Source organism: Rattus norvegicus, chromosome 8 (assembly GCF_036323735.1).
Source record: "Rattus norvegicus strain BN/NHsdMcwi chromosome 8, GRCr8, whole genome shotgun sequence".
Taxonomy (NCBI): Eukaryota; Metazoa; Chordata; class Mammalia; order Rodentia; family Muridae; genus Rattus; species Rattus norvegicus.
The window spans coordinates 112,645,137-112,766,508 of record NC_086026.1 but is presented as its reverse complement, the minus strand read 5'-3'; the positions used below and the strand labels follow the sequence as shown (position 1 = coordinate 112,766,508).

The 121,372-nt window shown below is 45.8% G+C and overlaps 3 protein-coding genes and 3 long non-coding RNA genes across 10 annotated transcripts; 4 read left to right on the top strand and 2 right to left on the bottom strand.

The window, feature by feature from the left end:
• Nucleotides 1–12,558: 12,558 nt before the first annotated feature.
• Inhca (inhibitor of carbonic anhydrase) lies at nt 12,559–50,776 on the top strand. 4 transcript variants are annotated; one of them, XM_039081555.2, is made up of 18 exons: nt 12,597–12,754; nt 14,990–15,034; nt 17,719–17,891; nt 20,826–20,934; nt 22,531–22,692; nt 24,463–24,610; nt 25,910–25,965; nt 29,656–29,834; nt 32,286–32,457; nt 33,277–33,419; nt 35,265–35,355; nt 36,068–36,124; nt 39,345–39,500; nt 43,059–43,200; nt 45,861–45,925; nt 47,511–47,695; nt 49,254–49,440; nt 50,556–50,726. In XM_039081555.2, exons 1-18 carry the CDS (start codon nt 12,712–12,714, stop codon nt 50,588–50,590), a joined length of 2,148 nt encoding a protein of 715 aa, XP_038937483.1. In that variant the 5' UTR covers nt 12,597–12,711; the 3' UTR covers nt 50,591–50,726. The 4 variants fall into 4 exon arrangements, with proteins under 4 accessions (XP_063121675.1, XP_038937483.1, NP_001041356.2 ...); XM_039081556.2 differs by having other exon boundaries at nt 12,646–12,754; nt 17,719–17,849; XM_063265605.1 differs by lacking the exon at nt 14,990–15,034 and having other exon boundaries at nt 12,559–12,754; nt 17,719–17,849.
• Nucleotides 50,777–59,138: 8,362 nt separating this feature from the next.
• LOC120094247 (uncharacterized) lies at nt 59,139–61,426 on the bottom strand. 2 transcript variants are annotated; one of them, XR_010054469.1, is made up of 2 exons: nt 60,600–61,426; nt 59,139–60,040 (listed from the first exon to the last, which is right to left on the bottom strand). It is a non-coding gene; the product is annotated as an uncharacterized LOC120094247 (long non-coding RNA). The 2 variants fall into 2 exon arrangements; XR_010054470.1 differs by having other exon boundaries at nt 59,139–60,002.
• LOC134480224 (uncharacterized) lies at nt 60,353–68,899 on the top strand. The gene is made up of 2 exons (XR_010054471.1): nt 60,353–60,961; nt 68,669–68,899. It is a non-coding gene; the product is annotated as an uncharacterized LOC134480224 (long non-coding RNA).
• A 2,233-nt stretch (nt 68,900–71,132) lies between these two features.
• Nucleotides 71,133–97,842, top strand: Tf (transferrin). Its single transcript, NM_001013110.1, has 17 exons — nt 71,133–71,206; nt 73,274–73,446; nt 76,437–76,545; nt 77,214–77,390; nt 78,010–78,142; nt 79,341–79,396; nt 79,866–80,044; nt 80,805–80,982; nt 82,868–83,019; nt 84,375–84,465; nt 85,010–85,039; nt 86,736–86,906; nt 88,301–88,430; nt 91,235–91,299; nt 94,071–94,255; nt 96,092–96,281; nt 97,644–97,842. The coding sequence occupies exons 1-17, from the start codon at nt 71,164–71,166 to the stop codon at nt 97,676–97,678; spliced, it is 2,097 nt and encodes a 698-aa protein (NP_001013128.1). The 5' UTR covers nt 71,133–71,163; the 3' UTR covers nt 97,679–97,842.
• On the bottom strand, nt 89,706–94,071 carry LOC134480223 (uncharacterized). The gene is made up of 2 exons (XR_010054468.1): nt 91,196–94,071; nt 89,706–90,201 (listed from the first exon to the last, which is right to left on the bottom strand). It is a non-coding gene; the product is annotated as an uncharacterized LOC134480223 (long non-coding RNA).
• Nucleotides 97,843–104,984: 7,142 nt separating the features above from the next.
• On the top strand, nt 104,985–118,932 carry Srprb (SRP receptor subunit beta). Its single transcript, NM_001013252.1, has 7 exons — nt 104,985–105,154; nt 105,691–105,785; nt 107,753–107,830; nt 111,545–111,627; nt 116,342–116,478; nt 117,660–117,714; nt 118,654–118,932. The coding sequence occupies exons 1-7, from the start codon at nt 105,007–105,009 to the stop codon at nt 118,865–118,867; spliced, it is 810 nt and encodes a 269-aa protein (NP_001013270.1). The 5' UTR covers nt 104,985–105,006; the 3' UTR covers nt 118,868–118,932.
• Nucleotides 118,933–121,372: the final 2,440 nt, after the last annotated feature.

The following is a 121,372-nucleotide window of genomic DNA, read 5'->3' as shown; positions in this document are numbered from 1 at the left end:
GGCGAACTCTCCCCACTGTGCGGGGCAGTGCACGAGAAAATACTCCAAGAAGCTAATAGCGGCTTGTATATGGAAGAATGATAAGGTTAAGTCATGGTCTTTCGGATTCTCCTGAGTGGGTGAACAATCACTCCTTACCAAGGCCAAAAACAGTAACGGGAAGAAGACAGAGAGATGAATGGCACGCTAATTTATTAATTGGGTTGTTTTCACGTTCAGACTTTTAAAATATGTATTTCTAGATAGCCTCTATCAGGTGTATAGATTTTCTCAAATGCTTCATTTGATTAACTTTTCTTTGCTGTGCACAGCCTTTTAACTTCACGTGGTCCCATTTCATTTGTCGATTGTTGGTATTAAATCCTGAGCAACTAGGGCCCTATTCGGTGTAAGATTCAAACTTTAATGACAATGGCTGCCTTAGGGAAACACCAAGTGGCTGGGACTTTAGCACCCTGTTCCAGGAAATGAGCTAACCATGAAGGAGGGAAGAAGGACCCTTGCAGTCCCCCATCTGCATGAATGAGCATAAATGAGCTAACCGCGAAAAGGGACGGGCCCTTAGCAGTTCCCCATCCGCATGCCAAAGATACCTCCCCTTAAGGAGCTTAAAGGTCATTGTGCTTCATCAAGGACCAACTCATGCTGTTGCCAAAGGCTGTCCTCCACAAGAGTATAAAAATATGTACTTTTGTTACTGAGGGTCGCCTCTGTCCAGATTACAGGGCCACCCCAGTGCATTGAACCATTAAACCTCTTGCTTGATTGCATCACTCTCGGTCTACGTTTTCGTGAGTGGGACCTCCCGGACGTACAGCTGATCGGGTCCTACACAGAAAGTCCTTGCCTATCTTGATTTCAGGATTTCAGGTGTGATGTTAAATTCCTTAATTCATTTGGAGTTGATTTTTATGCAAGGCGAGAGAGATTGGGATCTAGTTTCATTCTTCTACATATGGCTATACGTTTATTTAAAAAGTGCGTTTTTTTCCCCTGATGTGTATTTTCGGCATCTTGTGACCAAGAATTTTTACAGCCAAACTGTAGTCTGAATACTGGTGGTTCTCCTGGACATACCTGCATAGTCCCTTGTAAAATCCAGTTATATCCTTCCACCTTTGATAGCTCATGTCCTTCCTCTCTTCACCAGGTGATAGCTGACATTCTCAGAGGCCTGTCTACAGTAAGAACACTCTTAGGTTCTAACAAATCCCCTTCTTATGTTACCTCTTAAAAGTTGCTAAGGATAAATTACTGATAAAATGCTGGATTACTAGACACTTCCAGCTCTACTTTTTTTTTTTGAGACAGGGTCTCTACAGAGCCCACGTGTCCTGGAACTCACTATGTAGACCAGGTTGGCCTTGAATCTAGCCTCTGCCTCCCGGAGTGCTGGGATGTAAGGCATGCCACCATACCCAACCCAAACTCTACTCTTTTAAGTACAATATATTGAGGGTTGCTGGTCACTGTACCAATTATAATGGTCCTGCTTTAAAGGTATCAACTTTTTTCATTAGCGAGGAAGAATAGCAATAACACAGGCTCAGAGGTAAATGCCCTTAGGGAGAAGAAGGAAAACACTTAGTATTGGAGGCGAGGAGCTGAGGATATAGCTCAGTTGTTAGAGTGCATGCCTAGCATACAGGAATCCCTAAGTTTCATCTCCAGCATCATATAACACTGGCTGTGTCCTAGCCAAGCAGGAGATATCCTGAGATACATGAGACCCTGCGGTACCTTGAAGAGATTATTTGAGCTGAGAAAAAGAAGCCACAGTTCATGTCTAAAACGCACTTCTCTCCTGAAGCTGTCGTATCTGTTGGACACTTGATAGGACACAAAGGGCTGAGAAGAGTCAGGACAGGAATTGAAGCAGAGCCCAAGGACAACCAGGCTCACCCCCATGGCTTGCTCAGCCTGCTCTCTTAGACCTCTTAGGAACACCAACCCTGAGGTGGTACCACCCACATGGGCTGGGCCCTCCCACGTCAATCACTAATCAAAAAAAAAAAAAAAAAAAAAAAAAGCCCTTCTGAGCAGTCTACAGGCAATCTGATGAATGACCGTGGTCTGTGTTTATGCATTTAGCACAGTATATTTTTACTTTAATTAAACACACGCACGCGCATGCATGCACACGAATGTAGTATTCATAGAAGCCTGGAAGGGTTTGGATCTTCAGAGCTGGAGTTACAGGCAGTTGGGAGCCGCCTAACACGGGTACTAGAAACAAAACTTAGGTCTTCTGGAAGGGTAGCAAATGCTAAGATCTAGCCTCCGAGACACCTTTGCAGCCTCGCCACACCATACTTTTTCATTGGGATGTGTGTTATGTATGTTTGTCCTCATGTGTGCAGGGACACATGTGTGCTTAGGCATATGAAAGCCAGGTGCCAGCCCCAACTGTTGTTCCTCGGACCCCACCCACCTTGACCTTTTTTCTTTTTTAGTTGAAAAGGGTTTGTTTGTTTTACTTACAGGGTTTTAATGTTTAAATTCCCAGCATTAAATGAAAACGAATAAACACAAGTGAGCTTAGCAGATAGCCTCTCTTGCTACAGAACTAACTTTAGGTGGCCTAGCAGCCGTTTAACCGGATAGCTTCAGCTAGCTGGAACGCAGAGCACAACCTGCCTATGGTGTGGGCGCCAAAGAGGAAGGCTCTCAAGTAGAACGCCAGCACCACATGTGGATTGCTCCTGGCTGTGTCTAAGTAGGTCGTGTAAGGAGACACACTCAGAAAAGGACGGCTTCTTTGCAATAAAGGGGAATTTCAAAAGCCAAAAATATAGGGTGTTACATTGTTAGAAAAGCCGATTGGATCTAGGTCCTAAAGAGAAGAGAAACCTAAGGGGTTTTTGAATCAAGGCCGTGACAGCCTACATTTGTAGGAAAGGGATGATGGAAGAGTATAGGAGTCTTCTGGGCTGAGTAGACCCATCAAGTGAGGTCTATCCCCAACCCAGAAACAATGGCTTCAACGTCTGTTGTTTCTGGATTCTAGCAGAGACCATGGAGAAGACCCTTAACGTTCTACCTTTATCCTTACACCACCATCATCAACATCATCATGCTCCCCTCCCCTTTCTAACTTTGTTTTTTTGTGATACAGTTTCACTCTATAGCCAGGTAGGGGTTGGAACTCATTATGGAGCCCAGGCTGGCCTTGAGCCCAGGCTGTTCCTCCTATCTCAGCCTAGCAAATGCTTGGATTACAGTAATGAGCCATCATGACTGATCCATACTTCCCCCCATGTATTACTTTCCTGTTACCTGAAGGCAACTTACAATGGTTCCAAAGGGTCAGAGTCCATAATGGTAGGGGCAGTATGGCAGCTGGCAGCTACCTCAGCTCTTGAACTACAAACACAAGACTAAGCACACGGCAGGTAGGCAAGTCATTTTCTTCTTAAACTCCAACCCCGTGATATACTTTGTCCAAGCATGACAGCACTGACTTGGACCGGAAAGTCAGTCTTCAGTGACATGGACCTATGTGGGAGATGGCCATTAGATGAGAAGGTAGAAAATCTGGAGTCAGGAGGTCTCATGCAAGCTATGTCTTAGGACAAGCAAGTTCAGCATCTCATATACTATTTCCAGGGAAGAAATGGGACTAAGTCAGCAGACACTGTTCTAGGAAGGGGTGAAGTCAGCAGGAAGGTAATCAAACAGTGTTGCACAAGGGGAACACAGGGCATCTCAAGAACATTACCAAGTACACAATGTCCTTGGGCTGATAGTCATAGCCTCATGGTGGGAAGAGCTGAGTTCTCAGGGACTGAAGCTACAGATCCCCACCTAAAAGCCCTGGCTCCGGGTCATTACTGAGTCTGCCAAGCATGTTCATTCTCCGTACATCAGAGCCTCAGGAAAAGACTCCGATGGTCTGACCATCAACGGCACATCACTTAAACCTCCACCAACAGCACCAATGTTTCAGGATTTCTATTTTTGTGGTAAACACCATGATCAAAGGCATCTTGAAGAAGAAAAGTTTATTTAATACTACAGCTTGTAACCCATCATTCATGGAAGTCAGGGCATGAATTCAAGGCAGGAACCTGAAGGCAGGAATTGATGCAGAAGCCATGGAGAGGTGCCGATTGCTGCTTTGCTCCTTATGGTTTGCTCAGCCTGTTTTCTGGTAGTACCAAGGACCACCATCCCAAGGGACCCTCCATGGAACTGGGCCCTCCCACATCAATCATCAATCAAGAGCATGGACCACAGGCGAATCTGGTGAAGGTGTTTTCTCAGTTGAAGTTATTTTGTCCCAAATAACTCTGGTTTATCTCCACTTGATCTAAAGCTAAACGGCACCTGCACGACCATCAACTGAGGGAGGGGGCTGTTCAAACGCCCAAGACTATCGGAGGTATTCCTCATTCAAACCACCACATTCCTCTTACACACCTTGGAACATTTTTGCCAACCGGCAAGTGTTTCTTTGCATGCAGGTATTTTCTGGGCACGAGGAGTCTGCTGTGCGTCTACATAACAAAGCAGGTGTCTAGAGGATATTTGATCCACAAAAAGTAACTGACAGGAAGGTCTCTAAAGCCTTTATTTGTGTGCCCCTTGGATAGGATTACTTATTCTGGTTCCCAGAATTTCCCCAGTGGAATTAAGCCTCAGTCTTGATAATTGACTGACTTGTTATCACACTGCTTAGGTGCCTTTCCTCTTCCTGTCTCATTTCCCTTATGTGTGGAGGCTGGGGATATAAACCAATCGGAAGGGTGCTTGCCTAGCAGACACAAAACCCAGATTCAATCCAAAGCACCACATAAACCCGTGAGGTAATGCAATCCCAGCACTTAGAGGCAGAAGGAGGAGGAGGAGCAGAAATCCAGTGTCATCCTGACCTACGCAGTGAGTTTGAAGGCAGGCTGAGCTTATATGAGACCATGTCTTTAAAAATAAAAAAGTTTGAATTTTTGGGGGACGGGGGAAGCTGAACTAAAACAAAGATTCAAGCATATGCTTCATTTATGTGACTTTCTGGAGGAATGTGAAAAAGAAAAAAGAACAAAAACCCCCAACTCTATTCAACCTACCAAAGTAATTAGTGTACCCAAGTTAGTTTGCAGGCAGTTACAAGGAGCCTCTTCGCCTCCAGCGATTGCTGACTGCTTATATTGTCCTCTGGAGGGGCCTTGTGAATCTTGGGCATTTTCTGAGCCTTCTCAGTTTCATGAACATCCTGCATCTTACAAACGGAATGTTTCGATGCGGAGGAAGTAACCATACAGCTGCTTCCATTTCATGACATTGCACTGAACTGGAAAGAGGTTGCCAGCCAGGGATTCCAGTTCTAAAGAGAGCACATGTGGTTAGAAAAAGGTACTGAAAGAGAAAGGAAGTCTCTTCCCAGCAGGGACTCTGGATGGTAAGAAGAAATATATTCATAGTTCCCCTTTACATCTAAGTCAATGGTTCTCAACTTTTCTGATGGCCCAACCCCTTAATACAGCTCTTAATACCCCAACCACAAAATTATTTCACTGCTACTTCATAACTGTGATCTCACTACCATTATGAATTGTAATGTAAATATCTGATATGGAGGATATTTGACATGTGACTCCTGTGAAAGAGTTGTTTGACTCCCAAACGGGTCAGGACCCACAGGTTAAGAACCATTGACCTAAGTGAAGGTCATATTTTTGAGTTAAAGCCAATAGGATACATATAAGAATCATGTTTGTCGTTTCTAACTCCATAAGAAGCTCTTGCACCATCTCCCACAGTTTCCTTACTCTGGATATCCATTTAGATGCCAGCACACTGATGGTTCTTAGAAACCACACATCAAAAATAGGACTACAAGGAATGACAAAGGGACTAGAGAGACAGCTCAATAGGTAAGGACACTTGTTGCCAAGCCTAACCCTAGACCTGTATATTGGAAGGAGAGAACCAACCCTCACAAGTGGTTGGTACACACACACACACACACACACACACACACACACACACACACACACACGCACTGCTATGGCTGCCAGCTGAGCTATCTATATACAGGAGTAAGAAATCAAATGTTCCATTAAACACCCAGGCTTTGGCAGATCTTAAGGCAACTGCTGACAACGTGACCTTTTCTGAATTGGTTGCTACCAGGTCTCAGGGAGCGCATGTGGTCAGAAATGACAATCTTAGTTTAATTCAAGCTGGACAATAGAAGGATTTCTGGTGAAAACCTAGATAAAAACCAGTATTCCTCAGGAATGTGAAGCAGGTTGTTCCCTTTAGGGTTAGGGTTAAAGTAGGGTTAGGGTTAGTGTGTATTGTTCCTGGGACAAATGCCCAAGACCACAAGAACATGTGCAAAAAACATGAACTGTGAGAGCAGGTGCTCACTTTGACATACTCATTGGACCTTGGACACATTACTTCACTTCTCTGATTCCCTTCCTCCCTGAGTGCTAAAACATAAGCTTAGCATAAATCAATGTTAGGAAAACACTTAGCATAATGTCTAGTACAGAGTATCAGCATACACCCAAATCTGCAGTTTTCCAAAAATCACTCTTGGCACAAAGTCCTGAAAACTGCTGCTTCTTTTAACCTTCTGAAATTTGGTTTGGTTTAATTTGGTGTTTTTGTTTCTTTGTTGTTTGTTTGTTTGAGTCTCATGTAACCCAGGCTGGCCTCAAAGTTACTATGTAGCCAAGGATGCCTTCCGAACACCTGATTCTCTTGTCTTCCAAGTGCTGCAATTTGCAGACATGATCCACTATATCCAGTTTTTCTAACCTTCCATCTGGTGTCTGACAGCCTGAGCCCACGAGATGACTCTCGCCCTTTGGATGTCCTTTCTTTGCTATAGGAATTTGTCCCTGGACATGAGACATTTTCCGAGTATGTTCCACTCAGGTCAGCAGGTACTTTGGCCCTTATGGATTTAGAATGTGTTAGTTTTAGGTGGATCATTAACTCTAGGAGAAACGGTCACCCCTGAGCCCTGTGGTCCTGCTTACAGGCCTGCAGAAGAGACTGCTCTGCATACTTTTGGTGCAACGATGTGCACTTAGTCACTTGTTTGATAAATGTTTGAGAACTATAGCGGGCATCATGATCAGACCCTATGATCCAATGCAGGATTAGAATATTGAATATTTCTTCTTCATGGCAGCCAAATTAGGCACACAGGAAGTTCCAGGTGAGGCTGGGTGCATAGCAAAGACCCTGTCTCAAAAAACCAAAAACCAAACAAACAAAAAAAAACAAACAAACAAAAAAAAAAACAAAAACAGCTAGAGAAAGGATGAAACCCAAGATAGTTAAGAAAGCAGAAAACAATGGCATAAAATGGGTGTACAATACAGAAACATCAACAAAGCCAAAAGTTCGTATGTAGAAGATGTTTTGTTTTTTTTTTTTTTTCTTTTCTTTTTTTCGGAGCTGGGGACCAAACCCAGGGCCTTGTGCTTGCTAGGCAAGTGCTCTACCACTGAGCTAAATCCCCAACCCCAGAAGATGTTGTTTTAAAGATTTGCTTTATTCTTATTTACATGTATGTGTGTGACTGTTAGAGTTTATGTACGCTATCCAAGTGCTGGTAAATGCCTGTGGAGCCCAGAAGAGAGCATTGGATCTCCTAGAGTTACAGGAACTGGAGTTACAGGCAGTGTGAGCCGTTTCTTATGAGTGCTGGGAACCAGACCTGGGTCCTCTGCAGCTATCTCTCCAACCCATGTGTATGTTTTCTTAAATTAATAAAATAGCTAAAACCTTGGGAACAGTAATCAAAGAGAAGGAGCAAACATAAGTTACCAGTGTTGACAGCAGGAGAAGGTGTTATAGTAAGGACCGTCACACACTCAAAATGTCATCTACAAGATCTTGTGGCACAAACCCGTGAGTGCAAGCCCTCAGGGGCCTGAGGCAGGAGGGTTGTAAGTTCTAGGCCAGCCTGAGAAATTTAGTGAGACCCTATGTTAGAATAAAAAGTGATTTCTCGGGGTTGGGGATTTAGCTCAGTGGTAGAGCGCTTGCTAGGCCCTGGGTTCGGTCCCCAGCTCTGAAAAAAAGAAAAGAGAAAAAAAAAAAGTGATTTCTTTTTTTTTTTCCTTTTAAAGGGAGGAGGGACTAAAGACATAGCTCAGTGACAGATCTGGTGCCTAGAAAGTACAAGGCCCTGGATCCAATCCCCAGCACAGAACGCCAAATAACAGTTACAAGATGATGTAATGAGTGACTTTGCTTCAGTAACTTTGAAACATAGATGATTTTTTCTGTGTGTATGTGTGGTTTATATATGCGTGAGCATGTGCACATAATATAAATGAGATGCATGTATTCACAGAGGACAGAGATCAATGCTGGCTCTCTTTCTCAGAAACTTTCCACCCAATTTTTTTTGAGGCAGTGTCTCTCACTGAACCAGAGATTCACTGATTCTGCTTGGCAGGGATCTCTGCCTCCCCAGCTCTGGATTCACAATCTCCATTACGCCTGGGTTTGTTTGTTTTGTTGTGGTTTTGTTTTTCAAGTCAGTGTTTCTCTATGTAGCTCTGGCTGTCTTGGAACTCTGAAGACCAGGCTGTCTTTGAACTCTGAGACAAATGCTGGGATTAAAGGTGCGTGCCACCATACCCAGCTAAAGAGAATTTTGTGTTTTCAAATCTCCATTTCCAACTTCCACGAGGTTGCTGGGAATCAAACTTCAGTCCTCTTGAAGAGCAGCCAGCGTTCTCTACCTCCGAGCCACCTTTCCAGTCCCACGCCTGAGTTTTTAGGTAGCATGTCAGGAGTCTGAACTCAGGTTTTTCTCATGCTTGCACAAGAAGCAGTTGACTGAGCCATCTCCTCAGCCTCTAGATAAGTTTCTTAGAAGACATACTTTGGCTGAAGTTGTGATTTAGAAGTTGAGAACACCAGTGCTCTTCCAGAAGACTCAGGTTTGATTCCTAACATCCACAAAGTGGCTAGCAACCATTATGAGCTCCCATTCCAGGGGCAATGGCTTCCACAGGCACACATGTCATAGACATGCAGCAGCCAAAACATTCATACATGTACAAATAAGTAAAAGACAACATTCACCTATATTCTGGTACGAAATATTAGAAAATATGGATATTTCTAAATATATATAAATGTTGGGGTTGGGGATTTGGCTCAGTGGTAGAGCGCTTGCCTAGCAAGCGCAAAGCCCTGGGTTCGGTCCCCAGCTCCGAAAAAAAGAAAAGAAAAAAATGTTTTTTATAAAACAAGGTTTCTCTGTGTAGCCCTGGCTATCCAGGCACTTGCTTTGTAGACCAGGCTGGCCTTGAACTCACAGAGATCTGCCTGCCTCTGCATGTGCCATCACTGCCTGGCAATACGGAAAAAAAAAATCTAACTCTCCTGGTTGTGCACATCGCTAAGCTTAGTTACTGAGAAGGAAGCAGGAGGATTATGAATTAAGGCCAGCTTGGGCTTCATAGTGAGATCAGGTCTCAAAATAAAAGCAAAGGGCTGAATGATTACTCTTTGGTGCAGCTCTTTCCCAGGATGTATGAAGTCTTGTATTTAATCCCTAGTACTAGAGAGAGGAGGGAGGAGACAAAGGTTAGTGTGTTGTTGTAAACCTTCCCACAAGGGAAGCTCTAAACTCAGGGGATGTCATTGCTGATTTCTTATGCACATTTATGGAAAAGGGAATGTTCTTCTTACATAACCTTTTCCCGAAAATAAGAGATGACATTTCTCAGTTCAAAAGTCATTGTAATGCTAAAGCAAAAGATATAAGGAAATTAGAATAAAAAAAACCCACAAGATTGTTCCTCTCTCTTTTCAAATTTTCTTTATTTTTCTCTCTTTTAAAAGGATGTATTTTATTTTTGATTATGTATGCATAAATATCCGTGTGTGTGTGTGTGTGTGTGTGTGTGTGTGTGTGTGTGTGTGTGTGTGTGTGTGTGTCTACAGTGGCAAGAAGAGGGTATCAGATCTCCCTGGAGCTGGCAGTTGTAAGCTATCTCATATGGCTTCTGGGAATCAAACTCTGGTTCTCTGGAAGGTGCTGATACATCTCTCCAGCCCCTAGATTTACTTTTTCTCAAGAGAACAGATATAGAAAGAAACACTAAAGAAAATATTACCAGTATATGGGTAATCTTACATATGGGGTTTATTGCAGAAATCTAACAGTGTCAGTTAGCAGGGAGCTGCCGAGACCACTTGTTGCTTTTGCAGAGGGCCAGAGTTCTGTCCTTAGTACCCGTATGGTGACTCACAACCAGTTGTAACTCCATTTGCAGGGGATCCGACACCCTGCTCTCACTTTCACAGGTAGAAGGCACTTATAATGCATAAAGTGAAGTACATCTCACATTCAATTAGCAGGCTAGAGATGTAGGTCAGTGGTGGAATGCTTACCTAGCAAATATGAGGCCCTGGGTTCGGGCTCCATTACAAAGGAAACACACGAAACCAAACAGAAGTCGATGTGGTTATACACCCCTATATTTCCAGCCCTCTGGAGGCTGAGGCAGGAGGATCACAGATTCAAGGCCAGCCTAGTTTATAGCAAGACCCTGTCTGTCTCAAAAAACAACAAAACAAACAACAACAGAAAAGAACAAAACTAATGTTCTGCATTAACATTAACGGAAAATCATATTATTCTGGTAAATAAAAAAAAAGCCAATTCCAGTCATGGTTTTAAGCATGGAAGCAATTCGTGAAGGGAGAGAGATCTTTACTATTGCTGGTAACTTCTAAAGACGGAAGGGCAATACACGTTTTTTCCTGTAATAACCCTCTTTTGGAGCTTACTGACAGGGTCCTAACAGTTTCTAGGATCTGTGAAATTGGGCCTCCACTTCCTTCTGGACCAAACAGTTGTTCTCCTGGCAAAGTCTACTACAGAAATACCTGTCTATTTTCACTAAAAGGCATGTACTAGACTATTCCAAAACTACTGATTGTAGTAAGTCAAGTCTGGGGTGAGGAGGGGGAATGCTAAAAATTAGAAAGAAAAAAACCAAAACCTGGCATTATTCAACAAAAGATGTAAGAACGCAAACAGACCACAACAACATAACCCAAGAAAGACATGGAGTTCGAACTCCATGTGCAAAAAATGTGGGGTTTTCACATTATGTCTTTTATTTCTTTTCTTTTTTTCTTTCTCTTTCTTTTTTTTGGAGCTGGGGACCGAACCCAGGGCCTTGCGCTTGCTAGGCAAGCGCTCTACCACTGAGCTAAATCCCCAACCCCTTTTATTTCTTTTCTTTAAGGTTTATTTTATTTTTAATTATTTGTATATGCACATGAGCGTGGGCCCCCGACAGAAGCCAGATGCCCTGTACTGGAGTCCAGAGGTGTCCAATCCCCCTGTCTCTGGAGTTACAGGCAGTCGTCAGCCACCCGAGTGCCGGGATTGAACTCTGATCTGGTAGAGCAGCTCCTGCTCTTAACCACTGAGCTATCTCTCCAACCCTGTGTGCTTGGTTTTCCAGACAAGGTCTCTAGCCTAGGCCAGTCTCCAGTAAGGCATGGAGTTGAAACCTTGAATTTCTTTCTTTTTTTTTTTTTTTTTTTTTTGGTTCTTTTTTTTCGGAGCTGGGGACCGAACCCAGGGCCTTGCGCTTCCTAGGTAAGCGCTCTACCACTGAGCTAAATCCCCAGCCCCTGAAACCTTGAATTTCTAATCCCACTCTCTCCACTTCGCAAATGCTGGAGTTACAGGCATACACTTCCAGCCTAGGCTCTGCTTTTTGGGTTGTTGTCAAATCCTAGCAACGGATATAAAACGAAATGAAAATTTATGCGTCTAGCGGCACTGTCTGTAAGAACAGAAATGATACCCCGATCCTCAGGGTCGGAGATGAAGTGTTCTCCGCTCACACGATGGGAAACAATATCCCACACCGAGAACTGGTGGGCAATCACCTCTGTCTAAGCGAATCGCACCAGTTTAATCTTGAATGACAGAAGTCAGGCTCTGCGCCGTTTGACCTCATCTCTGTGGAGTTCTGAAGTGAGCAGACCCGGTCTCTGATAGAAGTCCTGGTAGGGGCCGCCTATGTGGGAGTAGCTCTGCAGGGGTTCGGCCTCCTGAATGGGGCTAGCTCTGTGGTAGTCTTCTTGGTGATAACTAATTATTACACTGTGCTAGCAGGATTTGTTGTACACCTACTATATTTTAATTCAAAGTTCTTAAAGTTTTATTTAAAAATTGTTTTCCTAGGCAGAGGTCACACAGCCTTGTGGACCGGGCTGCAGCTGGGAGAACAAGAAATTCTGCATCTGTGCCAGAGCTGTGCCTGAGCCAGGCCTCACGCAGTTGGGACAGCACTACTGCTGTATGTGGTGTGGGGTGTGGAGGGACGGGGAACTAGGGGTTGTGTCACAGAAGGGACAGCTCCACTGGGGTGGCAGGACAGCGGGAGGACCTCAACTTGGTCAATTTAGAATCCTTAGCGAGAAGTGAGAATTCCTGAAAATTGTGTTAAGGTCTCACGTATGTGCATGCCGGCTTTCCCTGAGAAACACTGTCTCCACCCAGGGACCAGGGACAGAGGATAGTATCCCTAGCAGTCTGGGTGTCTGCTTGGCCAGATAAGGAAGGCATGGAGGGTGTGGCAGTGGCGATCAGCCCGGACCTGCGCTGAAGAGCAGATTCATCAGACAACCGCTCTGCCTTCTGGGTAAAGTGCCCTAGGCTAGGGGAGTATAACTTGCACGCAGTTAGTTATTTCACAGTTGAAAATGAGGCTGTTCGTCTGTGTCCTGCTATGCGTGGGGACCCTAGGTGAGTGTACTGAGAGCCAGGCAAGGGGCTGGCCCTCCTGATTCTCTGGGGAGGGGACCAGGTGTCTTTTGCTGGCCAGCCACTTCAGGGGCCGAATGCTGTGTTTGGATAGACTGTGAACCCAGGGAACAGCAATCACTCTGGATTGGCGTCCACCTCCCAGACACTGCAGTCCCCTGATTGTCCTTTGCCCTCCCTCACTATGAAGGTTTCATCATGAATTGTTCTGACTTTTACCTGCTTTTGGGACCCTTTCACCTGCCACTTGGTTTACCTCATCCTGCCTTAATACCAGGGAAGTGCTTAGTGTTTTTGCAATTTGTACGCCATGTTTGGTTGATATCCCTGGGAGGCCTGCCCTTTTCTGAAGGGAAATGGAGAAGTAGATGGGGGGAGAGGGCGCTAATGCTGTGATTGACAACATATGCTCTCCAGGACCCTTAGGGTAGGAGGGAATCCACTCCTGAAAGCAGTCCTCTGATCTCACATGTGGCATCCACACAATATTAACATTTTTTTTTTGGTTCTTTTTTTTTTTCGGAGCTGGGGACCGAACCCAGGGCCTTGCCCTTCCTAGGTAAGCGCTCTACCACTGAGCTAAATCCCCAGCCCCAATATTAACATTTTTTAAAGTTATGTTTACCCAGGAAACACACAGTTGCTGGGAAAATGAGCCAATGTGGCTAGAAGCAGGCAGAGTTCTAGGCACATGAATGCAGGCGGCCCTTTCTTGGGTTGGGAGAATGGGCTCTTCTTCCAGGGAAGGACTCCTGCCCTGTGAGGAGCTCTTCCTGGCTCAACCACGGTTGGCTCTTCCTCCCTTTGGCTTTGTCTGGTCTGAGACTGTGGTAAACAATATCTAGGGTGGGCATCTTACTTGGGCAGGTGGGCAGAGTAGCCTGAGCCAGGCAGAGACCAGCGACAGTGTGCGATGTGTGCCTGCTTCCTCTGAGTGCAGCCGCCCCATCTCTTTCTAAAAAATTCCCCTGAACTGAGCCAGTGTTCTTCCTGGGTTTTTTTTTGCCTCATCTCTGGCAATGTCAGACACAAACCAAAAGTTCACTTTCCCAACAGGCTTTGTGTTTACATATCAGAGGCTAGAGGCCCCTCTGGGGTTCATTTCTTCATGACCTTTCTCGGGGCTACCAGACCAGGCTAGACTCTGGCACCTGCTTCCTCAAAACTCAGTGTTCTAGTCCAACAAGCACACTTGTGGTGTCAAATGACAAAAAAACTAACCAACCAACCAACCAAACAAACAAACAAACAAACACCCCAAACCACCATCACCAACAAAAAACCCCAGGCAAAGTAGCCTCAATAGGAAACACATAACAGAAGGAACACATATCCTAAGAACTTGCCAAAGTCAAGAGCCAAGCCAAGGGTTTCTTCTGGGGTCCAAGAGCTTTCTCCGTTCAGTGAGTGAATGGGAGGCCAGCAGCAGTCTTTCTCTTCACTCTGAAATAGTCCCAGCTCAGACTGGTTCTTCTTGGATCTGTCAGAAGGCCAGTGGTGGGACGCTATTTAGGACCTCGTCAATGTTATCAGACTCCACCCACCCTTAGCTTATTAGTACACATCCTCTCTTTTAAAAATATTTCTATTTGTCAAGCCAGGGCAATGCTGATGGGCCAGCGATGTGCAGGCAGTGAATAAATTCACCGAGGACAGAAAGAAGCAGAGCTGGGGCATCAGCTACACCGTGTCAGAGCCAGCAGGCAGTAGGAACAGTTTAAACAGAAGCTTTCTAAGAAGCTGCATTGGGGTGGGGGGAGGCATGCGTGCCTGCTTGTGTGAGTGTATATTTGTGTGTGTGTTCCTGTGTAGGTAGTCAGCCAGCAATAGTGGCAGTTGAGGCTTATGGTTAGCAACAAGGTGGCCTCGAGGTTATGATGATCTTGCTGTGACTCTGAAATGGCTCAGCACAACCCACCAGTCCTAAGGTGACATCTATCCTTTTTAGCTAGGCGTGTCCTGATGAAGTCTGTCATGCCACAGTAGCCCTGTGCAAGGCAGTTGTGGCTTGCCCTGAAGCCAGCCTGCTTTGAAGCCAAAGCAGCTTTGTTCTGAGATTTTAAGTGGCTCCGCAATGTTCCCCACACTATCGACACATCGCTTACCTTCGACAAACTAGGATATATATACCTTTATCCTATGGTGAATGTGACCACCACCATAATCAAGATAAAGAACTTCGCTAACTTTTTCAAATCACTTCTCATCCTTTCTCAGCCCCTGTAAACACCGTGTCTCTTCCAGGCTCACACATACGCAATCGTAAGCAAACATCCCTGTGGGTCTGGCTTTTCCGCTTTTTCCATTTGTTTCTCTATTGTGTGCATGTCTCTCTGTGTGTGTATGTGCCCCACAGGAGATGGCTTTGGAGCTGGTTTTCTCCTTACACCATATGGGTTCTGGAGTCAAAGTCGGGTCATCAGGTTTGGCAGCAAGCACCCTTACCCACTGCCATCCTACTGATTTCTCCAAGCCTGGACTACTGATTCCTCCTCCTCCTCTTCCTCTTCCTCCTCCTCCCCTCCTTCTCCCCCTCCTCCTCTTCCTCCTCCTTTTCCTCTTCCTCCCTCCCCCTCCTCCTCTTCCTCCTCCTCTTCCTCCTTCTCCTCTCCTTCTCCCCCTCCTTCTCTTCCTCTTCCTCTTCCTCCTCCTCTTCCTCCTCCTCTTCCTCTCACTCCTTTCTCTTCCTCCTCCTCTTCCTCCTCCTCCTCTTCCTCCTCCTCCTCCTCTCCCTTCTCCTCTCCCTCCTCCTCTCCCTCCTCCTCTTCCTCCTCCTCATCTTCCTTTCTCTCCTCCTCCTTCCACCCCTCCCCCACCTCAGTAGATTTGAGTCATTAAGTGAGGAGTGGAATTAAGTAAGTAATAATTTGGATGCAAGTGTGCAATACTCGAGCCAAAGTGAACCTGGAATTTCTGGGAAAAACTTCAGTCGGTAACACAAGTAGCTACTCCCTCCTTGCCACCACCAACAGCACAGAGGCCTGCTGGAGGAAAGAATTGGGCTTTGGTGGGGGGACAGGGCTGTTGGTTACTCTTGGGTTTGAGAATGATTTCTGTGGCTCTCAGAATCAAGCCTCCATAGTGGGTACAGGTAAAGATCACAACCGTGAAGTCTTGAGCAGGATCCCAGTAGATCTATGTGTGTGCTACCACCTGAGGATTCTGGCTCTGGCCCCAGGGGAAGCAGGGGAGATCATCGGTAAGGGCAATTCCTATATACAGACAATAAACGGGTGTCACTGGGTTCTTACAGATATTTGAATGACCCATTCCTTGAAACCTTCTCAATTGCTGTAGACTGTGGGGACAAAGCCCTCTTTTTCCCTTCCTCCCTTCCTCCCTCTCTCCATCCCTCCCTCCTTCTCTCCATCCCTCCCTCTCTCCCTCCCTACTGCCCTCCCTGCCTTGGTGTGTGCTGCGTTCATGCATGCCTATTAGTCAAACACACGTGGGTGTCCGCATGTGCACATGCACTGTTCTTGTGTGAGTTTGTGTGAAGATGGGGACTTGGCATTGGGCCCTTACTCTATTTGTCTCCATTTTAGCTACTGAAACAGAGTCTCTCATTGAGCCAGGAGCTCATCAATTCTGCTAGTCTAGCTAAACAGCTTTTCCCGGTGTCTGGGTCTCTGCCTCCTGGGTACGGGCCGTCCTTTAGCTACTGAGCCACCTCCACAGTCCCACCCACTTCCGTCACCTGGCGTAATTGTTTGGAGGTTTATCCATGTGGGATATACTACAGTCATTGGCCAAATCTTTGTGTGGCTTTACCACCCTTTGTTTCCCTAGCCACTTGCTGACTTGTGCAGGTGTCTCTAGTGTGAGGCTTTTATAGGTAAGGCTGTCATGCACAGTTGGGCCCATTTCTGAGAGGATATGCGTTTTCATTTCTTTTGTATAAACATCTAAAGTTATTGGGTCCTATTAGTAACTATATGTTGAGGTGGTTTGTTTCCTTCACCTGCTGTTTTTGAGGTTCATTCAGGACTTAAAACATGACCATACCTAGCCACTCTCCCTTTAGTGAACACATGAATTTTTTTAAATATTTATTTATTTATAATGTGTATAAATGATCTGTCTTCAGACACACCAGAAGAGGGCATCAGATCACAAACAGATGGTTGTGAGCCACGATGTGGTTGCTGGGAATTGAACTCAGGACCTCTGGAAGAACAGCTACCACTTTTAACCTCTGAGCCATCTCTCCAGCCCCGAATGCTTTTCTTTTAGTTATTAAAAAAAAAAAAAGTGTTGCTGTGAATATCTGTGTGTGTTTGTTTCAGTTCCTGTTAACAATTTTTTTTCTTTTTTTTCGGAGCTGGGGACCGAACCCAGGGCCTTGCGCTTGCTAGGCAAGTGCTCTACCACTGAGCTAAATCCCCAACCCCCTGTTGACAATTTTTAAATATATATTTAGGAGTGGAATTGCTGTGTCATAATGCTAATTCTGTGGTTATCTTTTGGGGATTTTAATTATGTATATGTATACGTATACGTATATGTATAGTGTATGTATATGTATATGTGTATTGTATATATTGAGAGGGTCAGAAAAAAAGGGCCCTGAGAATTCCCCCAAGGAATGCAGCTAATTCAGTTTGTGAACAACACACAGTTGGTTCTCTTTTTTAGTATTAAGATATTTTTAATTGCATACACATCGAGGAGGGGTGTGCGTGTAATTGGGTATCCACAACAGAGGCCAAAGGATGATGCCCGATCTCCCAGGGCCGAAGTTACAGGAGATTGTAAGCTGTGTGACTCGGGTGCTGGGAACTGAACTCTGGTTCTCTGGGAGAGTTAGATGCAAACTTAACCATTACACCATCTCTCTGAGCCATCAGTCCAGGCCACTTAGCTCCTTGTCCTGTGTTTGATCCCTTCTGCCAGCAGAGGAAGGTAAATGTCATGGGACCCTGACACCTCTTGTGTCTCTCCCCCAGGGCTATGCCTGGCCGTTCCTGAGAAGACCATACGATGGTGTATTGTGTCAGATCATGAGGCCACTAAGTGTTCCAGTTTCCGAGACAACATGAAGAAAGTCCTTCCTGCAGGTGGCCCAGCTGTTGCCTGTGTGAGGAAAACCTCTCACCTTGAATGCATCCGGGATATCTCAGTAAGCTACTGCTGTCTGAAAGAGAGCTGAAGAAAGGTTGTCATTTCCCTGTACCTTACAGAGCAGGGGAGAATACGACTGACTGTTCAGCGCTCATCTGTAGCAAAAGTCACAATCTTATTGAACAATTAATACAGGGTTCAAACTTAGCAATGTATCCATGACACAGCAAAACCTAAAACTGCATCAAGAGAATCTATAAAGACTCAAAAAGGGGTTGGGGATTTAGCTCAGTGGTAGAGCACTTGCCTAGCAAGTGCAAGGCCCTGGGTTCAGTCCCCAGCTCTGAAAAAAAAAAAGACTCAAAAATACTGGGCTGGAGAGATGGCTTAGCAGTTAAGAGCGCTGGCTATTCCAGAGGACTAGGGGTCAATTCCCAGCTCCCATAAGGCAGCTCAAAACTATCTGTAACTCCAGTTCCAGAGGATCTGTCACCCTCATATAGGCAAAATACCAATGCATATGAAATAATTTTTTAATTAAAAAAAAATAACTCAGCACCCGAGTCACACAGCTTACAACCTCCTGTAACTTCAGTCCTGGGAGATCGGGCATCATCCTTTGGCCTCTGTTGTGGATACCCAATTACATGCACACCCCCCCCCCGATGTGTATGCAATTAAAAATATCTTAATACTAAAAAATAGAACCAATGTGTGTTGTTCACAAACTGAATTAGCTGCATTCCTTGAGGGAATTCTCAGGGCCCTTTTTTTTTCCTGACTCTCTCAATATATACAATACAACAAACAAGAAACTTTCTCTATGTAGAGCAGGCTTGCCCAGAGCTCAAAGCATTCCTGTTCCTCTCTCCTGGGTACTGGGACTCAAGGTGTAGCCCAGCATACCTGGTGGAGTTTAGCAATTAAGTACAAAAGGCTGGGGTGCTGTTGTTGAACTAGGTTAGTTCACAAAGGCGTCTTCCTTTGCTTCCGAAACGCAGGGATTAAAGGCAAGGACCACCGCTGCTCAGCTAAAGTTGTTTGTTTCTCTTTAAACATGAAATTTGCCTCTGTGTATGTGCATACGTGTGTGTGTGTGTGTGTGTGTGTGTGTGAAAGAGAGAGAGAGAGAGAGAGAGAGAGAGAGAGAGAGAGATGGATTTGTTATAGCCATTTGTCCTTATGCAATTGCAGAGCAGCTTAAACTATTCTTTTTAAACTTGTCTTTTATGTCTGACGATGAAACCTGGAGGGGAAGGACTCAGGAAGGGAGGATGTGCGAAGCGGAGAAAAGCCATCATGAGCTGGAGGCCTCAGGGGTGGCTGGAGCTCTGAATCTTCTTCTGTCCTTCCGTCTTGCCTTTTTATATTTATTTCTTTTTATTTTATAAGGTTTTTCCTGGGCGCGTGGTGTATGTCTGCATGCCACGTGTGTGCCCAGTACCCACAAAGGTCAGAAGGGGTCACTGGATACCCTGGAACTGGAGCTAGGGGTAGTTGTGGACCACCCAAGGGATGCTGAGAACCAAGGTCCTCTGCATCAGCAGCAAGTAGCCTTAACCATTAGGATATCCCTGCAACCCCTCCCCCCAACCCTGATGTCGACGGTGTTGACTGGTTCACAGGCTTGGCGACCATGTTCTTGTACCTTACATATTAGTTACGCCCTTTTCCAGGTTAGTTTGAGTTGTTTCTGATACATGATTGAGTCATGACCTGTTATACACACGAATATGCATATAATACATACTACCCCATATGAATACATATTATAAAGTAATTATGGAATTTGTGAAGTCAAACAACTACGGATCAAAAACTATTTTTTAAAAATTACGTCTGTATTGAACATGTGAAGACTCTTTTTATTTTCGTTCTTTGAACAGCACAGTGTGACAATTGTTCGTATAGCTTCTAGCTTGGGTTACCTTTATATGCAGTCTGGAGACGGTCTGGGGTGCACGAGCGCACCTGCATAGGTTGTGGGCATTGCCACTGCATGTCCTATTAGGGACTCAAGCCTTTGTTGACCTTGCTCTTTCGGAGTGTCACTTCTCCCTCAGACGCGAGGGATGACTGTACTAAATACATTCACAGATCACTTTCAAAGTCTATCTCTAATCTGAGTCTGGTGGCACAGGCCTACAATGTCGTAACTTGGGAGACTGAGATAGGAAGGCTTACAAGTCCAAGGATTGCTCGGGCTAGAGAGAGAGAGTTCAAGTCGAATGTACACCCATCTCAGGAATTTAAAAAGTAAAAGAGGAAGCGCAAGGCCCTGGGTTTGGTCCCCAGCTCCGAAAAAAAGAACCAAAAAAAAAAAAAAAAAAGTAAAAGAGGGCTGAAAATCTTACCCAGTGATACAGCAGTTGCCTAGATGTGCAAGATCCTAAGTTGATTCCCCAGTGCTGAAAACAAAGGAGGTCAATTAATGAGGAATACGAAGAATGAGTTGCATTGTGGGTAGGAAATGACCTAACTTCATCTTAGAGGGGCCTAAGACGTTGCTGCTTCCCGCAAGGAGGAAAGAACCCCTGGCTAACAGATCCCTGAACCCCAGATGTGGGAGACGCAGCACGATATCTCATGTGTGGTGATGTTCTGCAGGTCATGTACATGCTCAGCAAACACACGTGGAGACCTACCTATGCTAGGTCTCACGTGTGTGTGTGTGTGTGTGTGTGTGTGTGCTGAGATTACCAAGGTAACAAAAGATACAGGTGTCCCCATCTTCATGCATCTTGCATTTCAAGGACATGGTTAGTGAACCAAGCGTCAGTTGGCTAAGGTCTGGGAAGGAAAACAAACCAGCATGCATACTGCAGTAGCTTTTTGCTATTGGGCCCTTACAACCTCATGGAGCAGACAGGAATGAGAGGAAGGAGGTCTGAGCTATAGAAGAGTCTATGCCACCAGAGTCTTGGGCAGGACATTAGTAGAGTCTTCGTCAGGGGTAATGAGTCTCATTCGTGTCTGGTCCCTTGTCTTTCAGGCCAATAAAATCGATGCTGTGACTGTTGATGGAGCTTTGGTGGCTGAGGCTGACCTGCCCCACCACAGCCTGAAACCTATCATGGCAGAATACTATGGATCCAAAGATGGTGTGTTCTCCCTGGGGCCCAGTATCGCTGGTGCGGTGTGATGGGGATGCCGTGGCTTTGCCAAGTGTGCCAGTTACTTTTCTTGTTGCTGTGACAAATTGCCTGACAAAATAAACTTATCAGGAAGGGAAGGTTTGTCTTGGCTCACAGTTTGAAAGGATACAGTCCACCACCGTGGGTAGGGCACTGCAGAAGGAGCATGAGGCAGCTGGTTACATTGTATCTGTTGTAGCCAGGAAGCAAAGAGAAAAGAGAGCAAGGGGGACCTATGCTCCGCCCACTTTTCATTCCTATTCATCCCAGAAATGGTGCTACCCACATTCGAGGGGTGACTCTTCCCTTCTCAGTTAAGCCTCTCTGGAAACCCTTAAAGACACTCGGTGGTGTGTCTCATAGGTGATTGTGAAAGGCGACAGTGAAAATGAAGCATCACGCTAACGTTACAAGGACCCAAGTCTCTGGAGCTCTTTAGATTGACAGTGTTGGTCACTAACCCACAGGGTTTGGGACATTTCTCCACAGGAAGCTGTAGCATTTATGAATCCTGATAGTCATACCCTTGGTTCTATAGTCTGTGGGATAGTTAACATCCTCAGAGAAGCATTATTCAAAATCTATTACCCACCACTAGGGTTGCACCAGTGAGAGACCATTTCTGAGGCTCCACAAGGCTCTTCCTCATCCTGTTTCCTGCAGGTCTTATACAGCACAGGTCTGTGTCTGGTATGAAAAGAAGCTCTGGGGGACTGAATGAGTGGAGATTTACCTCTTGTCCAATCTCGTCCATTATTTCTATCAATGTGTGAGCGCAGAGCCTAGCTCAGTCTGGCCCTAGCTTGCAGGCTTCTGCCCATATTCCTCAGACACTCCCTCTCTTTTCTCTCACACCTTCACTTTGTGACTGAACTGTAAGCGGGAAAACCATAGAAGGAAGAGAAGGCCACACAGAGGCAGCATAGTGCCATGACTGCCACTGAAGCCTGGGGGTCTCTGGAATGGAGTCCTGTAATGGAGTGTTCAAGACTCTATCTCTGCAGGTTTAGAGTGACTGCAGGCTTAGAGAAACAAAACAAAACACACAGAGAGGATCCCAGAGGTATCCAACCCACAGTGGACCTGTGCCCTGATAAACCCATTATCAACTAAAAATATTATAAGCCCAGATGCTCTCAATATAGCTGGTCTGGCTAACAGCCCACCCAGCAACACAGTGCTTCTGATGAGTGTTTGTCCATGTCGCGATCCCATGGCTTACCGTCTCTGCCCAGCTTTGGAAGAGGGGAGCAGCATGCACTTGAAAGATCAAATTGAAAATTCAGAGGATACTACTGGCTTTTGCACCTACCATAAAGTAAAAGCCTCACAAGTCTAGCTTGTAAATCAGGGAGCATCTGCAATATTAATTTATTACCTTGAAAGGGTCAGTTCTCTCTTTCTGCCAGATAAAGGCATTTTTTTAAAACTCTTTTCCTGCCATTCTTGCTAGGGGATGGTGCTGGGCCCAGGACCCTCTGATGGTCTACATTGCGAATGCTCTGGAAGGTTAGTTGTAATGACATTTCATTTTGCCTTCTCTTTCTCTCTGCTCCACTACAGATCCTCAAACCCATTATTATGTCGTGGCCGTGGTGAAGAAGGGAACAGGCTTCCAGCTAAACCAGCTCCAGGGCAAGAAGTCCTGCCATGCCAGCCTGGGCTGGTCTGCTGGGTGGTACGTCCCCCTCAGCGTCCTGCTTCCTTCTGGCTCTCGGGAAACAGGTGAGACACCTGGGGCTGGGTGCCCTCAAGTGGGGCTCCTGCACTGGATGGTCTAAATGGACTGCGTTGGGGGTTATCCAACATGTCAGTCATTTGTCTTGCTGCTGTGAAAAGTACCCAACAAAAGCAACTTCAGGAGGGAAGGGCTTATTGGGACTTGAAGGCTGAGAGAACAGTCCATCTTGGTGGGGAACTCAGGGCAGCCAGGGCTTGAGGCATGGCTGGTGCTCAGCTTGCTTTCTCCCCGCCCCACCCCCACCCCCGCCTCTTTATTTAACCCAGGACCCCATCTCATCAGTGGTGACACACCCATGTTCAGGGAAGCTCTTCCCTCATTAGTTAAACTTTTCTGGAAACATCCTCATAGACACACACACACACACACACACACACACACACACACACACACACACACCGGATGTATGTTTCCATGATAATTCCAAATCCAGTTGATAATGCGTGTTAACCGTCTCTCAGTCTCTGACGAACATGTCATCGTTTATGCTCTCCAAGATGGGGTAAGAGCATGCACCGGCATCATACTGCTGGCAGTCTTCTCTCTGCAGAAGGGCTTCTCTTTTGCTGAGCCGTCAGGCTCTTCTTCCCGGGAATCACAGCAGTTTGTCTTGGCAAGGGTAGCCTTGAAAGCTCCCCAAGGAAGGTCACCTCCCTGCAAGCCTCCCAGGAAGAGTCTCTGGGCTTAAGGCATGGGTAAGGACGGCGTGACTGGTTGGACATCCCTGGATACCCCAGGCTTCTTGAGCATTTAGGATGAGCCACAGTGAACCCAGACTTGTTCAGCCCTTGAGGATGACCACACCAGATCCTACACTCTGCAAAAGTGGTACCCTTTCTGAGCTGTCAACCTCTGCAGTATTCATGGTTTTTTTTGTTGTTGTTGTTTTAAAGATTTATATATTTTTATGAGTACTGTATCTGCATGTACATGTGCATGCCAGAAGAGGGCATCAGATTCCCATTATAGATCGTTGTGAGGCACCATGTGGTTGCTGGGATTTGAACTCAGGACCTCTGGAAGAGCAGACTGTGCCCTTAATCACTGGACCACCTCTCCAGCCCCAGTACTCATAATGGAGAGGGACAGGCTACTATGTGGGTCTGATGGAGTCTGGTGAAGTGGAACAGCCTTGCCTCTGCTCTCGCCAGCCTTTGACCTTTCTATGGATGTTCACTCGCCTTGGTGACAGAGACCACTGGATATCTCCCTGGGCAGCTGGGCAGGGGCTGCTGGCTTGCTCCTTGTCTGACTTGTCAGCAGAATCTAACAAATCCCCCTGTCTCCCATGGAAGGGATACCATGAGGCATCACAGCCTCTGTGCCCAGATGGGTTGAAGTGGGGTGAGCTCACGCAATGAGAAAAGGCTACTGGGTGGTAACTGGTCTGCACAGGGTCTTCAGTGTTCTGACTGACCCTGTAAGGTGTTGGTGAATTAACAGGGTGCAGGGCACTGGTCACGTCTACTCTGCAGCAGACAAGCCAACAAGCATTTTCATCAGTTTGAGCCCTGGGCCCACCTGACTGTGATTCTCAGACACACAGGGCTCTGGGCCATGCATCCATTCATTCTGGCCCGGGCACTGTCTGCTATCTGTGGCAGGCTCCCTGCACATCCGTTCCCTTCTTAGAAGCAGGCCTGGGAGATGTCCGCAGACTCCGGCTCTCCCGTAGGGCTCTCCCCCACAAACATGCATACTCTGAAGGCTTCAGCCAGCTCACACCCTGTGGCCCCCGTCTCTGTGTTGAGCAGCGGCAGCCACGTTCTTCTCCAGCAGCTGTGTGCCCTGTGCGGATGGAAAGATGTTCCCCAGGCTGTGCCAGCTGTGTTCGGGGAAGGGGACAGACAAGTGCTCCTGCTCCTCCGGGGAACCATACTTTGGCTACTGGGGAGCCTTAAAGTAAGTGAAACCTTTGCTCTGGAACAAGGGGGTCTATTAGCTACTTTTCTCTTAAAAAAGTATTTATTAAATTATTTTAATTTATTATCAAATTATTAATTTAATAAATATTTAATAAAAACCAATACATCATTAAAATGATTTATATTTTATAAGTTATATAAATACTTTACGCAAATAATCAACCTATGTGTATTTGTGGTTTGTCTGCAAGTATGTCTGTGGGAGGGTGTTGAATCCGAATAACCCCTTCCCTTTATCTTCAGAGAAGGGGAAGGAAAGCCTCAGCCCCACCCTGGGGTACCAACCTGAGATATCTAGTCTCAGCAGGACGAAGCACATCCTCTCCCACTGGGGCCCAACTAGGCAGTCCAGGTAGGGGAAGGAAACCCAATGGCAGGCAACAGAGTCAGAGACAGCCTCTGCTCCATTTGTTAGGGGACTCACATGAAGACCCAGCTGCACATCTACAAATGTGTGGGTGTCCTAGGTCCAGCCCCTGTATACTCTTTGGTTGGTGGTTCAGTCTCTGTGAGCCTCCCTGGGCCCTGGTTTGTTGACTCCGTAGGTATTCTTGTGGTGTCTTTAAGCACTCTGTCTCACTTAATTCTATATTCCAGTCTTCCACAAGACTCCCCAAACTCCATCTGCTGTTTGGCTGTGGGTCTGACCATCTGCCTCTATCCACCGCTGGATGAAGCCTTTCAGAGGACAGTTATGTTAGGCTCCTGTCTGCAAGCATAGCAGAGTATCATTAACAGTGTCAGAGGTTGGCTCTCTTGCATAGTATAGGTCTCAGGTTGGACCATTCCCTCTGTCTCTGCCCCATCTTTATCTTTGCATATCCTGTCAGCAGGACAAATTTTGGGCTGAAGGTTTTGTGTGGAGATTGATGTTGCTGGTCGTGGCAGCTCATACTAATAGGGTTTGCTGAAGGGAGTGGAGGCAGGAGGATTATGAGTTCAAGGCCAGCCTAGGCTACATGTCTGATGACTCGTAAATAGCCCAAACCAAACTAGTTGCTTTGAGCTGCTCCTCAGGAGGAATGCAAGGGTCCTGTCTGCTCCACCACCCCTCTCTGGAACTGTCTGCCATGCTGATTTCCAGGCTTCCTGCCTGCTTCAGGTCTCAGCATGGCTCTGAGGTTCAAAGGCCTCAGATAAGGCCATTGCCTCTCTGAAGACAGATGGATGCCCCCGTTTCCACCAAAGCCTCCCTAGATTGAAAGGGACATTGCACAAGAGCCTGGTGAAGTGTGTTCCCAGGCAGAGGGCCTGACCTTGGCTATTCTGTTTGCAGATGTCTACAGGATGGCACAGGGGATGTGAGCTTCGTGAGGCACCTGACAGTGTTTGGTAAGTGCTGGACAAAGAGTAAAGTGGGCCCCAGCCTGGCCAAAGCCTCTTGCTCTTGTTTCCAAAAGCTTTTATTTTTTGTTTGTTTGTTTGTTTGTTTTTTATAACTTCTAGAGATGATTGGTATTGAGATGCTAATGCCATTGAAGAGATTTTTTTTCTTTTTTTTTCTTTTTCTTTTTTCTTTTTTTCGGAGCTGGGGACCGAACCCAGGGCCTTGCGCTTGCTAGGCAAGCGCTCTACCACTGAGCTAAATCCCCAACCCCCATTGAAGAGATTTTATGAAAGCATTTCCACCCTTTCTACATTGTTCAGGGCCCCACTCACTCTTCTGAACACACATCTGTCTCCAACTGACCACCCCCATGTCAGGGACCCGCACCTGTCCCTCCCCTGCATCCTCAGTCAACCTGCCGATGCCTCTATAAATCTAGTGAACATGGCTTTTGGACTGTTATTTGCAACTTCCCAACTAATGGAAGATGTTGCTTCTGCATTGACCCACATTAAACCTAGAGCCTTGTACATACTAAATAAAGGCTTTACCCCAATCAACCCCTCCCTTATTTTAAAAATTAAAATAAAAATAGCATGACAAACTGCTGCGCCAGCTCCAGTGGAGCCTGTCTGACATGAAACAACCGTGGTCAGTAGGCCAGAGATACATGTTCCTCGAAACGTGGTCTCCTGGAGACACTTGGCCACTTCCTCCTCCACTTTCTGCCTAGTTGATTCGAATAGGTACGATCGGGAGCTACACACTGGCTCTTTTGTTTCTTTCTCTACTCACAGGAGCACTAAGACCCGATTTGTCTTTTTGGACCATGCCTCTTTTGAAAGCACTAGCAAAAATTAAGGAGAATCAGAATGAAACTCTAAGAGATGTGATCAATAACTTATAATAGGAAAAATTAATTGTGGAAAATCCAGACCTCCTAGATAGTGAAAGAATTAAGGCGCTCGCTATTAGAGGAGAAAGTCCCATCAATTATAAAAAAAAAAGCCATACATTTAGGAATTCCTATCAAGTAGTTACGTGGAAGAAAACATTATTTAATTAGAGGAAGGTGGTGGGCCGTTCCTTTAGGTAAAAACAGCCTGAGTGGTTACAGGACCATTGCAGAGCCATTGCCCTACACAGGGACATATGATGAAGAAGGTGACAAATGGGTTAATACTGATAGAAATAGAGTATTATATTATTCTTTAAATTTTATAGAACACTTGGCCAGATCACGTCCCCGTGCTTGCCTATTATCAAAAGGAATTATCCTATATTTAAAAAGACGATTACACAAATTTTGGCTAAGAGAGAGTAAAAGACTAAAGATTCCTTACAGCTGGCTGTCCTGTTGTTATCCGAAAGATGATATTTAGAGATTGAGGAAAATGAGATTTATGACCACCGTCTGGCACAGTCTGATTCTCAGGAAAATTTATTTCCTTCCTTGCTTTCTGTTCTGAACTTCATGTAAACTTTTAAAAACTTTTTCTTGGTTATTTTTTGAGTGTACCCTGGCAAGGGGCCAAAAAATTAGCTCCTGTTCAAGCATTGTATATAGCCCCAAAGCAGATTTCAGTAAAATCGCAGCAGACTCAAACCACTCTGAGTGAGTTGTGTCTGTCTGTCATTGCACCCGTGCCTTCCTGAGTACCAGAGCCCTGCTTCTCCCACAGTGTCCTCAGTCTGAGTGGTCTGTGGCAACAAACCTTTCTACCATTTTGGACAATTTAGCTCAAACAAGCAAAGCAACATTTTTAGACAAGTTAAGATGACATATTCTGGGATTGTGGTGTGTGTGTGTGTGTGTGTGTGTGTGTGTGTGTGTGTGTGTGTGTGTTGTATATGTATATGTAACTGTGTCTGTGTGTTCGTTTGTATATGTGTCTTTCTGTCTGTGTGTGTCTGCATTTGTATGTGTCTCTCTGTGTGTGAGTGTATGTGTATGTATGGGTGAATGTGTGCAAGCCCATGTGTTTATAAGCCTATGTGTTTGTGTGTGTTTGTGTGTGTTTGTGTATATGTTGTGTGTGTGTTTGTGTATATGTTGTGTGTGTTTGTGTGTATGTTGTGTATGTTGTCTGTGTGTGTGTGTGTGTGTGTGTGTGTGTGTGTGTGTAAGTTCTGTGCACTGACCCCAGAACTTCATCCATAGCAGGCAAACACTCTGACTTGACACAGCGTTGCATTCCTAAATCTTATTTTGCTTTTCATTTATTAGTGTTGGCCATTTGAGACAAGAGCTCATTAAGTTTCCTGGCTGATCTTCAACTCGTTCTGTAACCCAGACAGGTCTCAAATCTCCTATCTTCCTGCTTCAGCCCCCAAAGTAGCTGGGGTTACAGGAAAAGGCCCCTGGGCCAGGCCAGATTCTTAGTATAGCCAATTGAAGATCAGATAGGAATACACCGAGCCACTCAAATGTTCAAAGCTTAAACATGTACCCATGTTGTAAGCTCAGCTTTCTAATAAGTGTTTCCAAAAGTTTCCAGGTACTTTTCTCTTTTTTTTTTCTTTTTTTCGGAGCTGGGGACCAAACCCAGGGCTTTACGCTCGCTAGGCAAGCGCTCTACCACTGAGCTAAATTCCCAACCCCCCCTTTTTTTTTCTTTTTTTTTTTCTGTACTTCTCTTTCAATGAGACTTTTATTAATCTCAAAGTCCGCCTGTGTTCATTTTCCAGGCCTGCCAATACAAAGTGCCACGTGCAACAGAAACTCACCATCTCCCCCTCCTGAAGGCTGCAGTTTTAGGATCAGGGTTGCCAACAGTGTTTGCTCCTTCTGAGGATGTGAGGAAAAATCTCCTCACATTCCTTAGCCCGTACATAGATATTGTCACTGTCTGATGTCAGGCTGACATCAGGCTGATGTCATTATGACATCACTCTGCTGACACACTTACACGGCAGTCTCCCTGTGTGCACATCTCTGCCCTGGTTTCCTGTTTCACGAGAACACCGGCTGTACTGGATTAGGAGCCCACTGTGTTCAACCATGTCTTATCTTAAGGGCATACATTTATTTGTAAGGACTACTTCAAAGTAAGGTCCCCACACCTGGGGACGCTGTGGATCATGACTTCAACCGATGATGGACTGGGTCCCTAACACCCGAATCAACACAGTGGCAGCCAAGGAACCTGTGCTTCACACTTGCAGAGTTCCCTGACTGGGACCCCAGGACCCCTTCTCATCCTTGGCTCTCTCAGCACTTTCCCCAAGCAGGCTCTGTCTCTGGGAGAACTTGGCTTCGTTCATGAATTGCCCCAGCATGGCCATATCCCTAACTCTGAATCCGTTTCTTCATGTCTATAATGGCATCAGTCCCTGTCTGGCCTCCTTTAGCTTGAGGGCTTGAGTGTAAAGAGGCCTGGATGGCAGTGAGCCTTGCGTACAATCTTGTGGGTTATCACTGCTAAACATGTTTGCTTCCACCTTGTGTTTTCAGATCCACAGGGACATGGGCAGCTGGAGGTGCCTGGGCCAGGCATGGTACCCAACCCTGTGTGAGCCACAGTGGGATTGAAAGCCTTTTGTTTCCCTGACGAGCCCTCTGCTCCGTCATCCGTGTGAAATGTGTTTGGAAAGGATTCTCCCTCAGTCCCTTTCAGGCCACTCACTCTGTGGTGGTGGGGAGAGGTCAGCCCAGCTCCCTGCTCAGCCTGCTCACCTGAACTTTCCTTCCGCAGAGGTCATGCCAAGAAAGGCTGACAGGGACCAGTATGAGCTGCTCTGCCCAGACAACACCCGCAGGCCAGTGGATGAGTATGAACAGTGCTACCTGGCCCGGGTCCCTTCTCATGTTGTGGTGGCTCGCAGTGTGGATGGCAAGGAGGACTCGATCCAAGAGCTTCTCAGAGTGGCCCAGGTACCCCCTTATGTTATCCTTTCCTGAGCCTGCAGCTCCCTGCTTCAGTGTGTGTGGGTTTCCTCCATCTGACCTCACTACCACTAGACATCTATGTGCATTCAGGGTTCGATGGGTAATGCCTTCACCAACAATCTACCTGCTGTGTGTTTATTACACAGTATCACCCACCCTTGCCAAAGCTTCTCAGAAGCACTTCCTGCCTCATTTTCCATTCTCTTTTCCACTCTAAGGAGCCCCACCTTCTTCAACGAAACGCTTCCCTTGTGATCCCTACCCTGGCCTGTGAATCCCCTGACAGAAGAACACAAACACGATCTCTGTGTGGGTGGAGATCCCTCCCAGCCAGCCTCTGTACCCCATCCCATCTATGCCAACACTGTGTTCAGACTCAGACCTTGAATCACCCAGGCACAAGGAGAGCATGCACACATTATCACCAAGAGGAATTGCACAACCTCGCGTGTGTCTAAAAGAGGGGTGAAGGATTATTAGAAAAATCAGCAGGTGGCATTTTGCGCAGAGCCACAGCAAGAGTGAAATACAGTCATTTGCTCTTGTTACTATGTTGTTGTTCTGCTTTGAGTTTTCTGGACACAGGTCTCATGTAGCCAGAATGGCTTTGAACTTGCTATGTAGTCAAAGGTGCACTTGAACTCCTTATCCTCCTTTCCTAGACTCCTAAGTGCTGGGATTACAGACATGTGTTGCCATACTGAGAAAACGCAGTTCTTTGAAAGAGCACTTGGGCAGGTATCACTCCAAGCTGAAATCAGGAACAACTATGGGCCAGGAAACGGAGACACAGGCAAAGGGCTTTCAGGGTATTTTGGAAGCCTGAAAGGAAAAGAGACTGTTTAGTAACTGCTCCTTAGCAACAAGCCGGAGGTAAAGAGAAGGTCCAGGACACCTACCCTGCATCCCTGGTGGCAACTTCAGGGCAAAGTCTAGCATTGCCACCAGGGCAGTCAGTCAGGAAGGAGGAAGCCATCACTCTGCCCATGGGAATACATAGCAAGAGCCCTCCCAGAGATGGGCAGCTGCCTAGCACATGACCAACTCAGACCCCCTTTCTGCAGGTCAGAGGCGGGTGGGACAGCTCATTGCCGTTTCCTTGTGTCTACATGTCACAGACTAGATGAGATTTGGGTAAAGCTGTCCTTGGAGAAACTTGTTAGAAGCCCCAGAACTGTCTTTGTGTGTGGGCAATCTCCCTTTATCTGTGTGTAAGGAGTTATTAAAAAAGCTTCAGTGGCTTTGTAGAAAGTCCCAGGCCCTACAAATAGATAAGTATATAGATGGATAGCTAGCCAGTGAGATGAATAGATAAATAATAGATAGGTAACCGATTCTCCTGGATGCAGTGAGCTGTGTTCTAGTAAACGCACCACTGTGCTTAAACCACTGAAGTCAGCAATCTGTACACTCAAATGTATGATAAAGATTAATGTATAAATTAAGTACAATAAGGGATTATCAAAATAAGAAAATACAACCATACACTACAATTAAAGTTACTTAAAGCACACTGTTTCTTTCTAGAACTTTCTGTTTAGTATTTTCAGAATGCTGTTAACTGCTGGTAACTAAAATTGCAGGAAGAAACTGTGGACAATTATTATTATTATTATTATTGTTGTTGTTGTTGTTGTTATTAATCTATTTTATTTCAAGCCTCACATCTGGGCACACCTGTAGGTGTATTTGTTTTATCTACTTTATTTGGGTTCTTTACCTCTACCTCCCTTCCAACCCTTATTCCTTCAGCCTGACCTAGGTAGGAGAGAAAGAAGGTTAGAGAGGAGAGGAGGCATAGGTCTGCATGGGGAGACTCCTTCTCCTTGGGGAGAAGGCTAATCTTCATAGTCAGGATATCTTCAACGTCTCGTCTCTTTGCTCTTTGCTTATGACCACGTGATTAACCAACAGCAACTGGGAGCAGCAGGGGAGAGCAGCAGCTGCCAGTCTCTCTTCTTCTGTTCCTGCTTCTCTTCCTGCTCCTCCTCCTCCCCGTCCTCCCCTTCCCCTCCCCGTCCTCTACCCATTCTCGTCCTCATCGTCCTTGGTGTCTTCATCGTTCTCCTCCTCCTTTTCTTCTCCCGAGGCCCTCCTGGCCCCTCTTGGGATGCTGGCATTCATTCTCTTTCCAGAGTCCTCAGAATTAAACTATCTGCCACTGGCAGAATTACGTCCCTGCCAGAGCACGCATGAGCCAAGTAGTCCGCTGTTACGTGTACAATCCGAGGCAGCCCCACGTCCCACATCTGGGGTTAAAACCAAAAGAAACCCCATGTTTACATAACATAGCGGAGTTCTTTTTAAGAAACCAAATGTCTCACTACAGACAGGGACGGCCGCATGGTTCCCGACGCCCCTCCCTTACCTAGTTTGTCTTCACTCTCGCCTCCGTGTCGACGATGTTCCTCCACCCCTGTTCCTACCTCTGCACAGGAACACTTTGGAAAAGACAAGTCATCAACCTTTCAGCTCTTTGGCTCCCCTCACGGGAAAGACCTGCTGTTTACTGATGCTGCTTGTGGACTTCTAAGGGTCCCTCCAAAGATGGACATTGGTCTATACCTGGGATATGAGCTTCTTTCTGCCATTCGGAATCTGAAGAGAGGTATGTCAGTCTCGGGAGAGACCCGCCAAGCTTCGGCCACCCGGTGTGGCAGAGGCCTTGGATTGAGATTTTGCAGGCGGCTGGAGTTTCACCTGACCTTAGTGGCCAGCCAAGCCCACGAGAGCTACTCAACACACTGTCAATGAGCAGATGTTCCGCTAAGCCGGGAGAAAGAGCTATGCTACTTAAGGACAAGAACATTATATTGGTGGAAGTGGTGCTGGGGCTTGAACTCAGAGCCTTATAGCTGTTATGCAGGGGCTCGATTACTGAGGTATTCTGGTCCCAGCATAAGGGATTTGAGAACCTTCCTATTATAGACAATTTAAAGCAACAGTGGTTTCAGGTTCTTGTGTTAGCTGAGCCTACTCACTCAGTGGTGGGGTCTGCACGACAGAGAGGACAATTCCATCCTATATTGACCAGGGAACACACCCATAATCACACTCAGAAGCGGAGCTAGAACGGGCATTGTGGAGCTCTGAGTGCAGCACCCTGCTTCCACTGGCCTCTGCCGCCCCTCTCTTCTCTGTTCCCACCCTCCATTTAGTCAAACAATAGCCCCTGAACATCTACAATAGAGCAGTTCCAGAGTTAGATGTGAGCTAACACACCAGGTAAGCAGCGGCAGTGAGACCGTCAGAGCTGAGCACGTGACTCAAGAGCACATGGGCTGTTCCCGGGATGGAAGTTCTGGAAAGTTCCAGAAGGGCCAGCTTTGGAACCGAGAGTTAAGAAGCTTCCCTGGGGAGATGATATCAGGAGGGAGGGAAGAACTCCACCCTCACTGCTCTTTATGAACACCTTGGTCTCCACTAGGTTCAGAAGACTCCCGGAGGGTGAAGTGGTGTGCAGTAGGCCAACAGGAGAGGGCCAAATGCGACCACTGGAGTGCTGTGAGTGGTGGCGCTTTGGCGTGCGCTACGGAGGAGACCCCTGAGGACTGCATTGCTGCTGTCATGGTAGGAAACCCCGCTTCCTCGTCTGGGCTCCTGATTTTGGGCAAACCCTTTGGCACTAACTCATAAGATTCATATTTTTCTGGGTCTGCAGTTTACTAAATCTGTCCGTGGTAAATATTACAACTTCAGAACTCTTGACTATTGCCTGGCATAGAGAAATCTGTTAATAAATGTTAGCTACTTTTATTATTTAATTTGTCTTGGGCACAGCAGCTACCCTTTCGTAGATGATGAAAACTTCAGCTAAAATGGCTGCCTATCTGGGAATGGTAGTGCACAGATATAATGCCAACACCCAGAAGTGGGACACAAGAGGATCAGATTCAGGCTGTCCTTGGCTACATAGTAATGCATGATGATTATATTTGAGTTAGTTAATAATCCCTTTGCTATTTTACATGTGGGATTGGAATTTTCTATCCATGTAGCTGTCAGTTTTTCTGAGCTCATTATTAATATCAATCAATAGCTAATGTTTCTGTAGCTACTCTCTACATGCTATGTAAATTTTCATTAGTTCTCTTGAACCTCAACAGAAGCCCACTGGGTATTTTCAGTCACTGTATGAATATAAAAACTTATACAGCACAGCGTTTAGGGATATGGTTATGGAATAGCCAGGTCCTGCAGGCTGGTTGCCTAGTGGTGCCTGCAGGAATTAGATCATCTACCCCAGAAATTATTTACCTTCTTGCCGTTTTGGTTTGCTGACTTAGCAAATAGTACCTTCTGCATTATCTGACTTTCTGAGACGTAGTGAGTGAATCACTGCCCAGCGTTTAGATGTGTTTGTTCACAGTGTCTCGTTCTTTTTGTTGGTGTTATTTTTGAGAGTCTGTTGTTTGGCAAGTATTGGGCATTAGACTGTGGGCCTCTTCTCATCGAGCTACATCCCCAGCCGCTGCACAATGCTGGGGGAAGAACCTGCCTTGGATACGACTTTCCTGCCACATTAGTGTTCTGATTTCCAGGGCAGTCAAGGAGTCAAAGGTGAAGCATATCTGGGAGCGGGCACTGTTGCAGTCACTTGATACAAAGTCACTGTTGCTGTCACTGGATACAAAGTCTCACTTTAAATCCCTGGCTGGTCACTATGCTGCCCAGGCTATTGAACTTGTGGCAGCAATTCTCCTGCTTCAGCCTCACCAGTGCTGGAATTACAAGTCAGAGCTACATTTCATATAACTATTTTTAATCTCAGAGATCTTATTTGTAACTATAAAATATATTAGTTGCTCTATTTAGAATCTTAATTAAAAAAATCAAGTTAACTGTGAATGAATTTCTTTTTGTTATTTTGTTTTTTTAATTTTTCTTTCTCGGAGGTGAGGACCAAACCCAGGACCTTGTGCTTGCTAGGCAAGCACTCTACCACTGAGCTAAATCCCCAGTGAATTTCTTAATGGTTATCCATTGTTTTGTTAGTTAATTATGTATTGAAAACACGTCTTGCACCATAATTAAGAGTGTGGTGCTGATGGGATTTAGAAGATGGATTTGATTCCACTGGGAGAAAGCATTTTCCATGAAACAGATTAGATATAGTACCCGAGTCTGGCTATGTGCATTCTGAACCTAGTGAAAATGGTCAAAAAGAGTGTGCTCTGGGAATGACCAGAAGGGTCTCCTAGGAGGACGCAGGATGTCCAGAGAGCATGGCTTGAATCGGGCATGTTTCTAGCTGACAGGCCAAAGACGGGTCTTGTTTTCCAAATTCCATATTTCCACCAGCGCTGCTGTCTGGTTAAATAAGGACACACGACAGGACGTTCATAAGACGAAGACTCTGAGGGTCAGTGGGATCAGAGCCGCACAGTTTACGACTGATTTCTTTCTTAACTTCAGAAAGGAGAAGCGGATGCTGTGAACCTGGATGGAGGATTTGCCTACATCGCAGGCCACTGCGGTCTGGTGCCCGGGCTGGGAGAGAACTACTGTGAGTGGAGGGTGGCACCTCCCTGTATTTCTCCCTGGGCTACGGGCACAGAAAGACAAAGAAGTCATGTCTTTTTTGATAAGGTGACGATGACTATTTTTGCAGTGGAGGGGTTTTTGAGGTAGAGTCTTCTACTCCACAGTGAGAACCAGCTAAGCTACAGATGTGGGTGTTAGGCATATTTCCAAAGGTTTTAGGATCAAGCAGCCAAAGTGAGGGGAACAAGTGTCTGACGCTTCAGTATCTTTGGCCCCTGCTGGGACAGTTACAGGGAAAAAGAGTTTAACACCAGACCTCTTGTTTTGGCTACAATGATACAGGAGAGCATGCGGTGGGTAGTGATTGTCAACTAGCCCTTAGGTTAGACTTGCTCAGGGAAGATGTCAGATACAGACAGCTACTTCAAAAGGATCTCTGCCAAGAGGTCAGCACTCTCTCTTCTGCTCCCCTTCTGTGGGCATCTTACTGTATTGTGTATCTGTTCGAGTGTTGAGATTCTGGGGTGGAACCTAATGTTCTAATAGCAAAGGGCACAGGAAGGAAGTTAAATGGGCTGCAGAACCTCCGGCCATTGATAACCAGTGATTGATTGATAAGTGAAAATTTCTCACTTTATTCTATCTCAGCTGAGATTGAGAAGCTCACAGCTTGGGTAAAATAACTTGTGTGAGAGTTTCACGTGGACCTTCAATGTTTCTATTTTTCTTTTTAGTGTCTCCCCATAGCAGCGAGAGGCTGGGGTCTAAGTGTGTGAACGCAGCTTTGGAAGGTGAGTGAGTTAGCTTTTTGAACATTGGGGTTTGTCTTAGTTAGGGTCTTATCGCTGTGAACAGACACCATGACCAATGTGAGTTTTATGAAGGACAACATTTAATTGGGGCTGGCCTACAGGTTCAGAGGTTCAGTCCATTATCATCAAGGCGGGAGCATGGCAGCATCACAGCATCCAGGCAGGCCTGGTACAGGAGGAGCTGAGTTCTACATCTTCACCCAAAGGAAGCCAGGAGCAGACTGAGCATCCTCAGGCAGCTAGGAGGAGGGTTTCCAAGCCCACCCCCACAGTGACACACTTCCTCCAACAAGGCCACACCTCCTAATGGTGCCACTCCTGGGTCAAGCATATGCAAACCACCACAGGGTTCAAAAGCAGAAACTTATCCTTGGGAAGAAGGCAACGAAAGGCTTAAAAACAAACAAAATTGGGGCTGGAGAAATGACTTAGCAGCGAAGTATGATTATGGGTCTCGCAGATGACCCAGGTTTGACACCCAGCACCTACAGTCAGGTGGCTCACAAATGCCTGTGATGCCAGTTTCCTCTTTGCTGTCCTCTTCTGACCTCTGCTGTTCCCTTCATGAATGTGGTACACATACACTCATGCAAGCACACACACACACATTAAAAAATAATAATAAATGAAACCAAACTTATTAGAGTTGAAAAGAGAAGCTTGAGTTCATTGTTGCTATGGAAAACTGCCGGAAGCAGCCATAATAATTGAGGTCCACAGGGCACTTGACAGTTGAAAGGACTCATGTTAACAGTGTCAGACTCCTGTGTGTTCTCCTTAGCAACCTGGTAGAGTGAGTATTATTGCTCCACTGGGATGTGGTTGGGGAAACTGAGGTTCAGGGACTGGGTTCTTCCCGGGGGCACACAGCCAGGGGTGGCTGCAGTTGAGCTTGAGAAGAGTTGAGAGGAGTAGACCCCCAAGTCCTCCCGACAGAGCATGGCGTTTCTGTCATGGGCCGGTCCTGCATGAAGGTCAGCACAGGAGCAGGAGCCATCAGGAAAGGCCTTGAGAGAAGGCAATTCCCAGGGGCTTCTGAGGAAGAGGGAGAAAATGAGAATCACCCTGAGGTAAGCTGGAACTTAATAACAGGGGAATCAACCTGGTCTTTAGAGCGAACACCCTCAGGAGATAAGTTCTCCTGCCCAGCATCTCTCCATGGCTGAAGAAGTTTATTTCTCCTGTCCTCAACGTCATCTGGGATCCATTGGAAATGAAATTTCTAGACTTCTCTCTAGTTCCACCCAGTCAAACACTCTCTGGCAGAGGTCTGTTTCGTTGGATTTAATGACATACAGCCCTAAGGTGAACACCAGATACTTAAGCTCAGCAGAGATCTGAGGAGCTGAGGGTCTGGCCCAGCACAGCACACACAACCTCAGCTGGGCTTTGTCTCTATTGGCCCCCACACAATGCTTCACAAAGTTAAAGTGTCCATCCTTACTTGACTACAGCAGTCTCCCTGTGATAGAACCCTGAAGCTCTCCACTTTCTATATTCATGGCTAAGAAGTCTTCTCTGAACTGTGTCCTCATACTCAAAACCGAGGGCTGACTTTCATCAGCTGTGTATTCCAGTCTGATCATTTATGGTCAGAAACAACATGCCCACTTCAAGAGAAGTTGAAATTCCCAGGAGCTGCAGTCACACGCAAATGTCGGTCACAAGTGTGTTGAGAAGACAGTTCTCCATGGTGAATGTCATGGAGAAGGTTCAGTCTGTGCATGGGTGGAGAGGACTCTGTATTGAACCAAGCTTATCAGCTATGTTCCTTGTTGCTGTGGTAAAAGCATCCTGAGGGAGGAAGGGTTTGTTTTAGCTTATAGCTGTAGGGGATACAATCCCTCAACGGCAGGAGCAGGAGGCCAGTCTTGATGCATCAGCACTCAGAAAGCAGAGAGAAATGAATGCCAGGGCCCAGCTAGCTTTCTTCTTTTATGGAGCCTAGGGAATGGTACCTGCTTTCCCACCTCAAGTAACCCAATCAAGGTCAACCCTCCCTGACATGCCCAGAGGTTTATCTTCAAGGTGATTCTAAGTCATATCAAGTCAACAGTCAACATAAGCCGTCATGCCAAGTCTGTCTCTCATCTTTCTGTCTGTCTGTACTATCTCTTCTGTCTGTCTCTCCTAGGTATTGCTCTGCCTCTGTCTCTCCCATCTCTGTTTCCCTCTTTCTTGTCTGTCTCTGTCTCTCCTTTCTCTTTCTCTCTTACATGCAGTCAAAGATAGATGATAGTATTTAATGAAATAAGTATAAAAACCTTAGACCTGAAGACAATATTAGTATTTTACTACCACCACCACCACCACCACTACTACTACTACTAGTACTAGTAGTAGTAGTAGTAGTAGTAGTAGTAGTAGTAGTAGTAGTAGTAGATAGCATAGCTACTTGTATGACAGGGCCCAATCAGTGGAAATTGCTTTACCACAAGAGACTCTAGCATTACCTCTGCCACTCACACCACTGCTGGGAACCTACAGATTCGTCTACTCTCCCCACTCATAGCGGGATACGTGGAACACATCAGATTCTCCAACGTGGTGAGTCTTAGCCATCATTATACTAAAAGAAATGAAGGCACCCGAAGTCAGCTATTAAGTAACTAGGGAGTCAAGTCTGCACCTGCCGTGCTGAGCACCACCTTTCCCACAGTTGAACACAGAGGGCAGAGTGTGTGTGTAATGGGGGTGTGGTGAGTGACAGCATTTCCTAACTCTGAGGATTTAGAATTCTTTCTCACCTCACCGATTCCACTCTTCAGCGCTGACTTACTACTCATGAGCACGACTCAGTAGTGTATTCCTCAGGTAGGAAAAGCTGAAGCACTAATGACAGTCCCATGCCTGAATCAGGATGAAGGTAGGAAAGTTCACTCCCACCAGGAAGCCATGTGATTACCTTAGAAGTAAGGGCAGCAAGATGAGAAAATGAGGGGTCCTGCAGGAGAAGCAGGGCCCCCCTTGGACCACTCCCACACTCCCATTCTCACATATCCTGAACTACACTAAGATCACACTTGCAGCCAAATGGCTATGCAGTTTCCACACACTAGCCAAAGGAACAGAAAATGGAGAAACCAAGTTCACGTTCTCCACACTGACTTCACTAAACGTTGCCAGGGAAGGCTGTGTGTCAGATCCCGCTTCTGTCGGCTCTCTTTCTCCAAGCAGTAAAGAGCTGGTGTCTCGCCAGGTTATTATGTTGTGGCTGTGGTTAAGAAATCAGATGTTGGCATCACCTGGAACTCTCTGCAAGGCAAGAAGTCCTGCCACACGGCCGTTGGCACTTCTGCAGGATGGAATGTCCCCATGAGTTTAATATACAACCAAACTGGATCTTGCAAATTTGGTAAGTGTGTTCTGAAGGTGAGGCCTTCCTTGGGCTTGTTTCTGAGTTGGGGGAAAATTCAATGCAGTGGATGGCAAGGAATGTTCTAGGTAAGTGTCTTAGACAGGATTTCACTGCTGTGAACAGACGCCATGATCAAGGCAACTCTTATTAAAAGACAACATTTAGGTTGGGGCTGGCTTACAGGTTCAGAGGTTCAGTCCATTATCATCAAGGTAGAAACATGGCAGCATCCAGGCAGGCATGGTGCAGGCAGAGCTGAGAGTTCTACATCTTCACCTGAAGGCTGCTAGCAGATACTGGCTTCCAGGCAGCCAGTGGGAAGGTCTTAAAGCCCACGCCCACAGTGACACACCTACTCCAACAAGGACATACCTACTCCCACCGGGCCACACCTTCTAATAGTGCCACTCCCTGGGACAAGCACATACAAACAATAGGTATTTGGGTCATGGGCTTGACAAAAGGTGAGTTCCATCCCTTCCCAGGTAGCTCCTCCCCTTTCTCCTCCTTTCACCATCTGCTTTGGATGGGAGTACATAGCCCTGAAGGCAGATCTCAGGGAAAGGGCCCATTATGAGCAGCCCAGGAAATAAATGGAGCCTTAGTAGTGTGTAAAGGTGCACACCCGTGTTATTTTCACACATACACTGAACTTATAGCTTTCCGACTTGAAGCCCTTTCACCAAGAAGGCCCTCGAGAGTGCTGCCTCTCCTTTCACAGTTATCCTGTTCCCTTGACTCCCACTCTAGCCACTTCAGCTGTACTCTCAAGGGTACCTAAGACCCTTTGCCCCTCCCACTTAGCACATTCCAGTCTGCCCCAGAACAGTGGATCCTGGCTGGAGAAGAACCCAGGACGACAGAGCAGCCATTGCTCTGGAAAAGCTCCGGCCGATGGCCTCACAACGCTCACAAGTGCAGGCGTTCCTCACACTTCCGTTAATTGACCCTGTGTCCACACACCTCAAACCCACACGTATGGGCCACCTTCCTCAGTAGATGATCCGGTCAGTGGGCACCTTCAGAAGACAACCGAAACCATCAGCATCCTGTTGCTGAACTGATGGACCTCCTGACTTCTGCCTCTCCTCAGCCTCCTACATGCCCAGACCCCTCTCCCTGCCCTTGGGTACCACTCACTACAAAGCCGAAGGCTCTCAGCTATTTTCCTCTTCCTAGACTACCCAACAAGTCCTCTCAACACGTTAATACACCCAATGTCTCCTATCTTTAAGAACCTTAACTCTTACTACCTTCTCCTGTAGCCCTTATCTGCAGTCACTTTCCCTCTCCTACCAGATCTTAAAAGCACTGTGGGAGCCACACACCTTTCTCTCACTTCTTGACTTCCTGCTGTCTGTCTTGCTGTGTCATCTCGTGGGACTCATTCAGATGGAGACACCCACAGGGTCCTCCAGCCGCTCAGCTCCTGCTCTCCTAGCACCGTCCCCTCAGTTTACCTTGAAACACTGATCCCTGGCTTTTGTGAAGATGTCTGGACATGGTTTTTATCCTCCTCCCAAAAGAGCCCATCCTTTCCAACCTGGTTACAAAACAGTGGGGTTTCATGAAGCAGGTCTTTTCCCAGTCTAAGCCTCATCCCTAAACACTGGCATCCAAGTGCAGCTCCATCATTATGGCTGCTCCTACAAAACCCGGTTCTTGGCATGCACTGACTAAATGCTGAATGCTATTGCTATTATTGCATCTAAAGGGCGATAACTGCCAAGCACAGATTGCTCCTTGACACCCCCTGCCCCCCAACACAGACACACACACACACACACACACACACACACACACACAATCTCAAGAAGTTCAGCTTGGCCTCAAACTCACCATGTAGCTGACACTGATCTTGAACTTCTGACCTTCCTGCCTCCCAAGTGCTGGGATTACAGGCATGCACCACCACATGCAGCTCAAACATTTATCTAATGAACTACTTCCTTATCTACTTAAGATCTCGAAGGCATATTAAACTCATCCCGTTTATCCAAGACTGAGTCCTCTCATCCTAAGCTACCCAATGTTCCAGGACTGCCTAACATGGCAGAAGACTCTGGAGTCCCACTTGTCTAGCAACGTCAGTTCTTCCTCCTCCCGCCCATCTCTTCTTACTTCACCCTCCCTCTCCTGGTCCACTGCAGTGGCCTGCCACCTGAGCTGCCCATCAACCCTAGATCCATCCAGCTCTCAGTCAGGTAGACTTCTGCCAAGTGTGGATCGGACTGTGTGTGCCAGTCCACTGGGCCCAGCATGGCCTAAATCCCTTCAGAGACTCCCCTTACTCTAGAGAGAAGCAACAGTAGCTACAGAGTAATATCCCCTGGCATCTGGACCTTGCCCCTACCCTACTCCCTTCTCTTGACGGGTCTATTCAAATGGCCTCCATTAAGCTTTTTATGCTATGTCTGGACCCTGCCCCCACACAGGCCTTCTCAGGTTCCAGTCCCCTGTCTGTAAGCTTCTCTTCTCCCCATTCCTTTGGGGACCGCCTACTCATTCCTCATCTCTTATCTTGAGTCTCAGGTCTATGGAGGGTCCCTCTATCTCCAGCTTCATGAAATCATATTCCTTCTCCCCAGAGCAGCTGGGGCCATGCAGATCCACGAGTGTGGTTTCTTGAGTTCCGAATGGTACCCACAGAGTAGGTGTGAGAGGGAAGGGCCCACGGTCAGTCCTCCATGTAGTTCCCTGGAGCTCAGTGCTAGGCTTGCAGCTACGGCTTTCCTAACTTGAAGTCACAATGACAAGCTTTGTAATGGAAAAACCAAGACAGCAGAGACCAGAAAACATGGGTGTAGGTCAAACAAGCCAGCCCCACCCCCTTTCCACTTGGTTAGAACTAAACTATTTACCCTTCAACACCCTGGTCCTGTGTGAGGCTTGGACTGTGAGCGCTGAGACCGGCTCATCTCCAGTCGGCCCCTTTACGTTGTCTGGAATCTTTTCTTTCATTCCACAGTGTTCTTGTTCCTCTTTTAAAAATGAGTTTTGTATATGTGGAGTATGTATGTGTTCATGTGAGCGTGGATATGTATATGTGCAGGTGCATGTATGCACGCATGTCTGGAGGCTGGAGATAGGTAGATGTTGGGTGTCTTCTTCACTTGATCTCCACATTACCATTATTGTTTGAGTAAGGGTCCCTCTGTGTAGCCATGATGGTTCTGAGATGCAACTGTCTCTACCTCCTAAGTGCTGGAGTTAAAGGCATCTGTCTTACTTTTTGAGACTGGGTCTCTCACTGAACCTGGAGCTCACCACATTTTGACTAGGCTGTCAGGTTAGCGAGCTGCCAGGAACCACCTGCCTCTCCCTTCCTCAGTATTGGAATTACAGATTTATACCACTGCACCCAGCTTCTGCGTAGGCTCAGGTCCTCTTGCTTGCATGGTAGGCACTCTGCTGGCCGAGCCATCTCCCCAGCCCCTTAATAATGTCACGGAATAACAAGCCATGTACTTGTGTTACAGGCAGTCTTGGGGACAAACCCCTGGGGCTTTCCTGTGATCGCAGGAAGAACTGACTCTGGCTTGTCTTTCCACGCAGATGAGTTCTTCAGTGGCGGCTGTGCCCCAGGGGCTAATCCTGACTCTCGTCTCTGTGCTCTGTGTGCTGGTGGTAACGAACCAGCCCACATGTGTGCTGCCAACAACGATGAGGGGTATCATGGCTCCAGCGGAGCTCTCAGGTTAGTGTCTGTGCCTTCCTTTCTCTTGGCATCCCCGCCCCCCATTGACCCCTCATCTCCGCCTTTCATCATTTCAGTGTCTGGGTGTTGATTTAGAAAGATCCGGAATTGGAGACCAGAGTTTCTGTTGATATTCAGCCAGGTTCTCTAAAGAATACTCCCTTGGCCCAGGTGCCTGAGGGCACTTCAGGGACTCCGATTGGGCAAGATTGGTAGAACAGAGTCTATTTTTCCTCTTTCCTTCTGCGTGACTGTAGATAAGCCATGGATTCTGTTAGAGATCAACCGTCAATCACAGGAGAGACCCAGACACTGGCTTCCTACACTTAGCTCATGAGTGTCTTTTACAATAGATCTGTCTAGGTACCTCCTTTCTTTTAAGCAAAAGAAGACATACTTCTAATGCATTGAGTAGCGGATGCTCTTCTGGGTAGCTAGCAGGCAACAAGACACACATGTCCATTCTGAGTCCCAGTAGAAGAATAGGACAGTAAACAGACAAGTAAAGAAAATTCTCATGTGTTAGGGAGCTTTCCATCCTTGTAACAAAACACCTGAGACAATCAACTTGTAAGACGAAAGGGTTCATTTCAGCTCATGGTCTTAGAGGTTCTAGTCCCTATTCCAGTAGAACCAATGCAGCTGGGATCCCACCGTCAGTTTCAAAGACATGTCTCAAGGACCTAAGGATTTCTCACAGGGACCCATCTCCTTCTGGTTTCACCTCAAACACCATCACCTCAGAACCAAGCTCTTTTTTAAATTTAAGTTTACATTTTAATTTTTATGTGTGTACATGTGTCCTTGTGTGTCTCTGTGTGTCTGTTTAAATAGGATCATGTACATACAGGTGCCTGCAGATGCCAGAAGAGGGCATCAGATGCCCTTGGGTTGGAGTTAGGGGTGATTGTCAGTTCGCACATGGGGGTTGGGAAGTGAACTCTGCTTCTCTGAAGAGCAGCAAGTGCTCTTAAACACTGAACCGTCTCTCCAGGCCCCAGAACCAAGCCTTTACTAGTCATGTCCCCTTGGAAGACGTTCAAGATGCTAACACAGCAGGGAGTTATGTGGCAGTGGCCAGGACAGGTGACAGTTTTAGAAAAGGTACATGAGGAAGACCTTTGAGAGCAGAGGGATCAGGAGAGCTGAGAACTAAAGAGAGATCAGCCTGAGAGAATCTAGAGCAAGAGTAATCCAGAAGTGAATCAGCAAGGGTGAGGGCGTGGGTGGCGCAGACCAAGCTGTAGTGAGGTCAGCAATAAAATTTTGTGTTCTGAAGTGTGGAGAAGGAAGGGTCTGGGTTGTGACCTGCTGGCTCTGCATGTGGTGGCCTTGTCGACCCTGTAGACCTGGCTAAACAGGCAGACTGAGTTCTACATACGATAAGCCATGCTGAACATGTTCAGATTGGTGTGTGTGTGTGTGTGTGTGTGTGTGTGTGTGTGTGTGTGTGTGTGTGTGTGTGTACTGGGTGAGTAAAAGCTCTGTGGGTAGCATGTGGCACTCTAGAAAACTCTCTCACCTCCATACACATCAGTTGACTTCATCCTGCCCTCCAAACATTAGTCTCTTATCAATCATGTGTTAGTGACACCAATATCTGCTAAATGTTAAACCTAAGCCAAACTAGCTTACATTCCTTTTATATCACAAGGTATATTGGTATTAGGCTTAGTCCAATGTCAGTACTTTTTCAAACCATTTTTATTTGTTTATTATTTATTTTGTAGGAGTGAGATATGTATGCTCCAGGATATTTATATCTTCTGTCTGTCCATTCGTCTGTCTGTCTGTCTGTCTCTCCCCCCCCCCCATCTATCTATGTTGTAAAGGGGAGGACTTGTGTACAACAGTGCACATGTAGAGGTCAGAAGACAGCTTGAGACAATTGATTCTCTTTCTACCATGTGGCCTCCAGAGATCAAACTCAGATTGTCAAGTTTGGTGGATGAGTGTTTGTTTGTTTGTTTGTTTGTTTGTTTGTTTGTTTGTTTTTATAAAGACAGAATCTTACTATGTAGCCCAGACTGGCCTCAAATTTGTGATTCTTTGGTCTCAGCCTCTCAAATGCTGGGGTTATAGATCTCTCCACAGCTACACATTTTCCCATGGGATAAAGATTGCGCTGTGTCTAGGGAAGCACATTCTCTGTCGTTCAGTACTGAGCAGACACAAGAGTGCAATAAAGCAGGGTTGGGGATTTAGCTCAGTGGTAGAGCGCTTGCCTAGCAAGCGCAAGGCCCTGGGTTCGGTCCCCAGCGCCGAAAAAAAGAAAAAAAAAAGAGTGCGATAAAGCCCCCTCACAGCCATATTTCCATGAGGATTGTAGTATCTCGTGGTGTGATACTACGCCATGTGGATCTCGCGGGTCTAACCAGAGCACCACCCCTTAGATGTCTCTGTTAGTGGGAGAACACAAGCAACCTGACTGGGGAGAGTGGTGAGGATTTAAAACGAGGACCTGAATGGTGCTTTCCACAAGTGAAACTCAATGAGCAGTTCAGTCTTTCCATCACCTCCCTCCTCTAACACCCTGGGGCCCCGAAGACACTACAGCTGCTTGTGTGGCAGTGCTGCATGCCTAGGGGTGTGACTCCCCCTCGGTAGCTCCCTCTCACTCCCTGCTGATTCTCCTTGCTGACCTGGGTCTTGCTGTGCAGGTGTCTGGTTGAGAAGGGGGACGTGGCCTTCATGAAGCACCCCACGGTTCTACAGAACACAGATGGTAGGTAGGCGTCTACACTGTGCTTCCCTTCTGTGAGAACACCCGAGTCTCCCTTACAGAGTGGTTCCCCAAGAGGCAACTAGGGAAGTTTAGTAACTAAGCCGAGCGGACTCCAGTGGCCGGGATCCTAGCACTTTAAATTAATCTAGCATTTTAACATTCTTTCAGTCTGTTCAGACACGATGCTAATTTTCACCCTGGCCTTGAAACTGGCTGACAAAGCACACAGAAACCATGAGCTATGTGAGCATGCCTGACTCCCTGGTTGGCAAGTGTTCTTTTGGCACTCCAAATTAAAGTTCTTGAAAGCTATTCATTTTGGAAAATATCTTGTCTGTTTCTGTGGCTTGACTTTTTTCACTTTCTTTAAAAAAAAGTTTACTTATCTGTATACTCATTTGTATGTGTGTGGTCATATGAATTTATGTGTACCATATGTGTGCAAGACCCAAAACCAAAGGGCATTAGATCCCCTGACACTGAAGTTGCCTGAACTTGGCTAGGAACTAAATTTGGGTCCTTGGAAGAACAATGTATGCTTAATCCCTGAGCCGGATCTTCAGACCCCAGGTGGATAATCTTAACACTTTTTTTTTTGAGTTTTTTAAAATATAAATGTTTTAAAAATGTATTTATTTTATGTATATGAGTGCTCTATTTGCATGTATACCTGGACACCAGAAGAGGGCATCAGGTCATATTACAGATGGTTGTGGGTTACCATGTTGTTGCTGGGAATTAAACTCAGGACCTCTAGAAGATCAGACAGTGTTCGTAACTGCTGAGCCATCTCTCCAGCCCCTTCTTCTGTTTTTTGGGGGGGGATTGTTTTTTGTATTTTGCTTTTTTTTTTTGAGACAGGGCTTCTCTGTGTAGCCCTGCCTGTCTTGAAACTCACCTTGTAGACAAGGCTGGCCTTGAATTCAGAGATCTATCTGCCTCCCAAGTGCTGGGATTAAAAGTGTGTACCATCACTGCCTGATAACAGTCTCAATTTTAACACACTCTAATTTATTGAATTTTCTCTTTTGGTTAACATTCTCAGGACAATCATTTTGAATTTTTAGTCAGTTCTGGAGAATTTAACCAAGAGTCTTGCTAGGCAAATACTCTACAGTGAGCTACAGCCCTGGTATTTTATTTGTTTATTGATTATTGATTGGTTTTGAATTTTATATGTATGAGTGTTTTATCTGCATGTATGTCTGTATGCCACATGCATGCCTATTGCCTGTAGAGGCCAAAAGAGAGCATCACATCCCCTAGGTTGGAGTTGCAGACATTTGTGAGTCACCATGTGGGTGCTGTGACTCAAACCTGGGTCCTCTGGTCCTTAACCTCTGAACCATCTCTCTGAACAATCAGATCTATATTTTAAAATTACATGTATTTATTTAATGTCTGTTTGTTCTGAGGTCAGAGGACAACTTACTGGAGTCAGTTCTCTCCCTCTATCTACTATGTGGGTCCCAAGGACCCAGCTCAGGTCCTCCACCTTGGCAGCAACTGCCTTTGTTTGTTTGTTCATTCTTTGTTTTATAACCCACTGAATTATCTCACTGGCCCAATATCATTCTCTCTCTAGGAAAGAACCCCGAGTCTTGGGCTAAGGGTCTGAAACATGAAGACTTTGAGCTCCTCTGCCTTGATGGTACCAGGAAGCCTGTGACTGAGGCTCAGAACTGCCACCTAGACAGAGTGCCAAACCATGCTGTGTTCTCCAGGAAAGATAAGGTTGACTTTGTCCAAAGAATGCTCTTCAACCAACAGGTATCAGTGCCTATTCCCTGTTACACAGTGCCCAGTTCCCAGAGCTGTACTGATGCCCATGTGCCCATGCACCCAGCTTAGCTCGTGCTCTTTGTTCCTAAGCAGAGGGCCGGGCCTCCTAGTCCTATCTCGTTATATCTGGTGCCCACTTGTTCTGCAGCTCTCTAGGAATCTAAGAGAATAGCCCGAGATTCACAGCCTTGAGAAAACACACAGGATCTCTTGGACCTGGTCAATTTCCAAGAGAATGAATCCCTTCTCTCTCCTTCTAGTGCAATAAGTACAGGAACTGTTGGTTCAACCACTGAGCAGCAAAAGCAAAATGGTGGCCCCTCTAACTGAATTGCGGGTTGGTCAGAATTTGTCTTCTTACCCTGGATAGGCTGGGTACCATGTGTGCTTGCTGAAAGTTAAGGAGTCAAACATCTAGACATGTTATGACCTTATTGGAAGCCAACAGGACCTGATCTTATGGAGTAGCAGATGCCTAGCCCAAATGATCTGAAGAAAAACCTTCAGTCTCCTCTGCCTATTGCAATAGATACCCTGTTCTTAGAGGTTCCCCAAAGAAGAAATCCATGTTTTATCACATATCATCTTCACATCCCTGAAAAAAAATGGTGTCCTGGTGTTCCAGTTTTCTTCTCTTTGCTGTGCTAGGACACTAACCAAAAGAAACTTGGGCTCAGAAAGGGTTTATTTAGCTTACAGGTTTAATCTATCATTGGGGAAAGCCGGACAGGAACTCAAGACAAGAACCTGAAGGCAGGAACTAAAGCATGGACCATGGGGGAACACCAGTTACTGTTTTGCTTGATATTCTCATTGAGCTGCCTTTCTTGTATAATCTCAGCCCACGATGGGCTGGGCCCTCCTATATCAAGTATTAAGAACATACCGATAGACATGCCCACGGGCCAATCTAACAGAGCCTTTAGTTAACTGAGAAGCCCTCTTTCCGGGCATGTAACATTGACAATTAAAATTAATCTTCACACCTAGGAAAACCATTGCAATAAGAGAGTCTTGACTGTAGACATCTGAGGGAGAAAGTCTTATACAAGATAAGCTGCCATGTTGGCTACTGTGGAAATCAACTAAGAAGAGAAGTAGGATGAAGATATGGAACTGGTTGGAGTTCAGAGACTAGAAGAGGAAGCAGCAAGAGAAGACATGGGAGGATGGTCCAGACAGCTGGGAAAGCACGTGGCACTGGCTGGCTAGCTAGTGACATATGGTCAGCTATCTGTTTATGTTTCTTTACATACAGCATTGCACAATGTGATGTTACTGTCTCTATGTACAAACGAGCAAACAGAGGTTGACTGAGTTTGGGGAACGATTTTCCTGAGTTCATATAGCAAGGAAAAGATAAAACCAGGATTCAAACCCACAGACCATGCTTTCGGTTACTATAGCATTTTCTAAACTGTTGCTGTGTCCAGGGATTCCCCAAAGGCTGCAGCTGAGCAGACCAGAAGGCTTTGGTCTTCTAGAAAGAGTAAACACCTCTGTGCTTCCTGGCACCCTCGGTGACTGTCTGTTTGTTCCAATCCAGGAGCTCTTTGGAAGGAATGGATTTGAATATAGGATGTTCCAGATGTTTGAATCCTCACATAAGGACCTGCTTTTCAGTGATGACACAGAATGCTTGTCTAACCTTCAGAACAAAGCAACCTATAAAACATACCTAGGGCCACAGTATCTTACCCTGATGGACAACTTTAGACAGTGCTTGTCCTCAGGTAAGTAGAAATAGCAGGAGGTTCAAAGTCAATATGCTTATGTTAAGAACTTCAAGCACTCAGCTGATACAGACAAGGGCATGGAGAAGTAGAAACTTTCTCTTTGCCTTGAAGAGTTAGAGTTACCATGGAGCCAATTCAATTAGACAATAGTGAAAGACACCATCCAGATAATGCTAAATTGTTTGAGGGAGACAAGAAGTGTGGCAGGACTTGAAAGCACTTGGGAAATGAAGCTCTTCTCATGTGTGTCTCCATTTTTGTTGGGGCTTGGGAAATGACACAAGCTGTATGCTCTAGTTAGGATTTTCCTATGTGAACAGACACCATGACCAAGGAAACTCTTATAAAGGACAGCATTTAATTGGGGCTGGCTTACAGGTTCAGAGGTTCAACCCATTATCATCAGGGTAGAGCATGGCAGTGTCCAGGCAGGCATGGTGCAGGAGGAGTTGAGAGTTCTACATCTTCATCTGAAGGCTGTTAGCAGAAGCCTGGCTTCCAGGCAGCTGGGATGAGGGTCTCAAAGCCCATACTCACAGTGACACATTTCCTCCATCAAGACCACACCTCCTAATAGTGCCATTCACTGGGCCAAGCGTATTCAAACCACCACACTGTATGTATCACCCACGAAGGACTGATTTTTTTTTGATGGTTTTATATAAAATGCACAAGCATTAATAAAAAACAGATACAGTCAGGTTAGCCATGTAGGAATCTTGGGATACCTATTTCAGATGGCATAGATGTCTCAAAAAGAAAGAAATTGGGGAAATAAAATTAAAACAGATTAACCGAACCATTGGGCGTATGCCTTACTTTTTGTAGCATTAGGTTGTGTGTTAGGGATAATGAAAGCAGGAAGGGAGGGCAGTGCAGGATTTAAGGACAGGAAGGAAGGACAGGTACTTAGGATAGGTAGACATGATAGGACAAATCGGGTCAGTGAGGACCTTAACTCATCTCAACTATGGCTTACTTTTAGAAGACAGGAGTGTTTCCAACATTCTTTCAAGAACTTCACTTTTAAGAGCACAGGGAATCAGAGCAGAGAGGAGTGTGGCAAGCACTGGCAGGGCCTGATGTTCTTCCCCTTGTGTTTTGATTTACAGAACTGCTGGATGCCTGTACATTTCACAAACATTAAACCATTCAGCTGGGGGGGTAACCCAAGGACTGGGGACCCAACTGCTTGCCTCCATGTGGACCTGTGCCGACATCTCTATAACTCAGTGTCATAGTGGAAACAAACAAAAAAATGAATAAAAGTATCTTCCCAGAAAGCTTAACTGACTGTTCAGATTTGGAGGTAATAAGACTTTTTGTATTAAAATTGTGACTCTGAGTTTAGTATCTACTAAAAATTATATCTTATAACTGGTGAGATGGGTAAAGGTAGCAACCTAGGTTTGAGCTCCGAGGCCTACACAATGAAAAGAACAGATTCCCACAAGTTGTCCTTTGACCTCCACACGGGCAGAGTGACACGTGAGTGCCACCATGCACACACATATGCAAATAAATAAGTGTAAAAATATACCTTTGGGGAGATGGCCCGTTGGGTTAACACTTAGTTTGAGTTTGGACCCCCAACATTTATGTGAAAACTGATCGTGGCAGCGTGTCTCTGTGACCTAAATGCTGAAAGTAGAGACAGTGGAATCCAGCTGGTCACCTGGCCGGGCTGCAACATTGAACTTCAGGTTCATCAAGAGACCCTCTCTCAAAAAATAAAAGGGAGAGGGATAGAAAAAGATACCTGGTGTCAAACTACAGCCTCCATGTGCTCACACATGCGAGTGTGTATGCAACACACACACGCACGCACGCACACACACACACACAGATACACTTTAAAAATTAAAATAATGTGCTCTTAAAATAATTCTACCAAGTCAGATTGACTTATCTCCTTATAATCTGATTATTTTACACAAGAGACAACTAATTTAATTATAATTTGAGCCAAAAATATCTGTCCGAATACCAGAAATGACTCATATAATAACAAGAAAGGACAAGGAATGGTTTTGTGTATTTTTTAAATAGGGTTTAGGGGTCCGGAAGATGTTCAGTTGGGAAAGTGCTTACTGGATAAGCGTGAGAGCCTGAGTTGCTTCTCCAGCACCCAAGTAAAAGACTAGGTATAGTGATGTACACTTGGAATCCTATGGCTGGGGAAGCAAAGAAGAGAGGATCCCCAGGGCTCACTGGGTGGCCAGGCTAGCTGAATCAGTGACCATCAGGTTTGAGAGACCCTGTCGCAAAAGCAAAAGTGGAGAGCAGCAGAGAATGGCATTCAACATTCGCCTCCAATGTGTGTGTGTGTGTGTGTGTGTGTGTGTGCGTGCACGCAGGCATGTTCGCATGTGTACATACACCCCAATATGTAGAAATACAATTTTGACATTTGAAATTAATGTCAAAGACAATTAAAATCTTAATGTTTCCTGAAAAATATCAAAATTACTGCCAAAGGTGTATCTTACTGTTCATGCAGTCCACTTTCTGAAAGTGCAAGTTCCTTATCAGAAACTTCACGGTTGCTCATTAGAACCAGGATGCCAGCTTGTGACAGTCTCTTAGTAAGTGAGGATTCAGAGCCAAGACATGTTGTTAAAAGTCGACTCACACAGGTGAGTGAAAGAGTGCCTGGGGCACGGTGTACTCTCCTTCCACAAACAACTAAAAATCTGGGGAATGTATAAAACAGCTCTTTGTGAACATTGAACAATAACAGTGAGGGGCCGGCATCCATGGAGGAAGGGAAAAAAGAGGTGAGAAGTGATGACGGGCCTTCTGCCAGTCTGAAGTTTCTAGAAACAGAGATAGAAATCTGAGGTCAATGTGACTGGGATGAAGCATGCCAGAAAGGACAGGACTTTGCCCGGAAACTTTCTAGCATCTTTTTTTTTTTTTTTTTGGTTCTTTTTTTCGGAGCTGGGGACCGAACCCAGGGCCTTGCGCTTCCTAGGTAAGCGCTCTACCACTGAGCTAAATCCCCAGCCCCCTTTCTAGCATCTTAATTCCAGTGTCCTTGATGAATCTGCACCAGTGTAGACTGAGATCAAAACCCACAAGAGAGGAAGAGGGTAACAGAGAGACTTAAACACCAAACAGCTGCCGGGGCTTGCGGTCGTCAATCATGCAAGCTTCTAGCAAGCAGAGGGAAGATCCTTTGCTCAACAGGAAGGCTTTCACTTTGGGGTGTGCCTCGGATGTGGGGTAAATGACCGCAGAGGGAGCAACACAGATGGCTTAGCAGTGAAGAGTATTTGCTGCTCTTGCAGAGGACTGGGTTCAGTTCCCAGATCCCACTTCAGGCAGTTGACAGTGCCTATAATTCAATTTTCAGAGGATCCAACATCCTCTTGCCTGCACACATGTGGGGAACATAAACCCACAGAGCCACAGGCCCATACACATAAATTAAAAACTAAATTTTTTTTTTTTTGGTTCTTTTTTTTGGAGCTGGGGACCGAACCCAGGGCCTTGCGCTTCCTAGGCAAGCGCTCTAACCACTGAGCTAAATCCCCAACCCCAAAAACTAAATATTTTAAATGGCCACCGATAAAGGTTACTCCTTCCAGCCTCCACTGGAGCTGGCACTAGCCTCAAAGGGCCCCAGTGGTCTGAGGACATCTTAACTACCCTCCAACACAAACTCCAATATCATAGGACCAAGGCAATGAAACTTAAGTACTTGCCAGGGCAACTCACATAGTTGGAACTTAAATAAAAACATCTTCAGATTTGCAAAGAAGCATCGAACTGTTACAAATTCAGAAGCCAGGTCTCCCAATAAAAGCACATTTAGAAGACCAGAGATGAAGAAATTAAAGCAATAAACGTTTATTTTTTTAAAGATTTATCTATTTTATGTATAGGAGTACAGTGTAGCTGTCTTCAGACACACCAGAAAAAGGCGTTGGATCCCATCATCACCTTTGCGATGGTTGCGAGCCACCATATGGTTGCTGGGAATTGAACTCAGGACCTCTGGAAGAGCAGTCAGTGCTCTGAACCGCTGAGCCCTCTCTCCAGCCCCCACGATAAACTTTTAAAAAGATTTAATTTAAAAAAAAATTAAAGATTATCCGTCCTGTGTGTGACTGGGTGTGAGTTAGCACATGTGAATGCAGTGCCCACAGAGGCTAGAAGAGCAGCAGGCATCCTGGACTTGAAATGCAGGCAGTGGTGAACTTCAGAAGTGGGTGCGGGGAACAGAAGTTGGGTTCTTTGCAAGAACTGCTCCTGATGAGCCATTGCTCCAACTCCACCTTTTCTTGTTAGAGAAAGCAATGAGGGAATTCATGCCTGGTGCTGGAAATCTAGCCAATTACACAAGGCTAGTGAGGTCCTGGGTCTTAGAGAAGCTACTACAGCCACTTTAACTAGACCAGCACAATTCCTAACTACATTCTAAATAATTCTCCATATACCCACATGTAGCTCCTCCTTCCCAACCAAGAAGCTTTCTTTTGCAGTGGATAGAGACCATTGCAGAAAGCAACAACTGGTCAACCTTGAAAAGAACTGTGAGAAGTCGATCCCTAGTTTATATAGTTACAACACAACCCCAACACCCAAGGCTCGGGGAACATTGAGGAAGAGAGAGCAAAAGACTACAAGAGCCAGAAGACCAGCAGGTATTGTATCTTCGAGACTGTATCTTCCATATGTGTCTTCTATAAATGACAGGCAAGCTGTCTGTACTCGTGAAGTGTCAACATTTATGGCTGGCCAAGCAGGACCAGAGCAAAGACAACGTTAGATGGCACATTAACATTGGTGGTAGAAATCTGGGATTCTGCTCCCAGATAAAGAGCTATAGGGAATCAATGGCTGCTGAGAGAAGAGTCATTTTTCAAGAGAGAGGAATCCCCTAACTGGTTCTCCAGTACCAGTGATCAGCCCTGAAAACATACATATGAGCAATACTAAATGGACTCAGCAGGTGATACTTACATGTTTATTCACTTATATATGTAATAATATTAATAAAAGAGGCCAGGAGAAGAATCTGGGATTGGAGGAGGTTAGAGGGAGGAGGGAGAAGCTACATAAATTAATACAAATGTATAAAATTTAAAAATAAATGTAATGCAAATAAAATATGTTTTTAAAAGAAAGGGGATTTTTGGGAGGCTATATGTCCAGGCCTGGGCACCTACATCAGCTTGGTTCTGGGTACTGGTCTTGTGCTGATCTCCAGACAATTCTAGAAAGAGTTGTTATAAATACATCCAAGGATTTAAAGAAAAAGGTGACTAAATGTGTAAGTTAAGAAAGAACCAGCGGGGGTGGGGGGTGGTGGTTGGGGATTTAGCTCAGTGGTAGAGCGCTTGCCTAGGAAGCGCAAGGCCCTGGGTTCGGTCCCCAGCTCCGAAAAAAAAAAAAAAGAAAGAAAGAAAGAAAAAAAAGAACCAGCGGGGGCTGGAGAAATGGCTCAGCGGTTAAGAGCACCCAACTGCTCTTCCAGAGGTCCTGAGTTCAATTCCCAGCAACCATATGGTGGCTCCAAACCATCTGTAAAGAGATCCATGCCCTCTTCTGGTGTATCTGAAGACAGCTACAGTGTACTTATATATAATAAATGAATAAATCTTAAAAAAAAAAAGAAAGAACCAGTGGGGTTGGAGAGACAGAGCAGCAGTTAAGAGTGCTTGCTGTTCAATCATGAGACTAAACTTCCAATCCCAGCACTCACATAGAGTCACTCACAATGAATGCCACACCAGCTCTGAGGGATCCAGCACTCTCTTCTGACCTTGACAGGTACCATACTTACACCTCATCGCATGCCCATGTGCGTGTGAGAACACACAAACAGACTCATGCAAATACACAGACACATTAAAATACTATGATCCAGATTTAAGAGAAAGCATGTGGTATTTGGCTGAGTTAATTTAACATAATACTTTCTAGTTTCATCTAGTTTTTACAAATGTTCCTAGAAGCTTTAATAAATGTGTATGTGTGTTTTGCCAGTATGCATGTCTATGTACCATGTACATGCCTAGCACCTGCAGAAAACAGAAGAGGGTATTGGATGGCCTGGGACTGGAGTCACAGATGATTGTGAGCCAACATGTGGGTGCTGGGAATCAAACCTGAGTCCTCTGGAAGGGCAGCCAGTGCTCTTAACTGCTACCAAGACATCTCTCCAGTCCTCCCTCTAGTAGTGTCTAATGCTCAAATTCATTCCAATCTCCTTGCTTCAAAACCGAAGTTTTAACTTCATAGATTATGGTGAAGATTCCTGGGGCCAAAATTCCACAAAATGGAGCATCTTCAGCTTTGAGAAGCTACAGCCAAAGCCATGGTTTAGTCTGGTTTGGTCTGGTTTGGTCTGGTTTAGTCTGGTTTAGTCAAGAACTGGAAGGAAATGAAAACTTAAAGATAGAATCCTCCAAAAGTTCTCCCAACTTCTGAGCTCCAGTCTAGTCAACTAGCCAGGAGGTTTTCTCTTCCAGATCATTCAGCTATCAGGGCTGCTGTAAACATTGGGAGACCATGGGGCAGATCCTTCCCCAGCCTAGAGTTCAATCCCCAGAGAGGTAGCAGGAAGGTCTCAGGCTATGTTAAACTAGTTCTATGTCAACTTGACACAAGCTAGAGTCATTTGGGAAGAGGGAACCTCAGTTGAAAAAATGCTCCCACTAATTTGACTTGGGGGCAAGCCTGCGGTACATTTTTTTTTACTTAAGACTCATTTGGAAGGGCCCAGTTCACGATGGGTGGTGCCAGCTCTGGGCTAGTGGGTCTTGGGTGCTATAAGAAAGCAAGCGGAGCAGGCTATAAAAAGAAAGCCAGTAAGTATCATTCCTCTATGGTTTCTGCTTCAGTTCCTGCCTCTATGTTCCTACCTTGAGTTTCTGCTCTATTTCCTGTAATGATGGATTGTAATGTAGAAATGTAAGTGGCATAGTACCCCTTCCCTTCCAAGTTACTTTTAGTCACAGTGTCTTATCACAGCAGTAGAAACCCTACCCTAAGACAGGCTCAGGAAGTTTCTGGAGCAGAGGACTTTTTCTTTGTGGGTCTTATGCAATCACCCTAAAGATTGCCCCCAGGAAGCCAATCCTTTATACTATGGATTCTGGAAGATTCTCCTTCTGAGTTTCACTTGCTACAGAATCTCCAGGCTATGAACAACATTGACTCTAATGACCTTCAGTTTCTGCTACCATTTGCTCCACCAGGAAAACCAACCTTGCAGTCCTAAGAGATAAAGAACTAGGGCAAGATCTTGAGGTTTGGGTCCACTGGTGTCTTTTACTGGCACTGGGAACACTGTCACTATCTGCAACTTCTCTCAAACTAAGATCTTGGCAAAAGCAGCCGAGACTTTTGACATATTGAATACTAATTGATAGACCCTATCGAGAATGACTCACCTTTGTCTCACACACGTCCACACTCACACAGATACACACACACACACACACACACACACACACACACACACACACACGCACACGCTCATGCACACACACATTCGTATATAGCTTCTGTGCATCTGTATCTCCAGTTCACTGTGTCTTCTGAGATCCCTTCCTTCCTTCCTCCTGGGGGAGATTGGAAATGGAGGCTTGTTAGTTTATTTTAGGTGCTAACCTGAGAGGCTGGTAAGTTTTGTTAAGTTACATGTACAGAGAAGACATGTAGTGATTAAAGATTTATCCACGAGTAACATTCCTGACAGCTAAAAAAGATAAGGTTGTTCAGTTGAAGAGACTGACAGTTGACACCAACGGCTGTATGTCTGGGAATTTGTACAGGTCAGAGGCTTAATTTGGACAAGCTGAGAAGGAAGGTGGACTTTGGTCTTCTTTTTCCATGGCGAGTAGGACATTAAACAACGGCATAGGCTGTGGGGACAACAGAGGGGCCAGTGTTCTGTTTGTGTTGGCCCTAGGAGCCTTGGACTCTGCTCGGTTTGTCCGGTCACCTGCCTGTGAGTCCACCTGAAAGTCTGAGTCTTAACATCTCTTGATGAAATAACAGGGAGAATTAAATTCTGAAATAAACCTGGGGGAAAACATGAGAGGTACTTTCCAGGAACAAGACAAAGGGGACATCAGTCCAGTGTCTAGATTCCTGTGTCCTTGCTCTACTGGGCAACGGACCAGCTATATCCACTGATTGGCCCCAGTCTTTTTTTTTTTTTATCTGTGAAGTGAAGTTGTTATACTAGATGTTCTCTCTACTTGTGTCTTGCTGACAGGCTCAGTAGTAATGGCGGGAATCATGCTTGCTACCTGTCAGTTCAGAGCCAGCATCTCAGTGGTAAGGTCAGCAATTGTCATGACAAGGAAGATATTTGCATTTCTATCACTAATGAGATAAAAGATCTTAAGAATAAAAGGCTCGCCTGCTATTAGCCACCTTGCTTGTGGCCTAAGGTGGGAGTAGGGTCTTTATTACTCCGAGGAGGGCACACACGGATGGTACCCAGCCCAGGTCAGGCGTAAGAGATGGAGGTAGGAAGTAATTTGTAAACAAAAAAGCAAACAAACCCCAACTAAGTCTTCTAACATGCACTGCCCAGGATCTAGGGACCAAGATTCCCTGATAAAAATGGAACCCAAGAGCTGGGTACCCAGGAGGCAGAAGTAGGTGGGTGGTTGTGAGTTCAAGGTCATCCTGGTCTACAGAGTGAGGTCCAGGCTAGCCAGGGATACATAGTGAGAGCCTGTCTCAAAAACAAACAAAACAAACAAACAAACAAACAAAATTAAAAAAAAACTAGCAGTAATAAGAACCACCAAAACAAGAAATGGGACCTAGGCCCCGAAGACTGTGGCCACAGGGCTTAAGGTGGGCTGAATATTGGTCAGATTATAGACAAAAGTAAAGATAGCAATGTCTCGGCCCTGTACTGGGTCAATTACTAATTACAGCCTGAGATCTGGCACCTCTGCCCTCTGTGTTACCTTCACTCACATGAAAACCCTTTGCCTCTGCCACAGAACTAAAAATCAAGTGGGGCTGGAGAGATGGCTCAGTGATTAAGATTCCAGAGGACCTCAGCTCATTTCCTAGCATTTATATCAAGCACCTCACTAATTTAGATCCTCTATTGACTAGGCAACACCACATACACACACACACACACACACACACACACACACACACACAAAAGCAAAACAAAAAACAGGGTCTCAAGTATCCCAGGATGGCCTCAAACTTTTTATATAGCTAAGGCTGGGTTGGCACTTTTGATTCTGCTGTTTCTACTTCCCAAAAGCTAGGATTATACACATGCACATTTGTGTGTGTGTGTGTGTGTGTGTGTGTGTGTGTGTGTGTGTGCTGTGCACATGTATACATACGTGTGTAGAGGCCATAGGTCAATGTTGGATGTTTTCCTCATCATTCTCCACCTTATATTCTTAAGACAAAGGGTCTCTCACTGAACTCGTAGGCCGGCTAGCAAGTGAGGCCTGACAACCCTTCTGCCTCTGCTTTCCCAGTGCTGGCATTACAGCTGTAAGCTGCCACACTTGGCTGCTTCCATGGGCGCTGGTAATCTGAACTCTGGTCTTCACGTTGGTGCGGCGAGCACTTTACCAATTTAGCCGTGTCTCCAGCCAGCTAGGGTAGGCATTACTAATCTCTCCAGTCAGCTAGGGTAGGCATTACTAATCCTCCTAGTGGATGAGGAACAGCCACAGGGGGAGCTTAACTTGCTTAGTTCATTGTTTATCCCACAGGTCTTTATTTATAGTAAGGAAAGATCAAGTCACTTAAGTCACTGAAGACTTAATGGTGCCTTTCTTCGGGGAGGACCAGGATGTGACCTCTTGTCCCCATCTTCTCTTTCCTGCAAGGACCTCCTCCAACGTCTGAATAGTTCCTCTTTTATCAGGAAGGCATCAGTGAAGGCCTTCTACAAATCAGGATCTGGAACCAACTCTACTTCTGCACGCCAACTTCTCTATTTGAGGTTCTCCCTGTGTTTGAAACTCCAGATTCTTTGCCATCCAGTTCTCTGGTCCACTTTATAATTCTCAGAATTCCCTGCCTTCCTTTCCAGGCTGAAGCTTCCCACTTCCCCCTGGGAAAGGTACCCCTGGGATGGGGACTGAAGGAGATTCTGTGACAGATGTTACATTGTCACTGTTTTGCATCTCCTCCCCAAAGCTACCATACTGTGGGACATTAGACCATGCTCCTGGTCTCTAACCTCACCTTTTGCAGGTCTGTCCAGATGTCCGGCAGACAGCATGCCAGAGAATACCTGCATTCCTGCAGGCCCCACTTTGATCAGGGACTTTTGTTCCTATACACATGAGACTTCAGAGTCCACTCAATTCCGGGGTCAGTGGCCTCTCTTTTGGGTTAGGTAGAGCCGAGCTGGGTTGAACATTGGACTGGACTAGGAAAGGAACTTCTTAGCAGCTCCTCACTTGCAGAATGGCACTCTTAGGTTTTCCCACACAGCCCTGGCCTCTCTCAGTTCACCACAGCAGGATGACTGGGTGGGTGGAAAGGAGTCCAACGCTTTGTTTTACTGGAAGGTTCTGAGAGTCTCTTCTGTGATCTTCATTCTGAAATGTAGCCTCCGTTATTCCCAGTCCTCTGTGAACTGTGGAGAAAACAACAGTCTCCCCCTTGCTCCTCCCTTTCCCTCTCCTTCTCTTGTCCTTTTACTGGAAATAAACAAACAACAACAATAAAAATGGATCCATTCTCTCTTTCTCTCCCCTCCCTCCCCTCCCCTCCCCTCCCCTCCCCTCTCCTCTTCTCTCTCCTTGAGTGATTGGGGCTGAGGCTCATAAGAGCCTGAAGCTGTGAAGGCACCTGGAGGATGAGGAGAATGAAGGTGCACAGAAGCAGAGGGAAAGGAGCTTGAGATGGGGGGATGGGAGTGCCGGATTCTCACTGATAGGGAGGGGAAGGGAGCAACTCGATGGTGGGTTAAGGTTCAATTGCATTGAGCTCTCACTGCAATGAAGGAGAGAGGAAAAGTAGAATACATGCTGTGGTTTAACTGGAACTAGTCAATCTGTGGGAACTCGTGGTTGCCAGACAGGAAGGCAGAAAAAGTGAGAAGGCACACGCGCGCGTGCGCGCACACACACACACACACACACACACACACACACACACGTATCCTAGCTCTGTCTGCAGAAGAGTCTTGTTACCAATGAGTGCTCATCAGCAGGCTCCCAGAATGCACTTCTGAACCCCATTCTCCAAGACAAAGCTAAGTAAGTCTCCATGGCACTTTCAGTTCCAGAAACACAAACCCCAGAGATGGCACAGAGAAAACACAAGGCGGGCTTCAGTGATGAGCTTTTTAGAGGGCAAGTTGCCCCAGGCAACAGTGAGGTAATAATGAGAACACGAGGGCCAGGGCTGGTGGGATGGCTTGGTGAGTAAGGCACTTGCCACTAAGCCTGATAATCCTAGCTCAGCGGCAGGAATCCACACGGTCCTCTGACCTCCACACACTGCCACAGCACAGGATGCTCATGAACACACACATGCAGGACGCAGTGAATAAGTAAGCTTAAACAAAGCAGATATCTTTTGAAAAACAAAGTGAATAGTGATGTTCTGGGTTATAACCTACAGCATAAAATCGGAACCTGTGAGTCCACCCTGGTCTAAATGAGAGCGAGATAAATATGTGAAGAAGGGGAGGCTTTTCCTTACTTTAGGATGCTAATCAATAAATCTAGAGGGGATGAGAGGATCAAAGTATCAACACTTGGTAATTAGTGCAATCCCAATTCATTCTGACATGAATCACTACTGAATGCTAAGACCAGTGGGCAAAAGTCTTACTAGGAGGAAAAGATGAAAGTCTCTAAGTATCTCTTTGCTCACTTCTTACTAATTGAAAACGGGAAAACAGGGCTCAGTGGTGGTCAAACCTACCAGATACCTTCACCAAGAAACAGTTAACTGCACAGCAAGGCAGCAAGTCACCATGGCAGCCTGTGCCATGTGATACAATGTCCCCTCTTCGAGGTTGCTGCCAAAGTCAGGAAATCAAAGTCTCATGATGAGGTAATCCCAGAAAAACCCAGGTCAAGGAACTCTCCCCAGAATAGCTGTCAAATACAAAAGAGCATGCTAAATCCCACCATCGTGATACAGCTCAGCCAAATCCGGAACGCTGGAAATTCCACAGGACAAAGATCTGGTTTCTTTAACAAGTAAACAGCGTAAAACGCAGGTGATCACTTTAGAGCAAAAGCAACTCTGGGATAGACCCCACGTAGCATGTAGCTCTCATTTAGGATCTACTTTGAGCTCCTGGTTTAACTTGCTTTTAGACCAGCATAGAAATTTGTAAATTGACTGATTAGTAAGGGGGCTGGTGACCATTCAGCAACTAAGAGACCTTCCCTTTGGGTCTGACAACCTGATCTACCCTCAAGACCCACAGTGGAAGGAGAGAAACAACTCTGAAAGTTGTCCTCTGACCTCCATACTTGCAAGTGAGTGCATGTACACACATGCAGACACAAATAACAAAATAATAATAATAATAATAATTAATAATAATATAATGTTGGATAGTAGCAAATGGATGGTAATACTGAATCATTATAGATTTCTATAGATGCTTCAGTAGTGTTATGTAAAAATTCCTATATGTTAAAGATATATCGCATACTGGGGGAAATAAGATAATTGTCACCAGAAAAAAAAGGGGGTGGGGAGGGAGGACAGGTGGAATGAAATAGACAAAACACTGAGCATCGTTGAAGCTGGGGGTTCTCTGTGGGTGTTTGCTATGTTACTGACTCTACTTTTGTGGATATTTGAAAACTCTCCTGTGAAGGAAGGAAAAGTATCTGAAAGGGACTTCGAACCCCAGAAGTAAAATCCAAAGTTTATTTTCCTTCTGAGTGTAGGAAACTGGGGTGAGAATATCGACTGTCCATTGCTGTGATGTGTAGGTATGCACCCTAAAGAACGAGCTCGAGTGAGCCAAACAGGGGCAAGAACATTAGACATGCTCAGATAGGTGAGGGAAAGCCTACAAGGTCTCAACCTTCTACGAAGAGCTATAGGCTCCCGAAGAACGTGGAGAGCAGGAGAAACAGCCTTCCCCAGGAAAGAGCACACAGACTGGTTATCAAAGGCCAAATGTTCAGCCAACTCTAAAAACACACACACAAGTAACATTGTACAGACTAGGCAGGCTTTATGCATGTGTTTAGGAATATATGTGGTTACACGAATATGTATGTAATACCAATAAATGAAAAAAGACGCCATGAATTTGAAAGAAAGCAAGGAAGGGCATATTGGAAGGTTTGGAAAAGGGGAGGGTGGAATGATGTAATTATAGTCTCTGTGAAAGTATACACAATATTTTTTTTTTAAAGAGTGGAGCTGACTGTGTCATTTTTGTTCACTGCCATTAGTCCAAGATCACTCTTAGAAAACACACACACACACACACACACACACACACACACACACACACACACACTTATGTAATTATATGCGCCATCAATACCTGAATTCACACCTGTTGGTTATACTATGCATCTTGGTGTAGTTGGGCGAGGAGGTCAGAAAAAAAACTAAATGCAATCTATTCTTATCCTGCATGCCCTGCCTTGCACAACCAACAGACACATGGATACTTTTGTATTTGTATGTGAACTGTGGAAATATATTGTCATTTTATATCAAAGACATACAACAGTTTCTTGTACTAGAACTCATAAATCATTTTTAAAGAAATCTCATCTATTTACTCCTTGACAATCCCATACATGTACACAATGTATCTTGATCACGTCAGTCCCTGCTCCTCTCTCCCTCTCCCTTGCAGACATCACCAACACCACCCCAACATAACGTCACCTTTACCTTCACGTCTTTTATTGTTACTATTACTGTTATTTTGTAACACATTGAGCCTAACTAGTGCTGGCTGTTGGGACCTTAGCTGATGCTGTTGACTTCATCTCATGAAGGTTGTACATCGGTATCCACAGTTTTGGTGAGTTCATGAGTCCAGCAGCTATGTTGTGCCCAGAAGATAGTGTTTCACAGCTCCCCTCCCCAGTGGTTGGCTACTACAGTCTACGCTGTTTTGCCATTTTCCCTAAGCCTTGCGGGGAGAGGATTGGTATAAATGTCCCATTTAGGGCTGATCACTCAACTATCCCATACTCTCAGCACCTTAACCAGTTGTGTGTTTGTGCATTAATCAGTGCACCAGGAGGCTTTTCTGGCCAAGGGAGACTAGCACTAACCTCTGGGGATAACCATCACTATTTAGAAGGCAGTGCTTTGCTTTTTACTTTTTAAAATTTCATTTATTCATTCATTCATTCATTCATTCATTCATCCATCCATCCATTCAGTGTGTATGCCTGTGTGTGTGTGTGTGTGTGTGTGTGTGTGTGTGTGTGTGTAAATGTGTGCTCCAAGTCTTGCCTGTGATGTTCAGAGGGCAACTGGTAAGAGATGGTTTTCTCCTTCCACCAGTTGGGTCCTGGGTGTCACACTCAGGTTGTCAGGCTTGGCAGCAAGCAGCTTTGATTGATGAGGCATCTCACAGGCCTTAAAAGGCTGACAGGTTCATTTAGGAAAGCAGCAGTAATGCATGCCCCACTTATAGTCTACTTGATCACCTTTCTAACATGAAGAATAAATTTCCTTTCATGGAGGCTTCAGTCCAATCCGAAAGCAGCTGGTTACCACCATAACCTCAATGGCACCATCACTCTAGAGGCACATCTGGCCTAGTAGATCAATACTGGAGCAGTCAGGTTTCACTGCCAGGTAACAGGCATTGATGGCTTTTCTTCCCCCCAGTGGCCTGTGTAGCATCCTCCAGCACTGTGAAAGCTAGCCAGCAGGAAGAAAGTTTTCAGGCCAATTCTAGCCTGATTTCTCTATGCCCTGAAATCAAAGTATTTTCAGCCATAGGCTCTTTCCACCTGGTTATGGTGCACGACCAAAAGCAATGGCAGTGGCCCATGCTGCTTTGAGGACTTTTTTGACCAAAGAATTCATCGAGAGGGATCCCATACCTGGCAATGAGATCTCCATTTTATAAAAGACGTCTTCTGGAGAGAAGCATTCTCCACCCAAGCAGGGTGCCTGTATCCAAACTCCTTTTTAAAAAGTTATGTATTTGCAGGGTTGGGGATTTAGCTCAGTGGTAGAGCGCTTGCCTAGGAACCGCAAGGCCCTGGGTTCGGTCCCCAGCTCCAAAAAAAAAAAAAAAAAGTTATGTATTTGCAATTGGCTTACAGAATAGTAGGCTTGCACATTGTCTTCCTCGAATCTTAAGTTTAGGTTACCTATCACTCCCTCCCAGTTCCTGTCTTCATGTCCTGTCCCTGATTAAACTCTAACTCCCAACTTGCCCCACCCCCTTAGGAAGCGAGACTTTCCTAATTCTGACTCTAGCACTGCACTTTCAGGAGTTAGTTTTCCCACTTACTTCAAGCTTATTTTCCTCAAAGATACTTAATCGTTTTTGTTCCCACCCACTTGTTTGTCCTGTAGGTAGAACTCTTTAGTTTTTAGATTTTGTATATAGAAATGAACCCATTTATGTAATTCACCTTGCATTCTGATGTCTCTTAGCCCATTTATCCCACAATACAAAATAAATTTACTTAGAATTTTATACATATGCAATTAACCATTTATAAAAATATGAGTGTTTGTTTGTTCTTTTCAGTCATTTTGCTTCCTATTTCTTCTTCTTGCCTATAGGTCTGGCTCGGACCCGCCATTAATAATGTTCAATGGAGAGGATCATAGTAGATGTTTTTAGTATTGTTCTTGCTCTCAAAGAGAATGCTTTAGCTAACGCCACATCCCGCCACAAAGCAGGATATCCGTAGATCTCTGTTAACTACCCTTCATCAAGTCAGGGAGCACGTTTGCTAAGAGCCTTCATTATGTATGGAGGTTAAGCTTTATCAAACGATGCTCTGAGGGTGATGGATGTGGTTATTACTTTCTCCACTATTACCCAGATTTATTCAATTACGTGGCTGCTTCAATAGAGAGCTTGCACTCCTGGATGGATCGAATGGAGTAACTGTTTAATATCTTTATTGCATTTTAGTGGGTCTGCTTTGTGACTCTTTTTAAAACAGATGTTCCCCACACGGGCCAGGCTGGCCTGGCACTCATTTCCAAGTCAAGGTTAACATGAGTAGTAGTTTTCTGGTGTGCGTCCAAGCCCACATTTATGCAGTGCTAAGGATCAAATCCAGGGCCTCGGGCACACGGAGACCATATTCTACCAACCAAGCCTCTTCCCAGCCCCATTTGTGAGTTTTTATTTTTGCATAGGATTTTTGCATCTATGTTCTCAGACGATATCTTGCGTTCGTCACGATCTATTCATTGATTTTTTTTTTCTTTTCAAAGAATACATTCTGTCCTCAAAACATTAGTCCGGACTTTCCTAGACTTAGCTGCAAGGAAGGGCGTGTAAGACTGTTGCAGTTTTTTCTTAAACTTTGGATTGAATTCACCCCACCTGGCCGTGAACTCTTACTGTTTATGAGAACGCTATTATTGTGTGCTCTTGGCTGTGAAAAGAATAAAAACCTTTCATTGTCCCGGGACTTCTGAGAGGGAGGGTAGACAGAGGGAGGAAGAGACAGGGAGGCAGTGCCACATGTCACATCTGAATGCCAGTTCCCCATGAGGTCCTCCCCTATTTTCCACCTGCCTCACAGTCTCTCTGTGACTCAGCAGGCTGGCAGTGCCTGGCCTGTGGGCTTCACCTCTCAGGCTTCTGGATTATTCCCTCCCCGAGACTACTGAGATTGAGATTCGGGGAAGGAAGGCTCTGGTGGGGGCAGAGGACACTGCATGGGGTGGAGAAGGGGAGGGAGGAATGCCTGAAGCAGACAGAGACTCTTTGTTTGCTCAGTTTCTATGAAAATTGGGCAACATTTGTAAACAGCAAATATTAGTTCAGAGGCTCACTGCCTTCCTACCCTTCCCATTTTGGGCAGCGCCCCAAAGTCTCCTGCACGTACACACAAGCTCGGTTGTTTCTATCAGAAAGCCAGCTCTGTTGTTGAAATGTGAGGTTCTATTCTCTCTGTGTATATGACTGGGGTCACCTGTAGGTTGGTACGAAATGAAAAGCTCCCATAACTCCTCTCTCAGCCTCTCCCCCTCACACCTTACCCCCCTCCTTTACTCCTTTTCTCACTCTTTCTAAATAGAGAGATCAAATATTAGGCACAGTACCTCTAGATACCGATGTCAAGAAGGCTAACATTGGGAGTTCTGAGTTCTACTCCCCAAGCTTGTCAGCGAGGAACCCTTATTTTAACATACTGTATAGGTCTGGAAACACAGATGCTGACTTCATCTGTAGATAAACACCACAGATTCTTGCCCCAGAAAAGAGCCTGGAACATGCAAGGGACTAAAACCACGCTTCCTTCCAACAGGGCACTCTAGGCAGCCCCATCTGAGGTTCTGTAGCTGGGCACTCATTCCTCTCCCAGGCTGACCAGGTCCTCAGACGGCAGAATTAGCAGCCGAGGTGGGGGAGGTGAGGGAAGGGCTGTGGGGAAAAAAGGCAGGGCTGGAGGCCATCCATGCCTGTAGCCTTCTCAGTGTGACCAAAGATGAGCCTTCTTGGCCTCTGTAAGTCCTGCTTTCCTGGGAAAAGCTGTGTCCCTGATTGGCAAGTTCACATACAACCAGTGTGTCTGATTTTGTATGATGGCATACAGAGGATCTTTGGTATAGAATTAAACACACAAGTGAAGACACAGACACATGTCTGGGGCCACCGAAAACACAGAGCACTGGGATGCCAACCTCCCATCCGGACACATCCTTACGGACACACATAGGCCTGGGGAGCCAATATAACCAGGGTTGTGGGCTGGAGAGATGGCTCAGCGGTTAAGAGCACCGACTGCTCTTCCAGAGGTCCTGAGTTCAATTCCCAGCAACCACATGGTGACTCACAGCCATCTGTAATGGGATCTGATGCCCTCTTCTGGTGTGTCTGAAGACAGCTACAGTGTACTTATATATAATAACATGTATACCCAAAACGTAGCCTTTGTCCCGCCTACCCTCTGAAGAATGGCAGACTCAGGGCTTCTCCTGAGCAAGAACCTGTGGCCTGGACCTCTCTATCAGATATGTGTGGATGACACAGTACCTCTAGATACCGATGTCAAACTGAAACTTTCTCCATGGGCTGTGCACCTCTCTGGGGTTGGACTCAGGGGACCTTTTTGAGTTGGCTGGTCTGGTAAGGACCCGGTGAGACCAGACACTTTGGTTGGAGGGTAGCTTGAGGTAGAGCCTGACGTCCATGCCCTCCTCCTCTGAACTGTTTCATATGTTTAACACCTCGCAATCCCCCTTCCTGCTTCCTGGCAGCCCCTGCAAACACTTGCTGCAGGTCTAGGCAAGGCATCGACTCCGAAGTGTATCCAGTGCTCTGCTGGGTGTCTCCTGCCTCTAGGTGTCAGATGAATCCAGACTACATCCGTGGGGTGGCAATGGGAACACAGCCTTCCTGCATAAGGACCCACGAGAGGGTCAAGGGACAGAGCACAGAGTAACAGTGACTTCTCTTCCTCATTAGTGATGTCCTTGTTGCCCCGCGTCCCTGCTAAAACCCCTGCTAAACCAATAGTTTCCAAAGTGTTCCTTTCTTGGGGAGAACATCTATTGTAATGGTCTAGTGAAACTTCCTGATGTTGCAAAAGATGAGCCAACCAGCACTTGTGTTCGGTGTGTGGCTTAACTCTGTTTCTTCACCTGGGTCCAGAGGCCAGACAGGAACATGTGATGTGGAGTCTCTGAGGTACCTGAGGGAAGATGGGGATCCTCTCAGCAAATGATTGGCAAAGGAAAGGAGTTCTGGATCCTTGCAACACCCTGTCCCTGTCCTTTGGGTTTTTTTTTTTTTGACAATTTCGTTTCCATGTTTAAGGTTTTCATATGTCCAGTTATGTGTATGTGTTAGGTTAGAACATTTGATCTCTGGGATGAAATGGCTCAGTGGGCAAATGGATTCCAACCTGACAACTTGAGTTGGATCTCCAGAAGCTCCACAGTGGAGGGACAGAAATGAAAGTTGTCCTTTGGCCTTCACACTGTGACATATAGCACATGTGTTCTTGTGCTTGGACATACACACATGTGCACAATAAATAAAGTAAAAAAAAAAGAAAAAGAAAAAGAAAAAAAGAAAATACAACTTTTTCTCTAACCCTCCCAGGACATACAAGTATCTTTAAAACATTCCTGTTGGGCTGGAGAGATGGCTCAGCGGTTAAGAGCACCCGACTGCTCTTCCAGAGGTCATGAGTTCAATTCCCAGCAACCACATGGTGGCTCACAACCATCTGTAAAGAGATCCGATGCCCTCTTCTGGTGTATCTGAAGACAGCTACAGTGTACTTATATATAATAAATAAATAAATCTTTAAAACATTCCTGTCAAAGGCTGGAATTACAATGGGAAAAGCTACTTTGTGTTCGCGTTCATAAGCGCCAGTGCACAAAACCAAAGCAGCCGAGTTAGCCTGTTGACTGAGTCTGTCCTGATCGCCTCTCTGTCAGCCAAACAATGAACCAAACCCATTCCACCTTCCCACTCCTGCTATAGAGTGCAGGCTACCGATTCTCGCACAGAAGAAGGACAGCAACAGAGCCCTGTGTCTGCCATTCTTCTAAGGGGTTGACAGGACAAGACTAGCCATGGAGATGTGTGTGTCTCAAGCTTGCATGGGAGTCCCAGTCCTGTGAACATCTACAGAGCTGTGCGAAGATGAGAGGTAGGAGCCATAGTGTTCTGTGTTCTTGGTGGCCCAAGGCACATCTGTATGTGTCCTCAGTTGTGTGTTTAATTCCACACCAGAGAGTTGACACTTGTGGCTCCTCTTGAGCACCTTAACAACGGCTGAGACTTGCTGAGAGCTTCACTGGGCTCTTTGTGTAGCCTGAAATTGGTGCTTTAGTATCTCTATCTTGTAGACTTGACAAGGAAACCGAAGACCAGAGTGGACAATACCTCGATTAAATACGGTAAGAAACGGTTGTTGAAAACCAGAAATTCTTTTGACGATTCTGAAATCTGGATTTACATTTTGTGTCTATCGCCTTGACTTTTCCCTGAGTGTGTATATTGAGCCCTGGGATGGTATACTTGGTAATACACCCAGAGGGACATTTTCAAATGCCTGTTTGGTTTCTTACTGCATCGTTTCAGAATTTTCCAGTCGGTTGAAGCTGCACATATGGAGGGCGCAAGCACAATGTTTTTGAGATAAAAGCAATCAAAGCAGTTTGATGACTACTTAATCAGGGGAGATCAGGGTGGACAGGAAGTATGCAGCTGCTCACAGCCAACCATCGGACTAGCAAGGGGACCCCAATGGAGGAGAGGACTGAAGGAGCTGAAGGGGTTTGCAACCCCTTAGGAAGAACAACAATGGGGTTGGGGATTTAGCTCAGTGGTAGAGCGCTTGCCTAGCAAGCGCTAGGCCCTGGGTTTGGTCCCCAGCTCCGAATAAAAGAAAAAAAAAAGGAACAACCAACCAGACCCCCAGAGCTCCCAGGGACTAAACCACCAACCAAAGATTACACATGGAGGGACCCATGGCTCCAGCCGAATATGTAGCAGAGGATGCCCTTGTCTGGCATCAATGGGAGGGAAGTACCTTGGTCCTGTGGAGGCTCAATGCCCCAGTGTAAAGGAATGCTAGGGTGGTGAGGTGGGAGTGGGCAAGTGGGTGGGGGAGCACCCTCGTAGAAGCAGGGGGAGGAGGATGGGATAGGGGATTTGCAGAGGGGAAACCAGGAAGGGAGAATAACGTTTGAAATGTAAATAAATAAAATAACCAAAAGAAAGAGAGAAAGAAAGAAAGAAAGAAAGAAAGAAAGAAAGAAAGAAAGAAGTTAAAAAAAAAAAAAGCGGAAGCATTCTCCCCGCTGCTCTTGTGCTCACACTGGCTCTTTGTTCGAGCCTCACGGTTTGACCACTACGTGGCAGTGGGGGAGAGTTTCTTGCCCCGGTGACTGTTCCTAGCCTGGATCATCTCACCAGAAGCTCAAGGTCAGGACACTTTCCGCTCCAGAGCAGGCTAGGCCTGGCAGAAATGGAGGGGAGAGCTGCCCGGGGAATGTTCCCAGGATCATCTGTGAGGACCATGGGTGCTGCCTCTCTGACCTGAGCCCAGCTCTCTTTATGTTCCTTCTCCAGTTCTAGTCTGGGGTCCAGAGCAGTTCCCTTCCCGCTCGAGTCTCAGTCTCTCCTTGTAGAAGGCAGATGAAATTGTTGGCAAGCAGAGCCCTGGCACCCGGGAGCAAGCCACTCCCGCCCAAGCAGCTGTGCCATGCTGTTCCAGGCAGTGATAACAAAGAGAGGGTTTTGCTTTAAGCTTCCTCTTAAACAGCCTTTGTGTGTGTGTGTGTGTGTGTGTGTGTGTGTGTGTGTGTGTGTGTGTGTGTGTGTGGTGGTGGTGGTGGTTGCCCTGGTGGTGGATTCCATGCGCAGTTCTGTCCCACATATCAGGAAATGAGGTGACCATCAGGGCAAGAAAGGAAGGGGGTGGGTGCAGGGCGATTGGGCAATTGGACTGCGCAAACACAAGAGGTCAAAGATTGCACCCAGCCGGCCCCCTCCGTGTATAAAGGGGAGCGGGCCACAGGGAGGCGGTGCAGAAGCGGGTCTGTCTGTACTCCCCGCTCCTCGCCACACACACCGAGAGGATGAGGTTCGCTGTGGGTGCCCTGCTGGCTTGTGCCGCCCTGGGTGAGTGTGGGTGCAGGGAAGGACTGGAGGGCTATGCAATCCTTGCAAGCTAAAGCTGGAAGCCCCAACAGCCTGCCCTTTCTTACTCCCCGCGGCATCTCCATCTTCAATAGCTTAGGAATAATTTTTGATCCTCATGCATCTGGGGCTCCGATTCACTCTCTTGCTTTTATTATCCTCCTCACACTATCTCTCCTTCAAATTGGGCAATTTGAAGATATGATATACAACGTTAGAAAACTTTTTTTTTTTTTTTGATTCTTTTTTCCGGAGCTGGGGACCGAACCCAGGGCCTTGCGCTTCCTAGGTAAGCGCTCTACCACTGAGCTAAATCCCCAGCCCCGTTAGAAAACTTTTAACCTGTTTACGCAGGCGCTACACGGGGCTTCTCAGTATAGTCCAAACAGTTTGGTGTGGTAGTCACAACTTCCTGGGATCTATCTTTCCATTTTCTGGTGCCTCCTTGGACGCCTTTGGGCGCTGGTGGCTTAGACTAGAGTGTGGGATTCGAAGTCAGAATTCTTGGGTTCGGTCCTGTACTTCTCCTGTGGCAGGTCTCGTTTACAGCACATGCCTGGGAGGGTCAGGTAAGGGTGAGATCACAGGTTCCAGACCTGCATCCTGATGATTCCTCCCCAGAGGGGCTCTTGAAGACCCAAGTACCTGCCCCAGATGGACTGTAGTTAGCATTTGTCACACTATTGGGGCTTGCCCAACAACTCTCAGCCTGAAAGAGGCTTCCGTGTTTGTCAGCTCAGGGCACCTGGTGTGGCTGTGCACAGTGTCACAGAATTTACAAGTCTGAAGAGGCTAGAGAGGTCATTTAAGGGGGAAAGCATTTGGTTTCCCTCTGGCAAGGTGAACTAAAGGGAAGGAGTTGGGGACACTCAGGCTCCCTGTTGTCCTTCCTTGTCCATCCTAAGGGTGGCTGGCCTCGCCCACCCTGCTCCATGCTCAGTGCTTTGTGGACTTGCTGAATCAGCAAGTCAGCCCTGCTGGGTTGTCTGAAAGGGAAGAGATGTGACGAGACCTGGGAGTGCCAGACTCTATGGATGGCATCTCTCCATCATGTGGATTTTAACGGTGACACATCTGGGGAGATGGTACAGCTGGGGAGATGCTTGGCGTGCAAACACGAGGACCTTAATTCAGAACCCCAGCACCCATGTGAAAAGCTGGTTCTCTGGGGAAGCAGACACAGGAAGATCCCAGGGACTTTCTGGCTAGCCAATCTAGTGGGACCTTCAAGGCTCAGATTCAGTGGAAGACACTGTCTCCAAAAAATCAGGCAGAGTGCAATAGCGGAAGACACCCCATGGTGCCCTTTGTCCCCCGTGCTCCCATCTGCACATGCATGTGCCACAGGAGCCCGGTTATATAAGCACATACACACATCGTGATGCACATAACCGTCTTCTGCTGTTTCTCTAAATGTTGGCCAAAAGGGGGTAAACATGGAGGGCAGGTTTGGTAGAAACAGAAGCCTGCTGAATAGATGGGAATTTCCAAGTCATTTCTAAACAGGAGACAGCTGAAAGGCATCACAGGTGAACTCGTGATGGAACTGTCTTGCAGACACCTAAGACTCTTATCTTCCTCTGTGGTCTGGCCAGCAGACCTAGAGTCTGGCTGCTAACAAACATGACATTGCTCAAACCTGCTTCCTCCCCCGAGGCCAGCTTTCTCATTTCTACAAGACCGTATGCCTTTCCTAGAGTTGCTGTCTAGAGCTGAGAAGGTGGCTGAGAATGGTGTTTGCCCTTCAAAGCTCACGTTTTTATGTGGACCTTCAGCCATGACAACAAGGCAGGAGAGGAGCGAGTTGTCACCTTAAGCTGTCCCAACATCTGTCCAAGCAGCCAGGGTTAGCAGCCCATTGGGGTGAACTACATATCTGTTCCCAGTATCAGGGTGCTGGAGAACCCTGTGCTCTGTCATGACCACGACCCGGACTGAGAGGAGAATGGAACAGAGAGGAGGTGTCCACCAAGACCCTTAATAAAGTGCTGCGTTCTCTCCCCTGGCATAGGGAGTGGGTCCTTTATGCCGCTGCCTTCTCTCCTGCAGGACTGTGTCTGGCTGTCCCTGACAAAACGGTCAAATGGTGCGCAGTGTCTGAGCATGAGAACACCAAGTGTATCAGTTTCCGTGACCACATGAAAACCGTCCTTCCAGCTGATGGCCCCCGGCTTGCCTGTGTGAAGAAAACCTCCTATCAAGATTGCATCAAGGCCATTTCTGTAAGTGCTGCTGCCGTGATCAGTGGAAGGCTGTTCTACCATTTGCTTAAGCCATTTTGGAATAACTCTTTCCTCACGGATGTGGGGTGGTCAACCCCTATTGCTCTTTAAATCACTTCCATAGTGGAAATAGAGAAGGCCATGTTTACTATCCAGAAGGCCGGAGACAATGCACTCTGAAAGGTGACTGTTGTGGAGGCATTTAAATTCTATGAACTCGGGGGGAAAGAGGAATGTCTGTGGCATCAAAAATTATTCTCAGGGGGTTGGGGATTTAGCTCAGTGGTAGAGCGCTTGCCTAGCATGCGCAAGGCCCTGAGTTCGGTCCCCAGCTCCGGAAAAAAAAAATTCTCTCTCTCTCTCTCTCTCTCTCTCTCTCTCTCTCTCTCTCTCTCTCTCTCTGTCCTGTTTGTCTCACTCCTTTTTCCTCCCCCACTCTCTTCTTCCCTCCCTTTTTTCTCCTCTCTCTCCCCCTCTCTCTCCCTTCCTGCCTCTGTCTGCCTGCCTGTCTGTCTCTCCCTCCCCTCCATCCCCCCCCCTCTAACACTGCACTGCACCCCCCTCATCTAGGCCCTGGACACATATCTGGCAAGATGAGTGGATGGGGATGGGGTAACATCAAGAGTACTGGCTGCGGGTCATAGTGAACCCTTTGTCCCACTCCTGGCTCCTTTAGCATTGCTCTTGTACATCTTGGACTAGCTCATGGAGCTGCAGCGGTGACGTAAACATTGCTTAAGTTTACACACCCAGGTGTCCACAACCTTGTAAAGAGAGAAGAAAGGTTTGCGAGTGAGTAAAGTATCCGTTTCAACAAAGGGAAAGAATGATGTTCCAACAGGGACTTAGAGAAAACATCTTCGGCCCCATCAGGCTCTTTGAGAAGGAAGCAAAAAAGCTAAGACTCAACGGATGACCCCGGGTAGGACTGTGTATTAAGATCCATGGGTGACCTCGCCAGGAAGGGACACACATGCAAAAGCAGAGCCAAGCTGGTGTGAGTTGTAAGCAGGAAACCAGAGAAACCCAGCCAGCGGTTAGGTAGAGCAGGACAGATAAGATTTGTAATTGTAATTACTGTCACTAGGGGGAGAGTTGAGCCCCGTTTTATTTCAAGCAAAGGGAAAGTGGACCTTTAAACGGGAGATTAAGGGATGGGGAGTGCAGAACTCAATAGTCGGGGAAATGAGTAGCTGAAGACTGCTCAAAGTGAACCAGTCTGGTGAGGCCAGCAGTGTTGGCTGACTGGCAGTGAGGAGACAGGTACCCCGTCCTTCCTGATGGGTGTGTGTGTGTGTGTGTGTGTGTGTGTGTGTGTACACATACATATACTCACATGCATACATATCTCCCAGGTCCTGGAGAGAGATACCTCTGAGTTTCAAGAGATGCACATTCATGTCTTATTTTTGCTCATTACAAAGGAAGAGGAGGATCTGTCTTTGGTTATGTTTCCTGAAGGTGTTGAGTGCTTTCTCACTCAGGCAGGCACACACATAAGAAGGCTGGGGCTATCCTAGGGACATAACCTTATGCTGGAGTATGGTCAAGCTTTCCTGATGTAGGAGCTTGGAGAGACTTGTCGTGTTGGGACAGGTCACAGCATTAAGGAAGGTTGAGAACCACTGGTCTAGATCAAAGACAGATGGGTTCTTTTGTTTGTTTGTTTGTTTGTTTGTTTATCGAGATATAGTTTCTCCATGTAGCCCTGGCTGTGCTGGAACCAGCTCTGAAGACTAGGCTGGCCTTGAACTCAGATCCACCTACCTCTGCCTCCTTAGTACTGGGATTAAAGGCATGAGTCACCACTACCCGACTTGGGTTCATTTTAAGACTTTAAGTAAAGGGTAACCCACTGGGGGTGGGGGGCTTCTCCCCATTGCAGAGAGTGTCTGCTTTTCAATAAATTTTTCTAGACCTTAAACGAAAACAAATTTAAGTAAAGAGAAAATAAGCTGTAGACATAGTTGGAATAGTTCAACTGGTGTATTGATTTAAACACAAGGGTCCAGGGAGGCGCGGTAGGGTATTGATAGTCTGGTGCTTTGTAGGCTCAGGTAGGAGGATCATGAGTTCAAAATCAGCACAGATACACAAACTACCTTAAAACAAACAAAAATAAAAAAAACCCAAAAACAAAAAACCCTGAACATTCACAAAAGCAGGAAGTAAAATAAACAAGTAACGTTGAAGTAACAATAAGAAATAAACCAGACTCTCTGGCCCCAGATCCCAGCTGCACGTCTTAGCAGCCGCATGGCATACCAAGGTGGCTTAGCCCCTACATGCCTCTGTTTTTGCTCACTTGTAAAAATTGAACTGGAGGTGGGGACTGTCAGATGTCCAAGTAGACAATGATACCAAAAATGAAAGGAAGAGAATCATCCATGAATCCTCCTGTCTGCGTCTACCAAATCCTGACATAACAGATGCATGTGACCACGGCATGCTAGTTCCTACTGTTTCATGGACCCAGGACTATAGGGAAAAGCAGTGAGCCTTGGGTCAGAAAGACGAGCACCTCCAGGGTTTTCATCTCTACAACAGCATGCATCCACAGAGGAGATTACAGGGACTCTAGAAACTCAAGGGTCTCTGAATCACGGGCCCCTCTGTGTGGCTGAGCATGGAAACACATGTAAGAACCTAGCCATCCACAGGCCCCTGGGTGCTCAAATGCAACAATGCCAGAGCCTCTGGTATAATAGCTGTGCCCACCTCTGAAGAGGGAGAGACCCTTCCCCCTACCAAGCATGCCAGACCAGGTCTCAACCATCGCTGAGGGTAAATCCACATTGAAATATCTTTGGCTAGGTACTGGGCACATCGTCGGGGAAAAGAGAGAAAAAACACTCCATTTCTTTCTCTAAATGGAATCAACCCAAACCGCCCCGATACCCGTGGAGTACTTTCGGTTCCTTCCGGCTTGTTCTGGCTTAGGGGGAGGAGGGCTTCTTTGGAATAAGTCTCTGGGACTTACTCTCTTTTAGGGAGGTGAAGCTGATGCCATTACCTTGGATGGGGGTTGGGTGTACGATGCAGGCCTGACTCCCAACAACCTGAAGCCTGTGGCAGCAGAGTTTTATGGATCACTTGAACGTGAGTTCTACTGAAGTACCCAGGGGGTGGGCGTCGGGGTGGGGTCATGGCTTAGTAGACCTTAAATCTCATTTTGTAGGCAGCTATCAGATATTAGATACTAGCAAGCATTTGGGGGGGGGTGGTAGTCGTGAGGAATGAGGGGATCTTTTAGCCCTCTGGGCACAAATTGAGGTATCTTGAGGGCTTTGGGCTGTTTGGAGGCTGGTATTGTCCATTCTCACTGGACAAAGAGAGCAGGCTGGAGTCTAGCTTGGCCTACACTGGATCTGGGGTATTCAGGCTCCCCAGAGCCTCAGGCACCATGTTCAAGAGAGAACCCAGCCCTATAGTGCACAGTGGAAGCTCAGCCATTGAAGAAGTCTTCTGGGATAGCTCTGACTGTCCCTATCACCATACCAGAGGACATAAAGTACTTAGAGGGAGGCAGGGACCGTTAGCCTCTGTCTATGGCCCATATGCAGATGCTTCTTGAGCCTTTGCTTTCCTGGAATACTGTTACCAATGGGCTATCACCTCTAAGCCTATAGGGGTTTCTCTGGCTTCTTACCGTCCAAGTCCACCTAAGTTACCCCCGGGTCTCTCCTCCCTCAATCAGGGCCAAGCACTGACAAGCAGTGCTTCTTTGGGCCATGTCGAAGTCCTCCCTCTACACTGTCCCCTTTCAGATCCACAGACCCACTACTTGGCTGTGGCCGTGGTGAAGAAGGGAACAGACTTCCAGCTGAACCAGCTCCAGGGCAAGAAGTCCTGCCACACTGGCCTGGGCAGGTCTGCAGGCTGGATTATCCCCATTGGCTTACTTTTCTGTAACTTGCCAGAGCCCCGCAAGCCTCTTGAGAAAGGTAAGCCAACATTTGTATTCTGAATGTCCTGGACTGCTGGGGCCACATAGCCCTGATTAGTCAGACAGGTAGGCTGAACTCTGAGGTATCGGAGGAGGAACAAAACAATTAGAACGCGGCAATTGAACCTTGTTGTGGTGAGCTCCCAACACCCCAGCGGAGGCTGTCCTGGAGAGGGAAGAAGGGGCATATGAGTCCACAGTGGATTTCCATAATCACTTTAGGGGGTAGTCCTGCACACACACACTCCAACCCCTGACCCTGAGCCCCACCCCCACCCCACCCCTGTGCGATGCTAAAGGATGCTTTGGTGCCACCTGCTGGTTATGAGGTTGTCCTACAGCCCCCCCCCGCACCTTTTTTTTTTTTCCCTGAAAGATCTGGGAGCAGAGTGGGCTGACAAAGTCTAGGGCAAGCCTTGGTTAGCGAGAAGTACGGTTTGTGTCCCCAGAAGGGTAACTGAAGAGCAGGGGTTAACTTATTCCTGTTTAGAAACCCTACTTAGCACCTGAAAGACTGAGCAGGGACTGAGCCTCTGCCGGCTTCACCAGCCCAGGCTGGGTGACGGCATTGCTCTTATCTTACTATGCCTTGCTGTCCATTTTTTTGTATCGAGCAGCTGTGGCCAGTTTCTTCTCGGGCAGTTGTGTCCCCTGTGCAGATCCAGTGGCCTTCCCCCAGCTGTGTCAACTGTGTCCAGGCTGTGGCTGCTCCCCGACTCAACCGTTCTTTGGCTACGTAGGCGCCTTCAAGTGAGTGAGATGGCCGCTCTGTGGTGGCCAGTGCCCAAAGTCCTCAAATGGTGGCTCTTTGCTGCCCCAACCTACCTAAAAGCATCTTAGTGGTTTAGACTCCCACCAGGGAGGCAGGCTACAACCTGGGGCTCTCAGGGCCAAGGGAGCCTAGACTCCCTTTCACCTGATGTCAAAGATCAAGCCCTGTTCTGGGAGTCCTCTCTCCTCAGAGCTCTCACGTCTGGCTGGTGTCTCCTCTCAATGAGCCGAGCAGCAGCCTCTGAAGGGACCTACGTTCCCCCAGGGTAGAGCTACTGCTTTCCGGAGCGGTGAACTGTGCTCAAAATGCTAGACGCTGCCCTGCCCCAGCCCATTAGTACATGTGGCTTTTAAATTATTTTTTACATATATTTTAATCACATTCTTCCCTTTCCCCCAACTCCTCCTTTCCCTCCCCTGTCTCTATCTCTATACCAGAGGACACTGCACCCCTCACCCCACACACCTACGCACCCACACTGACATTGAAGGTCAAACCAAATAAAAAGTACACAGGGGAAAACAAAACAAACCATGAAGTCTGTGTGTGTGTGTGTGTGTGTGTGTGTGTGTGTGTGTGTGTGTGTGTTGTTGTTGTTGTTGTTATTGTTGTTGTTTAACTACTCCTGGGCATGGGACCTGCCCTGAAACATGGTTGATTAAACTCCCTTCAAGAAAACTGCTTTTCCAAGCCAGTATCAATTGTGAGTAGCCTCTTGGTTAGGAGTAGGACTTTGTGTCATGTGCCTGATTCCTTGCTCCCTCTTTTTATCTTACTTTTATATCCCGAAGTCCACATAGCCAGGGTAGAAATCCTGTCATCTTCCATAGTAAGGATTTGAAGCTTTTTTTTTTTTTTTTTTGGTTCTTTTTTTTCGGAGCTGGGGACCGAACCCAGGGCCTTGCGCTTCCTAGGCAAGCGCTCTACCACTGAGCTAAATCCCCAGCCCCCCTTTTTTTTTACATTAATATATTTTCACCTCCTCTTGGCCACTTCGGGGTATGTGAGCTCATCCGCCATCCCAGTGGTACTGTCGATGTCAGCACCCCACCTAGAGCTGTCTCCACTATGGGGGCCGCTCAGCTTCAGTCCTTGTCTGAAAGCCGACAGTATGATCTGGACCAGGAGCAGGGTCCACCTTGTGGCAGTCCTCACTCATGGGCTTCTTCCCCACAGGTGTCTGAGAGATGGAGGTGGAGATGTGGCCTTTGTCAAGCATACAACCATATTTGGTGAGTGATGGAGAGAGACTGGCAGGATGCCTGTCCTCCTTCACAGGGTCAGTAGTCAGACCTGAGCATGCAGGGTTTCTCCACCACTGCCTGAGTTTCTACATGTGCAGTGGAAGGTACTTTTGGGGTCTCCACCAAGACTCGTGGGTCTCTTTCTATCACTCAAGCCACACAATGGCCCTACCTCTAGGGGCAAAGTGCCACAGCCAAGGGTTGGAGGTTGGCATGGCTGACCTTGGCCTGTCAGCATTCTTGCTGAGCTAGGAATTGTGGGATGGAGGTAACCATTGCTTCACTGGCCTACAGAAGCCTCTGTGTCTTTAACTGGTTGGAGGCTCACCTTCCTGCCAATTCCTTGACCCTCGGCAATCCATCAAGGCTCTTAGTTTGTGCTTTCTATGGTAGCAGGACTTCAAAGGTCGGGAGGGGCTCAACCTGCCATGGACTCACTTTAACTTTCCCTCCTTAGAGGTCTTGCCACAGAAGGCTGACAGGGATCAATATGAGCTGCTCTGCCTTGACAATACCCGCAAGCCAGTGGATCAGTATGAGGACTGCTACCTAGCCCGGATCCCTTCTCATGCTGTTGTGGCTCGAAATGGAGATGGCAAAGAGGACTTGATCTGGGAGATCCTCAAAGTGGCTCAGGTATTTTACTCACCATCCTCTCTCCTGATTACCACTCTGTGCTCAGATCTTCTTGACACATGGACACACTAAGCTAGTTCTTATGTGTTCAGGATACAGTGGGGACCCTGCTGTGTGTCACCAACCTCTCTTGTATCCTCGTAGAGTAGCAGCTGTCTCCTTTGATATCAACATCCACCACCTTTTTGGCCAATGATACCCTTTCCATCCGAGTTAGGCCCTCAAGGCCCAGAGGAAATCCTAGAAGGAAGGAGAATCTCTGCTCCTCCGTTCTCTCTCTCTGTCTCTGTCTCTGTCTCTGTCTCTGTCTCTCTCTCTCTCTCTCTCTCACACACACACACACACACACACACACACACACACACACACACACACGCATCAGACTGCAGAGGGACTGACTTCCCCTGCCTCTTGGCTGAGGTTGGTTAAGACAGTTTCCTCTGGTCCAGTCCACTCATGCCAGATTCACTTGTTCTCAGCTACTTCTCAACTACTCAGGGAGACAGGATCAGGAGCACAGGGAAAGAGAGTGTGAGATGGTCCTTACAGGATACTGGATAAAGAGGTGCTAGGTGATGGACAGAATGCCCGAATGCCTTCTCTCTTGGTACTCACAAGTTTCTTGAGCTTTTAAAATCAGTTTCCTGAATTTTCTCTTGTTCTCTTCAGTTCTTCTTTTTAGCCTCCCTAATTCTCTGTTCACTCCTCTGTTTTTGTTTGTTTGTTTGTTTGTTTGTTTGTTTGTTTTTTCTGGAAACAGGAACACTTTGGCAAAGGCAAATCAAAAGACTTCCAACTGTTCGGCTCTCCTCTTGGGAAAGACCTGCTGTTTAAGGATTCTGCCTTTGGGCTGTTACGGGTGCCCCCAAGGATGGACTACAGGCTGTACCTCGGCCACAGCTATGTCACTGCCATTCGAAATCAGCGGGAAGGCGTGTGTAAGTATTCAGAAAAAGCTAGGTGACCCCAGGAATGTGGGGAATCTGGTAAGGTCAAGAAGCAGCCATAGTCTTTCTGGGGACTGACAGCTTCTCCTGATGTTCCCATTTCTGTCCTGCTTGTTAACCCTGGGGCTAGATTGATGCTGGCTGGCATCAACCATGAAAGGGCCTACAGGTCACTAAGCACTTTAAGACTGTTCACATTTTAAATGACCTGGGTTGATACTCATATCATCCCTCTGCATAAGTTAGGATAGCCCCGTGCCCTTTATGAAGCCAATTAGATTATTAGAAAGTAAATAACTCCAAGTTTCTGCAGATTGCACATCCCTTGCCAATACTGTGGTCCACGGGGCATAATGAAGCGGAAGCTGTAGGGAGGTTGGTCTTGCCCTGGGTTTCACTGGGGCACTGGAGGTTTGCCTAATCATTTATTCATCCAACAGGTATGTATCAGACATCCAGCCACAGACACTGCTGGATGCTAGACTTAGAAACACATATTAGGGGTTGGGGATTTAGCTCAGTGGTGGAACGCTTGCCTAGTAAGTGCAAGGCCCTGGGTTCGGTCCTCAGTTCCGGGGGGAAAAAAAAAAGAAACACATATTAGATTCTGCTATCATGGGAACTTCAGGCCAGGGAGAGGACAAGTGTTTGAGAGATGGTGATACTACTGAACAGATACATACAAAGTAAAAGAATGAAAACAGCAATAAAATAGCAAAGCCTCACAGTAGTGGAAACCAAAGTCAAATAGATCCTGGCCTGGGGTTGAACTAAGGCCCTCTTAAGGGAGTGATCTGGGGACTGAGCCTAAAAGATAGCCATGTGCATATGTGTTTACTCTGTCTGTCTGTCTGTCTGTCTGTCTGTCTGTCTGTCTAATCTTCTAGCTATGCATCTATCTTCTTTTTTTAAATATTTATTTATTTTATTATATGTGAGTACACTGCAGCTGTCTTCAGACACACCAGAAGAGGGCATCGGACCCCACTACAGATGGTTGTGAGCCACCATGTGGTTGCTGGGAATTGAACTCAGGACCTCTGGAAGAGCAGTCAGTGCTTTTAACCAACTGAGTCATCTCTCCAGCCCCATGCATCTATCTTCTATCTATCTATCTATCTATCTATCTATCTATCTATCTATCTATCATCCATCTGTCTATTTTTTGCTAGACATTTATTATGCTGACCCCATGTTTGCACTGTTTCCATATTAGGGTGCCCTGGCATGAGGGGTGGGTGTGCCCCCTTCTCCATTAGCTCTCACATTCTCCCACATGGAAACCTATGACAAACAATGAACATCGAAATAACTGGTTAGTTAAAGTGGCTATTTGAAGAAGGAAGGAGGAAAGAAAGGAAGGAAGGAAGGAGGAAAGAAAGGAAGGAAGAAGTTCAGTTGTTAGCATGTCCTGAGGTTAGAGAGTTGGCTTCTCAAAAGAAAAGTCTGGAGGTTTGGAGAAATGGCTTAGTGGTGAAGAACAAGTATAGCTCTTGAGAGGGCTCAGTTCCCAGTTCCCATACTAGACAGCTCAGAACTGCCTGTAACTTCAGCTCCAGAGGATCTGATGCTCTCCCCTGGCCTCTGAGGGTACTAACATGCACAAACCCACAAATACACACACACACACACACACACACACACACACACGTATGTGTGCGCACTTAAAACTAAAGAAAAATCTTACAAAAGAAGAAAAGCTGAACTTAAACTACAGTTGGACTGTATGCTATCTGCCTCCCTAGCCTATCAGGAGTTCCTTGAATGGGATCTGTTTGTTTAGCTCATCCCTTCCATGAAGCAGTTAGCACTGACACATACAGAAGCTGCTGGAACCTTGCTCTCCTGAGTCCTGGTGCTTCTTCTTGTACTGCAGGCCCGGAGGGCTCCATCGACAGCGCGCCAGTGAAATGGTGTGCACTGAGTCACCAAGAGAGAGCCAAGTGTGATGAGTGGAGCGTCAGCAGCAATGGGCAGATAGAGTGTGAGTCAGCAGAGAGCACTGAGGACTGCATTGACAAGATTGTGGTACGTCTCTCCCGCCTCTCCAGGGCGTGTTCCTAACCCTGTGGCCTGCTGGCCCACTAGAAGGCAGAGTCGACAAGTGCAGCTACCACATGGAAATCCCCTTTCCAGAACCCTTGCTTGCGCAGTTTGAGTTCAGCTCCCCAGGTGGTTGAGAGACTTAGCACTTATGGCTCTGAAGAGTAATCTGAGCCTTGTCCTTTGGAGGGAAACTGGACCCTGGCAAGAGTGCCTTTGGGCTCAGGATACACCCTGGTGAGTGCGGAAGGGTTTGGTTTTGATTTCACTTAATTGATCAAAATAGCATTTTTCAATTGCCTATAAAGAATTTTCAAAATCCTGAGCATGAGAAAGAAGAAAAGAAGCAGCCCCTTGTCATCACCACAACTCAGAGAAAGCCCTCTTATTGGGATTGTGCCACACAGGTTGCTTAGCATACCCCACCTTAGCGCCTTGTCATGTCTAGCGAGCCTTTCTTGTGTCTTTCAAACCCTGGTGTTCCTGTCTTAGAGAACACACAGAGGTTCTGCAGGGTGGCAGCCCTGGAGAGGGCAAGGAAGCGCCAAGCTCTCACACACCTACCTCTGTTCTTTGCTCCATGGAGCCCCTCCATTTGCCTATTCTTTGAGTTGAATCTTTTGTTCTTGCTGTTCGTTGCTGGTGGTGGTGGTGATGGTAGTCTTTTAAGACAGGGTCTCAAGTGTCTGGTGTTGGCCAGTTACTGGCTGAGGCAGAAAAAGACCTGACACACCTGATCATTCTGCTTCTACCTCTGGAGTGTTGGGCTTATGTGTCGCTATGTCAACACCTACACTTAGGGGATGCTCAGGAAAGAACCCCGGGCCTCTGGTGTGGTAGGCTGGAACTCTATCAACTGAGCTAGCTGCTGTAGGTTCTTTGGTAGCAAATCAATAAAGATAGCATCTATTGACAGCACTAGAATTTCTTGCCACTGTCGACTGAGCCTTCTGGAGTTTCTCAGCCCTGCTAAGAGCACTTAAAAACAACCATGTGCTTTCTAAGACATCTATCAGAAAGCAAAACAGACTGCCAAGGCCATTCTTCTATCTACATTTTTAAATACTACATTATTTTAGCTACAGACCATTTTCTGGCTTTGTCTGAGTCAAGGCAAGAAAAATCGAACCTAATTCATACACAACTAACCCAGAACCTGAGTTTATATAGGAGTACACTAACATCTGGCCATGCCTGACCAGGGGTCCAGTACCAACATCTACTGTTACCCTGACTTTCTAACTTGGGCTGAGAGGGACTGTCAAGAAGACAGTCTAAAAGGTCAGGTGGCACAAGAAATAGCAACTCTTCATTTGCTGCGTCTTGCTGTGTCTTTGTAGAATGGAGAAGCAGATGCCATGAGCTTGGATGGAGGTCATGCCTACATAGCAGGCCAGTGTGGACTAGTGCCCGTCATGGCAGAGAACTATGGTGAGTGAGGAGAGTGCCTCTGCGTGTCCTTTCTGGGCCATGGTGAGAGGAGAATGCAGCCCAGTTTATCTCACAGTCACCATAAAAGGCTCCCTGCCTGAGCTTCTCAGTCTCTGAGACTCCCCCACCTAGAATCTCCACAGTCATCTTACAGGATGAGAGTAGAGGGACCCTCAGTCCCTCTCATGAGATTTCTGGTATAAAAAGGATCCGGTTACAGAGGACATATGGGAAGTCTGGGAAGTCTTGCAATATCCAGAAGGCTCACTTTTCCTACTACCTCACTGCAGGACAAATCAGTTCAGTCAGCATCCCACTGTGGGCTTGGTGCACAGTGAGTAAGACATTGAAATGCAGTTTGTGAGTGAATCCCAGAGGTCAGCAGCCAGGTGAACTCTCAACAGCTGGAGAGCCTTGGCCCTTATTGTAAATCAGTGATGGGTGTAGTCTCACCCACTTCTTTCTTCTTTAGTTGCCCCATGAGAATGGCATGGGTTTCCCATCCTATACATAAATGTCTAATGGTTTCTTTATTCTCTTTCAGATATCTCTTCGTGTACAAACCCACAATCAGGTGAGTTTAAACTGATAATCCTGGGCACTGGAAGGTAAATAAATTCTCATTGTTGGGAGAAGTGATTAGGCAAGTTTATAAGTCAATGGAGAGAGCCAATCTTAGAAGGCAAAGTGTGGTGAGAGAATAGTGATTGGTTAGCAAGGCCGTGTGTGTGGTGACTCAGACACAGGGTTCCTTATCTCCTGTGTGCATATGTAGCTATTGTCCTCTGTAAGGATGCATGAGGGGAACCTAAGGATTCAGAATTTATGAATGGCCTCCAAACAAATCTTTGATAACAAACCAGTAAATATAACATTTATTGACAATGCTAGGATTTCTTGCCACTGTCAGCTGATCCTGGAAATAAATCTAAGTTCTTTCCAATCACTTCCTACCATTTTGGATCCCATAAAGTCTTCATGGTTTTAGATGAGAGTTAGCACAGGCCTTGCCTATGTGGTCCTTGCAAGACTGAATAGAACACTTCAAAAATGTTGATGTCTAAGTGCATGGAATTACTTGACCATCCATCCAGGATGGGCCCAGGAAACCAGAAAAACCCATCTCTTACTGAAGCTTTGATTCGGGGTAGATCTGAAAAGATGGCCAAAGAGCAAGCAGGAAGTCTAACACCAAAGTGACCCCGAGTCCTGGTGTTTAGTCTCCTTAGGATGTACGTACTTACTCCCCAGAACTATAAGCATACAATTCCGAGGTCTTGTCCCTGCAGCTAAACTTAACCTCCCAGTTTTTAGCATATCTAGAAGGAACCATTATTATTCACAGATAATGAAGATTGTTTTCTGTTGGAGAAAGTATTCTGAATTAATTAAAATAGAAAACAGAATCACAGGTGGTCCAGCCCAGACTGAGAGCACATTTGTAATAGAAAATTACAACCAACGTGTTGTTGGTGTTTCCTTTTTTTTGTTTACCCTGGTATAAAACCATATTCTTTTTATCAGAGGACATCTGGCCTGATTAACCCCAATACATGTTCCTATACAAAGTGTCAGAGTTCCATTAACTTTTCTGAATCCATGTCTTTGGTTTAATAATTTGGAAAGTAAATTACTGGCTTTTAACTTCAATAACCTTATACATATAGGCAAGGACTGTATGCTAGCCATTTCCTCTAATGATAGTATGCTAATATTTGCTATTCCATGTGTATTCATGTATACGTGGGCACACGAGCTTGTCTGTGATGGGACACGTGGAGGTCAGAAGTCAATCTCAAATAGCATTTCTCAGGAGTCACCCACTTTATTTTATGAGATCCTTGTTGGCCTGGAGTAAGTTAAGCTCGCTTACTAGTAAGCCCTAGGAATTTGCCTGTACCCATCTTCCTAGTAATAAGATTATAAGCACATGCCATCATACCTGGTTTTTTTTTTTACATTGATTCTGGGGACTGAACTGCTAACATGACTTTACCAACCGAGCCATTTCCCCAGCCCGTTATTGTATTTTTAAATCAATCCATTAAAGCATTTTTAAAATGGACATAATCATGGGGCACCGTGTGATCTTAGTGCTTTGCTTTTGAGAGTCTTCCTGCTGGACTGTCCTGTTCCTCACCGGAGCTAGACGCTGTGGAGTTCCTTTCATGACACAATGTGCTATTTAGGACATCCTCCTTGTCCTAGGGAGAGAGTGGCTACTGTCGAAAGCTTTGGGAGGCCCCAGCGGTATTAACTGTTCTTTCCAGATGTCTTTCCTAAAGGGTATTATGCCGTGGCTGTGGTGAAGGCATCAGACTCCAGCATCAACTGGAACAACCTGAAAGGCAAGAAGTCCTGCCATACTGGAGTAGACAGAACCGCCGGCTGGAACATCCCTATGGGCCTGCTGTTCAGCAGGATCAACCACTGCAAGTTCGGTGAGCAGAGCCGGGAAGGGAGATTGGGAGGGGCCATGCAGAAAAAAAGGGGGCCCTAAGAAGGGCCATAGGTTTGGGGTCCATAAAAGTGAAGTTTTATAAAAATGAACCTCAAGGAAATAGGGAAGAGGACTAGGAGGAACCAGGGGCTAAGGAATGGAGTCAGGACGGTTGTCTTTATTGCAAATAATGGCATTAGTGGCTATACATTCGCTTGTCTCTCTCATGATGGAGATCAGAGGTGAGCATTCTGTGGCTGATAAGGTCTTGAGGGCTCCTTCCTTCTTTCTGGTCCATCATTTCCATCATAGTACTTCCACATTCAAAAAGTAACCTTGCTGAGGCAGTCACAATTCAGGCAAGAACGAGAGCAAGTGGAAATGTACACCAACCGTGGTCAGTGTTTGAAAAGAGCCTTCTGCTGGGTTCGGTCCCCAGCTCTGAAAAAAGAAGAAAAAAAAAAAAAGAAAAGAGCCTTCTGGATGGGAAAGCAATTATTCCCATTTAACTTGCCATTGTGCAGAACTTAGGTGTGCTGTCAGACATCTACCTACACACACCTACTATAAACCAAACTCCGGAACAAAGGGAAGCGGCCATTGAGGTTCTGTCCTGGGTCCCTTAAGGTGTTGGTTATCTCACCGAGTCCCTGCTCAGCTCCTAGGATTCTTCAGTTGACTGTGTCCTCTATCTGAGGCTATTTCTACCTCCTTATGTTTCTGAGTAGGAGATTCCAACAGAAAATTTTGACAATGGCTTTGCTTCATATTGGCTTCCTCAGATCTCCTTTCCCGATGCCTCTAAATTTCGGCAACTCCTTAAAGACGAGAGAACTAAAAACCTGAACTCTGCAACCTTAGTATCTGCAGGGACTGGAAATGGGGACACTTCTCTGCAGGAGATGCTCTGGTGTCTCAGAAACAAAGTACACCTGGGGCAACAGACAGAGAAAGCACAGCCTCCTGACCTCTGCTTCCCCTGAACCTCGGTGTACTTTCACAGCCACAGAAGCAGCTGATGTGCAGGGAAAATCCCCTCTCCCTTCATTTTTGAGGTGCAATGGAGTTCTTCGAATGAATGGCAGGGAAGGGGAAACTCACAAACAAAGAAAAGACTGGTCCAACCTCAGAAATCCCCTTTCTTCATTCTGCAGGCTAGCGATGGCACCATCATGGTGCTCCAGGGATCTCCTCCACCCTGAAGTGCAGTGCTAACAAAATCCTTTCCCAACCTTGAGAAGTGTCCTTCCGAGACCCACAGTCTGGTGGTTCTGGGTGGGTTGGTCGGTGGCAGGTTGCAGGGTGAATTATTTCATAGCCTGCCAGGGATTATGTAAGCCACTAGAATTAACCCCTACACAGAAAAAGCTGACTTTCTCTTGTTCTTCTGTCCAGATGAATTTTTCAGTCAAGGCTGTGCTCCTGGCTATAAGAAGAATTCCACCCTCTGTGACCTGTGTATTGGCCCAGCAAAATGTGCTCCGAACAACAGAGAGGGATATAATGGTTATACAGGGGCTTTCCAGTGAGTTTCCTAATCCTACATATATACATATACATACATATATATATACATAGCTATATATATATATATATATACACACATATATACATATATACATACATATATAGCTATATATGTGTGTGTGTGTGTGTGTGTGTGTGTTTGTGTGTGTGTATTGATATACTAGTCTTGACCAGATTCCTTTTAGTGTCTGAGGTGAGATCTTATGTTAGGATGTGAGATTTTCCCACCAAATGTATGTAGAGATGTATGTGAAAGGGCATCCGAGTCCCCAAGGAGCTCTATCTGCCAGGGCCACTGTCAAGACAGTGAGGCTGACAGGCGATAGGGCTTAGCAGTCCTCAACTGGGGCAGTTTGCCTTCTAGAGAGCACTAGCAATGTCTAGGGATGCTTGTGATTGCGATGTGGTCGGCGGGGGGTGGGGGGGTACCTTCAGTCTAAAAGACAGAAGCAGATAAACACAGTGTACGGGTCAGCACAAAGACCCAAAGGTCACTAGTGCCAAAGCAATGGTCCCTTTCTATGATGGGCTAAATACCGAGTCAGGGGTTTGGCTTAAGTTTTTCCAGAGAAACCAAGACCCATACTCATCTTGAGGTAGAGAATAACGAGGCACATGCTTTCTAAATTCCTCTCTACGATTATATTTCGTAGAATGTCTTTTTCTTAAAGCTTAAAGAAAATTAAACTTTCAGTTTCCTGTATGTGTGCACGCCGAGTGCGGTATGGATATGGAGGCCAGGAGAGGGTGTCAGACCTCAGAACTAGAGATGTAGGCAATTGTGAGCTTCCTGATGTGAGTGCTGGGAGCGGAACTCGGGCCCCCTTGCAAGAGCCACTTAACTGTGCAGCCACCTCTCTAGCCCTGTGACTATTATTTTTGTAGGACATCTGTGTCCCTTGCTAGGGTATTATGATTTAGCTATTCTCCTGCCTCAGACGGTCTGTTATGTGGCAGCTCGGGGGAATCTGTGGTTGATGCTATTACAACTGACCTTCCCGGTAACAAAGGGAGAGCAAAGGTCACCTCAACGTTCCAGTAAAACTTGGGAAAGTATGAATAACTCCACAACATTTCTGATTATACAAAAAAGAATGTATAGGGCACAGAGACTTAGGACTTGAGAGATGTTACCCCCTTCTCCCCCTCCCTTCACCCTTTCCCCCTCTCCTGCTGCCCCCAACCCCCACCCCCACTCCCACCTCCACCATCACTGGCCTTTTCCTTGTTTTTGTTTTCCTGCTGGTGGAAGCATGAGAGAAAAGACTCGGACTTTGCTTTTAGAAACATATCTAACAGGCTTCATTTTTCAAAATGTCTTATAAAACTCAGATATGACATGCAACCAGCAAACCGACAGACTCTTAGCTTATAGAGACTCCATGACTCAGGGCTGCACGGTCGCTTTGCCTTTTCAGTGACTGTCCACAAAGCTTTCGGATGACCGCCCGAAGAGACAGGTGATTTCCCTTGAAGCAAGAGGGCAAAGGACGGGGCCCGCTGTTTAAGAATCTGTTTCACCCGTTTCCATGAGTAGACACTGAATCGCACACTAGTTCACACCTGTGTGTGTCCACTTTCAAAGGACTGTGGTTAAAAAAAAAAAAGGTAGAACCATACACAGCAGAGTTAATGTTGCTAGTATTTCTTTCTTGGAACTTCTGGGAGATGTGCAGTGGTTCAGAGCTCTCCGTTCTCAATGCACAATACAGATATATGTGGGCCTTGTAGAGTCAAGGATGTAGGTTTCAGGCTTTGCTCTATATTTTCTGTGTTTCCCAAGAGAAGAAAGAAAGAATGAGAAAGGGGGGATAGAGAGAAGAAAAGGAGAGATAAAGAACGGAGAGAAAGAAAACCAAACAACCCAAAACAGAGACCCCCACATGCTCCTTGAATGTTAAAGTTACTTTTTTTTTTTTTTTTGGTTCTTTTTTTCGGAGCTGGGGACCGAACCCAGGGCCTTGCGCTTCCTAGGTAAGCGCTCTACCACTGAGCTAAATCCCCAGCCCCTAAAGTTACTTTTTAAAGGAATCAAGGAAATTTACGATGGAGTTGCAGTCTTTCAAAAACGCTGCCCGGGTATTTTGGGCTTCAAAATTCTGAAGGGATGGAATTCCTCGTCCACGTTTCAGATAATGGGGGGTCATCACCATGCTACAAAACTGATTCCCTTTTGCCTATGTCCATGCTAGGGAACAGATATGATAGACCGGGGAGCTGTGGTAAAGATCACTATGTAGAAAAGGCGGGGAGATGGAGATGGCTAAGTCTGTAAATGCTCGCCACACACCTACATGAAAATCCACATAAAAGCCAGGCACGAATGTCTGACTTTAACCTCGGCACTTGAGGTGTGGGTTGGAGAAGAATCAGGTGGGTCCCTGGAACTTACTAGTCAGCCAGCTTAGCCAAACTGAGGAGCTCCAAGTTCAGTGAGAGAACAGGTCTCAAAAAGTAAGGTGGAGAGTGTAGAAGGAAGGCACCCAGTGCTCACTTCTGATCCCGGCACACGTGTACACACGCGCACATGCTCACATACTCACAAGAATGTGCATATACACCCTCCTTTCACACTCACAAAAAACAAAGGAACAAATGGTGCAGTGTGTGGAGCTGAGCTTTTGGGACTACGCAGCAACTTGGGGGTCTTTGTTTGCCTTGTTCTGTGTGTTGCTTACTGATAGGATGGCCCTAACACTTGATGACGTCAGGTGACCCATCTGGATCTATAAGGTGCCTCTGAACAACCCATGTCAATCTGACCTCCTGTCTTCTCTCTTTCCCGTATCTGGAACTCTCCAGGTGCCTCGTTGAGAAGGGAGACGTAGCCTTTGTGAAGCACCAGACTGTCCTGGAAAACACGAACGGTATGTGTGCACACTCTCTTCTGTTCTCTACAGAAGCTGGGCCACTGGGGTTTGCTGAGGTTCAGGGATGGCTCCATAGGAGCAATACTGATACGGTCAGGCTCCAGAGCGCTAATTCTCAACTTGTATGTTCAGTGGAGAGAGAAGCAATTGCTCTGCAAAAACGGAACCGATATCCATCCCTATGGAAAAGGCCATTGCAAGGTTGGGACGGGGTGAATATGCATGGTACGCTGCTTGTACTGCTGTGTACAGAGAAGGATGGGACAGATCGCAATATAGGGAGGAGCCGGTGTAAAGGCTCTCCTACTGGCAAGTCTGGAAACGCTGAACGTTAAACTAATGTTAACAGTAAAGGATGACAAACCCTAGGTCAAAGTAAGAATCCAGGATGCAATCCCGACTTGATAAATGATGGCGAGAAAGCTCTTCCTGACCACGGAATGCCGACTAGGGGATGAGGAGGAGTGGCAGGGTTAGGAGGAGGATCTTGAGCATTGGTAAGGACGTGCACGCCGTGCCTGGCATGTCACAAAGGACTAGTGAAGCACTGCAGTTCAGGCCATCAGTCCCTTCCCTGCCAGCGCTCAGATCTGTTCTCTTCACTGCTATGCAGCTACAGCTTTGGGCAACTGATGTAGGACAAGATGCTTTCCCAGGCGGCACACCCCATTCTACTGTGGGAATCCTCTGTCCACATGGCTGTAGAACATCTGTGCGCACTTTGGCTGTGGGCAATTGCTGGGCTCTTTCCCTTCCTCTCAATGTTCCCAGCACCCGGGACTGCGCTCGGAAGACACTAAGAATTTATTGAAAAGACTGGTTTGATTCTCTCTCCCCCCTCCCCCCTTACCCCTCCCCCAATGATTTTTTTTTTCTTTTCTTTTTTTCAGAGCTGGGGACCAAACCCAGGGCCTACCACTGAGCTAAATCCCCAACCCCTCCCCCAATGGTTTTTAAATCTCCTTTAAAGGTTTTTTTTCATGCCACTAAGCTGTCACTCTGGTCGTGGTTCTTTGCCACCTTTGCCTTCTTTTTGTGCTTTTCTGAGTAACTCTTTGATTTCTAGGCCTTGACTCTCTACTCCTCATAAAGGCTCCAACGTCTATAACCTCCTGGTTATAGTTGCTGTGGGAGATCTGACCTTCTATCTCCTCAGCTCCTCAGCTTGCCAAGCTGCTATTTTTATGCACAGGATGCTGGCATTACAAGCTCAGTTGGCACAAATGCTAGCCCCTTCCTAGTTCCCTTTTCATAGCTTCTGTCTCTAAATAGAGAGCCTTGTTGTAATCCTTTGCCTGTCCCTCCCATTGTCCCTCCATATAACCCACCTTAGTACTTGGAAATTAACCCAAGGCCTGGATCACTCTTAAGCAAGTCTTTACCACATAGAGTGGTGGAAGCAACTTGGTTATTTTAAAATTAAGCTTCATTAACTGTTCCACATCTACATAGGCACATTCATATTCAATAGACACTCGTCACTACTGTAGTGGCAAAAAAGTTGTAAATACTCCAAATATCTTATCAGTGGAGGAATGGTTTAAAAACACTATGCTATAGTCACAATGATCCAACGGTTTAAAAGAATTACCTTGATTTGCATCATGGTGCAGAAGAAACTGTGAGGTGTATAAGTAGCTGAGAGTTACAGAAGTTCATGCGTGTTAAAATCTACTACTAAGAAAAAAATGTAAGCTTGTAACATCACACAGACTCCTATATAGGTGAATAAGTAGAAGGGGCGTGCGTGAAAACACAAATCGTGATTTCCAAGATTGGAGCCAGAGAAAGCATTGGGAGCTAAGGAATGCAGAAGTGGGGATGTTTAGTTTGTAAGGAAGTGAATTTTAAAATATGATAATGCCCACATAGTATTTGTTGAGTTACGGAAAAAGTTGAGTGGACAGTAAGTGAAATGAGGGAGGTCATGGTCCTGCTTTATGATCGAGGAATGAAAACTGGCAAGAAAAAGACGCCAGGAGGAACCACTGAAAGCCTCTGAAAGGGCGGAGGTCTTTGGATCGACTGATCGATTGATTAATTACTGAAAAGAGAATGCAGAAAAGAGTAGGTAAGCAGCTGAGATAGGACGTTTGCACCTGGAACTAGCATGACGCCAAACCGAAAATGTTGATGAGGATTGAAAAGCATCCTCTGAAGCGGGTCTTCCGTTTGGAGACCGGATGGGGCGGGTCTTCCGCATTCTCTGGGGCGGGTCTTCCGTTTCGAGAGTCGATGGGGCGGGGTAACTGCCTTAGAGCACCAAGTTCCCTCCCTTCTTTGGAGCCAGTACAAAGGGCCTTGGGATTTTTGTCGAAGACAGGCCTCACTCTCTACTACTGGGTAACCTAGAATTCACAGTGTAAATAAACCAGGCTGGCCCCAGATTCACAGAGATCCATTTGTTTCTGTAAAGGCATGCATGCACCACCATGCCAGGCTTAAAAAAAAAAAGCATTATTGTTGTTTAGCATTGGAATTTAATAGAAATGAAGTTTTTTTTCTTTTTCTTTTTAAAAACAACACCCATAGAACATGGCTCTTTTTCATTTCGCTGAGAGGGAAGGTCAGAAGAGAGTGGTCACTAGCAAGCTCTTGTGAGTTGAGAAGCACCTGCAATGCATGACCATCCTCTTCTAACACTACCATAACCATAAACGCGCTTCAGCTGGACAGAAGGCACACACCCTCCATACACCTGTGGGTCAGTGACATCCCGGTGACTAAAACGGTTAGAGATGACTGATCCACCCCTTTTCTCTACCCAGGAAAGAACACTGCTGCATGGGCTAAGGATCTGAAGCAGGAAGACTTCCAGCTGCTGTGCCCTGATGGTACCAAGAAGCCTGTAACCGAGTTCGCCACCTGCCACCTGGCCCAAGCTCCAAACCATGTTGTGGTCTCACGAAAAGAGAAGGCAGCCCGGGTTAGCACTGTGCTGACTGCCCAGAAGGTATGAACCACCAAGGGTCTCCTACCATTTAATCCTAGCAGGGGCAAGGTCATTCGGAGTTCAGAGCTAAAGGAATCTTCAGAGTGAGCATTTCCTTTCTGAAAACTAGAATTTGGACTCTATAGGTGGTGGACCAGAATATCTGAGTTCAAATCTCAGCTCAGCAGCTTTCAATCCAGCTATCTTAGGTGCTTAAAATCTCCATGCTCAGTTTCTTCACGTATTAAGTGGAAATACACACACACACACACACACACACACACACACACACACACACACACACCCCTGTTTCTAAGTTAATGAAAAAAAATTAAGTGAAGTAGTGCATGCACAAGGTTTAGGAAATATGTGTCTACAGGAAGGGCTCACAGTGTGCTAGCTGGGACTGGATTGCTCAGACCTGGCTCTGCTTCTGTCTAGTCACTCCAGACAAGTTCTCACCTGACCCATGAGCCCTCGGGACCTAGAATCAGCCTTCCAGATCATTTGGATCTTGACTCAGGACTTTATTTTCCTCAAGAATGTTTTTCTGAAAGTGAAGATGACAGATCCTGTTTTCTAATGTTCCTTCACACAAGTCTCCCCCCGCCACCCGGAGCTGAGGACCGAACACTGTACCACTGAGCTAAATCCCCAACCCTCATACAAGTCTTAAGGACCAGAATTGACTACTACTTCTCTAGCTTAGGCCAATTGTACCATATTCTTAACAGTCTGGAAAACACAAAGGCTCTTACCCTCAGAACAACCCTGTCAGGACCAGCCTTGAGGGTGGGGGGATACAGGGGCCACTTGAATACTTCTATCTCTGGGGCCCTTCTACACACAAGCATTACCCACCCTTCTGGTATAGCTTCCTGCCTGTTAATTTGTCATTAGTTTTAAAAGAAAAAAATGCAAAACAGGACAGGATACCTTGAGAAGCCCCTTTAAAAGCATGTGATAATCTCCAGTGGTGTTTCTAGTTTGGCGTTAGATTTGGGTCCAATAATCTTGCAATCGCTAACAGTTTCATATCAGCATTACCAATGTTTAAAGAGACAGACTTTACCTTTTGACTCAATGCGAGATCTTTAATCTTTCTACATTGTTTTAAACCTCTGCTTCTTGTGTAGATTTTTTTAAAATGCAATAAAGATTATAAAGATCTTAATATTTAAAGAGAGTGCACGATGGTAATAACGAGCATTTAAAAATATTCCTCGAGCACGGCAGGATGCTAGACTCGTTAGCATCATCGTTTACAACCATGAGAGGCTGAAAGAAGTTATGTTGCTGGCCTAACACAAATTTAAAATTTATCCAGACATGAACTTCTCGTGATTTATTGTTGTTTTTAACCCAACCAACCATTCCCCTCTCTCTCTCTCTCTCTCTCTCTCTCTCTCTCTCTCTCTCTCTCTTTTTTTCTGGAGCTGGGGACTGAACCCAGGGCCTTGTGCTTGCTAGGCAAGCGCTCTACCACTGAGCTAAATCCCCAACCCCAACCCGACCATTCCTATGAGAGGGCTCGTATCTGATGTCTTACTGGAAGGGACATGTTATTTCTTTTCACTTCCTATAACCACTTCCAAGGCACTTAGTAATGAAACGGAAGAGTTCAGGAAAGGTGGAAGTGGGTAATTGAGAAGGGTGGGGAGTCTCAGAGGTATTGTGGAATAATGTGGTACAGGCTTCAAGTAAGTAAATGGTAAATGAGGAAGATGGAAACTTCCCGAGGCACCTCCGGTAGCTTTCTTTTGTCCCCAGGGTTGGCTTGGACCTTTCCGCCTCCTGCAGTACAGGTGTTTCGGGTCTGGGATATAGGTTCACATATATTTTCTGCTCACTTGACAGGATTTATTTTGGAAAGGTGACAAGGACTGCACTGGCAATTTCTGTTTGTTCCGGTCTTCCACCAAGGACCTTCTGTTCAGAGATGACACCAAGTGTTTGACTAAACTTCCAGAAGGTACCACATATGAAGAGTACTTAGGAGCAGAGTACTTGCAAGCTGTTGGAAACATAAGGAAGTGTTCAACCTCACGTAAGTAGGATGAACAGTGTGGAGAGGTTGCTAAGAAACCCAGTGATAGGTGTTGGAAATGGTGTTTACAAGAACTCAAACCCTTAGGAAATAACCACATGGGCAAGATGAAACCTAGCATATATATAGGTTACATGCACATATTGTAAAGGGGCCACACACAGACACACTAAGGCAATGAACTTATTATATGTGCACAGCCCCACCTTATTTCTAAGATGATAAAAACGGGCACCAAGCTTATTAAAGGTCCTTGTCCAATATGGCGATGGCTAGCAAGATGTGATGGCTCAACTTTAAGTGACATCTGAGTTAAATCTATATACCATTTTCTCACTCCACCCAGCCTACAATTTTAGTTGAAAGTAGCCATAGCAAAAAGAATATCCCAGAACATCCTTTTAGACAGCTCTGCTCTATAGAGTTTTAATAATGATATGTTCTGGCTGGCTGTAAAGTTGCTAAGCCCATCTGCAATGGCAGATTCCAGCAATTCAAGTAGAATAAAATAGGTTTTACCGCCTGTGTGGGGATTAATGGAGTCACCTGAAAGCATTTGTAAAGTGTGAGAGAATACATATGATATGCAGTGGTTAGCCTTCAATTGTAATTTAGAGGTGAGTCTTGGCCTTAATTTAAGTTGTTGTCCTGGAGATACAGCTTCAGACTCTGTGCTGGTTCAGGATGATAGAGGTCTCTAGGTTGCCACTTGTGGATTGGTAAGATGGCGCAGTCGGTAAAAGAGCTGATGACCTGAGTTTAATCCCTAGATCTAACAGTAGAATGAGACAATATACTATACTATACTATACTATACTATACTATACTATACTATACTATACTATACCATACCATACCATACTATACTATACAATACATACACTTACAAGTTGCCACATGGAATTCTGTGTAGCAATGTTGAGGTCTACTGTTACAAAATCCAAGTTAATATTTCCCTTACCTAGATGCTCAAGAGAGCAGTCTAGCTTTGTTATTTTCCACCCCCTCCCTAGACCCAGCTCAGAAGTTGCTCGGGACTACTAGCTACCATCTGCTTAACCTTCTCAGGCAAGAGCCTAGGCAGCTTCTAGTTATACGAATTCAGGCTCAGAGCCTCACCGGTTAAAAACAAGGCTGGAGATGCCCTAGGGCAGAAAGTCGGGTAACAGGGTCTATGTCCTTGTGCGGAGCCCTCCCTGTGGGGATTGGAGGGATGGGACACAGTGTGCATGAGGACGGGAGAACAAAGAGCCTGGGACAATTTATGTTATACTGAACTGTCCATTCGGTTCATTCATTCCGCTAAACCGTTCATAAAATTAAGAGTATTCTGAATGGCCTATGTCTTTCTTCTCTCCCCAGGACTCCTAGAAGCCTGCACTTTCCACAAAAGTTAAAATCCAAGAGGTGGGTGCCACTGTGGTGGAGGAGGATGCCCCCGTGATCCATGGGCTTCTCCTGGCCTCCATGCCCTGAGCGGCTGGGGCTAACTGTGTCCGTCTTCACTGCTGTGTGTTACCACATACACAGAGCACAAAATAAAAAATGACTGTTGACTTTATTTTCCAAACTCCATTCTTTTCTAAATATTTTCACCAGGATTTCCTCTATAAGCTGACTAAATAGTGTATAAACTGAACCTTGTCTTCTGAGCCTAAGATTCAGGGAGTTGGGGGCCGGAGAGATGGCTCAGAGGTTAAGAGCACTGACTGCTCTTCCAGAGGTCCTGAGTTCAATTCCCAGCAACCACATGGTGGCTCACAACCATCTGTGATGGGATCTGATGCCCTCTTCTGGTGTGTCTGAAGACAGCTACAGTATACTCATATAAATAAAATAAATAAATCTTTAAAAAAAAAAACTTAAAAAAAATTCAGGTAGTCTTTCTCTTGGCTCAGTGTGGAGCCCATCCATAGATACAACTCCTGGGTCCAGCCCAAGAAGAGACATTTTTGAAAAGGGTCTCCTAGGTCATTCTAACAGAATCAAATCTCTGTGACCACACACATGCATGCATGCACATGTGCTTGCACATGATGCCAGAAGGAAGAATTTGTTACAGATACATGCCCCAGTGAGTTCTGAGAAAATCGATAGAAGACCCACTTTTATTAATTCATTGTGGCATAACAGCCATGGTCCAAAACCAAATCTGAATCAGCTTTTGGTAAAAATCTCCCTTTGAGCCTGACAACATAGCAAGCAATTTGCTGTCAGTCAATGGGAGGGGTCCTTTCTCATCAGCTAGACGTCATGGGCAGGTGAGGAGAAGCTCTTCAAGTGCTGGTCATTGGGAACTTTGGTTATAGGATGTGGTGGTAGGGACCTCAGAGGGCAGGCATGTCAATGGCGCCCTCTAGTGTTACAGTCCTTCTGTAGGCAGCGGTATTCAGGCCCTTAGCTTTGCTGTCAGCTAACAGACAACTAAGTCCGTAAGGGCCCATGCTAGGAAATCAAAAAGTTCCATCCCCCAAGACCTTAGCTTATTTGTACGGAACGAGCATTAAAAAGAGTGCTTTATATAAGAATGGCCCAAGAGCTCAGCATGAACACTGTCAGTGATTTTAAGTCTGCCCAGCGCCCAGGGATAATTGGGGCCCTGTTCCTGTCTCATTTCTGCCCCGGCCCCTCCCCTTCTCAGACCACTTTCCTGGAAGTTACAGGTTCTGCGTACCCTCCTGTCCATGTATTGTAATAAGAAGTTGGCTGAACACACAGAGACTAGTCATCTGCTTTACCTGTCTTACCCTGACAGAAGTCACTGCCACCCGCCAACTCTTAAACCAGCTTAATTCTTTATTCTTAAGCCTGTTTCCTGCACTCCATACGCTCCCTTTCTTGGAATGTTTTCCCTCTCTGACAGGGTCATTCATTCTCTTCGATTCCCACCTCTCTCTATTCACACGTGATCTGAACTGTGTGCTTATCCTACTAATCTGGGTAGCTGGGTATCTTCTTCTTCTTCTTCTTTTTTTTTTTTTTTTTTTTTTTTGGTTCTTTTTTTCGGAGCTGGGGACCGAACCCAGGGCCTTGTGCTTCCTAGGCAAGCGCTCTACCACTGAGCTAAATCCCCAGCCCCAGGTATCTTCTTTATACCCAGTGTTCCCCTCTCTTTTCAGACTCTCTCCTAGCAATGTGAACAATTTCTGGGCATTCATATTCATAGTTGTGGCCCAAGTTTCCAGCATCCTCCTTCTATGCCTCCTTCTGTAAGGGTTTAAAAACCACCAAAGGAAGACCCCAGACTCAGATAGTGAAACAACCAGCATGCGGGGGTCAACCATTCATCTAGCAACCCTAGATAAAGGCACACAGGCCTTCTTCTAGGGAACCGGGGGAACTCTCTAGAAGGATGAAGTAATCTAAAATTTCATTGATGGGTGCTGGGGGTCACAGGTGATCAGTGGTCTGCATACCTATGTCAAGAGCATTCAATCATGGGATGAAATAGGGCTGTCCAGCACAGATGGCCCACTCTGAGATAAGGTATTTCCCCATTTTTGTGGTTATCCCCAGGCTGTTCTTTGGGAGGGGCTTATGCTCTCCTTCTGGATTTTAAGGTCTGTCCCTGGAGCTGGTGTCTTGTGATCTAGTTTCTGGGACTTACGATCTATTCCTGAAGCCTGGTGCCTTGTGACCTTTTTTTTTTTTTAAATCAGGCCTGGTCCTCAAAATAGAGACAAATGGGATCCCTAAATGGGGACAAATGGGGTTTATATTGTCCCTTTACTTCCAACTGTGGATCTATAGCTTAAGAGTTTTACAGAAGTCAGAAACCCAACAAATCAAAGACAGGGGCTGCAGTTGTAGCTCAGTGAGAGATTACTTGCTCCGAGTTTGATCCTCCATGTCACAAACTAAACCAAGGCAATGAGCTAAGAGGATCATCTATAGCAGGACTTTCTACGACCCACCAACGGTATAATGACACAGACTTTTAATAAAGCTTAAAGTTTAGTCCTTTTGCTTGGACAGTCTTCCAGCTACTCTAAACTTCTTAACCTGAGCATTCTAGCCTATGACTCACCATGTGTCTAGCTCTAACCTTTCTGTTCCACTCTGGTTTGAGTCTGTTCCCTCCCAGTAAGTTCTCTGAATTTCCCCTTGTCTGACTCTTCTCCCAGAGTCCCTCTCTCTGCCTACAAGTTCAGCCCTCCACTTCCTGCTCAGCTATTGGCTGTCAAATCTTTATGATAACCAATCAGCAGTGAGATACAACTTTTAGATAGTCTCAGGCATAGAGGGCTGTCTGACCTTCAAGTATTTGAGCAGGCCCGGAAGCTGTTTACAAATATAAAGGCCGAGATGGTCCTTCGAAATGACAACACCAGAATCCTACAAGCATTTAGCTTTCTGCCAGACAGAATTAGCAATTGAAAATACAGAGACAAACTTTCAAACAATGTGAAGAAAAAGTTATTACCAACGATCAGCTTCCTTGCTGTGATAAAACGCCAGGACCAAGGTAACTTATAAGTGAACGTGTTTAATTTGGCTTGTGTTTTCAGAGGGTTAGAGTTCCAAGTCATAGCCATAGGAACAGCTTTGAGCTAACTTCCACGTCTGCATTTGTGAGGCAGGATGAGAGAGAGAGAGAGAGAGAGAGAGAGAGAGAGAGAGAGAGAGAGAGAGAGAGAACACACAACACTGGGAATGGCACAAGTCTCTTGAAATCTCTAAGTCTGCCCCCAAGTGACACACCTCCTCCAACAGAGCCACACCTACTAATCCTTCCCAAACAGTTCACCCAACCTGGAAACCAACCATTTAAATATATGAGCCCGTGAGGGCCATTCTCAATCAAACTATCACATGTGGAGGGGGGGGGGGGACGGGGAGGAGGAGGGGGAGGGGGAGAGAGTTTAGAGAAATGGCAGTAATGGTGAGCATATGCTGCTCTTTTAGAGAATGTGGATTCAGTTCCCAGCACCTACACTAGGCAGCTTGCAACCACCTGTAACTCAAGCTCCAGGGGATCCAACACCTTCTTCTGGACTCTCTAGGTACAGCACTCACATGCTCAAACTCACCCAGACACATACGCCTATACATACATATAATTAAAATAAGATATGGAAAAATAATTAAGTTATACCTTTCTAACAAAAACCTGAAGAGGGGCCAGAGAAAGGGCTTAGTATCGGAGAGTATTTACAAACCTCGGCACTCACATGAGAGAGCACAGCCCTCACACTCACATGTCCAAACTCACACCCAGACACCCACACCTACACATACGTGCATAATTAAAACAAAATATTTAAAAATAACTCCGTAATTCAATCTCCAGGGAATCCAATGCCTCTTCTGACCTCTTTAAGTTCTTAAACCCACAAATGGCCTGTACGTGCGTGCGTGCGTGCGTGCGTGCGTGCGTGCGTGCCTGTTTTAAGACAGGTTCTCATGTTATCCAAGCTGATCTCAAACTTGCTGCGCAGCTAATGATGACCTTGAACTTCTGATCCTTCTGCCTTCATCTCCCAAGGGTAGGATTACAGTGTTCATTACCACACCTGGCTCAGTTGTTCCTTTTTAAATTAAGAAACCTTTATACTGTCTTCCATAATGTCTGTGTTAAGCTACATTCCCATCAACAGTGTATCAGATTTCCCTTTTCTCTCACCACTGCTTGGTATATTTTGACCTTTTTAAAAAAGATGTATTTATTTATTCCATGTATATGAGTACACTGTAGCTGTCTTCAGACACACCAGAAGGGGGCATCAGATCCCATAACAGATATGGTTGTGAGCCACCATGTGGCTGTTGGGAATTGAACTCAGATCCTTTGGAAGAGCAGTCAGTGCTCTTAACCGCTGAGCCATCTCTCCAGCTCTATTTTGACCTTTTAATAGTAGCTATCCTAATGGGTATAAGGTAGTATCTCATAGTGGTTTTGATTTTAGTTTTCTTAATGTCTAAAGGTATTGAGCACATTTCATAATTCCTACTGACTAATTTGCCATGTGTAGAAAAATGTCTCTTCAAGTCATTTTTTAAACATTTATTTTTATTTTGTGTGTGTATGTGTTGGTGCACATACAGGTACACGACTTTTTTCCACCCTACGATGCCGATAGTCTTTCATCTAATAATATTTAAACAACTTTTTTTTTAAGGAAGGATGATACAAAATCTCACACTATGTAGCCCAGGAATTTACTAAGTAGGTTAGGCTGTGTTGTGGTTTGAATGAGAACATCTCCATAGGCTCATATATATTTTTTAAAGATTTTTTAAAATTTAATATATATGTATGTATATATATATGTATATGTGTATATATATGTATATATGTATGTGTATATATATGTATATATGTATATATGTATATATGTATATATGTATATATGTATATATGTATATATGTATATATATATATATATATATATATGCTTTGTGTCTTCAGATACACCAGACAGAAGAGGGTTGTCGGATCCCATTACAGACGGTTGTAAGCCACCATGTGGTTGCTGGGATTTGAACTCAGGACCTCTGGAAGAGCAGTCAGTGCTCTTAACTACTAAACCATCTCTCCAACCCTCGTGTATTTGAATGCTTGGTTGCTTGGTTTTAGGAGACAGGCTTACCTATTCTCCTTTATTTAAGATACCTTCATTTAGGACTGGAGAGATGGCTCAGTGGTTAAGAGCACTGACTGCTCTTCCAGAGGTCCTGAGTTCAATTCCCAGCAACCACATGGTGGCTCACAACCGTCTGTAAAGAGATCCGATGCCCTCTTCTGGTGTATCTGAAGACAGCTAAAGTGTACTTATATATAATAAATGAATAAATCTTTAAAAAAAAAAGATACCTTCATTTATATATTTTATAGCCATTACAACCTATGTATTTTAACTTTAATTTTAATCTCAGAAATTTGTACCCTCTATTTCACACTATTAGTGTTTGTTTATCTTATTTATCTGAGTACACTATAGTTGTCTTCAGACACACTAGAAGAGGGCATTGGATCCCATTACAGATGGTTGTGAGCCACCATGTGGTTGCTGGGATTTGAACTCAGGACCTCTGGAAGAGTAGTCAGTGCTCTTAACCGCTGAGCCCTCTCTGCAGCCCCCTATTTCACACTTTTATCCTGTGTTAGACTCCAAGTATCTTTGCCTTAATGCTACAATAGACTCTCATTGATCCCCCAGCCTCAGCCTTTTCTCTCTCAAGTCATAGCTCTCCATAGATCTGCCAATTATCCACCTTCAGCTTGAACCCCTCCAGGTCTGATTCCTATAAACTTTTCCAGCTGATTTTCTGCTGTCTTACCTTAAATGGACAAACTAATCATTCTTTTAGGTGGCTTGTGACCAGGGACTCAGAATCTGGTGATGATAAGGACAAATGGGTGGTCTAGGTTTTTGCTCACCTGCAGTCTGCTTTTTGAGGATGTATGGAAATCTAAATCACCTTGGGAACCTTCCAAACTCAAACTTTAACATCTCTGTTTCATGTCCTGCCCAATCACTCACTGCCACACTAGAGAGAAAGGGAGAGTCCCATCTCCTCCATTCCTGGTGCCTGCAGGAATTGGAGTTTTATGTGGCAACGTGACATTGTAACAAAGTTGTTCAGTCTTTGACTTTCCACGTCATCTTCCAGTCAGACCTGTTCTTTAAATACTCTAAAACAATGACCGCTACTTAATGACAGAGATTGCAATTGGCTCTCCCTCTAGGCTTGGCCACTTCTGAGGGGCAGAGATGTTTTTAAATTGGAGCCCACATTTCTTAATGTTTTCAATTACCTGCCGAAACTTTAAGTAAAAGAGTTGCAATGAAAATCTTTTATAGGGGTTGGGGATTTAGCTCAGTGGTAGAGCGCTTGCCTAGTAAGCGCAAGGCCCTGGGTTCGGTCCCCAGCTCCGGAAAAAAAAAAAAAAAAAAAAAAAAAAAAAAGAAAAAATCTTTTATAAATAAGCCCTCTTGAGAAACTGAAAAAATGTTGTCTACTCCAGGCCTCCGGAATGGCCTACCTGGTTGAGTAGGGTCTGCTTCCTTTGGGTGGGAATGATTAATCGATTGCCGACACCCCCCCACCCCACCCCACATCCTCCTGAGCACTGATTTTCCTGATTGCTTTTTAAAAGGCAGTCATTTGATTTTTCCGTGCTGGGCGTGTCAATGCAGGACACAGAATTACTTTGTTTCCCACATGTCACTGGCTTTTATTTATGCTTCTCTTCAGTCAATCTTTTTCTTTTTTCTTAACTTACCGGCATAGGTTAACCGCACAGGTTAGCTCCAAGATTCAGTTCCATCTCTAGCTATTTTTCTCTGATCTCATAAAGGACTCCACATGACTTTGTGGATTCTCCGTGTCTCTGGTCCCATTATACTGTGGTAAAATGTCTCATAAATTTCATCCCATGTAACGGCAGAGTAGAAATCCTCAATTGAAGTTTCGCGGCCATTAATTTTGCTCAAAGTATGAGATTTCCAAAGATAAAAATTAAAATGCAAGGGAAAACCTCCACATAGCCTGAGTCAATACATCATACATGTCTCAAAGCATGATGGTATGAATACACTGGCTAACTAGGGTCGTAGAAACCAAAAAACTCCAACTCCCATCAGGCACTTGGCGCTCCCCATGGCTCGTAGCCGTGATAACCCCAAAGAACTACAACTCCCGTGATGCTCAGCGCCCCGCCGCGGCGTGGAGCCTAGGGCCACGTATCTTTGGAGACCCGGGAAGACCACGGACCTCCTTCATGGCTTCCGCGAACACCCGGCGTGTTGGGGATGGTGCCGGGGGCGCCTTCCAGCCTTACCTCGACTCCTTGCGACAGGAGCTGCAGCAGAGGGATCCGACGCTGCTGTCCGTGGCGGTGGCGGTACTGGCGGTGCTGCTGACGCTGGGTGAGGCGGCCGGCGTTCGCTGCGAGGGCGGCGGGGTGGCTCGGCGCCGCAGGCCGGGGAGGCAGACGGCTGGGTTCTCCTCTCCTTCTACCGGTCTTCCAGACCCGAGCAGGGTCGAAAGGGGACGCTGAACTGACCTAGTTCTTGGGACAGGAGTACTTACCTGAGGCGCCCCCTGTGGGCTTGAGTGCAGCGTGCTGCGGCCGCCATCGCTCCAACTTTGAGCCACTTGTGTCTGAGCTTGGCTCTGGGCTACTCAGGTACTAAGGTAGAGTAGAAATCCATCAATCAAATTTAGCAAGCCACTGATTTTTCTCAGATCCATCGTTCTGTGTATACTTGAAGTCTCCACATTTGGGGTGAGGGAAATAGACGTGGAAAAGTTTACAGTCGGTAGTGGCTGGCGCTCAGTGGGTTCCTAACCAAACTGACTCTAATCGGCATGACAATGAAAGTGGTCCAAATGAACGCGTTTTTGTCATAAATGCCTTTTAATGTCTTTTGAAAAATGAAGGCTGCCTTTCTCTTCTCCGCAGTGTTCTGGAAGTTCATTTGGAGCCGAAAGAGCAGTCAGAGAGCTGTCCTCTTTGTTGGTCTCTGCGACTCTGGGAAAACATTGCTGTTCGTCAGGGTAATAATGCGTTGATTTACACCTCGGTTAGACTTAATAGGGATTGTTACAGCATTACTGTATTCCTGTCATCTTGCAGTTTGTTTGGTACTGGAAACTGTTGGCAAGTTTGGGACATGTTTTTAAAAATAAGTTTTTTTCTCTTTTTAATTATATGTATGTGTAGGGGTGGGTGCACACAAGTGCCTGTCCCTGTAGAGGCCAGATGTGCAAGGTTTTGTAGAGTTGGAGTTAAAAGCTGCCTGATGTGGGAGCGGGGAATTGAATTCAGGTCCCTTGCAAGGGCAGTGTGTTTTCTTAACTCTCTGGCCCCGGGAGTTAATTCTTGACTTAGTTGGGAGTACAAAAAGACTAAGAAAATCTGTGAGCATACACGCGCGCGCACACACACACACACACACACACACACACACACACACACACGCAATGCTGTTAGAATGTATGTGGTCTGGGGATGGGGAGGTGACTCAGTCTGTTTTCTTGCTGAGTTTGGATCCCTGGAACTTACATGAAAGTCAGGCCTAAGGTTGGGGATTTAGCTCAGTGGTAGAGCGCTTCCCTAACAGGCGCAAGGCCCTGGGTTTGGTCCCCAGCTCCGAAAAGAACAGAAAAGAAAAAAGAAAAAGAAAGTCAGGCCTAGTGCTAAGGAGGGAGAGAATTGGTGGATCTCTGGAATTCCTTGGCTTACCACCCTTGCTAGTTGGTGAGCTCCAGGTTCAATGAGAGGCCACAGCCTCACAAAATAAGGTAGATGACTGGGTGGGGGTGGTCCATACCTTTAAAGCCAGCACTTGGGAGGCAGAGGCAGAGGCAGAGGCAGGTGGATCTCTAAAAGTTCCAGGCCAGCCTGGTCTATAGAATGAGTTCCAGGACAGCCAGGGCTCCACAGAGAAACCCTGTGTCAAAAAGCCAAAGATAGATGAATGAATGAATGAGTGAATGAATGAATGAATGAATGAGGTGGAGAGAGATTGAGGAAGGACTCCCAACGTCAGCCTTCGGTATATACACACATACACTTGTTAAAAAACGCATTATCGGTTTCCTGGGCTAGTCAGAATGTAATGGTTACAGACATACATTTTTAGGTGTAGCTAGCTTTATTACTCTTCCTTTAAACAATCAATAAAAGAATGAAGGAAGCCCAATAACTTTTGCTGATCTCTGTGACATAAAAAACGTCCCAGCATGGCCAGTTCTGAGCAATACAGTGTTATCATAATCATGACAGAAATTATCCTCTGACAGCTTAAGCTAGTAAGACTTCCCTTCACTAATACTTAGTTTTTATGTAGCCAGTGTTTTTTAACTGCACATGTTTTACTATGAAGACTTTCTACTCTTCCTTTGGAGGATATAATAATAATAGTAACTGTGTGTGTGCTCGTTCATGTGTGTGACCTGGCACATCTGTGGAGGTCAGAGGACCACAAGTGTTGGTCTCCTCTCGTTGCTGTGTCAGACCAGCTAGTATGACTTTCTGGACATTGTCCTGCCTCCCTCCCATTCTCCCCATACGTGAGTGAATATGTGCACTACTAGATCTGTTTTTTTGCAGGTTCAGAGTGGCCTGAACCCGGGTCATCAAGGTTGCACGGGAAGTTTTTTTTTTTTTTTCCACTGAAACATCTCCCGAGGCCTTGAGTTGGTTTTGGTGGTTAAAATCTTTACAGGCTAGTAACTTGGCCCCTTGCTGTTGTTTAAAAAAAAAAAAAAATGTTGGGCCCAGGGTGCCACTTTTGGGTCTGTTCACTAGCACTGCAGAAAGGAGGAATAAAGTTTGTAATCATATTCTACAAGTTAAAAATAAGTCAGCACGATCCTTTTCAGCTGTTTCAAGTAGTGTTCATTCATTTGACCTTACTCTCGATAGAATTAAAATGTTATTTTTTAAATTGAATTTGGTGTTGTTGTAATGTGCTTACCCTGAGCTCAACTGTCATTTTTTTTTTTCTTTTTTTTTACAGTTGCTAACAGGCCAATACAGAGACACACAGACTTCTATTACCGATAGTTCTGCTATATACAAAGTCAACAACAACAGGGTAAGAGGTATCTGTGGAATGTTCTAGAATCTGACACTCTTCCTTACTGAGATCTACTGTCATGTCCGTTGTTGACGAGAAGCATCTTGGGGAGGGATGGATTTAATCTGTTTACACTCCCAGGACATAATTCATTATTAAGGGAAATCAGGGCAGGGTCCTGGCCTCAGAGGCATCAGAAATGCTGCTTGCTCGCTCTCTCCTCAGTTTACTTAGCTAGATTTCCTCATAGACCCAGACCACCTGCCTAAACATGGTACCTCCCACTTTGGACTCACGAAAGTGACCCCAGAGACATGCGCACAGCCCAGTCTGATGGAGGCACTTCTGTTGAGGTTTCTCTTACATGGCTGTAAACTGTTAAGTTGACAAAGCTTTCTGGGGCACTGTGTCTTGGATGGAGTAGTCTGAAGATGTGGGTATCTTTTGTAGCTTACTTTTATTTTTCTTTTTTTCCTTTTCTTTTTTTTCGGAGCTGGGGACTGAACCCAGGACCTTGTGCTGCTAGGCAAGCGCTCTACCACTGAGCTAAATCCCCAGCCCCCGTAGCTTACTTTTATGAAGAAAATACTCTGCATAACAGATCTGTCCTTGGCAATGTAGGCAGCAGGTTTAGTTCTGTCCACCCATCCTTTTAACTTACGTACATGGTTACAAGACATTTTATTCTTTCTAGGTTCTGTCTGTCCAGCTGTAGTATGAATCTCAGTGGGTACTAGGTCTTTTTCTGGTGTAAGCAGGCAGACTTGTAGACAATCATTTGGTTAAAAGTAGTTGTCCTTTTCTGTCCCCACTAGCCAGACTTCTTTGGAAGCTGTCCCATGGTTAGATTTGTAAAAACTTTTTATTGGTTCTTTGTGACTTTCACATCATGCACCCCAATTCCACTTGTCTTCCAGTCCCCTCATATCCACCTTTACCTTTGTCCAAAATAAAAAACACACAACAAACAAACAAACAAACAAAAACCCCAAAGCATGTCGTGGGAGCTGTAGTGCGTCACAGTGTGTCTCACAGTGTATCTCTCTGTCTACACATTTCACTTGGAAATGTTCATTGTAGTGAGTCATTGGTCTGATTTGAGATTTCTGGCTTCTGTGACACCACATGATGGATGTCTTAATGCCACTATATCACATATTTCAAACATACCCATGAAGAACCAGAAGAATGGCTTGTTGAATACCTGTGTATACCTGTGTAACTGCCAAGATGATTACCATGACACCCGAGCTTTGGTGAGTGAGGGCTCAGTGGCTGATTAGGGATGGAAGGATAGGTAGCGGTGTGAACTAAAGTTTTGATTTTAGAGACCCTGTTCTTCCCCTTTCTGGTGCCTTCAGAATTAATCATTGTCAGCAAATAAAAGGACCAGCCATCTAACTTGTTTGTTTTCAGACAGGGTCTCACTGTGTGGATCAGGTTGGCCTTGAACTCAGAGATTCACCTTTCTTTGCCTCCCAAGTGTTGGAATTGAAGGTGATTACCATACCTGCGTCAGGATGGCTAAGCACCATACCTGGTTAAGGTCTTCCTCTATAGTCTAAGCTGCCTTGTAGCCCAGAGTCCCCTTACTCTGGCCTCCCATTGTTGGTATTTTAGAGATTGGTTGCAACATTCCATCCACCCCCTACACCCTTTCAAACTTCCGAGTCTTTTGATATTGAAATTTTACATTTGAAGAATGACTAATTTGGTGGATCCTTGGTATCTGGTCTCTTGAGGGTTGTGGTGCTGGAGATCCAAGGGCATCGTACATGTCAGGCGTGTCAAGCACTGAGCTATACCCCCAGACTTTTTTAAGTTATGTGTGTTTGGAGTGTCCTCTGACATAGCTTAACTATGTCAGAGGACAGCTTGAGGGACTCACTTCTGTCCTTCTGTCATGTGTGTTCCAAGGATCAAACTTCGATCCTCAGGCTGAATGGCAAATACTTTTCCCCGCTGAGCTATCTCACTGCTCCTGAGCTCCAGATTTCTAAAGTAGAATATTTCAGGGTGTACTGCTGTGTCTGTGTTACAGCTACTGCCCTGTGTGACTGTTCAGTACTCACTGTGAGCCATCCAATCAGGGGACCTGTTCCATGTCACTACACGCCAGATCTTGAAGCCTTAGTGTGAACAGGAATAATGAACAACTAATTATATGGGGTTCGTTTGCAGATTGATTGGGAGGCTGGAGAGATGTTGTATTAAGGTTCTCTAAAGGAACAGAGCTGATAAAATGAATCCATATAAATATAATATATAATAAATTCCTCATATATTATATACATACACACACATGCACATGCACACGCATGCGCGTGCGTGCGTGCGTGCGTGTGTGTGTGGTGTGTGTGTGTGTGTTAGATAATTTGTTGGGGAGGGTCTGCACAGGCTATCCAAAAGGGCATAATGAGTCTAGAGGGTTGTGTGCAGTCTATGTGGTACTGACTTCTTTTTGCAGGTCATGGTCATGGTTGGTTGAGGACGAGGTCATTGTGAAAAATGATGGGTGGTTCTGATGCATGTACCATACCACTCCCAATGGTCTTGCTGTCTCTGTAATAGCATTCGTTTAGTGAGGTCCTGGGATGGTAACTAGCACCTATTACAGTGTATAGTGCGTTTGCCCAGTAGGGGAAGAGGAACTGGAAAGTTGGAACAGATAGATGGTGTATCTAATATACATTTAAGAAATACTTAAGACCAAAAGTAGAAATTATGGATGTTTCCGTAAGAAGAGAACCGCATTAATTGTAGTACGTACTATCACTTCACATTATTTGTGAATATGAACTAGTTTTCGTGTGGCCTGCTTACACTCACATTGGTGCATTTCCTAAGCCTTGAATAGACCGTGCTTCTGTGATTCCTTCAGATAGTAAAGTGTTACCATTCTCTTAGAAATGTTTATTGCTGGGCATGATGGTGCACACCTTTGATCCCAGAACTTGGGAGGCAGAGGAAGGGGAATCTCTGAGTTCCAAGCCAGCCTAGTCTATAAAGTGAATCCAGGACGGCCAGGGCTGCGTGAAGAAACCCTGTCTTGAAAACCCAACCAACCAACCAACCCCCGTTTGTTGACACTGTAATGTTCTGCATCTTCCTTAATTTCGCAGTGCTTTATCCCTTATAACTCACTTCAGGAACCATGCTTACTGCTTCACTGCCGGAGCTTCGGCCATTGCTTTATTTAGTTTGTGTGCACGTGGGGGTGTGTGTGTGCGCATACATGTGAAGGCCAGAGGTCAGGGTTGGGTGTGCTGTTCCTCAGGGTGCACACTGGTTTTTGAGACAGGGTCTCACTGTCCTGCAGCTCACAAAGTAGGTTAGGCTGGCTGACCAGATAGCTTCAGGAATCTGCCAGTCTCTGTTTCCCTGGTACTGGGGTGAAAAGTGGGTCCACACTGGAAATTTTTTTTTTTTAATATAGGTTTTTGGAGATAAAACCTACATCTTTTTACCAACTTTCCCCCAGCCACTATTTAAAAAAACAAAAACAAAACCAGCTGTTTTTCTGCGCCTCATGTATCCGAGGCGAGCCTCTACCCTTCATCAGTGTTTACTGTTAGGACGTCCTCCACAGACACCCATCTGACCTGCTGTCTAAAGTAAACATTTGCTGCATTCATTAGCTCGGCTCCAGTGTACTGATCTGACGGTGAAGACCTGTCTGTGAACCTGGAACTGGACCGATTGGTGATTTGATGTTGCTCTTGCTGTCCTCAGGGTAACAGCCTGACTTTGATTGACCTCCCCGGGCACGAGAGCTTGAGGCTTCAGTTCTTAGATCGCTTTAAGTCTTCAGCCAGGTAAGTCGGGGTCTGTTCAAGCCTGCACTGGGTATGTCATCCACTCATACCGTTTCCTCTGCTAAGGCGCTGTGGTATTTTGGGATGCACATTGGAGTGGCCATCTCTGGGGTACTAGGGCTCTGAAGACTTGGGAGCCTGCTTAAGGATCGCTTTCCCAGATTGCTCAGGGAGTAATACTCCATTAGCACGACTAAACTTCATGGTAACCCTGAAGACACCTTTTTAAAACTTTGTGTTACCTTAAACTATATGTATATGGGGCACAGGGTATGTGCACTTGTGTGCAGGTACATGTGTAGGCCAGAGGAGGGAGGGAGCTGGGGTTATGGTCTGTTGTGAATTTCCCAACATGGGTGTTGGAAACTGACCTCAGTTCCTGTGCAAGAGCAGAACATACTCTGAACTGTTGAGCCATCTCTCTCACCCCTAACTCTGAAGACAGGTGTAAAGACATGTTAAGGCTATTAGAATCTGAAAAGGGAATTTTTAAGGCTAGGATGGATCCTGGAAGATACTAAACTCAAAACATTAATATTCTTTTTGGTTTTCTTTTGTTTTGATAAGGTGGCAGAATCTCTCTAGCCCATGTAGCCCAGGCTGGCCCTGAACTGAAAGCTTTTTCTGCTGCAGCCTCCTGGCTTATATAAATTAAGTTGCTTTTCCTTTCTGTCTGCCTGCTTGGCTTTGGCTTTTTGAGATAATGTCTCACTTACTGCAGGCTGACCTTGAACTTGCTACATAGCCAAACAAGGATGACCTGAATTTGCTGGGATTATGGGTATGTGTCACCAAATCTAGCAAGTCTTTCTTTCCTCTTACCTTCTTTTCGTCCTTCTCCCTAACCCTTTTTGTCATCAATAGGAAATTCACTTGTGTATGTTTTTTTTTTGTTTGTGTTTTAGCATAGAAATGCTATAAATGCTAGCATTGTCCAAAAAATATGAGGTTTATTTCTAATTGTCTTGAAGTTGAGCTGCTAGGAGTTGCCCAAAGAAAGATTTGGCTCCATGGAGCTCTGTGTCCATGTTTGTATTGGAGCTCATGTAAAATAAAAATGGAAAGCCTGCCAGCACTTGATTTCTGACCTGTTCTTCTACCCAGAATTATACCCTTTGACCCTAGGGGACGGATCTAACATTCAGAATTCCTGATGGTAACAGGACAAAGGGGTTTATGGTTTACTTTGCTTTGTTTTAAAGAACGAAACATTTCTCTCATAGTAGATTCTTTTTGAGGGTCAGGGTTTGAGACAGGGTTTCTCTTTGTGGTCCTGGCTGTCCTGAAATTCCCTCAATAGATCAGGCTAGCCTCCAACTCAGAGATCTGCCTGCTGCTGCCTCCTGCCTCCTGTGTTCTGGTAATGAGAGTGCCCTACAATGCCTGGCTCTCATCATAGATTCTTAAGCCTGTTCCTCAAGCATGCTAGCTGGAGTTCTTTGACATAACTGTTACTTGTTTGCATGGATACCATGCAACTGGTTATCTTCAAAAAGGCCAGCTAGAGAGGCCTGGCTTGAGTCCTGTGCCGTACCAACTGTAGTTGTACTCTGGAAGTGTAGGTCTGAAGTCCCGGGTCTGGACCAGAGGCTGACCAGTCTGTGGATCACAAGTCCAGCAGAGTAGAGTGCCACCTCACCACGTGGCTGGAACAATGAGATCTCCTCACCCTACTGTAATGGCATGCTCTTGCAAGCAGCTTTGTAGCCTATAGTTTGCTGGGTGTTTTTCCACTGGTGGGTTTGGAGCAGTCCACTTCACAGGATCCAGGGTATAGAGACCTTCCTTGTTATCTCCCTTGTATAACCCAGCCAAAAGCTAGCTAGAGGCGCATGGCGCCCAGCATGTCTGTTCCTAAATTACACTAAATGATACCTTAAGAAAGAACTATTTTTAGTGTTAAGTCCTCGTGTCATTGATTTTTAAATTCTTTCCTAAAATTTGTATGCTGTAGTTTTAAATGCTTTCTTCATGTTTGCTCTCTAACAATGATTAAAAAGTAAGGTAAATTTGTATGATACATTTCAATGATGTGAAGACATATTTTGATAACTGAATTTGGAAAGCATCTTGGAGATGATGTTTTGATAGTTTAATTGGCAGTTCTGTGCCTGAGGTATTACTGTTTCTTTTGACTGGCGTTCGACCCTCCCTTTTGTGGAGCATGTCTAGACTTAGATTCTGTCATTGTTTCTTGCCATAGTAGATGGCGTTGAGCAAGCTGTCATAGATGAGAATGTGATTTTTATTCCTCAGACCGTTGAGACATACCTGGACCTACTAAATTTGGCCATAATTGGGTGTTCTTCTTTTCCCTCTTGTTGGGCACTGTGGCATACACTACTTAGGAGAGGCAGGGGGATGGCAACTTTGAGACCTGCCTAAGCTCTGTATTCAAAGTGTATCAAGAACAGCTTTTATTTTCTTTTTCCATTGTCACTTGGAAAAATTTTAGAGTTGTAGTAAAATTACACTGTTATCCAAGTATTTTGATAAATAGAATATTCAGCATATAAAGATAAAACTAAGATAGCACAGACTTCAGTCATAAAACTGTTAAATTGAAAATACTTTTACTATGGTATATGCCATTTTTATTTTTAAAATTTGGGTGCATGTACCTGTTCCTATGTGTACCTTGTATGGGCAGATACCCAGAGAACCAGAACATGGTGCTGGATCTCCTGGACTGCAGTTACAAACAGTAGTGAGCAGTCTGATGTGCATGCTGGGAACCTAACCTGGGTCCTTTACAAGAGTAACAAGTACTCTTTCCATGAGCCCCAGTGTGACATTTAAGAAAATCCTTCCTGTGACCTAAGATTGTTTTCCCATGTACTGACTTAAAAGTATATTATTTTTCTTCCTGTGGATTCCTGCCCCGTTTTAAACAATAAAAAAAAACAGTATCTAATCAGGACCCATTTCTTTTTCATGAACCATGATAAGCACCTGCGCTCTGAGCTTCTGCAGACCCTTGTGTTATTTTCATTATACACCTCTGTGACTGCCGGTGGCCCTACTTTTTCTTACACCCAGTGGTTACTTAAATGGACCTGATTTCTTTGCTCTTTGCCAAATTCTGCTCCTTCCTTTCAGGTTCCGTTTTGCTCAGTGTAGCTGCTAGAAATGTTTCTAGAGGATGAGTGACAGTTGCTGGCTGTCTTTCACTTGAAGCTACTTTATTTGGCCCTCTCTTTTTCCTGTGGTCCTTGGTGAAGTCCTGGGGTAGCAGCTCTTCCAGTGATCCCATGGAGACTGCTGAGTCTTCCCATCTGCTCTGACCGAGAGTGCCATTCCTAGCATAGGGGCACAGATTTCCCAAGGGGCATCTGTCTTTGGACTTGTGGTGTTCAGAATTCAAGTTCACCACCCTACACAGAAGGGCGTTATCTGTTACATGCTAAGAGGCCTTGGGGGGCAGCCGGACCAACCACTCTGTGCAAAGCATGCCACTCACAGGTAGTCTAATGTGGGTGGAAAGGAATTGCAAAGAAACTGGGACATCTGGTCTCCGTGCCTCACCGCTACAAGGTGCAAATGGACACTCTGCAGGCATAAGATCCCCAAGTGAAAGATTAGAATAGACATTGGGCCTGATTCATCAAACCCTGTGATTGCAAAAAATGGCACTGCCTGCTGTCTGGCTTGTCACAGCATGGGCCCTTCTCTCCGCCCTAGCTCTTCGATAGTTGAGCTAACAGATTCTCTCTCGAGTGGTGCGTTAGCCCCTCAGATCTGCGGCCGAGTTTGCTGTGTCCTTTTCAGCTGAGAGAACCTCTGCTTAGTTTCCACTGCGTTGCTAATATATTTACTATTTTACAATGTGTTCTTTTAAAAATACCCTTTAAAAGTCTACCTGTTTCTTTTTATTTGCTTCTAGTATTATCCTCTAAAATAATTTTAAACATATATTATGACTTTTTTGTTTTTTGGAGGTAGAATTTGATGTAGCTCAGCCTGACCTTGAACTCACTGTTCAGCCAAAAATGAACTTGAGTGTTTGATCTCCTGCTTCTACCTCCTCAGTGCCGGATTACAGGATTACTTTGCTTGTTTTTATGCTGGCTGGGATGGGATAAAGGGTGTGTTTACTATGCAAGCAGTCTGCTAACTGAGCTACATGTCCAGCCCATAAACATGTGCTTAGATTGCTCTAAACTCCAGTTTTGGGAGTACTGATTAATGTCTCTTATAATTGCATATTTTCATGTATGTTTTGATCCAGATCCCCTCCTCCAAGAGAACAGGTGTCATTGATAAGGTTGGAGGTCTTTGTCACTGTAGGACATGGAAGGCCGACCCCACAGCTATTTCCACTTGTTAGCACCCTCCATGAGGGTTTGATGAAAATCCTTATAGAATCTTATGTTTAGGGCTCCTATTCCAAGGGTTAGTGTCCAATTATGCCCCATAGTTGTAGCCAGTGGAGACCAGGTGTTTTAATTTCTTTAAAATTATTTTCTGGCCGCAGCCTGCATTAGACTGCCTTTGAGTTAGAAGTTTCGTGTGCGGTGTCTGGTCCAGCTGCCCTGGCCCTGTTAGCCATCGCACATTCTCCCCACCTGGCCCCTAGGACCTGTTGTCTGAGGTTACTCTGGTACATGATGGGTGTCGTTGCTGTTATCTGAAGTCAGGTCCCACGGAGGGATCCTGTGTGGCTCCTGCTTGCTGTTGTGTACTCATGTGTCCTTCCCTCTAACCGTCCCTGCAGGGCTGTGGTGTTCGTGGTGGACAGTGCAACGTTCCAGCGGGAGGTGAAAGATGTGGCTGAGTTTCTGTACCAGGTCCTCATCGACAGCATGGCTCTGAAGAACACACCGGCCTTCTTAGTAGCCTGCAATAAGCAAGGTGCTTCTGGCGTGCAGCTGATCCTCGGAGGACTGCTGCTGGGAACTAGTTCTTCACCTGCAGTCGTTATTGCTGAGCATGGGGGAGGAGCTGTAGTTAGACATTAATTAAGGGGTTTAATCTGAAAATCTGTTTCTATTACTTTCCTGGTCTTTTACCAGGTTGTCCCAAGGACTCGCAGCTGCAGGCTGTGTTGATATTACAGCCTTTTTTTATGACACAGTGCTTTTTAAAGATCATAAATTCTCTTACTTTACCAAATGTTAGTTTGTGAGGCCATGTACTGTTGGTTCTGGGGGATTGTGGGGCCTCTCCTTCCAAACAGGCCGTACCACTGTTCCCCCTTATCCCAGCGCTCACACTTGGGTTGGCTCTGCGGCCAGGCCATGTAACATAGGTCTTTCACGCCTGCCTTTCTCAGGAGCCTGGAGCATTTTTCAGCAGTGATTTTTAAAAATCCTAATACCTGATGAGTGGTATGGCTCTTAGCATCTTATTTTAAAGAGTGTGTGTGTGTGTGTGTGTGTGTGTGTGTGTGTGTGTGTGTGTGTGTAGTGCTGATCCTCAGGCATACCTGGTGCCTGAGAAGATTAGAAAAGGGCTTTGGATCCACTGGGATAGTTGTGAGTTGACATGTGGGTGCTAGGACTTGAACCTGGTCCTCTGGAAGAGAAGCCAGTGCTGTAACCACTGAGCCGTCTCTAGCCCCAGCCAGCTTCTTTGGTTTTGTATGAGGAAGACAGTCAATACTGATTTGGCTTGGGCCTTGTGCCTGCTTGGGCTCATTGCCGTGTGGGAGGTTTCTCTTAAAAGGGTTGATATGGTGTTATATGTTGAAAGTTCTCATCTAATGTCAGTCATGGTGTCTGCATGCTTGCTTTAAATGGACTAGACAGGTTAAGTGTTGAAGGGCGTGTAAGGTGTGGAAAACTTAAGCTTACTTAGTTTAGGGTCATTGGCACTAAAACAATATTTTGTTGTATTCTATGTTTTAAAGCATTCTTCAAAAACCTGCAAATACAGCATTTACTTTAACAGAAAGAAATAGTGATAAAGTGTTTTAACAGAGGAATGTGGGAGTGAACTTCTTCATATAAATAGGAATTTTCTTTCTGTGCTAGAAGTCCAGGGAGAAGACACGTTCTGGTTTAAACTAGAATAATGCTCTTTTTTCTTCACAGATATCGCAATGGCAAAATCAGCAAAGTTAATTCAGCAGCAGCTGGAGAAGGAGCTGTAAGTGGGAGTGCGCTTGTGTGGGAGTTGACGGGCTGAGTCATGCATGGCTTCGGTTCTAGTGACGATCAGAGTCATAGTTGGGGTAGTATGGAATATGAGTTAGAAGAATTAATAGAATTATAAAAGACATGGGATGTTTATAGCTATTGAAATGTCGATGAGTGTGGGAAAGGTGTGCGACACCATGCCCTGCTTGTAGTTTTAGTTGGGTGTGGTATTTATAAAGCGTAGTCCCTTGCAGGAGGTCAGCAGGCTTGCTGCTTACATGCTGTATAGGACCAGCCGCTGGCAGTAAAGTGACTTCATTTGGGAAAGTTTCCCTACTTACAGATAAACAGGACGGATGAGACTTTAAAATCTGTGGATGTATGAGTGTCATATCTAAGGAGACTCATAATAAAAAATAAGCTCCTATCTACCCATCCTGAAGTTTCAAGACCCTGAGTTTGATAATACAGCATACATTTTTTAAAAAGATTTTATTTATTGTATATATGTGAGTACATTATCACTCTCTTTAGACACCAGAAGGGGACATGGGATCCCATTACAGATGTTCATGAGCCATGTGGTTGCTGGGAATTGAAACCAAGATCTCTACGAGCAGTCAGTGCTCTTAACCACTGAGCCATCTCTCCAGCCACAGCATACATTTAAAACTATTTTCAATGCTGTCATTCAGGAGATCTTAGTAGGTATAGACTTAAAAGAGCTGGTGTGACCTGGGTCTCCTAGCCCACTGGTGTCTGGCTAACAAGACAGGTTGGACCCATCTCCCCTGTCTGTGTGAAGCCATGATCCATGGATATAAAGGGCAAGCCAGCAGTGTCAGTACTGACTGGTGTTTATCCCATCAGTCTTTAATGGGTGCCAACAGATTTGGGAACTGATAGGAATTTGTGGCTTGGTGCTTCTGACTTGTCCCTTTGCCCCCAGTAACACCTTGCGAGTCACCCGGTCTGCTGCTCCCAGCACCCTGGACAGTTCCAGTACTGCACCTGCTCAGCTGGGAAAGAAAGGCAAAGAATTTGAATTTTCCCAGTTGCCCCTCAAAGTGGAGTTCCTGGAGTGTAGTGCCAAGGGTGGACGAGGGGATGCTGGCTCTGCGGACGTCCAGGACTTGGAGAAGTGGCTGGCCAAGATCGCCTGAGGAGCATCGCTGACCACAAACCTTGGTCATGTGAGACTGATAAAGAGGCCGTGTCGTTGTTTGTAGTGTTTCTTCGGTTTTTGAAACAATTACACCAGCTTGAGTTTCCCTCCCCTTCAGCTCCTTTCCCAACAAGTCCTTTTTACTTAATTCCCATGTCCTCCCTCTGTTAGGTGTTGGGTGTAGATCCCATTAGCTTGAGACATAGCAGAGAGGGCATCACCATGAGAGTAGGGGATCATCCAAGAAGTCCTTGTCTCCTGCCTTTCTGCATTGGTCCCTTTTCCTGGGGCCATACCCGCCTGATTGTGGAACAAGTTAAGTTCCAGTTGCCCCTCATGTTTAGGCATAATACATTGTCCACTCTTAGTGAAGTCTGGGATGTGAAGGTAGTTGCAGTGAAGATGGCTTCAGAACCACAGGGTCTGACTGACAGTGTGCTGTTCATGGGCTCAGCGACCTGTCTCTACTCCACCTCAGGTTCAAAAGCTAAATAAAGAGTCACCTCACATGGTAGCTTAAGAGCTGAATCCCCAGACAGTCATAGGTTAGTGTTCTAGAGGTTCCACTGAGGGACTGGGAGACAGCGCACTGCTGCCTCGGGTGTGCCTGAGCTACTTGGTTAGCTCCTGTTGTGTCACCCCAGCTAGAATGCTGTGGAACAGTACAAGCTGAAGATGTCCACTGTGCATTTTAAATACGTATTCGTTCATGTTTTTAAAAATGTTACCATTTTAAAGTGATGCTGTCTTCAACATTTGTGTTCTCACTGCTTTTATAAGTGACTGGTGTCTGATAAGTAACTGCACTGGGAACATTAAGTCAAACGTGAGTGACAGGATAAGCACATGGGTGTTCTCTGGGCAGACCAGCCCAAGCCTCTGCCTGCTACCACATAGCCTCCCTGTGGGTCTCTTGGACTGACAGTACCGTGCCAGACCACGATTCCTGTCACAAGTACTCAGCTTCCCACCCCTTAAAATACCTACTGGCCTTGCTTATGGTGTATGAAACAGATACAGCACAGAAGAGATAAGTCAGGAGACAACCTGTCAGTTCTCACTGGGAAACATCATTGCTGCTGGGATTCTTACTGCCTTTTGCACGCTGCTGTTCACACTAGTCACAGACAACTGGGAGGAGCACGACGAAGGATGTTCACATCACAGTAGATGCTCATGAAAAACTTCGCTAGAAAGCGTGTTCCCTGACCTCCCTTTTTTCTGGGTAATAGAGAGATTTTTACTTAGTGGTAGAATCAGTACATTAAAAAGTGAGAGGCTGGAGATGAGGATAAATGTTATTCACAGCCTGATGTGGTCCTGAGCAGAAGGCAAACTGGGCAGGCTGGAAGCTAGGGTGGTAGAAGGCTTGCCTGGAATGCATAGGTCTGGCTTTGCTATGGGCTGCTGCCTCGAAGAAGGAGTAAAGAACTCTTCCATGAGCCATGACGTAGTAGCTTCTCACTGCTAGGTGTCTCGTGGTCTCTGGAGAGGCCTCGGCTCTTAATGAACAGCAGCTGGGAAACCCTGCCACTGCTTCCCAAGGCCTCCAGCACTTCCTGACGTGAGGTGTTCTAATGGAGTGGCCCAGCTATTGAGCTGTTTAAGGCATATTAAACTATAAGGCTACATGTGTGTGCCTTTTATTCGGGAGCCCAGAACATTGGGGTTGGTAGTGAGGAGCGCCAGAGGAGTGCAGCCAACACCAATTTGAGTAAGAGGGACAACTACAACAGATGGCCCAACGAGGGGCTTAGACCCACTTTTAAAAGTCAATTCAATGGGCTTGGGGATTTAGCTCAGCGGTAGAGCGCTTGCCTAGAAAGTGCAAGGCCCTGGGTTCGGTCCTCAGCTCCGGAAAAAAAAAAGACAAGACAAAATAATAAAAAATAATAAAAGTCAATTCAAGATACCCAAATAGAGCACACATGCTTTCCCTTAGGGTTAGGAGGTGGGAGGATGGTTTCTCAGCCCACCTAAGCCACGTGGTTCTTCCTCCAAGCTGCGCAGGTTCAAAACTAAGGTAAAAATTCATGCTAGTTTGGCACATGTGATTCTGAGGTTTGTGGCTGAGGTTAGAACACACCAAGGCCGACCCAGGGACAGGGCCAGTGGGCTAAAGATTCAGGCAGACACTCTGTTCTGGGCTGCTGCAAAGAGCTTAAGCCACAGAACTAAAAAGCTCTGCTGAGGTAAGACAGGCTAAAGGAAACAGGCCTAAATAAGATAAAAATCAAAGAAGATTTAACTCTTTTAAGGAAAAAAGATAAGCCTAAAAATAGGCTCATACAAAAATATAAAAGAAAAATTAATTAAAGTTAAATTCTTGTTAGTTCAGGTTGTATAAAGAGAAAGGTGACATAATATATGTACCCACAGAGATGTTAATCTCCACAGAAGGGAGCATGAATAAAAATGGATTTAATTGTTTTTAAGGATAGAAAGGAGAAATGGTAAGGCTTTGAAGGAAATTTGAAATGTCTATGCCATTGCAGGCAGCTGG

Coding starts and splice junctions, on each gene's coding strand:
- Inhca (XM_039081555.2), top strand. CDS start 12,712: ATGAGGCTGTTCGTCTGTGTCCTGCTATGCGTGGGGACCCTAG. Junction 17,892..20,825: donor AATGCATCCGGGATATCTCA/GTAAGCTACTGC, acceptor CTTGTCTTTCAG/GCCAATAAAATCGATGCTGT. Junction 43,201..45,860: donor GGCTCCAGCGGAGCTCTCAG/GTTAGTGTCTGT, acceptor CTTGCTGTGCAG/GTGTCTGGTTGAGAAGGGGG.
- Srprb (NM_001013252.1), top strand. CDS start 105,007: ATGGCTTCCGCGAACACCCGGCGTGTTGGGGATGGTGCCGGGGGCGCC. Junction 105,155..105,690: donor GGCGGTGCTGCTGACGCTGG/GTGAGGCGGCCG, acceptor TCTTCTCCGCAG/TGTTCTGGAAGTTCATTTGG. Junction 117,715..118,653: donor CAGCAGCTGGAGAAGGAGCT/GTAAGTGGGAGT, acceptor CTTTGCCCCCAG/TAACACCTTGCGAGTCACCC.
- Tf (NM_001013110.1), top strand. CDS start 71,164: ATGAGGTTCGCTGTGGGTGCCCTGCTGGCTTGTGCCGCCCTGG. Junction 73,447..76,436: donor ATTGCATCAAGGCCATTTCT/GTAAGTGCTGCT, acceptor ACTCTCTTTTAG/GGAGGTGAAGCTGATGCCAT. Junction 88,431..91,234: donor GGTTATACAGGGGCTTTCCA/GTGAGTTTCCTA, acceptor GGAACTCTCCAG/GTGCCTCGTTGAGAAGGGAG.